This window comes from Perca fluviatilis, chromosome 18 (assembly GCF_010015445.1).
Source record: "Perca fluviatilis chromosome 18, GENO_Pfluv_1.0, whole genome shotgun sequence".
Classification (NCBI taxonomy): domain Eukaryota; kingdom Metazoa; phylum Chordata; class Actinopteri; order Perciformes; family Percidae; genus Perca; species Perca fluviatilis.
In genome coordinates, this window is record NC_053129.1 from 2,894,286 (window position 1) to 3,038,464 (window position 144,179).

Consider the following 144,179-nt stretch of genomic DNA (forward strand, 5'->3'; position numbering starts at 1 on the left):
TATTTTATTTCTGTACTGCGGCAAAAATTACTAATAACTTCTTGTTCTCCCTGAAGTTGCAATATCACACATCCTGTGACCCATTAACTAAGACACAACACACCAAACTTGTGCTGTACCTACAAAACAAAAAAACTAGAGCAACATTCCAGACAGAAAATGTGCTTCATAAATACAGATGCATACTTCTCTCTTTGAATCTCCTAATTGGATCACAAAGAAATTTGGTTTCCTGACGTACTTCCTTGTCTCCTGATGAACCAATTTTCATAATTGTGACTCAAGGCACATGTGAGTTTAAACACAGGGGAAATTTTGTGTGGAATGATTAGTCTTTCTCCAGCGCTTTGCATTTTAAAAACTTCGGCGGAGTTGCAGACAGACTCCAGCAGGAATGTGATTATATCAACAAAATGGTGTCAGGTGCAAATGGCTTTGAGCTGCCCCACAACAATACCAGTTGAGTTTTCAACACTTGAGATTTCCTCTGGGACAGCCTTTCCATATTACCGATCTATAAAAAGAAGCAAATTGCCTGCTTGCACAACCAAAACCGCCATTTGACAGGGCCTCTGGGCTGCCTCTATTAAAGCTCTGGGTGGTGTTTTTCCTCCAGGGTCGGCCCCCCCCCCTGCCTCCTGGATGCCAGGACCAGCCTGCACAGAGCCCCCCCCCCCACCGGCTGTGGGCGCCGGCTTGTTCGCTACTTACTGACACAGCCTGAGAGATGCATGGGAACAAGATACAACTGTGTACAGAAGTATTTCCAACTTCTGTACACATCTCTGTAGCGTGTGACTGTCTGCGGCGTGAAATCCGAGCCTGCAGGGAGGAAACACTGGAGAGGAGTTAAGTGCTGCCTGCTGATCAGGACACTGGCTGAATGCTGAACACATTTCTCTGGAAAGGAAAACTAATTGTAAATCTTTGTCTATGTGTACTTATTCTTTATATACAGCATCTACATACTCCCCTGACTGTATTGCAATTATTGGGCTTTAAACATGTAGATAATGGACACTAAAACTTTCCAAGTTCCTTCCCGAGGCGATTTTGCAGAGGCACCATTAGCGCCGTCCCAAGACACCCAAGACGGGGACTGCCCATTTCTCCGACACTCCATTGATCCAACCTGTCAATAACCCCAAAAATTCCCTTTGCTCCTACAGCCCACTAGTCTGACGTCCTGCTGGTGGCGAAATTACAAATCCCACTATGGCCACGCCGAGACCCGCCCTACGAAGCAGCTCGATTGGTTGGGGTTAGGCATTTGACCTCGAGTGGTTAAGGTTAGGATAGCCGATTGGTCAGGGGATATGACCTGAACAAATGTGGTTACGTTACCTTGCGTAAGCATGGACGCCTGGCCAATAAATGCTATTGAAGGGCGGGTCTTGGCATGGCCATAGTGGGATTCATAATATCGCTGGTGGACGTCGGACTAGTGGGCTGTAGGACCAAAGGGAATTTTTCGGGTTATTGAGAGGTCGATGACATGGCGCCACCCAAGACGCCCAAGACGATTGATCCAATAAGTGCATTCAGCAAGAATCACATAGAGGAAACACAGCTTCAAATAAACCAAACTACAAAGTGATACATGTAAATGCAATTTATTTATTTTTCAATTATGCAGTTGGAAGAGATGTATTTATATCCTGCAGCAGAAGATGTGTAGACTTTCAGCTGTCCTGTCCCTTATTGATTTGAAAGTTTCTAGTGTGCAATAAAATAGCCTGCATCTTAAACAAGTTTTTATTTAGCTTTTCTCTATTTCTAACAAGTAGCACCATCTTTGAATAATACAACTATATGTTGTTGAAGGCAAATGTAATAAAGTTACATACCCTTTCTGTACCCAGGATTTCTTGCATAGCAGTATTGATTGGGTGGATTGGTGAAATCCCCCCTCCCAATATTGTAATGAATGCCTCCCAAAACTAAAAGAAAAGAAATTCTCCCCTCAATATTCAGTGTTAAACCGACTCCAAAACAAACTGGATGCTCAAGAACTCCTCCAGATCCTTGTCGGTTGCCATGTCAACCAGCAACATTGAACACAACAGCTGTACATCTTAAATAAACCGGCATGTCACATCTGGATTCGTGTTTTTAGCAGGCGGGAGAATATCTGAGTTTCACTGAGTTTCCAGTCTTTTAGTTTCGCATTGCCAGTCCTTCCTCCACAGCGTTGCGGAGGAAGGTCTGGCTAGTCCACACAGCATTCCGGCTGGGGAGAAAAACGTGCTCTGGTTTATTTGCATAAACAACGGTGCCTCTGCTAAATAGTCTCAGGAAGGAACTTGTTTTGGTGGAACATGTGTACGTTCAAAAGTAGTTTTAGTCGTGCAACAGAAAACTCCGATTGGACAGATAGTCTAGCTAGCTGTCTGGATTTACCCTGCAGAGATCTGAGGAGCAGTTAACCATAGTCCTCACATATCCACCGGAGGTTAGAACGCCAACACAAAGGAAGAGGAAGGGGACGGACATCCAGCCGAAAATTAAAGACATCCGGAATTTCCGTCAGCGCCGGAACAATCCCGGAAATGAAATGTAGTCGCTACAGACAACCAGTCTTTTGACACATGCAGCTGATGTGTCACTACACTGTGAGTCCTGTGAGCAGTGAATGTGAACTCAGTGAAATGTGAACACAGGGTCTTCTCTCCTCTGGGACAGGAAACAGAATATCTTTGAGTTGTGGACAAAACAAGACATTTGAGGACGTCATCTTGGGCTTTGGGAAACAGTGGTCCACACCGTTTTCTGACAATTTATACACCAAACAACAGATGAATCCACAATGACAACAATAGCTAGTTGCAGCCCTTATCGTTTAATGGACACCTTCTTTATTTTATCCGAAAAAACCCTGATATGTTTCTAACCCTAGCCTACAGTGTGTTCTGTCTGTGTTCTGTCTTTTACTCAACATCCAACAAGTATAAATACCCAATTAGAATATGTTATATTGCAGCTGACTTTAAAAACATTGCTCTTCAACAGGCAAACTATTGTATGATAGTATTGGCATTCTTCATTATTAAATGCTGATTGTAAAACAATGATTATAATTGATTAGTATCTCAAGACTAGGCGTGCCAATTCAAAAATATAAATCTATACACCGGAAGTCCTAGAACCCTGGGTCCATTCCACAGTTTGCAGTAACACTTTGTTGTGACAGCTGCTGCGTCTACTTACAGCCACTTCCACCACCACTGTTGAACCGAAATGGGCTTGAAAAGGTGCTCCCCCTGGCACAGAGCTGGTGCATGCTGACATGCACACTCTAACCGCCTCCGAGTGACCTTTGACATGTCACACACTCACACTTTTCTCTGTTAGCCAATCAATTAGGCAACAACAAGGCAAGACGATAGCTGCTTCATTACTGTCAGTGCTGAACATAATACCTCTAATGCTTAGTGTCACTTCCATACGAGGATAACACCAAAGCTTTAATTAGAGGACGCCATGGCAACAGTGAGCATGTGTAGGTTAGGTACAATGATGCGAATCAGACAGCATCCAATTTAGTGTAATATCTCACATTAGTCAAGCAGAGAATTGCTATGATAGTCAGGGTGTTAAGGGAATGACACAGTGGCAAATAGTGAGGATACACACAATGTCTGTTGGGCTTCATCTTAACTTTAAAAACATATATATTCCAAGGAGGAAGTGTGCCTTTGCCTTTCACAATATAACCAAAGAAAAATACTGAAATAAATATACAGTTATTCTTGATTGAAATCCTAAAAACAGTGTAGAATGCGTTCCCTAAAGGGTCGACCTGAACCCAAGGACACGAGACCTGACCCGGGACTAGAGCTGGGTATCGAATTTGAAACTTTTTAGGCACCGACTGAATTGTCTCTAAAGTATTGAGTGTTGAAAAATGCCTCAAGATTCAATACCCAATTCTAATTCCTAAAGGAATAAATCTCATCAGCGTCAGTGAGCCAATCAGCATGCAGCAAGCTTCTACCAAGGTCTAATAATGTCTGTGATTGGCTGTCTAACGTTAGACGTCGTAGTGACACGTAGGAGAAACTCTATATTACACAGAGACAGGGCTCACATAGTAGGAGCTGAAACATTAATAAAAACATTTGTGCCGAAATGTTGTAAAGTTCTTTTTTTTATACAAAATTAGTATTGAACAAAGTATCATTTAAGAACCGGTATCAAAGTCACGGTAATGGTACCGGTATTAAATAATTTTGAAAGATGACCAAAACTATGAAAACAAGGCCTTATTTGTAATAAAGTGAAATGATCCTTTATGTGTAGCCACTAAGATGTATGCTGGGCTTCAGCTTGCCCTAAACTTTTAAGAAACACATTCCAAAGAGGGGTAAATCTTCCCGTGCCGGTCACAGCTGAGAGAGAAGAACACACACTCATGATTGCTCAAATAGTGTTGACTGAAAAACCTAAAAATCAGTGGAGGATGTATGTGTTTACCCTCTGAAATCCTGTCTATCCTATCCTGCTGATAGGACTGGTGTAGTGTGCTGTCATACTGTAGGACGGTCAGCGGCGGAAGAAGTATTCAGATCCTTTACTTAAGTAAAAGTACTAATACCACACTGTAAAATACTCTGTTACAAGTAAACATCCTGTATTGAAAATGTTACTTAAGTAAAAGTATATAAGTACTATCAGGAAAATGTAGTTAAAGTATTAAATGTAAAGAAAGTGTAAAGGTTCCAACCAGTTGTGTGTTTAATGGTCTAATCATCTCAGCGTGACTTGTAGCCATTATATTGTTGGCTAGTTTACTTCAGAATCAAACATCAGATTTTATAAACTACATGTGTTTTGTTGGAAAACTCTTAATTTGTAAAATTTGAAAATACTTGAGTAAGTACAAGTACCTCAACATTTGTAGTTAAGTTAAGTAGGTTGCACTTGGAGCCTCAGTAGTATTTCAAACAGTTTGATAGTGCTGGATTTTTAAGGATTTTTGTTATTTTTCTTGTACAGCATCTTTTTCTATTCACCATCACTAGGAATTTTAAATTGGACAAACTAAGCTCAGCAGATTAAAACTAACTCAATCATATCAAGCTGCTTGTACTTAATATCCTTGCAATGCTTTTACGTATTGAATTTTGTTAAACTAAATCTAACCAACATTTTTGTAATGTAGGCTAAATACATAAATTAAGCAACCTAATTAATTTGTAGTTACTTCTTTCACTGTTGTACAATATACTTAAATCTGTTGAGTAAATAGTATTAAAATGAGTTGATTAACACAAAGTTTACAAAGTTACGTGGAACCACTTGACATAACATTTTTAAGTAAATACAACTTCTTATTTTTTGTGCATAGTTACATTCGCCCCACACAGACAGTTTTTGATAAAGGTAACATTAATACAGATGAATTCAACAATCATTAGCTATACACTGTGATGCAGGACTCGGCTGTGTATCAAGGACAAAAAGGATTAGCTGACATTTACATAATAAGTAGGACGAACACACAAACCAACAAACAAGCAAACAAACAAAGCAAGAAAAAGAGAGAAGCAGAGGTAAATAAACCTTGAAGTGTCTGCTTCTGTCCATTTTTATGTACACAGTTTATTAATCAATATTTGTGGCCATAATTACACGTGTTTTCTTGTCGGGAGGTAATGGAGATTAATTAGTGACCTGCAACAAATGCCGTATGTATACAGGGATAATGAGCTCCGCTTTATGCTTTAATTTTTAAGTGATATTTCAAGTCATCCACGAAAGTGGGAAATTAACTTTAGACTTTTTAATTGTGTTTTTTGTTTATCTGTGTTTGTTGTTAAGACCCCCGGTGGCTCCATCTTCACGGTAAAGTCTGTCAAGCAGCAGAGCGATAATTAAGCAATGGGACTTTCCCTTTACTTAAGGTGACCTTCCACAGATTAGAAAGTGTCTCGCCATCCAATAATCTATTTGGCTCAAACATTAAAGGTCCCATGACATGCTGCTTTTTGGATGCTTTTATATAGGCCTTTGTCGTACCCTAATAATGTATCTGTGTCTGTAGCTATTGAAAAGGAGAGAGTGGGGGGGCAAGGTGTAGGGTGGGTGTGTGGCCTTGACCAACTGCCACTTTGCTCGTTTGAAAGCCATGATGTCTCTCTCTCTCTCATGGGTGGGCCAAATTCTCTGGGCGGGCAAAGCAGAGAAAGGGGAGGTAACCTTGCTCCTTATGACCTCATAAGGAGAAGATTCCTGATTGGTCCATCTGAGCTTTCATTTTCTCAAAGGCAGAGCAGGATACCCAGGGCTCGCTTTACACCTATCGCCATTAATAGATAGATAGATAGATAGATAGACAGACAGACAGACAGACAGACAGACAGACAGACAGACAGACAGACAGATAGATAGATAGATAGATAGATAGATAGATAGATAGATAGATAGATAGATAGATAGATAGATAACCACTGGGGGACCATATGCAGACTGGGGAAACTCATATTAATGTTAAAAACCTGAAAATTAACCTTAAAAAGTGAAATTTTCTTGCCATGGGACCTTTAACCCTTGTGTTGGAAGACAGAGAAAAGGAGTGCTTCTTTTTGGTGGGGGTTGGAAAAAGTCAAACAAGGTGCTCTTTGGCTCTTTTGAACGTACACCAAAACAAACCTTCCTGAGACTATTTAGCAGAGGCACCGTTGCTCCGTCCAGAGTTTAGCACCGCCCAAGACGATTGTGATTGGTTTAAAGAAATGCCAATAAACCAGAGCACGTTTTTCTCCCATCCCAGAATGCTGTGTGGACTAGCCAGACCTACCTCCGCAACACTGTGGAGGAAGGTCTGGCAATGCGAGACTAGTGCAGGGGTAATCCAATAGTATCACAACAGCATGAAAACCAGGGCACTCTTATGAAGAAAATATTAAAAAGCCTTTATTGATGTGGTGGTGGCAAAAGGTAATACAATACGACGCGTTGCGGCACACAGGCCTTCTTCAGGGTGACTAACCATAGGCAAGTTAAAAACAGGAAATATATAGAACAAAGACAGGAAGTGATAATTGAATTGATGAATAATTAATTAAAGACTGTCTGAAATCAGAATCCAGGAGCTGAATGGACATGCTTTTACACTGTGTCTAAAACTCTTTAACTGCTTTATTATAATGATACATCTGTGCTATATTTTCTTAATATTGTGATTATGTTTCTCACCTTAATTGATGCATTAATTAGAAATTGTTCCTGCATTAAGTCATGCATGAAACTATTAATCCTTGTACATTACTGATAGTTCATGAAGTACTACATGAATGAATTCATACTGTTTAATGGATGACGTTATGGTAATTCATGTACCATTATAATAAAGTGTTAGTGTCTTTTTGTGTGGAGTCTGAGACAAATGTGTGATTATGGGCTTTATAAATAAAAGCAGCTAGCTGCTGCATTACTTTGAGGGACTTGTTTCTTATGCTACACTCCATTACATTTCAAAGTGAAATATTGTTTTGTATTCCTCTACATTTATTTGACCGCTGTAGTTAATTAATATGTTTCAGATTAAGTTCTATACGTTGTATTCAATTAATAGTCTAATGATCCAATATTTCACCAAAAAAAGAGACCCAAAACATCAATACAAACGTTTGTTGCAATTTATGTCCCGTAACAAGTTAAAAAAGGTCTCTCTCTCTCTTTCTCCTCCCTCTCTCTCTGTCTCTCTCTCTCTCTCTTTTTCTTTTTTTTCTCTCTCTCTCTTTTCTCTTTTTTTTTTTCTTTTTTTTTCTTTTCTTTTATATATTATTTATATATATATTTTAATATATATTATATATTTATTATTATATATATATATATATTATATATAATATGTATATATATATATATATAAATAAAATATATATGTTATGTATATATGTTATATGTATGTATATATGTATATGCATATATATGCTTGATTAATATGTATGTAAATATAATATATATGTGGTGTGTATGTGTATATATATATGTAAATAAAATATGTATGTTTATTGTAATATGTATGTATGTATGTAATGTATGTATGTATAGTAAATAATATGTGGTGTGTATGTATGATGTGTATGTATATAATATATATGTGTATGTATGTGATTAATATATGTATATATGTAAAATATATATGGTGTATGTATGTATGGTATGTGTACAGAGTGTATGTTGTATGTTATTGATATGTATATTGTGTATATGTGTTGGTGTGTATATATATGTATATATGTAAATAAAAATATATATGTATGTAATATGTGTGATTATGTGATGTGTTGGTTTGGTATGTTTTGTGTGTGTATATATATGTGTTTGTTTGTGTATATGTTTGTGTATTTGTATGTGTTTGTATATGTATGTAAATATTGTGATTGTATATATGTATGGTTTTATATGTTTGTTTGTGTGTAGTGTATATTATGTTGCTCTGATATATTTATGTTGCAGTATAGTTGTGTTTGTTGTGGACGTGGAATGTTGGTGCTGTGTGATAGAGCGTGTATGTGCATATATTAAATACATACAGTCGGTGTCACATAGATTCTATACTGCACTGATCGCTAAACAACACACTACACTACAAAACAATTACATTACACAATATAATATGTTACAGTTTTGTATAATAGAATATAAGTACTGTGCAATACTAAAACAATCCACAATTTTGGGATCATATATATATATATATATATATAATATAGTATCTTTAAAATAAAAGAAACTCACAAAATCCAAAGGCTTTGTTTATGGGGAGGCCTCTGTAGACAGCTGTCTGCCTCCTCCTCCTGAAAACTCTACATAGTTATCTGCCAGGATGGAAGTAAGTCTAAAGTCTGTATTGAAATTATAAATAAAATAAATTAAACTGAAATAATGCAAAACTCCAAATCATCAGGTATCAACCAGGAAGCAGTGAGCTCTGAAACACAGTTTGTCATGTGTCAATAAAAAAAAAAGAGAAAAAGACTTCTAATGTCTGCTTCAGATCGGTGGAACACGTGTGTGTGTGTGTGTGTGTGTGTGTGTGTGTGTGTGTGTGTGTGTGTGTGTGTGTGTGTGTGTGTGTGTGTGTGTGTGTGTGTGTGAAAGGGGCTCTGGAGTTAAAACAGACTCTGATCAAAAGTCACATTGGACACATGAACATTTAACTTTTAAGTCTCAAAGGTGACAGCAGGAACATGAAACAAACTTTAAAACTGTGGAGGAGCTCCTTGTTGTTCAGAGGAGCTATTTCCACCACCCAGAATCCTCCTGGCACAGGCTTCTGTGGTCTGTGTGTGTGTGCGCGCGCGCGCGCGCGTGCGTGCCTGTGTGTGCGTGCCTGTGCGTACGTGCGTGAGTATGTGCGCGCGCCTGTGTGTGTGCGTGCGTATTTGTGCGCGCCTGTGTGCGCGCGCATGTGTGTATGTGTGTGTGTACGTGCGTGCGTGTGTGTGTGTGTGTGCCAGAGCATCCCTTTGCCCTTTTCCTGAAGAAAACCAAAAATATCTGAACCAAGTTGTGACAACATTTCCTCCTCCGCTCATTCCCCCAAAACCAAAAACCATCTCCCCCCGTGCGCCTATTGGCTCTCAGTCTCCATGACGTTCCCTTCCCCGCGCTCCGATTGGACAACCCCTCCGCCTGTCCCGCTGACTGACACCCCCGGAGCACCAGTCTCCTCCCCGCGGCAGCAGACGCTATTTGAGTGGGGAGCAGCGGATTGTTGAACATAGAGCCGCTTTCGTGTCGTCAATGGGAAGCACGCGCGACGCTGGCTAAGCGAGTTACGGGTCGAGATTGCAATCCGCGGCTGCACCATGCTCTCCAGGTCCATTCCGTGTCTGTGGATTACATTTTGCCTTCACTTATGCTGTCATGTAGACAGCGGAGAAGCACAGAATGCGAAGGAAGGTAAGTTCGTAAAGTTTAAACTCTCTTCCATGCCATCGCATTTGGAACAACATCCTACCGAATTAATTGAGAGCTTTCCAAATACAGCAGACAGCTACTCGTTTTTTTCTTCTATTTACTCTTTGAATCCAACGCGCTGTTTTAATGACTGATCGCTGGGAGTTGTGTGTGTGTGTGTGTGTGTGTGTGTGTGTGTGTGTGTGTGTGTGTTGTGTGTGTGTGTGTGTGTGTGTGTGTGTGTGTGTGCGCGCAGCGCAGCGAGATGCGGCCGGTGTGCGGGGATGACAGCGCTGTCTGCCGGGCTGTTAGCGAGCGACCTCTCGCTGTTTTTACGCAAGGCTGTTAAACGCCGTAGAACACGGATTACAGGCAGGAGCTGGTGTTTTTATGTTCCTCCGGCGCCAGTGCGTTATCGGCACAACTAGCCTGCTCCTTATGGATTAACAATACATCAAACTAACGTTAGGTAGCCTAATATCCGCGGATCGATCGTCCCAGCCGTCACGCCTCCCTGGAAGTGAGTGAGCCGTCTATGTGGGCGCAGTTTCGGAGGCTTATATTTCCTTCCAAAGTGGCCTCGGCTCTAACAGTCTGCTCTTGTTTCTTACGGGAAAATATGGCAGATTGATGCGGAGCCGTAGTCTGCCTTGAAACGCTCAAATTGGTCAAATTGCGTGCAGGCTATAAAACACCAAAATTAGAGGGGGTTTAAAAATCTCCAACCGGGTGAAAATTGGCACTTTTAATTGATCGGATATTGGTGAAATTAATGGAATTATGTTGTGCGTAAAACCAGAAAATAACCGGCATGTCTTGATTTTCTCCTTCGCTAAAACTGCGTTATAACCGAGCGCGGTCTGGATGTTTAAATCCTCGGCGCTTATATATATATATATATATATATATATATATATATATATATATATATATATATATATATATATATATATATATACCGTCTCCTGTAAAATATAACCAGAGCATTATTTTTACGGCAACGCGTCCTGGCTGCTGCCCGTCTCACGACGGAGCTGTCTGCTGGTATTAAATATAATTTAAACAACTTCACTGTTTTTTTGTTGTTGTTGTTTTGGTGCCGCTTTACGCTCTCGCACGCTTCCGGAACATAAAACCCGGCTGATTTGATCTGATCCCTTCATGGATTAAAACGGCAGACAATGCGCGTGTTAGACGGCTTCACTGTAGTTCAGTAAGGGGGAGAAATTAATCCTGACTTTGAGAGCATGTAGCCTACTGTACTTGAAGCAGCAGCCGCTGCAACAACTTCCACTCCAACATGACTTTTAATAAACGGATGCGCAACATAAACTCACATTTAATAGAATACATGCGTTAAAATCTCATGCGTCATGAGATTACACATTATAATATGCGTGTCTGTTGAAGGTTATCTTTTTCTTCTTCATGCACACTGACGGTGTCTTCATTTGCCCCTTAGAAAGTTCCCCCACGTACACGAGGACCTGTGTGTGCTGCAGTGTATATATTATATGATTGAATGATTTAGCTTTAGCTGCTGCTGCTTGAAATGAGGTCACGGGCATATGTCCTATAGATATCAATGTGTGGCTATCAGTAATACCCAGGTCTGTGCCCCTGTGAGATTTAACCACTTGCCTCTCGGTTTTCCTGTCACTAGTGATTCTGCTGGACTCCAAGGCACAGCAGACAGATCTGGAGTGGATCTCCTATCCTCCCAATGGGGTAAGTCTGCATAATGTCTGCATCGCACCCACGGATGTACTCCATATCTTCCAGCTTTCTCTGATGTCCCACATCTGTGATAGGAATAGTAATATTTAGAGGAGGCATGTATAGAAACATACATAAGGCTCAGTAAGACGGCATTTCCAAAATGAAAGACGAAGCATGCAAGAAGGCTGTTTCTGCTGCTAAACTCTCGACTTTACCAGTCAGATTAAAAGCAGGCCGCGAGAAACTTTTTAAATAAATAATGTGAGCAGAAGCAGATAAACTGAGCACAATAATTTTTTTATAGATGTTGCGATAAAAATAAAAGCCAACTGCTAATCTCCCTGTATTCACTACAGATTATTGTATACAGTAAAGTCTAAAAGGACTGTATTTCTTATACCTTTTGTCATATTCGTCACGGAGTAATCCCCTCCAGTTTGAATGCCAATCATCCAATGTCTATCTCGGTTTGATGGCTTTCACATCTTAGTTCCACATGGTGACGTCTCTAATCATTGTTCCCCCAGTATATTGCAAAGCCGAAATTGACCCCCACCAGGCCTAAACCAATGGGAATTATGTTTTCATGTATTTTTAAGACTTTTTTTAAATTACAGTTACAGAGTGGGGCGGCTCAGACATAGTCATATTTCAAATCTCCAGTTAGCTTTTAGCACTGACTTAATTTAGGGTCCTATGGAATCTCTCTTATAGCTTTTTTAAATTCTTAATTTTGCGATTCTGTCCATGATTCTGTTATCACTGAAACTATTGGACTCTACATTAATGCTGCCATTAGTCTGGGACTAGCCCCAGCCGGGCCCTCGTCAAAAAAAGCCTAACAACTTTTCTGGGGGAAACCCTGTTAATGGCTTTGTCCATGGTCTGTCTTCTTGTTTCAGTGGGAAGAGATCAGCGGCTTGGATGAGAACTACACTCCCATTCGCACATACCAGGTTTGCCAAGTCATGGAGCCCAATCAGAATAACTGGCTTCGGACTAACTGGATAGAGAAGGGCAATGCCCAGAGAATTTTTGTGGAACTGAAGTTCACCTTGAGGGATTGTAACAGCCTACCCGGAGTGGTTGGCACGTGCAAGGAGACATTCAACCTGTATTACCAGGAAACAGATTCAGAGGTGGGCAGGAGCCTGCGCGAGAACCAGTATGTGAAAATTGACACGATCGCCGCGGATGAAAGCTTCACCCAGGGCGACCTGGGCGAGAGGAAGATGAAGCTGAATACAGAAGTGCGCATCATCGGCCCCCTGTCCCGGCGGGGCTTCTACCTGGCCTTCCAGGACGTCGGGGCGTGCATCGCCCTGGTCTCTGTCAAAGTCTATTACAAGAAGTGTTGGTCCATCATCGAGAACCTGGCCACGTTCCCGGACACGGTGACAGGATCAGAGTTCTCCTCGCTGGTGGAGGTCGAGGGCATGTGCGTGAGCGACGCAGAGGAGGAGGCCGACAACTCTCCCAAGATGCACTGCAGTGCCGAAGGGGAATGGCTCGTGCCTATTGGGAAATGTATATGCAAAGCTGGATTTCATCAGAAAGGAGACGCATGTGAACGTGAGTACCTTTTATTGCCACAAAACATATTTTAAGGAGTGATTTCATTTAGTAATTAGAATTCACAGAGTTTTTATTCTTAAATTAATCTTTAGCAATCAGTCAGGGGCATCCTGGAACGTGAGGTGTGCCAAGAGAAAAACACAATAAACTGGAGAGTATTTGTGATTTGATTATGCAAAGCAGGTAAATGATAATTTTAGGCATCGCTGGCTGAATAGTTCTGTTGGCAAATGGGATAAAAGCAGCTGATTTGACCGCAGTAAAGATGGATAACGTGTTGAGGCCAAACATGCTCAGTGTAATAATTGAAATCTGTGGCTCTTTATAGCCATGATTCTGTTGACACAGGGATTAAATAATAACTCCACTGATTCTGTCTTTCTTACTGGCAACGAGCCAAGACAATCACTAGCAGAATACACAGGTCTAGAGGCAGTCCGGACAGTCTCTCAGTATCGTTCTAGCCGGGCCTAATGACCCTGACAGAGAGGGGAAACAAATAGCCGTCGCACTGTGGCATTTAGGCCTCAGGATATTTATGAAGGAGCCTAACAGGAAGGCCAAACACAGCCTCGCCGTGGCTCGGTTTTTGCCTTGTTGTGGTGCTGGATCCTGCCGCTACAATTAACAATAACGGGCTTTCTGTGAGGATTATTTTCAGTGGGCACCTGACTCCAAAGATAAAAAATCACGATGGATTGAAAGGGGGTGACTTAGGTCACACAATTGAAGTGGCCTGACTGGTTAGCCAAGGTTTTTTTTTTTTTTTGGACAACCTCAATCTAAACGGCTTATGAGGAGCAGCAGCCAGTAATAATTGAATGGAATGTGTCTAAGAGCAAATTAGTGTCCCTGGCAGACAAGCTTTTATGCCATGCTGTCATCCATTAGGGAACCCACTGAGGGAGGTGTGTTAATGAAATGTATTAGCCCATGTAATTTAGAGCAGCGCAGCCCACCTCAAGTTGTGCTGTCTCTAATGTTAGCTGGCTATCGCTGATTCAAGCCCACAGAGCTTGTCTTTATTGTTCCTGTTGTTTTAATATGCATAGATGTAAGATCCAGTTGTGCCCTTTGGTAGAAAAAAAAATCCCACAATTTATTTCCTCAGGGAGAGCGATTGCAGCAGTACAACCAACAGCTCCTGCTTGTCAAAGTCATTTCAGCTACCTTTGCTTATTATGTCTTGGTGCAAAGCCCTCAAAACGGGGGGACTGTTGCATCTCTCTGTTAATTAATGTGTTCACGTTTCAACTCAAACAAATAGCTAGATGTAGACAGCAGTGTGGAGGAAAAAGGCTCCTTCAAGTGTATGTGGATCAAATTCCAGTCTTGACACTGCACCTTTATGAGCTTTATCTCCACTGAGGCATGCGGAGCCTTTGTATTAAGGGGTAGTTAATCTAAATAAAATGAGAATCACAGTGCACCATCAGCACTTCGTTCAGCAGCTCCACTGACATTAAATTGTCCATTCAGTAGTTTCCCCGAGCACAATCTAAAAGCTGTTCACAGTGTTTTCTATCAGCTGAACAGCAGAGCAATAAGTCCAAGTGGCTGTGACCGTTAAAAATGTGAAACCCTGGCATTTGGACCTCGGACTAGCTTGTCTTAGTAGTGTGAAAGTACATCTTTATAATGGTGCCTCAGGGTGATGCTGCACCTGTAGTATAAAGGATTCAGGATGCTTCAAACTAACTCGTTCGTGCGAACTGTGGTCCGAACATATCTAAGGGCAAAAGTGTTTTGAATGGGCAAACGAGTCATCGAGAGTGGGGAGATGAATTGCACAAATTGGGGTAACAGTGCACACTTTTATTCTTGGTGTTGCACTCGTTTCTACATAAAATGTGAGAAATATAAAAAGGGAACTTGAGACATTAGTTTAAACCCATCCTACTTTCACATCGCCGCCAATTGCTGAATACAGTGGGTATAATTATCAGACTTTCATTCTCGGTTTGGGAAAGTTACAAAGGTTATGGCAAACCCCCTGATTACATCACTGGAGAGCAGGTTTCAGATGCTGTTATACTATCCGGCACATTTTACCACATTTACATTGAACTGTTCAAACACACGTATTTGTTGTTGATTTGATCTACATGTTCTCATGGAATCATTTTGGAAATCAAATGGACTTGTCAGAATCAGCCTCCCAAATTCCAACATTGGAGAGGTGTGGCGGCAGAGAGTTTCAGATGCCGTTGAATCTTTGGAAGAATGCTGATGCCTTGAGACAGTCCTTCACTGGCTTTTTCCAGTATCTGTAGTGTGCTATGATTATAACATGGCCGCCGAGTAAAATATTCAGCCGGAGGGCGGGTGCAGGTGGAGTGAGCTGTCAGTCATGTCACTTGAGGAGCCCCCTCTGTGGCTGCAAAGGCCTCCCCCGAAACGTGTTGTGATCCACTCATTCATCACCGTCAGCGAAGAGGGACCCCTTGTCTTTCAGCCCTACGCGCCCCCTGCCCCCCCTGCCTCTGTCTCTCTTTAACTCTTTGTGTGGCAATCTTTGGCAGTAAATGTCACTCTTCTTCTCTGCCTGCTGCGTTCACTGCTCTCAGTGTAATGGGTGTTGAAAAAGGCCAGTTGAAGTGTCCCCGCAGCCTGCGCAGGGCTTCATTTTGCGAAGAAGTGCGTGTTGTGAAAATAGCCTCCCATTCATCCGCTGGTCTTGTTTAGCGCTGGCTACTGGTGGCAGTGGAGCCACCGAGTCGTTTAGACAGAGAGAGGGCCCTTGTGGGAGGACACTGGCATCTTTGTTTCGCTCAATCCCGGGAATGTATGTTGTCCGATTTTGACACATCACATCATTGTGGTACTAAGTAACCAGTGGCTGAGAAATGATTAACTGTTGACCCTCGACCAGAAAAGGGAGAGGCCTCTATCTGGGTGGAAAACAGATAAAACGGGCTCTATCTCGCTGCTATCGCTGCATGCTAACAAGAGAATTAATGAGAGGATACGGCATCCTGTAGACGCTGGCACCATCCATCTTGACTGTCAGGGAGTTGGACAGAAGTTAGTTGGAGACTGATTGATGATTGAGCCCCCCGAGGGACGGGACTGAGCAGTTGGGGGCTGACCATGACAGCTAACGTGTATGGAAGCCAGCAGGCGGCCAGGGCAGCCAGGCCCAGCTCCAGGCCCTGCAGAAAAAGCTGCATTTAGCATTTCAAATGAAGCCAGGAAGCCAAGAGTCAGCAGGTCCTCATACATCTTGATGCTCCCCTGATTGATAAGGTGTGAATTTAATGCACCAAATGGATGTCTTTTTACAAACTGCTCCAGAGCTTAATTATGCAAATGACAAGTGTGCGCCGAATCCACAAGAGACCCAAATGGACCTAAATCACTCAGGATTGAAATAAATTGGTGATGGATGGGACTCATCCTGTCACTGCCAGTGTCTGCTTCCTGTGAATAGTAGCATTCTTCCACAGCCCAGGGCTTTTCCCCTGCGTTGTCTCGGGCCTGGCAGGTAGCACGCAGATGCACAGATGTGCTATTCTCTGCTCAGGATGCTAATACCAATACAGATGTCAGTGCCCTACAACAGATCACTTAGAGGAGGACTCTGAGACATGAGATTTGTTTAGATAAATCCTTTTAAGTCATATATTAAGTAAAATGCAAACACCCTATGGTTACATTCTCTGGAATGTTGGATTTGCTGCTTTTCTCTGTTTTATACCATCAGACTTTTGAAGAGATCTGCTTGGGTTCTGGTGATGGATATTTTTTTATTATTATTTTCTGACATTTCACAGACTAAACAATTAAAAAAACACAACAATCGTGCAGCTTCAGTTTGACATTGTTTTCATTATTGATCAATATATCAACTATTGTCTTGATAAATCAATAAATTGTTTGGTTTAGCAAATAGTGACATTTCCAAAACCGCGGCGACTTCTCGGAATGCATTGTTTGGTCCAACCAAGAAAAACGGAAAATATTCACATTTGAAAAGTTGCTCAGAAAATATCATAGATTATTTAAATAATTATCTAAACATGTTTATTACTGAGTTTTATTTGGGTGTTCGGAATTATTAGGGTTCCAACCAACAGTCATTTTCGTTCTGGATCACATATCTCTGATTTTAATGTTCAGTATTTCAAGAGTTTGTATTTGTTGAGTCTGTATTTTGTGATAAAGCATAATTATTCCCTTCCTTGCTGCAGCCCCTGACCGAAAAGTAGCTTGAACTGTCTTCACCTTAGTGATTTCCTACATTGTCTCGGTGCTCTATATGCTGTATGTAGTGGCCAAAACAAAGTACTCGTGATTTTAATAGCAAGTTTCTGCAGCAGAGAGAACAATGGTTTTTCAAATTACAATAACAAAGGGAGATGTCGAGTTGTCTTTATGATCAGAAGATATCACTGAGCACTTCTTCTGGTCTGATCTAATCTTTTCTCATTACTAAAAACTAAACCACAGGAACTTCCTCAGAACATTAAGGGAAGGCCGAGTGGTTCAAATCGTGATTTTTGGCAAGCTGTAATAAAAAGTATTTATTTGACTTCCCCATCATAGTGCCCTCTTTTAAATATACACTTCCAAATGAGAAGTAAAAGCAAGAAGAAGTGTTTTTTTTTTTTTTTTTTTTTTTGGTTGAGCTGGTGCCCGCAGTGCTTTCTGTAGGATCCGGCTTCCCTGTCAACGTGTCACATGAAATACAAAAGGCTCATTTTACATGTGAAAAATAAATAACAAACTTCCATTCACAAAGTCGTTTGCCTTGGTAAACACTTGTCTCAAAGTTCCATTCATACGAAACCCATCCAGGCATATGCTGAAATAAAAGGCAAGAAAACAAAAGCCCTGTCCCGACTAATTATTGGCTCTAACTGGTTTCCAGGTTTATAGATATCCCACTGAGGTAAAGATGGATCTAAAAACACAGGATCTAGGCAGCGAGAAGTGAGGCTGCCGGTGTCTGGTCACTGCTAATGGGTTTGTGTCTCACCTCTGCTGATAAGCTACTGACTCATGCATATCAAACAGCCAATGGAAAAGCTCGGTCCACTCGACTCTGTCGGTGCACAAACCTTGTTGAGAAAACACTATTCGGAGCATCAAAAACAAATCCCATGCGAGTATTTACTGAATACTAGTAACCTTTTGGTTTGTTTAATTTCATTTAATTGAATCTTTATTTGTCAGGGACAGTGCATATTAATAAACATTTCTGTAAATATGCCAGAGTTAGCCAAAAGGCTAGTTGTCATCTGCAGTCCCTGGCCACATGTTACAATAGGCTCCCTTAAAAGCAATGCTAGGCATCCTAACATGAGCATGACATTAAATACTAATATAAATACATGTGCACTAGATAAAATCCCATTACATTGTTGTCTTGTATACAACAACTAAAATCACATTTCATTGTAGTTTAAAACAACAACAACAACAACAAAAACACCAATATAGCCTATAAACCAGACATACAAAATGAATACAAAATAAATAAAAATTAAATTTAAAAAAAAGGATCAATGTTGACATCTTTGGCTTGTGACTAGCCTTTTTTTTGCATTAGACTTAAAGGAGTGATATGATGGGGACTCTCTTATTGATTGTAGTACTGTATTCCACTGATGTGCTGCCTGGCTGAATGCAGTATTTCTCAGTGGGATTGTGCAGTGTGTGAATGGTGAATGCTTCCTGTACTATGTTAATAGAAAAGCGCAATATAAATACAGTCCATTTAATTTCGAGGAAGTTTTACGCAATTTGAAATTGTTTGTGAAAGGTTTTCAACACAGGGCAACATCCGTGAATGGAAAGAGGAGAGTGATGCAAGGCCATAAGACCATGGAGATAGGAGTTTCTTTGCCTTAGTCCTTTTCAAAAAATTGCTGCAAGATGATAATCAACTGGATTACTTTTGATACTGAAAAATGTCTACATTTGATGATGTTTTTTTGTAATATCTGCGGAGCAAATAAGGAGCAAATGTTTTTGAGGATTTTTATGCAGATTTATTGACGTTTATCCTCAATTGCAAATCAGAGTTTGCTGATATTTCTGGGTAGAGTTCTTTGTGCTGATTTCAGAGGTATGTGTGTGCGTGTTCTGCTTGGACATAGTTATTTCTCTGAAAAAAAAGGGTGCTATTTTAGATGCAAATTGTCCCAACCACTAAATGCTATTTCATTTCAGCATGAAAAAAAAACAGGGGAGTGATGACTAATCAGTATCCAGGTCTTGGAATCTGACCTGCCCCTGTCCAAATTTGAGGCCCCTACGCTGCATCACATGAATAGACAGAATCCGAGTAAACAGTCCTCATTCTCACACAAACAAAGGCACATGACCGGCTATACTGGTAAGAGACTTTGTTGACCCCCGTGCAACTTTGCCTCAGATAGCGTTATTTCCAAGGTGACGCAGGGGTCCGCATGTGACCATGCATAAGGTCAGGGAATATTAACTTCATTTACACATGGCTGCAGACCAGCGCAGCGCCACAATGGAGGCCTGCCTGTTGTGTTTAGTAACATGAGCGCCCCGGCTGACAGGACACTGTCAAGACGGAAGATGGATGATCGCAGCAGTTGACCCCTGATCGCCAGAAGAGTCACCTCTCCGGCCCCCTCTCCCTGCATGACAAAAGATCCCCCGGTGCAGAAGCCCTCATCTCCACTTGCACTAACAGGTTTAGACATCTCCATCGATCCTCGCTTCCATACCTCTCGCAATTCTAAGCTGTTGCCCTTTTTAGCTATCCAAACTGTGGCACAGATGTCTTTTTTGCAATTGCTTGGCTGCTGACTGCTTGAGAGGGATGTGATCAGACAGGCGAACTCCATGTCAGAAGACAATGTCTCTGGTGTTCTGTGTTGGGTCCCCGTGGCATTAAGGTGAAAGTGATATGTGGCTGGGCCCTGGGTCTGGCAGCAGGGATGGCCCTGTTGTCAGTGGAGCTGCTCCTCTGGGATGCTCCAGACCACCGGCTCTTTACTTCAATCTCCCTTTAAGAGGAGAATCAATAACTTGTTACATAACTTTTTTTCTCCACCTACATCCAAAGCAGAGGAAGCAGCACTTGAAATGTGCTGAGGATGTTGCAGGAAATTCAGCTGTTTCTTCCAGAGATTTAGTGTTCAAATGAAGACAACTTGGCAAAACAGGAGGTATCCAATGTTTGCATAACCAGAGTGGGCTTATAATTACTTTAGGGCACATCTAATTATGATTTTAATCATGTAATCACCTGCCAGTGATTTTTCTACACCATTTGATTAACGGTTTGGTCTATAAAATGTCAGAAAATAGCAACAAATGCCCATTACAAGTTCCCAGATAATGGAAATGACTCATTCTCCATCTACCCATCTAGAATATCTGCATAGCTTGACACTACTAAAGGTAAATTTATTTTTTTACATTTGGGTGAACGGACCCTTTAAGAGCAGTCCAGATCTCATGGGCATCTGAGGCCAAGCTGGTGTCTTTGTTTGTCCCAATGGGGACCAGGCCACAGCAGAGACCAGCAGACAGTTTGACATTGTTCCATTCCTTTCTTTTGCAGATCTAGGGATAGAGGGGGACGGGGGGGTCAGTAGGGTTGGTAGGCATTGGCAAAATTCAGAGATAATGCTCAGTTGCTGACTGGGGACATTTCCAGTGGCGATTTGGCCGGGGCTGCAGGGGGCTCTGGATGGGCCAGACCTTTGGACCCGCTGCTTTCATCCCCTGAATGCAGAGTCCTCCCCTCATCGGCGGTGTCTTTTTAGCACAGCTGACCACTTGATCCATTAAAGGTAGCCGCCTGGCTGGCCTTAAGGGCCCTCTCGGCTGTTTTCATGTGAGTTAAATGAACTAAACAAAAGGCGATTAGAAAGGGACATTTTCCATGTCACCGAGAATCCATTTCAAAAAGCTCACTGCGCATGATAGCTTAAAGAAGCAGAGAGCTCTTAAGAGGACTGTGCACAGACTCGACATACAGCTCCTGCTCAGGCCCAGTGAGAGGCTGAACGCTCACTGATGTAATGGCTTTAATCTTTAAAATGCCCTCTATTTTCCCCCTCCGAATCCATGCAGTAAATCAGCTGGAGAGCTGAAAGAGAAAACAGGTGTTCCTGTTTATTCTTTGCAATTTTAATTGCTGTCAACAGCGACTCTAATGCACATGAAGCAGTTGTCTTTAGTGAGATCATATTACTTCCTCCTTTATATTTCACTCAAAGCCTTTGTAGCTGCCTTTTGTTTGATGGTCCAAGTGTAAGATGTACAGTATCCTCAAAATGAAAGAGTAAATGAGATTGACATTATTCTGTTATCACATGAAAAGACCAAAACCAACTCTGGCCTGTCTCTCAATACTTTCTAAGTTAAGTGAGAAAATACCAGCGGTGGAAGTATACAGATCCTTTACTTCAGTAAAAGTACTAATACCGCACTGGAAAAATACTCTGTCACAGTAAAAGTCCTGCGTTGTAAATGTTACTTACAGGAAAATGTAGATAAAGTATAAAAACCATTGTAGAAAGAGTAAAGGATCCAACCAGTTGTGTGTTTAATGGTCTAATCATCTCAGCTGGACTTGTACCCGTTATATTGTCGGCTAGTTTACTTTAGAATCAAACATCAGATTTTATAAACTACATGTGTTCTGTGTGCAGAAATCTGAATGTGTAAAGTAACTAGTAACTAAAGCTGTAACAGATGAATGTAGTGGAGTAACTAAAGTAACTAGTAACTAAAGCTGTAACAGATGAATGTAGTGGAGTAACTAAAGTAACTAGTAACTAAAGCTGTAACAGATGAATGTAGTGGAGTAACTAAAGTAACTAGTAACTAAAGCTGTAACAGATGAATGTAGTGGAGTAACTAAAGTAACTAGTAACTAAAGCTGTAACAGATGAATGTAGTGGAGTAAAAAGTCCAATATTTCTCTCTGAAATGTAGCGGAGTAGAAGTAGAAAGTGGCATGAAAAGAAAAGATTCAAGTAAAGTACAAGTACCTCAACATTTTGACTGAAGTACAGTACTGGAGTAAATGTACTTAGTTACATTCCACCACTGGAAAACACTTTGTTTTGACTGACTCCTTTAAACTGACTATGGTCAGCACGGCTAAAGTAACTTATTTCACAGTATTAATTCAAATACTATATATATATATATATATATATATATATATATATATATATATATATATTACTGCAAGTGATGGTATTCTGGACACTTTATCAGATTGGAGCTGATAAAGTGTTCATTAGTTTGCCTTTTCAGTCCAAACTGTCCCACTTTAAAGTTAAACTTTGGAGTGGCTGTAGCATGACTTAGCACCGTAGCAGGAGCATTAGCTTTAATTTTAGTATAACTTAATCAGTGTGTGGCTTTGATCTGTGCTGTGAACAACCAAGCAGCCACTTCCTTCAGTGTTCCCCACTCAGAGGGCAAAGCTGCACGCCCTCCAACACGCTGTAAGGGAATGCTAATCTTCTCTTTGTTTCCCATGGAAAGCTACTTATCTCCCGCTAAGCACAGGTACCTCGGATGAATGGGTTGCTTGTCTGTATGTGTGCAGTGTAGCAGCAGCCAGATACAGCCATTCCAAGTATGTGTGGGGTGAAGGGAGGAACCGGCACAATATGACATCTGATTCTTTATCTGTTTAAAGTCATGTCCTTTTCATCTGACTTCTTTTTTGGCTTTATTGTAGTCATGTCCGAGGTTCCCTTATTCCTCCGAAGCGGGAGGCGCTGGTGTTCGAAATGAACTTGTTTGCAAAGGAGTTTGACATTGAAACTCTATCTCTGTCCCGTGAAGAGATTTTCAGCACAGCTTCAGTTCTTTTTCTTTGTGTGATCTGCCACTGTTTCCCAGAGCTGGATAGGCGCCTCGCCTCTCACAGGTGGGAGATTAAGATGTCTGCTGGTGAAAAACTCCGCCGTCGAGCATCTCTTTCTTTATAGAGCAGCAACGGGCCCGCAGGAAACACTCGCTGCTTCCTTTGTTGCTCCTGTGATCAGACTAAAACCAGTGTTTGAATATGAAAAATTCAAAAGTATAAACCACAAGAATGCCTAAGCATATTAGAATACTCTGAATACAGTTTAAAATGTCAGCCGGCACTGCAGCGGCTTAATAAATAACTCATGTCTTCCTTCAAGGTGCACATGATTTCTACAAAAACCTTTTCAGCTGCAAAGGTCCGCACATCACCTGCAAGATGAGATCAATTGAGCTGTCCTTTGGCTTTTTAGGTGGAAGAAATACACACGGCTCTGATTTTTTTTCCCTGCCTGTGTTGCTCTGAAATTACTCACAAGATGTACAGCCTGTTACATTGTAGGGGAAAACACCACAGGGTTTAGTCCATAAAAGAGATGCAGCCATAGTCTAGCATGCATAAAATGCCAGTAAACAGAGCCTGATGAATGTCCACTTCAAAGTCTACTAGCCTATTTATTGAGGCAAAGAACATAAGTCACATCTAATCAGAGCAACACACATTGGCCCCAGGCTACATTAATGCATAGGAAATAAGCTCTGTGTGAGCTACTGACATCCTTCTCTATAGTCGTAATGCACGGACATGGTCCTAATCGCATGGCCTGAAAGTAAAACTGAAAAACATGAAGCAAGGAGTTGGTTTTTTAAAATAGCATTTCATGGCTGTATGAACATCCAGCTAGGCACGGGGCATTTTGAAATCGCTGACAGAGAATGTTTATGACATTATTAACAATGGATTGCATGGTAATAGAAGGGATCCCACAAGTTTTAGGGAGAAAAAGGCTCGTTGCCCCAGTGGGCGTGGCCTCCAGTATATTACATTGAAAAGTAACAAAAACATGTGAAAGATAACACTCAACACTAATGTGTATAATATCTGCTTCCCCTCTGTTTGAGCCATCAAAGTATTTCCTGCAGACTTCTCGTGCGGCAGCAATGATCCACAGGTATTTCCCTCCCCTCTCCTCTCGGTACCTGCCGCAACAGTTTTGATTTTAGGCTGGATGTCCCGGGACACCGGGCTCCATGTCAGTGATGGATGGTTTCATTTCCCTCCACAAGTTTTAACTCAACAAGCTACGCGGCACCGCTATGCGTAGTTGTTGATCAATTAGCGGCACTACTGTACACGGCTAAAAACTACTACAACATAATTCACGTAGACTATGGACATAACAGTGCCACCTGTGGGCAACATCAAAAATATGCTATAACTAACTGCTATAACTAATCGAAACTCCGGTTTAGTCTAACTTTCGAATAATTTTGAGATGTCTGGTCATCCTAATTGTGCTTCAGCGTGCACAATTAACTTCTGTTATGATTTGACACTATGAATTAAATTGAATTTATTTGAATTCCCAAATTAGCACAAACTAGTTGACACAGTAAATCTGGAGCTTTCTGGCTCCCCTGGAGGTCTGAGGGCCCGGGGGAGTCGCCTGCTCTGCATGGTCGCTAATTCAGCCTTGCGTCTGAGAAGCTTTCCTTATTTTGTTAAATGAAAAAAAATATATATTTTGTCAGTTTAAATAGTCTAAAGTAAAGGCTCACCAACAGCTATTTCTCACCAACTGGATATTGCCCAGCTAGAAACAAATCGTCATACGGTATCGCAAAATCAAAATCAGTGCTAAAATTCTCTGTAGTCAGCACCAGAATATCGATAAAACAGATATCGGAACATTTCAAAGGATACGCAGTTCTGTTCAGAGGTATGCATAGAGGCCTGCTCAGCATTGGATGTCAGAATCATGCATCCAAAGGAAAAGACAGTGGGAGGAAACCTACTGGTATAAACCACAGGCGACAGGCTCCCATCGTACCAGGCCTGTGTTTACAGTTGATATTCTGAAAGACATTTCCCTATCGGAGCGGCAGCAGCCATGGCGAGCACTTTATGGAAAGCAATGGCTTTTTTTTTTCAAATAAGAAAATAAACAGTTTTCTTTATCACGCTTGACCCGTTCCACCTGGCATTCATCAGCGGCGGGGGCCTGCATGTTGGTCCTGTCGGCTGCTCTCCTCCCTCTGCCTCTTTTATCACTCTAATGGGGTGCTATCTCCAGGCTGCTCTCTCCGGGTCTCCACCGCCCCGCTCGGCTCCCTTCCGCGCGCATTCTTTCCACATCCATCCTGACACACGGGCGGATTTAACACATAATCAGGCCGGACGGGAGGGCAGCTGGAGAAGGGGGGCGGGGGGGGGAGGCCCAGCCCTGACAGGACTCATCATGCTGGGACTGTGGAGACAGAAGGGCCCACACTAGTCACTCTCAGCCTGGCTCTGTTGGTCTGCACAAAAAAAGTGAGGGAATCTCCCACATTCCCACAGTGCAGCTCACTTTAAGTCAGCAATATTGAGACAAATGGGGAGAAACTCAATATCCCAGCTGCCCTGTTTGGACCAGCTGACCAGCTCCGTGCTCAGTAGTAATAAAGGGTTGTGACCGTGATTGGATTTGTGGGTTGTAAGCATGCAAGGAAGATCAGTTTCTAGTTTCTCAAGACAGGATTCCGGCACCAATGCAATACTGATTTCATACTTTACTTTCCACATTCACATAGCCACAAGTCCCAAAGTGTACATTTTTCATCTGCTCATGAGGGTCCGCTTCAATATCCTTGCAGCCCAAAATATACGACCACATCTACCCATGTAGCCTGTTCTGTGCTACGAAAAGTTAAGCACTATAATTCGTATGATTTCAATGTTCTTTTTTGCTGTGTGCGCTATATGGAAGGCTGCGGCTCGGTCGGGGTGGATGGATGGGTGTTAACATACAGGACTTTCAAGCCAGAAAGCGGAGTTTTCTTTCTTCCCGGGGAAAACTAGGACTTTCACCTGGGAAATGTGTCTTACTTGGGAGTATTTTAATCCTTTTTCCTAAACTTAACTAGTCGTTTCGGTGCCTAAACTCAACTTTCGTCGTGGCATAACGCTCACTTTTTCTTTCCTAAACTTAACCGCCTAATAGGCCGGCAGCACACGGTGCTTTGTACCCAGCTCACAGTCACCTATTCTCGGGTACCTGAACCACCAACTACCTCTGACCTGACAGAGCCACATGCAGAACAGCCGCTCGGCGTCACAGAGCTCTGTAGCCGATGTCACGTGACCAGCTGGCGGTCTCCTAGTTTTTGTACGATATCCTACGTTTTAGTGTGCATAACTTTTCATACGATATCATACAAACCCGTTCATGAGAATGCGTTGACAACATGCAGACACCCAACGGTGTATCAACTGCTTGGTCAGAATCTGACTACTCATCTGATTCTTTATGTGGTTTGATCAGGTTCGATACTTAACGGTTCTTGGATTATTGATGCCAACGACGTATTTCTGTTTGCTTTTGACTTTACTAATCAGCCCCAGCAAGTACATAGAAAGCCAGAAAACTGCACAGAAAATGAAAAAGGGCAAATGTGGAATCCCATCTGTTGGCAAAAGGCACAAGATTAACCAAGTGGCATGGCGTCGCCCCACCCACTCCTCCAGACAAGGGAAATAATTATTTTCTATTTTGGCCAGGAAGAGATATGTCAGGCTGTCGCATAGGGAGCCCCCCTCCCTCTCTGTCCATCACCCAGAGTGTCATGACACTGACAAAGCGTGAGACAAATTGGATGAAATTCAAGAATGTTAAGAAGCTCAGCTCGGAAGGGAAAAGAAATAAACCGAGATCTTAGAAAAATAGAGAAATCTGTTTCCCCCTTTTTTTGTGTGTGTATGCGTGTCTGCATAAGATAAGGAGACTTTGTTTTATTCTCGGGGCCAGTGTGTGCTGTGATTGAGACACTATAGTCACAGGAGAGTTTGATTATCTCTATCCCACTACTTGGAGGATCACTCCTTTTCTCCGCCTTCTATTCCTCTCTCTGTTTAAAACTGCTGACTGCAGCGTGCCCCCCCCCCCACACACACACACACACACACATCACTGAATGAAAGTGCTTGACCACTGGAAGAGAAATTACAGATGCTGGCTCTGTAGCCTGCCGAGGAGCTGGCTGGAATGTAGGAATTGTACTTGTCCCCCCTCTCTGCCTAACCTCAACCCTCTTCTCTAAGGACTGACTCATTTCTCTCAGCGTTGTAAATAAGCCGCCTTGTGTTGTGTCTGCCGCGGAGCTTATTTAACGCGCTCGTTTCAACAAGCACAAACCATTAGCCTTCCTTTATCTGCGCCAGAAAAGGACCAGACTTACAGAAATGGGCTTAGGCGTAAATTATGGGGGGGGGGGTAATCAAAAAAGTTTTTGGCGCTTTTCCCGAAAACAAATTTCTTGTCACCTTTTTCACATTTCTTTTTGGACAACAATTTTTTTTTCGATGATTTTGTCGCTTTTCTCAATCCATGCAGACATGTTCCGGGGCCTCCCTAGAGAGTTGGCGATCTCAACTCCCCAATGTTGAACCCAAAGTTCCACCCTTGGAAATGGGCCCTTTTTTTCTTTTTTTTCAACAAGTCACTCTAATACATCCTTACAAATGTAATTACACATCCAGTAAAGTAGGGAAGAGTGCGGGGCTTTGGACAGTGTTTTAACATGTTAGTGAGTCAGTGCTTTGCCAGTAAGGTGTCACTCATTTTGTCAGATTAGAAGGCTACTGGATGAGACTTGGTGTAATTGCTCTTGTAGATATTTTCCACTCAGGGGAGAGTTGACAAAGAGCCTCTCACTCGCTATCATCCCATCTCCGTGTCTTAGACTCAGGGTGTCTCTTTGGCCTCTGGTGCCGGGAAGGGAGAGTGGCCAGCAGAGAGTCAGTGTGCGTTGTGCTGCCGCTGTGGGACAGGAATGCTGGGCTGGGACGGCTGTGTTTGTACTTGTCACTCAATGCACTTCCAGTGGTGGGGAGAGCTGCAGAAGCACTTAGTTGCCTGTGTCATACAGGGATTGGATTTTTGAGGCCTCATTTGCTGCCTTGTTGCTTCTGTAAACATTTCCGGGTGCCAAACCCAGTCGGACGCACTGAGAAACACATATGCTTTTGCTGGGAAAATTATGGAAAATGAACTGGTTTCCACTGGTGAGCTTGACTTAAAGGGCAAGTCCAGTTTATTAAAACTAGGGCTGTTATTATTGCAGTTTGGTACATTCAGTGTTACCATAACTGATAGAAATGAAAGTCATTTCATAGGTTGGGAAACATGGCGACATGGCAACAAGTCTTATGGGGCGAGAAACAGGCCTGGAACAATTATTACTAAATTGTCTAAGTGTCTTTTTATTTTATTTTTATTTTTTTTTACATAATTGCGATTTCTTTGTTTAACCACATTTAATTGCTACCATTAGCTAAGGTCCTAAGAGGAATGACTGGTAATTATTGAATTTGTTTAGATATGCCAAATTGTAATTATATAAGTGATTATTGGTCAGACTATATATTTTTTATATATTATTTAAATTGTTTTTGCCACTTGAGCCTATACACGTTCATAGCAGAAATGACAAGGTGTGGTTCAGCTGGAAAATAAGTTTTATGATAATAAAGAGGCGTTGTTTACTTAATAGAATGTGTATTTGTGTTATTATATTATCTGGGTAACATTACAGTGATGTAAACAAAGTACTACATAAGGCTGGAAGCATGACCAGTAAAAGCACTGAGTATGTATTTCCTTATTTGGCAGAAATCTATGCAGTTACCTGTTATTTCTGACAATTTGATAAACAAAATGGATATTATGCTTGAGTAAATAAAACCCCAATTAACAAAAGAAATATTAATATTTAATTAAATCAACGTGAGAGTCTGGTAGAGGCTGACTCTGGACCATACAACTGAGATTAGCTCTCATATTCAAGTTTATGTTCTGCTTGTTCAACAGTTGTTTGGTGAATTGCTCTTAAACACATTTGGAGAGGATTTGAATTGCTATTTTTATTCTCAGTTCTTATCATTTTGGTGCTGGTGATTTTCTTTGGGGGCTGGCTAAAACTTGTTTTGGGGGATTGCCAAAAATTCCCCTATTGAGAAAAAACCCTCTGATGTATAAAGCTACTTCTGATACTACGCCACGACCTGCATGTGCTTTGCAAGAAATGCATTCTGATCTGATGGTAGTAATATGCCGCTGCAGTGAAACTGTTGAAAATGACATTCATGTTTAGCTAACGTGTGCCTACCTGCCCAGGAACTGCCCATTTAGATACGGAACTTGTAGCTAAATCTGTAAAAAAAGCCTCTCTTGGTGTGAGAATAATGTTTTGGTACATGGTCCATGACAAATAATTACATTGTGTCAATAACAATAACGTTGAATTGAATTGAAAATTGAGAGAATTTTAAATAACCGAAAATGCTCTGTATTTTTACTGTAGCTCCACACAACATTTCTGTTTTTAATTACGGGCCAAATCCGGGTAACTTTCTCTGTTATTTTATGGATTCATTTCGGAGTGTATCTATCTCTAGCTATGGAAATAGGAGGTAAGTGGTAATAAACGATCCAGTAAATGTATGTGCTTGTCTTAATCTGGCCTGTGGATGCTGTTGTATGTCAGATAGATAGATAGATAGATAGATAGATAGATAGATAGATAGATAGATAGATAGATAGATTGAGATACTTTATTTATCCCGAAGGAAATTAAGGAGAGGTGGGCGTGGTGGGAGATGACCTCCGCCCCTGCAGGGCTTCCCCCCCGCCCTCCGCACACAGGCCACCCAGCAGATGAGCTCTCAGAAACCCAAAGGCAAACAGACACGCTGGCTTATCAGAGTGTTTAAACAGCACGGCGTGGTGGGAGAAAAGCGTGTTCTTAAACAGGATGGAGACACCCTTCAACCTGCGGGAGAAGCCCTTCACTGTCATTATCCCCATCCGTGGGGGGAGTGTTTACACTGCGTATCAGATACACAGGTTTTCTTTGCTCCTTGTCAAGTGTTACCGCTCATCAGAAGTGAACGTACAGTAAAAAGCAGCTAAATGTGACGAGTCAGCGCTTGTAGACTCGGTGTATATGTTTCGCCTGGTCAGCATTGGAGACCCGCCGCTCGCTCGCAGCCTCCTCGCGCCTCTGTTTTCAATTACCAGCTCGGAAACGGTAAAGAAAGATTAGAGATTAAATCATGTCTTAGGGTCTATTTTTTCACGAGGCTGTGGCAGCGCGATAAATGGAGAATGACAGGGCTTTCATGTAGCTGAAATGGGGATACCCTGAGCCCCAGCCTCCTCTTAATGCCCCTCTGCAAGTGGCCAAACACAAACACTCAAGATGCCTCTATCCTTCCCATTCCGGACCTGTCACAGGAGCTGGTGGCCAATACAAGAAAAAGGAAATAAAGAAATAGCAGAACCCACATCTGTAATGGGGGAGACCTAGTATGACAGCCATTGCTCATTTCCCCCAGTGGCTCATGAAAAATGCATTTTTTTGTATAATACGATAGTCTGTATGCAGAGCTATTCACAGCAGTATAGATATCTTGCAGATTTAAGAAATCATGCGGCCTGGATTGCAGCTTTTCACCAGGCTTAGCTCTGCTTTGCTCTCCCAGCCGGTCACTGTGGATTAGTCCACACCGAGGCCCACACCTCCATTTGACTCTTTACTGGAGTTTAAATATTAACATGACACGTGCATGGGATTCACAGTGAGGTATTTGCATTGGTGGCTTTGCCATTACTGGGAACCATTTCAGGGTTTTTCTTGACTCAGAGGGCCCTATCCTGCACCCTGCGCAGCGCAGTGCAAAACACAAGTGTCTTTGCTAGTTGAAGACCGACCCAGTCGTCAGTTTCCCGTCCAGCGCCTACGTGGTTTAAATAGCAAATGCACCTGCGCCCATCTGTGGCCCATGGGCGTGCTGGTCTTACAGGAAGTAAGTGTGCTCTCACGCCTGCTTCACCTCGTGGAGTTTTGGTGGCATAGTGCTCATGCCATATATGATCTGCTCGCGTGCTTTCACTTCACGCACGAGCTGATCAGTTTCTTCTCCTGAACATCTCTCCTTCCTGCTCAGCATCATCATAACAGCAATGCGCCAAGGTCCAAACGCACCTGGCTTTTAAAGGGGATGGGAGATGACTCTGATTGGTTTATTGCATGTTACGCCCAAAACACACCTATGATTAATGATGAAGACACGTCGCATGGACCCTTTTTTCAGCAAAAGTGGATTTGGACACGCCCTAAACGCACCTGCATCAGGCACTTCACGCTGTGCGCTTAGATCGTTAAAATAGGACCCATAATGAGTCTTTGTTACCTCATTTGACAGAAAGCTATGCATATTCCTCTAATTTCTGACAATTTGATACACAAAAATGTATATTACGCTGGAGTAAATGAAACCCCAATTAACAAAAATGGTTAAAAAAAGTAGTTTTATTTTGTAATACTTTTTATTGATACCCTGTGGGGAAATTACAAGTCACACTCTGTTAGAAATCACTACACACAGGCCTGAAATACACACACATGCTCAGGACCTATTCATGCACAAATGGAGAGATGTCCGAGTGAGTGGGCTGCCAGTGCTGGACCAGCGCCATGAGCTGTTGGTGGGGGGTACGGTGCCTTGCTCAAGAGCACATTGGCAGTGCCCAGGAGGTAAACTGGCATCTCTCCAGCTACCAATCCGCACTCCATAATATGATCCGTACAGGGACTTGAACCACCAACCCTCCGGTTCCAAGCCCAACTCCCAACGGACTGAGCTACAAAACACCGGGAGAGTCCGGTACCCCCTGACTCTGGAGATAAAACTCCTATCTTAATTCTTAATTCTTATCATTTTGGCACTGGTGGGGGGGGCAAAATTCCTCTATGTAGGAAAAACCCTGTATTTGTAACTTTCGAAAAATGTTGGCTGGGTGAATAATTTGGGCGTATGACTGTTGTTTGTTAAAAGTCAGCACACAGACAGCGATGAGCCTACTTCTCACGAATCTATCAGGTTTGTTTACCGCCTCGGTCAAAAGTAAAATGTTGAAATGATCTGTGTGCTTGTGCTCGATACGTCTGCTTATCTCTTCGCTCCACTGGAGAATGTTTCCTCTCACAGATAGGACTCGTTATAAACACGTCAGACCTCTTTACTGACCCGAGGACTCATCAGAATAAAAATAGCCTGGTTATTTACCTCCAGGAGCGACAGGCTGCAGTTTGTCCCGGGCAGAGGACTTTTGCATTTTCAGGGTTTCTGCAGGGTCTTAAAAAATCCATAATTTTGTTTTATTTTACATAAAAAATAAGTATTGTGTTCTAGGTCTTATATTATTTTAAATTCTCCTATGTCCATGCAACGCTACCTCTAATGCTCACCAATCAGCTTTTGTGTTATTGGCGCGAGTCTCTTGCAGGTTGTACCACAGACATAAAACCGATTTTATTCTTCAGCTGTGGGCAAGTACTTGGCTTGAAAGTTAGGGCTCAGTTGGTGTTGTGATACAGGTCTTAAATATCATTCATAATGGTCTTTAAAAGCTTTAAATTTGACTTGGTGAAACCCTGGTTTTGGTGGCTCAGGGTGCTTGATGCCTGGGAGGGGGGGGAGGTTGAGTCAAATACACAATGCTTTGTTCTATCATGCCCTCTACATGATGGGAATCCAGGCTTTAAGTGACGACTCTTGCAGACTGTGTTTGCACAGGACTAAGATCACCTGGAGGCTTTCTGGGATTAGTAATGACTGCTGAGATCATCGAGAATAGCTCGCCGTGTGAACCAGGCTTAAAACCTCGGTGAGAATCTCAGCTAGATCTCTTGAGTTTCTGGTGTAGAGTAGGGTGGGTGTCATTGAAATGTTTTGATACCGGCATGGCCGTATTAACCCTTTACTGACAGCTTAGGTACTGCATAGTACATGTATGTGTCACAATTTGTGGGGTCCTTATCAAAAACTTGAAAGGGTTGGTTGCCCGGATAGCTCAGTTGGTAGAGCGGGCGCCCATATGTAGAGGGTTACTCCTTGATGCAGCAGGCCCGGGTTCGACTCTGACCTGTGGCCCTTTGCTGCATGTCATTCCCCCTCTCTCTCCCCTTTCATGTCTTCAGCTGTCCTGTCAAATAAAGGCCTAAAAATGCCCCAAAAATTATCTTAAAAAAAAAAAAAAAACTGGAAAGGGCTTATGTTGAAATGAATATTGGCGGATTCGTTGTTTTCTGTCCTCGCCACCAGACCACTCTGGTTTATGAAAACTGTGATGAACATTTTCCTCTGCAAGATGATTAATGGGACATGAGGGAAGAAGAAACATAATTTTGCTTTTTTTTTCTTAGCTTGTTTTTTGGTAAAAAGTTGGATATTTTTACTTATAACAATTGTTATATAATAATATAATATAATAATACATAACAATAATGAATCAAACATCTTGAGTCATTTTAAAGGGAAAATCACTCATCAATTCATTATTTTAATGGGTCATCTTTTTCAGTTATGATATCACCACATAATCCTGTATGTGCAAACAGGGTTTATAACTTAGTTTTTTTGTCTTTGTCCTCTTCTCTTTGTTCAGTTCAACAACTTTATTAATTTTACAAAGGGCAGTTAGTTAAAAACAGCTCGAGACAACACACACATATATACATAACAGCACACAGGCATACATCTAGGCCTACACCCTAGAGAGTAGATACATAATAATCAAAAAATACATTTTATCCATTTACAAGTCGAATTGCAGAAGGGATAAAATCGTTAGAGTGGCGATTAGTTTTAATAGCAGGTCAAATCTGACGACGTCTTGATGGCAACAGAGAAAATTCCCTCTGAAGAACATGATCTGAAGAAGACAAAATCCTCGTTGCTTTACACAAGATTTATTTTGTTTCACAACAATCAGGTTTAGACTATATTGTTCAGGCTGTTTCTGTCTTTCACCGCCCTGGCCTTATTCTGTTGTTTTCTTGTTGTCCTTGTGCAGCGTGCGGTCGAGGTTTCTACAAGTCTTCCTCCCAGGACCTCCAGTGCTCTCGCTGTCCGGCGCACAGCTTGAACGACCGCGAGGGCTCCTGGCGCTGTGACTGCGAGGACGGCTACTACCGAGCCCTCTCCGACCCTCCGTCTGTGGCCTGCACAAGTAAGTCTGCCGTGCCGTTGCTAGGTAAACACGGCGCACATCACTTGATGGGATCTGAATTTAAACAGCCACGCATGCGAGGGGAAGAAGCCCAGTGCAGAGCCTCGGCAGACCTGTTCAGTCCGTCTCCAGTGGTCTCGTGAAAGCCCCAGATGTGTTCCATAGCGTTTCCTCTCTGCCTCGCAGTGTGTCATTATAATTATGTTTGCAGGCTTGCATGTCTGTTTTATGTCTTAGCTGCTTGCTAATGATGAGAGGAGCAATTTGCCATTTCCCGTCTGAAAGATTGCAATTACAGTCGGCAGCGGCAGCCCAGGCAGCACCCTGCGTCTTCATTTGTCCTGGCCAGTGTAACCATTATGTGACAGCCATTGATGGCTTATTTACACAGTCCGGGGGGGGATTCAGTCTGAAGGGCGGGGCTGATTTAGCTCCAAATCCATTCTCAAACAAGTTTATTTCAAGGTGCTCCTGGATGTTTTTATTTTTTTTATTTTTTACCCGTTGTTTTCAGCTACTGTGCACGGGGAGTGTCCCACCCCAGCAGGGCCATGTTAGCACTCTGCTTTTTATCTCTGGAGGTAAACAGCACCCGTTAACATAATCTCTGCACCTTATCTGTGTGCCTTCATTCCACTGATAATGTATCACAAGACTCCTGGATAGGCCCACAGGCTTCTGGCTGCTAAACACCCTCCGCATGCTTTTTTTTTTTAAACACATCTATTTAGATAGAGTAGTATGAAGATAAATCAACATTTAATATTGTGGTAATTTATGTTGTACCATTTTCTGTTAAAAACAAGAAAAAAAACAGGTATGCATAATTATGCAGGAAAATCAGCATGCCTGGTTCACATCCTGAGCAGTGCCGCTTTTTCCCTGAACACCCAAAGTAGGCCAAGTCAGAATCTCTAATGTGTGTGTGTGTGTGTGTGTGTGTGTGTGTGTGTATGTGTGTGTGTGTGTGGTGAGATATTATGCACATAGTACAATGTTACGAGCGCTGCAGTGGCTTGTTCATGCATTAAATCAGAGAAACAAAGAGAGATAGGAGTTTGGATTTAATGTTGTAAATATCTTCAATTCTTTGTCATTTATAGGCGTCTGTAAAGCAGCTCTGCCTGTGCCTGCCGCAAAACCACAACACATTGCTGTGGCACAGTACACAGGTGTGGTGATGTCATCAAAAGTGTGTTCTTCAGTCATTCATTATTTGGCACAAGCCTTGGAAGGTTTTCTCAGAACCTTTCATTCCACCTTTGTGGGAAAATGCTGGGTGTAGGTTTATTATACAAGTGAAAATATTGAATCAGGATGAACATATTTTAATTAAAACAGTGGGTTAGATAGTGGGTTGCAAGAAAACTAGGATAAGAAAGTTTTACGTCTTTGATTGTTAACGAGCTACGATTTCCCACAAGCATGATCTATAATTAAAAAAACAACCTTCTATTCAGCATTTTAGCTGGTTGTTTTCCTCTCCATGCTATAAGCATTTAGAAGAAATGTGCTCAGTGTTTATGTCTGTCTCAAACTGCTCCCTCTGTCCATGAGCTAGTGGACCGGCCGGAGAGTCAGCCATTTCCTTTTTGCCTTTAGCTACAGTCGGCTGGATTTACACTCTTCACAAAAGCCGCACAATTCACTTTCTGAGCTCTATCACATAGTATGTACTTGTTGTAATCATGTTTTGAGCATATAGCATGTCCACTCAGGAAAACCGATGTTTTTAAATGCTGGTATTGGGACCAAAATCACATTTTAGTAGTGTTCATGAACACAATTGTGCAGCAGAAATAAAGAGTGGGCCATGGTGTGACAGCTCTGGCTACAGCACCAACAACACATAAATGAAGTAATGAATCCTTTACTGCTGGTTGGGGATCAATAGTGTTTGCCCTGGGCCCCCTTAGTCTGTGAATCCGGTCATGGCCATTTCCTGTTTGCACGAACCAGCTGAACACTGGGTAGAAATGTTGTTAATATGACACCACTATGAAATGCTGCCCTGGAATCGCATGTGAGTGACTCATTGGTGCCCCCGTTTTCATTCAAACAGTGCCTAATATACTACACTGTACATTGATTGACTACATGTTAAAGTATAGCAACCCATGTGACACACATGTCACTTTGGTTTCCTTTTAAACAGTTTGCCGGCATCATAATCACTTGTCATTTAAAGAATTTGCCACATTCTTCCTCTTACAAATGAAAAGTTGAGTTCATAAGCAATAAGCACATAACTTGAGTACACTCAGCCTTACAGTATTTGCTCTGGTATGACCAGTAGCTAATGGTGGCCGTTGGTAGCTGGTAATGTTAGCACACTTTCCACGGATGTACTGTATATCTGTATTGCTGTGTAACTGACAGTACATTTAGCATGTGGGTTTATCTCAAATGTAAAAGAAGAAGTAAACATTACTGAACCTCTGCAGTGAACATATTTGTTTGCTGCTTGGGGTGAGATTCCTTCTGCTCTGAGGGGCCGTCCACACGGAAACGTTTTTTTGTGCAAACGCACATGTTTTGCATCGTTTGGGCCGACCGTCCAGACGAATCCTGCAAACGCACTGCCTGAAAACGCACTTTTTTGAAACCAGGTCTCAGGGTGAAAAAATCCGAAAACGGCTCTCGTTTGGCTTCGTATGGATGGTAAATACGGATCCGTATCGATGATGTCATCGCCACACCCCTCTTTTACACCCTCTCCCACGGCCGCTGACGCAAACAACTGCGGTGAAGCTAAGCGAGCATGTCCCATCTCCATGGTTAAACCAGCTCACTTCATCTAAATACTGAGTCTCTGCTCCCTGACCCTTCCCTCTGGATTCTACACAAGACATATTGCTAACGTTATGTAGCCAACGTTAAACATCGCTAAAGTAGCTGACCGCTCCAGCAGCGAAGTAACGTTAACGTTAGCTGCTATGGCTATCTGTTTATAAAGTGGAAGTAGATAACTTATCAACTAGCTAGCTAATCTGTCTGCTTATAAACTCCTTGAACGGATTATAGTAACTTTTACCACGGCTTATTGTAGAAAGGCTACTGCAAGAAAAACGTATAGATTATTAAAAAGACATCATTCATGGATCATTGATGTTTGTTTGACTGCCGATGTTAGAGCTAGCGAACGTTAGCGCGCTAACGTTAGCTCGCTGCTAGCGTGCTGCAATCATGCAAAATAAAAAGCAATCCAACAGTAAAAGTAAACAAAGACTAATTTTCTTGCGGCAGCCTTTATAAAATGAGCAGTGGTGAAAGTTATTATAGTCCACGGATGTATTAAGAGAAAATTATAATCTAGCTAGTCATGTTATGATGGGAAGTGGAAGTGACTATGCTCTTCTTCTCCGTTTTTTGGTGAATTTCTGTAGCAGAAACAGCGCCGCCTATAGGCCTGGCATATGAAGTAGCGTATTGAGTCATTTACAAGTGGATTCGTTTGGACGAAGTGGATTCTTGAAACGAATCCAGGGAAGACGGGTAAAAAAAAGATCGTTTTGGTACGTGTGGACGGGACCTGAGTCAGGCCTCCTAATGATGGTGTCTTTAAAGCAACTGACTCTCCAAGTGTCATTATCGCATAGTTGTCACTTGTGGCTGCAGCGGCTGCTGTTGAGAACAAGTTCAATAAGGCCCTTCACACATGCACTGTAATGTGCATTGTATGTGAAAATGCAAAGGTCCTAATCAGTTGGAGTGGACATCAAACGGTCTTTACCCTGCTAGCTCCCTAGTACCAAGTCTGTGTAATGTCCGAATGTGTGAATAGAGCAGGTCATTGGAGAATTCACAGCGAGCAATGGCGTGTTGATGAGGTTTCTGAAACAAACCAAGGAAAATACGAAAATGTCTAACTGTAGAATCCACGAAATTTGCGAACTTCTGATCACGGGATATTTTTTGCGTCCTGCCTCCTGCACGCTCTACCCAGGCGCCACCCCTCGCCTAAACCAAACAGAGGATTCCCAGTCAGTGAGAATGCATCTGACACGTTTGCTGCCACATGAAGTGGTAAGAACAGGAGAAAGTTCCCACTTCTTTGCAGTGTCCTCTGGTTGTTCCCCTCTGGGTAATCACCTTGGCCAAGTAGTGTAGTAATTACTGAAGTTGCCTAATGCACACTTTCCATTATTCATTTTCATTAACTTGGGGTCTACACTTGATGACCCCATACCATTATATGTAAATATGTATTTTTTAACTTGTATGAATAGCTTTGCCCTCCTCCTCATTCACCCGGCACAATTTTTGCACGGCTTTCTGTACGTGCATTTCCTCATTCATCGCTGGATTAAGTCAGTGTGACCAATAGTCACTGTGATTTCCTTTTTCAAGCCTTATCCTGACCAGGAGTGAATAGTAATTGAAAATGAATTTGCACTGCCTGAACAAATAACTTGATTGACAGATTTTTTTAAATAGGGGTTTGTAAAGCTACCATATCTTAGGCCTTAGCAAAACAGTGAGATGGATCTCTGGCACACAGAGATTAAGAATGTGTCTATGAGGATTTGAGAGGAAATGAGATGAAGATGTAATGTGGGGACATGAAAAGCCAAATCCACGCTGAATAAAGATGAGGGAAGAAGTTCCAAAAACATAGCTCCAGATACATTGTGTCCCATGTGGTATGTGGTATGTGTTAAGAGGGGGCGAAAGGAAAAAAATGCATTTGTTTTTTTAATGTTTGTCCATGGCATTCATATGCAAAGTTGTGAGAAAATGAGATATATGGGGACGGCAATGGGGAGGCATTTTCTCCTGAGGCAAGACACAGACAGCAGTTGTTGACAGATTGGGGAGTGGGCATCAATCATGCAACAGCTGTGAGAGGTGCTGGTGCAAGCTAGGGGCTGAAAAGGGCAGTTGTGAGCAGTCGTCTACTCCTCCCAGCCCCCGCCGCGCCCCTTAAAAATGTGCCACCTCAACAAGTTGACGTCCGTCAGAGGGTCCAACCAGCCTGGAGTTGCTAGGGGATTGCAGAATGTAGCTAGTGTTGCAATGATCCATGCTCCCAGATTTTAGCAATTACTGTGGTCAGGGCTAGATGAACCAACAAGGAGGCACCGGGGTAAAAGTGACCCTCCCACTTTTTTGGGTTATATTTTGATTGGAAGCATCTTAATTTAGGAATATGCATTTCATCAACTACAGTTTTTAAGATGCAAAATCTAGATTTTGACACAAGTCCCTTTTAAAAGACAGGACTTTGTGAATATGTTGGTAAAACTGAAGAAGGAATGGTTAGGTAATAGTAACAGGTATGGGTATAAAGCAGAACAAATGCCCTTACCATTTCAGTTAATATTGTACTTTAATGAAGCAAACAAATGAGCAAATTTATCAAATAACCAAAAAGTACTTGCTGCAAAAGTAATCTGGAGCCTTCGTGGACCTTCGGGGTCTGGGGCCTCTGGGCTGTGATGCTCGTTTTGCCCAGTTGGTGATTCAGCCATCCAGCCGTCCTTTATCCATACCAGCTCATCTGTTTCTCGAGTGAATACAATGTTGGCATAATCAATAGTAATGATTAAACCAAGAGTTACGATCGATGCTGGGAAAGCACACAACATATTATTTACTTGAATGTAAACATTTAAAATGATTAGGGCTGATGTCTCCAGCTCGTTGGTCGATTAGTTGGTCGATATGCTCTTGTACGACCTAATTCTCATTTGTCGGATAGTCGCTAGTGTTAATTTCATAAGGCCGCCTGTCCATGGGAGCGCTTTGGAGACGCTTTTTTCAGCTGAGACGCCTTTGTTGAGTCTGGTTGCAGTGATACGGAATATCCACAGAACTAAAGATGTCGGTGGTCATATGGGTCAGCACAAGGTACTTGTTGAGTACTTTCTCTGGATGCAGGGAAGGCTGAAGCAAGTAGGTAGAGAGGACAGATGTGTTCTGTCCAGCAGTATATATTTCTCCTCATGTAGGATGTGACGGTTGGTCTCTGTGGTGTTTTGTCCCTCCCACTGTGCTTGGGTAAAAAGTAATACTGTAGTGACGAGAGCAGCTTTTTAACCCGAGAAGAACATTCTTCGACTCTGCACGACCAAAAAATAAACTCCAAATGTGCAGAATAGAAACTCAGCGCAACATCGTGCCACAGATGTTCATTTCCCCATCGACCAATCGATTGGTTGACGAGTAAGTAGAATTTCAGACGACCAAGTTTTTCTTTGGTTGAATGCAGCTCTAGAAATGATGCTGATCCAAACATAAAGCCTCTCTATCCCCATCCTCGTCACGCACATGTTAATTCAATGTAAATTGTTGCATGCTTTTTTTCTCCACATTGAAATTAGAAGAGGCTATGCAAATGGAGATTAAAGACACTTGATCCACAAGGACATTCCCAACTCACAGTCTGACCAATCACAATGGTCATTGTTCTGAGCCTGATTGTTTCACAGACATTAAAAGCCACTAGCACCAGGATGATCATTCCATGATGCTTCTTGGCATCAAAACTAAATTGTGTGTATTTTTAATCTTTGCATATATTCCTCAGTGGTTCAGTATGAGTGAAATCTCCCAGCTCTTACTTCATGCAGCAGAGGTGCACAACAAAAGTGTTTATTGTTTTAACGGAGTCTTCGATGCTTTCCTTTTAATTTTTGTATTCCTGTCCATGTGCCATCATGCTCTCCCTAGAGGCTGAAATGGCATTCTAGCGTGCAGCACACATTTTGTGCGAGTTGCAAATCTATTATTGAATTCAGTGTGGTACTGAAGAAGTGTAGAAATTTAGTTTATTACAACAGTGGCCGGAGGCTCTTCCTCTTCTGCATGGCTTCCCTCATACAGGTTCTGCTGCAGCCACATCATTAGAGGCTAGGTCACGGGGTCACAACACACATTTGTAGAGTGAGGATTACCTCATGGGCGATTTGAATAGCACTCACCCCTGCCGCCCTTCTCCCCACTGCTCCCCAATTAGAGCAGAGCCGGCTAATAGGCTGTGGAGGGTTAAGGCAGCCCCTAGCAACTCTCAAGGCTGGTAAGCGCCGGATTCCTCTGTCCTAAGCTTGGATTTACTCAGGTCTCACAACTCTGCATAGACTGGAGATGGGCTTTGAAACATGACCTAAAAATGATCCACTACTATACTGTTTCCTACATGCTAGTTTATTAGATGTAGTGGATACATATTTGCAGCTGAAGACCTTTTCTTAACATTTTTACAGAAACAGATACAGATTCAAGTCATAAAAACATGAAGCAACTAAAAATGTTCTCAGACTCAGCAACGTACGCAATAGATACAAATATCCTAGCTAGAATAAAATAATAAATATAAGCTAAAACCTATAATTCATAGAGCACAGTTAAAAACCTGTTTATTCTACAACATCACAAGTTGCTGCTTTAGCTAGAAACATAAACTGTGCATGCAAATATTAATGCACAAGAACAAAAAAATGATAATAGCCCCACACACGCTCACCAATGCTTGGTCACACTGGCAGCATTAGAGGGAAGCTAGCAAGTGATTGAGACATTTCAGGCTGTGGGGGCGCTGGCAGGCTAATCCATGAAATGAAACTTGACTGGGAGGAGGGGTGAGAGGAGAGAACACGAAAAGATAAGACAGAGTGGGGCATTGAGAGACAGAAAAAGGAGTAAAAAGAAGAGGGAGAGCAACAAGCCCTTGAGCTGTAAGGATGAGAAGCAAACCGACAGCGGAGGGCGCCGACTGCATCGCAAATCTGTGCTGTAGGTGAAGTGGGGGCCGAGTTTCATGTTTCTGAGTCCAGAAGGAGCAACACAAAGTGACGCCAGGGCAGAAGAAGAAGAAAGACAGAGAAGAGGGGTCCAGTATGCTTAAAAAAAACCTGGGTAGTATGACTCGTCTAAAGGGAAAAGTTTTCCCATAACCGGTTATAAGTGGCCACCCTTTTCTACATCCACACTACGACATTTTGGTTTAAGAATGAATATATTTTGCTACGTTTATGCCTCGCGCCCACACTACTCTTGCTTTTCCAAGCCCCTAAAACAGACATTTGGAAACACCGCTGCCCCCATTTTGCTTTGAAAACTCCTTGCTTTGTAGTCTGGACGGCATTGTTGTTTCTTCAAAGTATTTTCTGAATTTTGAACTCATACATAATTATACATAATGTCAGACAATCTGGTTCCGGTTTATACCGGCATGCGCATGCCCAGTGTCTGCAAATGGTCAAGAAGATTAGTTTACTTGTGTGGATGGAGATCGTTTTTGTCTCAAAATCGCCGCCTAAAAATGAAAATGTCGTAGTGTAGATGTATCCTCAAAGGCTTGCCTCTTAGCCTCCTTCCACGGCCTTTATCTGTCTCCTAGCACTCTGTCTTTGTAGTCTTGACGTGACAAATATACACTTCCAGACAGTCTCTCCTCAAAAGCTTTCATGATGCTGCACATGTGGCGTTGCACATACAAAACATGACAAATGATAAAGAGAGCTTGAGAGAGAAGTTAAAACCGTGCCGACTTTGACAACTTTGTTTTTCTTACAAAAAGTTGTGGAACCCAGCCCCACGAAAGGGAGTTTCAGATGTTGCGTGATGTTTGAAGAGCCCTTTAAGGGGAAAAAAAGGGAAAAGCTTGCAGGCTAGTGTGCATCTGAAAAACAATACAAAATACAAAGGTCACACAGATCCAGGGTCAGCCCTAATCTAATTTCCTCTCACCTCTTGTTGCCAAGAAATCAGTGCTTTGATTATAGTGTAGATGTAGCCTCGAAGGCTTGTCTCTGTCTTTGACAAAAATACACTTTCAGAAAGTCTCTCCTCGAAAGCTTTCATGGCGCTGCACATGTGGCGTTGCACGTACGGGACATGACAAATGATAAAGAGAGCTTGAGAGAGAAGTTTAAACCGTGCCGACTTTCACAACTCTGCACACATTGGATTGTCTCTTACAAAAAGTTGAGTGAGTTTCAGATGTTACATGGTGTTTGAAGAGGCCTTTAGGAGGAAAAAGGAAAAAGCTTGCAGGCTAGTGTGCAGCTAGTGTGTCTGAAATACAACACAAAATACAAAGATCACACAGATCCAGGGTCAGCCTAATCTAATTTCCTCTCACCTCTTGTTGCCAAGAAATTCAGCACTTTGATCTGTGGCACCTGAGACCCAAATGAGTGTAGCGTGGGCAAAATGAGATGTTATCATCGCTTAGCGTGGCCATGGAAATGCTAGGATAAAAGACCCTTCAGATTTAGACTGGGAGTTTGGAAGTGTGTGTGTGTGTGTGTGTGTGTGTGTGTGTGTGTGTGTGTGTGTGTGTGTGTGTGTGTGTGTGTGTGTGTGTGTGTCGAGGCATACCTTCTCTTTGTCTGTGAAGCAGATGGAGAGCGCGGCTCGAGTGTCAATGCCAAGGCTGAAGTCGAGTGGCGCTATCAGCAGTCACTCCTCTCCACTTCACCTGCCACAGGTGGCTCTTTCATCTTCCCAGTCCACAGTCTCTTATCTTACCCGATAATCATGAATATGGATGTCTCCGTTGAGCCTTTGGTTCTAATGGCTGGAACAGAAAAAAATAACAAAGTGCTGTAATTAATGAGCCAGAATATTGCGATAGCAGTTTTGGCTTTATGCATATGCATGACCTATTTTGGTAGTTAATGTGACAAATGTAATGAGTTGAGAGGTCCCTCCCAAAGATTCCCTCTGAAGAATATTTCCTGAGAAAAAAAAACACTTTAAATCTTCCAGAGAGGTAAATGAAGATGTTCTGAAGACATTCATAAACAAAAAATACGAGTCATATAATCTTTACTGCATTGGGGGGGGACTTTATTTATATCAACATCTGGGCCATAAAAGCCAACAGCCTGGAATTTGAAAGATGAAAGCAGCAATTTGTTATTCGTTGTTTTTACGAGATGAGTTAATCTCATCGCCATTACGTGAACATTTACAGGCAAATGGTCTGTGGTCCTTCTGATGCACAGAGCTGGCTGTTATTGTATGTCAAGGGAAACTGTATATGGCAGTTACAGAGCAGTGATAATGCAGGTTTAAATCATGTTCATAAATTCTGTGGCGAGTCAGTCTTTGAGTCTTTTTTTGGAGGACATTAACTTTAAGTGTCCTGCTGTCTATATGATATACCTCTCTAAGGCAACCCAGTAAAGCCATCATCTTCAGTTGGGATATATTTTTGGAGAACAGGAGGACTTAGAGAGGGACTGTGTGTGGCATCTGATTCCCCCTGTAACCATGTATCAATCATTTTCCATAGCAGCTGCAGATTTGATGCTGTTAACAATCGGCATGTAAACAAAGCCCTCTGTCCATCTGGAGGAATCAGCAGCTATGTTTGCATGCATGAGTACACTGTAAAAAAAGGTCAGGGTTTTTCACAAGTAATATATGAGGGACCAGGCGGCACCTCTCAGCTCTATGGAGCTTTTAAGCATTCACTCTTATCATCAACCTCATTTACAGCAGCATCAGGCAGCTTTTAAACTCACTGTACACTGACGGCCCAGCACCAAACAGACAGACAAAGTGACCAACTGGCTGGTGAACTTAGTGGAACATTTAGCAGCTGAAGAGACAGAGATTTTTTAGAAGTGATTGGAGGCCAAAACAGATCTTGTAGCAGAGTGAATATTGGACTTCATCAAGTGGCACAGAACATGCAACAAGCTAAAGAGTGCCTATTATACTTCTTTTCAGTGTCATATTTGTACTCTTGGGGAATAGAATAGGTTTACATGCTTTGATGTTCAAAAAACATATGATGTTTCTCATACTGCCCATTGCTGCAGCACCTGTCTGAAACCCTCCGTCTGAGCTCTTGGCCCGCCTTCCTGAAAAGCCCAGTCTGCTCTGATGACCAATCAGAGCAGACTGGCCCACTCTGTTGTGATTGGTCAACCTAATTCAAACAAGCCACTGGGTGGGCTGTCCTTGCTCAAGCAGCACCAATGGGCAGCACATATGTAAAACTGGGCTGGCTTTCTCAATCAGTGACATCACTAATGGATGAATTTCAAACCTCATAAATTCTGGAATGTTTCAGAATGTAGTAACTAGAGAATTTAACTGGACCTGACCCTTACACTGTCAATCTCATACTCTATTTAATTATATAGACTAAGTGTAGTGTTAACTAGCGTTACGTGTAGCGCTGCTTTAGTTGCCTGTAAAGTCCATTTTGGAGCATCAGACGGCAGCGCTGGCATTTAAGTGGCACCGAAATCCACGTTGCTAATCGGTCCGGTGGATACCGGTCGTGTAGGCACCGGTGACATATTAGCACCCAACCCTAGTAAAGAATGGTGATGGAGCGATGAGGAGAAACAGAAGTGTGTGTGTGTGTGTGTGTTGCATGAACTCTACTATGAAATGATTCCCCCTTTGAAACTCTGGGCTCCACTCCATTTCACAGCCTTCTAACACTGACCTTGGTGCCTGCCAGAGCTGACTTCTTTTCACTGTACCTGTACTATACTATTTTTTTTCTTCTGGATCTGAGTCTTATTATAATTGAGTGTCAGTGTTTGGCTCTGGGGCTGGAGCTGGCATGTCCTGTATCTCTCTCTCTCTCTCTCTCTGAGAACAGTGAAAGCACCGATTCAGTCGATGCACACTCTTGGCTGTCACTTTCTTTGGCACTCAAGTTATTTAATTCTGGCTTCCTCCCTGTCCAACTCTGACAGGACCTCCCTCTGCGCCACAGAACCTGGTCTACAACATCAACCAGACCAGCGTTAGCCTGGAGTGGGGCCCGCCAGCGGACACAGGCGGCCGCAACGACGTCACCTACAGGGTCGTATGCCGGCGCTGCAGCTGGGATCCCGAGGAGTGTGTTCCCTGTGGGCCCAATGTGGGATACTCCCCCGCACAGTCAGGATTAGTAGACACGTATGTGACCGTCGTGGACCTGCTCGCCCACGCCAACTACACTTTTGAGGTGGAGGCTGTCAACGGGGTGTCGGACCTGAGCCGCACGCAGAGGCTGTTTGCGGCGGTTAGCATCGCTACTGGCCAAGCGGGTAAGAACTCTTCTATCAGCACATTGTGTCTGAATTTGTTTAAAGATTTACTAGGTAACTTTTTTATATGAATAAACGTCCGTTACATTCAAGCCATTGCCAAATGAGTTGCTACAAAGCTAATTAAGACTATCAGCTCCACACAACTCTCTCTGGATTTCTCAGTAGGACTATGTTCAGAAGATTGTGGTGTCCGGTGACTTTCCCACACAGAAACTTGAGTAAAGATAATGACCTCTTCTGAAGAACCCATTATGTTTTTTAAATCCTCCGTGTCCTCCTTGGCTACTAGCAAGTGTGCGGATGCCTCAACAGTGTTCAGTTGTTAGGACTTAGAAGTCCTCATGGGGGAGACAGAAACGACACACTATAGCTTTAATCCGGTGGTTCCCAAAGGGGGGTCCGGGAACCCCCAGAGGTCCTTGAGGGGGTCCCCAGCAAAAAGGGGAATCATTTACTTTCACTATTATTTTATCCATAAGTAACACAATGACAGCATGTATGACCATTTTGGGTTTTATTGGTGTCTGTCATAAAAGATGTAAAAGCAAAACATCCTACACTCTAAGAAATATGTGTATTAACAGTAATATGTCTGTATATTTGAACAGAAACTGTCCATAGAATGTGATTCACAGTTTTATTTTTTTTACATTTCGAATTGCATAATTTGTGCTCTGACAACTTTTTTTTTGTTGGCCCCGGAGGTTGGTTTCCACGATGTGGAAGTTTGTCACTTCTTACGACATTTTTGAAGTTTTTTCCCTCAAATTTCGTGTCACTTTTTTCAACATTTTGGGCGTTTTTTTTACATTTTGTCGTTTTCGTCGACCTTTGTGACACTTTTTCCGATGACTTTGTTGCTTGTTTTAACAGTTTCTTTTCAAACGTTGTGTATTTTAACTGTAGGTACACATCCTTTCCGTTTTTAAATTATGTTGCAAAAGTCCAGGTAATGAGCGGACAGGACATTTTCGGTTATTTCACAGATTTATTTCTGATTTGTTTCATTAGTTTCGTTAGTTAAATCCATACACAAACAGAAGTCTTAAAGCTTACCTAAGACGCTGTTGTTCTTTACCAAATTGTTAAACCCCATTAAAGTTTTGTTTTAAAATTTCGTTTTGCTAATGGATCAAACATACGAGCCACTAAGCTAGGCTAACCATGTCCTGACGAACAAAGTATTTTACACAGACATAAAATATGGATCTTTTTGTCAGAAAGAAAAGTGAAAAATAACTATTGATTCTTAGGGTGAAGTTGTAAATGTCTGGCTAACACCAGTCTATGCACACTTCACCCTTTGCTCCAGCTGAGAGAGCATTATAGCGAATTTTGAAAACCTCTGATATGCAAACTACTGTAATGCTTCCACATTAGCATTAATGACCATAGCCTGATATCATCCATAACATATCCGGTATGCATATTACCCAGATTAATTTAATGTGTACAGTATATCAGCACTACAGTGGCCAACATTATTAGCGTAGCAATGATGCAGACTCCCCCTGGTACCTAAAGAGCCAGTGCTGTATTTGCAGCTCAGTCTCAAGGGAATCGACCCTAATTAAAATGCTGTATTTTGCGGTGACAAACTCTAAAGCCTTTTTTATTCATTATTTCTATGGATCCATCCAACAAGATTCCTCTTTCATGCTTGAGCATCCATGAAACACAGTTGGCCCAGAAGAGTGTTTTGACTATGGTGATTAAAAGAATGCAGCACAGAGAGCACTGGAGCTTTAGCTGGCTATACAACCTCTACCTCTCCGCCATGTGTCCTGCTGCGTCATTTACATTCATGTCATCATCACCTGCCACTCTTCTCTTTTTTTCTTTCTTTTTCTCTTTTAGCTACCAAAAACTAGGGATCGACCAATTATCGGCCTGGCCGATTATGGTCGCCAATATTTGGCAATTAGCAGATTATCTCTATGTGCGTTTTATTTGCCTGATAAATTAATATCAGGCAAATAAATAAAGTTAATGAATTAAAAAGTGGTCTACTTTGGCTCGGCTACAGCCCTGTGTTTCAGTCAACACTTCAGTAGTTATATATTCATTTATAATGGATGTTTACTGTAGTTAAATTTGTATTTTTTGTTTGTTACCATTGTATTTACTTAAGATTTTGTATGCAAGGCATACTTGTATCAGAGTTTTTTTTTTTTTTTTTGCTGCTTGTGTTGAGTTTGTAACATACCAAATCTTAATTTTTATCTAAACGATTTTCCATTTTTACTGTAAAGGCATATCAGTTTCAAATATCGGTTATCAGTTTCATTACCTACTAATAATCGGTATCGGCCCTGCAAAACCAGTATCGGTCGACCCCTACCAAAAACATTATTACACAGTAAATATCTCTGTTTAGTAGATGTTTGTATATGGGAGAGATAGAAAGGGAGAGGTGTTTAGTTGAATGGATGTGTGTGGGATGTAATGTTGGGGGATGATGTATTTGGCGGCACTCGGTTCGTGACAGAGACACGCGCTGGAATGTGCCGAGGGGTTGCCCGGCCAAGGACACGAGGATGGCGGGAGGAGGACAAGCTGCAGGAAAGAGCCAGAACAAAACAATTAACACATGCTCTTTTACAGTCACTCATAATTATCGTGGCATGCTGACAACAGACAATTACTCAGTTAACCTGGCGGAATATTTAGCCGTTAGCTATGGTGAAAGAGAGTGGCGAGCTTGGCCAAGCCGGTGTCATGTTTATGATTTTGAGTAAGTGGCACCATTTAAAGTGCTGTAACACTATAATCAGTGTAATTGGCCACCATGGATCAGGTCCCTGATCATTTTATTCATCAATTCCCAGTCAATATCTGTAAATGTGATCATTTTCATTTAACAAAAAGAAAATACAAAATGCCTTAATTTTCCCCCAGTGTTTTATGGTATTAGTGTGGATTAGACTCTGACACACTATTTAGGTCATGATACAATACTAAAACTCTTCTTTGAAACCCAGACTAATATTCCTTCTTGGTTAGCAGCTCTTTAAGGCAAGGCAGTCCACTCCATGTGTTCAATGGTAGGACACCCAGGCCCAACCCTAACCCTCTGGGACAGAATAATACCTCTATAAATGAAGGCTGAAATCACAGAAGATGGCGCAGAAAAGAATCAGTCGGTTTCTGAGATCTGAGAAAGGGGCTAGAACTGAAGTCAAAAGTCTGCAGGTTTTGGCTGAAGTGCGAGGCAATAGCCAGCATTAGGGGGATATTGATGCCGTGTGATGGCCCTCTCTTGTTTCCCGTCTTGAGCAGACATTAGCTCCACACTGCAGGGCTCCCTGTCCTGCTCTCTGGACCCTCACTGCGTCCAGCGCTCTCTGGGCTGCGAGGGAATGCTTCAGCGCTTTGGAATTGGAACGTCAGAGCTTCCTAAAAACAATCGGTCCTTCCTGAGTGAGCATGCAGGACCACTGATTAGAGAGTGACTGCATTGTTAAAGCTTTTATGGCTCATCATTCAGAATTGATTAACCTTTGCGTGGCGAGGCGCTGGAGCCCCATCGCACTGAAAGAACCATAAAAAAAGAGAAGCCCTTTCTTCCATCCCTACACATCACTACCTCCTGCATGATAATCAGCAGGAACGTAAGCTTGTAGCTTGAGACTGGGGGAACGAACACGCATTGTGTGAATGCAGATGGTGATCCATCTGATGAGGAATTCACACCTCACGTAATTACACCAAAGGAAATGTGTGGAGCCAGGCTGGAGCTGCGCAATGTGCTGCGGGCTTATTGTTCACCAAAACCTAATTACCTCTCGGCTCCGTCTTAAACAAGTTTAAGTAGAGGCTGCGAGTTCATAAGCTTGATTTCTCCAGCTCCGGTCTTGTAGCTGCATAGAAATTCGTCATGTTGAGTATCGTCGCCACCTTCGCCACCACTGCATGGCGCAAGTTAAGAGTGTATTTCAATCAGCACTCCATTGTGAGTCCACAGCGCCACCGAGCCGCCCTCGGAGGCCCTCCATGCCTTAGCTTTCCTCAAGCGCACTTGTAAACAAGGCCTATTGTTCTGCTCATATAACCATTAATATTTATTCAAGTGGATGTTCACATCCCTGAGCCAGAAAAATTGTGTGTGTGTGTGTGTGTGTGTGTGCACTTTCAGCCAGTTAAAAGGGGATTAGGTGCGAGAGGTATAGACTCTATAATGAGTGAGCCTCAGGAAATTGATTTTAATGTTGACTGCTTGTACTAGCCAGCAGCACGGAGCCTGTTACTCTCAGACAGTAACTTCTACAATAGTTGAGCTGTGAAGTAAAGGATCGACAGGCTCCATGAGTGAGTCAGAGCCCCAAACTGTGGGTGTTGCTTAGCCAGTGCATTATTTACACTGTGGCGAGTCGGACTAGACATGCCTCCGAATGCCATGGCCGTCATTACAAAACACTAGAGGAGAGAAAGACATCATTTCAAAAGGTAGACCTGTCTTTGTGTAAAGCCCTTTTCAGACATGGAATATGAAACATTGCTTAATAGATCTATCTGTTTAACCCTCTGAGGTATAAGGGCGTTTTACATTTCTTTTTAAATTCCCATTCTAAGGATATTTGCATAACTGATCCCCGTGTTTTCATATATTAGATGATCAGAACAAACTCAGCTTTCTGTAAAGTGAGGCCCAGAGTAGTTCCAGAGCGATGTGTAAAGAGATCATTTGGCCCTAAAGCTGAAAAGTTGACTTTTTGAAATTCCTGAAATTTCTTGAAATCTCACCTCGCATATGGTTAGGTTGCTGCCGTATAAAATGTAAAAGTTAATATTATTCAGGCATAACACCAACATGTAATATAACCATTTGCATAACGAGTGAAATGTCTAAAGGAGGCTTGGGACTAGATTGTCTCCGAACGCCATAGCTGTCATTCCAAAAATGATACACGTGATAAGATCAATTCTGAATTTTATATCAGGCTCTGGGTCAGATAGTTTCACACTTTTTACTTCAGATATTACAAAATCAGCCCACAGAGTTATCTGTTGTGTTCATTTCGAGCCATTCTTTGCTTCATTTGGTGTGCAACACTGTGTGAATGTGAGATGATGTTATAGTCCCCCCTCAAGTTCAAACCTAATTAAACATTCAAAGAGAACAACAGGCTATTCCCTTTAGTGCAATCTCTCAGTGCAAACGGGTAATAAAAAAAGCATTGAGGCACACAAGAATAAGCTAAGCATTTCACTTTGATCTGTAAAGCCTCTGTGCCCCTGCATTGCGTGAGAAGCAAATATTCCCGTTTTGTTTGGCTGCTTCAGTCAAAGTCTGTCCTCCAGCAGTTCAGTGTCTGGAGTTCAGAAAGAAAGATCACAGTTTTTTTTTGTGTTGCATGATATGATCATTATTTACCTCTAAAAGGAGAGCAATGATCAAATAATACATGTTGATGGGTGTGACATGATACCACAGCTCCTCAGCACTAATGTAACTGTGTATTAACAGTTGTATGACTCTATATTTAAACAGAAATTGTCCATAGAACGTGATTTACAGTTGTACTTCTGTTTTTACATTTCAAATTGCATAATTTGTGCTCCGACAACTTTTGCCCGCCACGGAGGGTTTGGGAGATTAAAGAAGTTTTTTCTGACATTTTTGTTGCTTTCTTGGCATTTGTCAGGGCTTTTTCAACCTCTTTGTAGTTTCTTTTTTAAATGTTCTGTATTTTAATTGACGCTACACATAATTTGTGTTTTTTTTAATTAACGGGCAAAGCCAGGTTAATGAGCTGCCTGAACGTTTTCTGTTATTCTACAGATTTATTCCTTACAATGCACTTTATCATCTCTAAATGGATATGTGTGCATTGGTGAAAGTAACACTTAGGGAACAACAAGGCCATTGATTTATCTCTTTCTGTGTTCTAATCTGCCACGGTGGCCTTAAACAGAAGGATTGATTGATTCGGAGCGGTCCCCAGTGACCAGTGCCAGCCAGTGTCATTTTCTAGTTAAGCGGATCCTCTTTTGTAGCATTTCTACCCGGTTTTACGTTACCTGGGAGCCCATTCTTCTCCCCGGCAGCCCCCCTCCCCCCGCTCCACATGCTCTCAGTAATTTGATGAGAGCTGGGCAGAGCACTGAGATTCAACAGCTGCAATAAAACGGTGGTGGTCTCAGAGCAGCAGCTCGGAGCACTTAACCTGTAGCTTTTCTGTAAATGCCTCCTGATTTGTCTGTCACCCAATCCGTCAGCAATGAATAATTTTCATGGAAGGTGCACTTTAATTACTTTCCCATTTAAATGGCATTATCGTGGCCTATCTAGGTAATTAATCTCACCAAGTATCCTGTTTCAGCCCTTTATTGCTGGCAGACGAGCTCCCTAAATCCCCCCGAATCTGCCGTGCTTGAACGAGCCCTCCCTCGTAGAAGCTGGCGTTCCCTCTTTCCCCTTCACTTGGTCCCCGTCGCAGCCATTGGACGCTCCTTTCTCTCTGTGCAGGCAGCCTGTCAGAGCACCGGGCTGTGTCACTGCCTCGGAAAAGGACAAGGGCAGACCCATGCATGCCGGGCTGCATTCACAACCAGTGTGGCTTTAGAGGACTCAGAACTGCAGATAGATCATACTTTATGTTGACATTCAGCATGAATTCTTCTTCTTGTCAACAAATGGGAGGAAGAGACTCAAAGCAACAATGAGTGTGTCCCACTAACAAGTGTTGTGTGTGTATCAAAGCCTGATGTAGTTTATTCCTCTGTGCCAAAGAGCTCAATTAATCACAAAAACTATTAATTGCTCTGGGTGACATGGTTCCTTCATCACCATGAACACACACACACACACACACACACACACACACACACGTGTGTGCACAAACACACACATAGACACACGCACCCACGCACACACACACACACACACACACACACGTGTGTTCACAAACACACACATAGACGCACGCACGCACATACACACACACACACACATACACACATACACATACACACACAGACACACACACACACACAAACACACAGACAGGCAGACAGACATACACACACAGAGACACACACACACACACACACACACATAGACACACATAGAGACACACACACACAGACAGACAGACACACACACACACACGCACGCGTGTGCACAAACACACCACACATAGACACACATGCACATGCACACACACACACACAGAAACACAGACAGACAGACAGACATACACACACAGAGACACACACAGACACACATAGAGACACACAGACAGACACACAGACAGACACACACACACACTGCTGTAATAACTGGTGGTTCTACTGGCTGGGTAACCAAAATACAGGAGGGGAAGAGTAAAAACGACACTTTAAAGAATCAGATAAATCCATATAACATGTTTTATTTCACTCATGGTGTACCTCGATGGATATACTTCTAATATACGAATATTCAATTCAATTCAATTCAATTCAATTCAATTTTATTTATAGTATCAAATCATAACATAAGTTATCTCGAGACACTTTACAGATAGAGTAGGTCTAGACCACACTCTATATTTTACAAAGCCCCAACAATTCCAACAATTCCAGTAATTCCCTCAAGAGCAAGCAGTGCGACAGTGGCGAGGAAAAACTCCCTCTTGGGAAGAAACCTCGGACAGACCCAGGCTCTTGGTAGGCGGTGTCTGACGAGCCGGTTGGGGGTGTGATGAACAGTGGCGATAGTAGTCACATTAATAATGGAACAGTGACTGGATGTAGCGGGAAGCTGCAGGGTTCAGCAGGACGCAGCATGACATTGCAGGGCATCGCTGAGCTCAGCAGGGAGTGCAGCAGGACCACGGCGACAGCTGCAACCAGGGTCTTGGTGCCAACGTTCTCCAAGGAAATACGCTGGGGGAAAAAAACATAAGGACTCCGGGGAGTAAACTCCCCAGAAGCTAGGATTAGTAACAAGCATTTCTGGGACGGGCTGCACAACAATAGTAATAGTAATAGTAACAGTAATAGAAACAGTAATAGAAAGGGAGAAGAGAGAGCAGCTCAGTGTGTCAAAGGAAGGAAGTCCCCCGGCAGTCTAGGACTATAACAGCGTAACTATAACAGGTAACTAAGAGAGACAGGTCATAAGGAGAGGTAGCTTTTTCGGGCTTAGAACTCTCCCCCTGCCGGATCTGGCTTGGCTGGCCTGCCTCCCTCTACTTTGTTATGTATTATTAATCTAACAATTATGAAGAGAAGCAGTTGGGCCAGTTAGGTGAACACTGCAACTCCTCACTCCCTAACTATAAGCTTTATCAAATAGGAGAGTTTTAAGTTCATTCTTGAATGAGGTGACAGTTTCTGCCCCCCGAACCCAGATCGGGAGCTGGTTCCATAGGAGAGGAGCCTGATAACTGAAGGCTCTAGCTCCCATTCTACTTTTAGAGACTCTAGGTACCACCAGTAACTCTGCATTCTGGGGACGCAGTGCTCTAGTAGGACAATAGGGTATTAGGAGCTCTTCTAGATATGATGGTGCTAGACCATTTAGAGCTTTGTAGGTCAAGAGAAGGACTTTAAACTCAATCCTGGATTCAACAGGAAGCCAATGCAGAGAAGCTAATACAGGAGAAATATGATCTCTTTTCTTAGTTCTTGTGAGAACACGCGCTGCAGCATTCTGGATCAGCTGGAGAGTCTTAAGAGACTTATTTGAGCAACCTGACAGTAGGGAATTACAATAGTCCAGCCTGGAAGTAACAAATGCATGGACTAGTTTTTCTGCGTAGTTTTGAGACAGGATATTCCTAATTTTGGCAATGTTACGAAGATGAAAAAAGGCTGTTCTTGAGGTTTGTTTTAGATTGGCATTAAAGGATATATCCTGATCAAAGATAACTCCTAAATTTCTAACAGTGGTGCTGGAGGCCAGGGCAACACCATCCAGAGTAGCTATATCTCTAGATAATGAAGTTCGGAGGTGTTTAGGGCCCAGCACAATAACTTCAGTTTTGTTAGGGTTTAACATCAGAAAATTATAGGTCATCCAGGATTTTATATCCTTAATGCACTCTTGAAATTTTGCTAGCTGACTGGTTTCGTCTGGTTTGATTGACAAGTATAATTGGGTGTCATCCGCATAACAGTGAAAGTTAATTGAGTGTTTTCTAATAATATTGCCTAGAGGAAGCATATATAAGGAGAATAGAATTGGTCCAAGCACTGAGCCTTGAGGAACCCCATGGCTAACTTTAGCGTACTTGGAGGATTTATCATTAACATTCACAAATTGAGATCGATCAGAGAAATAGGACCTAAACCAACTCAGAGCAATTCCTTTAATGCCAACCAAGTGTTCCAATCTCTGTAACAGGATTGAATGGTCAATTGTGTCAAATGCAGCACTAAGATCTAGTAAAACAAGAATGGAGACAAGACCTTTGTCTGCAGCAGTTAAAAGGTCGTTAGTAATTTTCACCAGTGCCGTCTCTGTGCTATGATTCTTTCTAAATCCTGATTGAAAGTCATCAAATAAACTGTTGCTATGTAGAAAATCACATAACTGATTAGCAACCACCTTCTCAAGGATCTTGGATAGAAAAGGAAGGTTAGATATAGGTCTATAGTTTGCTAAGACCTCAGGATCCAGGGTGGGTTTTTTCAGAAGCGGTTTTATCACAGCTACTTTAAATGACTGTGGTACATAACCTGTTAATAGAGACATATTGATCATATCTAGTAATGAGGTGTTAACCACAGGTAATGCTTCTTTGAGTAGTCTCGTTGGGATGGGGTCCAAGAGACAGGTAGATGGCTTAGCTGAGGATATCTTTAACAATAATTGTTGAAGATCTATAGGATAAAAGCAGTCTAAGTATATGTCGAGACTAGTCTTTATTTCTAACGACTCTGCGTTTAAAGGTGAACCGTTAGAAGTTGAGTGTAAAAGGTGATTAATTTTATCTCTAATTGTTGTAATTTTATCATTGAAGAAGCTCATGAAGTCATCACTACTCAGAGCTAGAGGAATAGATGGCTCAGTAGAGCTGTGGCTATCTGTCAGCCTGGCGACAGTGCTGAAAAGAAACCTTGGGTTGTTCTTGTTTTCTTCTATTAGTGATGAGTAATAGTCTGATCTGGCCTTTCTTAGGGCCTTCCTATAGGTTTTGAGACTTTCTTGCCAATCCAAACGAGATTCTTCCACCTTGGTGGAACGCCACTTACATTCGAGGTTTCGCGAGATTTGTTTTAATTTGCGAGTTTGGGAGTTATACCAAGGTGCTAGTTTCCTTTGCTTCATCATCTTCTTTTTCAGGGGAGCGACGGAGTCTAAGGTCGTCCGTAGGCATGTCGTAACACCGTCTACAAATGCATCAATTTGAGAGGGACTGAGGTTAATATATAGTGTTGTTATAATTTCAACTCCAGTAACTTAATTAATGTTCTGTTTTTCTTTGACTCCTTATTTTTTGGGGATTATTTTAGTTTATTTCCACAGAAGCTGTGTCTCCAACCCTGTTTGTTTGGCTTTGGATGTGCTGTTATTAATTTGAGCCCCATCATTTCACTCTGAAAGCTGTCTGAGAAGTTGCAACATCCTGACGTGTCTGCCTCCGCTGAGAATATGTGGAAGTTGAAAAGGGAGCGCTGATTCATGCAGCTTCATCCTATAGGCTGTGTTCCCCTGGAGCAGACACAGACACACCCTTAATTATTCAGAGATTGAAGCAACGTTGTTTTTTTTTGGCAGTCAATCTGCTGTTTACCTTCCACATAGCAGACCCTCACCTTTCTGGAATCACTTCTTTTTCTCTCACAGACGTCAGCCGCTCTCATTTATCAGCCCAGACGTTTGACAACTCTTGGTTGTTTTTGCAGAAGCTGACCACTAAACTAGTTCCCAGAGCATTGTTGCACTTATCAACGTTTTGGGGGATATTACATTTGTGTGTGTGTGTGTGTGTGTGTGTGTGTGTGTGTGTGTGTATTTTACGATTTCTTAAACCACGTGTCAAACTCGAGGTCCGCGTATCAGTTTATGTACACAATACATTTTGGCATGCCTAGTTGTGCACCAAACCAAAAGAAAAAAATTGGACTTAAAGATTTTCATTTTCTCTGTATATGCATATTGGTTCCAAATATTGGTTATCTATTAACTACTAATAACTGTATCAGTATTGGCCTTGAAAAACCAGTATCAGTCAACCCCTAATTTTTACATAATTGTCAATTTTTTGTTTAACTGAAATGAATTGCTACCATTAGCTAAGGTCTTAAGGCATATGACTGTTGATGGTAATTGTTGATTTTGTTTAGATATGCCAAATTGTAATTATATAAGTGATTATTGTCAGACTACATATTTGTATTATTATTTCAATAATTAGTTGGTGTCACTATACACGTTCATAGCAACAAAAATGACAAGGGGGGTGGGGGACAGTTAGAACAATGTTTTATGATAATAAAGACGACTGTATTATTATATTATCTGGGTCACATGACTGGAATATTATCAAAAGATGGATCCTGGGATTCATTCAACACTTTAATTTGTTTAAAAAAGTAATAAATCAATACATATTCTTTTTAAAATTTGACTGGAAGAGACAATTATATTGTTAATCCCATTTTTTTCTGAGACAATAAACTGTACGGCAACATTTTGAATGAGTCCAGCTCTGCGTGTATAGGTAACGGTACGTGAGCAGACGAAGGTGCAAGCGCCGAGCCGTCTCCATGGCGCCACCGCAGGCTGACGCATCACGAGCACGGAGCATCCGCTCAGTGAAATAACAGACCGAGGGTCAGTTGATGACAAATGTCACAGTCGACAGAAATGGAACTCTAATATATATTCCGTCTCAGGTTTGTTGGACACTTATTAATGTCTGTCAGTGAGAGCCTCTAATGAAGGTAGTCAGTGTGGTGCGGCAGATGAAGCGTGGGACAAATAACAGAGCATGTGACCTGAGAACAAAAGAGATGCCATGAGAAGATACATATTTAGCGGCGTTATGAAGCACTCGGAGCACAAAGCAACGCACCGCATTATTCATCATCTCTCTGTACACGTTGAGTTTTTTTTTTTCAGTGTGTGAGAAAATTAATTTCTAGAAACAGATCATAATATCAAAGGAGTTTGGAAGCCAGTTGATGAAGCTGGGAAAATAATTTTGCCATGAGGCATTGTGAATCAGACGGGAGCAAAGGCAAACCCAAAAAAAAAAAAAAACTAGTGACGGGTTAGAACTATTGTCTATAAGACAATTAAAGCAACACTATGTAACTTTTGAAAGAAAAGCATAGGCATAAGATTCTGACGGTTTGATAACCTTCCGCAAAAATATCCCCGTTTCACTGTAATTACTGCTTTAAAATGTCTTATTTTAAAATGTCTGGGTAAAAAACAACAACTTAGTTTTTTCCATTGAACACAATGTATTTGATTTTGGAACACACTGCACACTGGCAGGGAGGGGGATTTCTAAAGTACACACCCTGTCCCTGATGACAGGACAGTGTTTTCAGACCGCGGTATACCTTGAAACCAGTAACTGGCCCATGCCTACTTACATATGAAAAGTTGACTTCATAAGCAATAAAATCCATCCTTGTTTAACCCTTGTGTTGTCTTCCATTCGACCATGCACGCGGCTCTGAAAATCAACACGTTTTCTGACGTTTTGTCTCTTTTTTTCGACACTTTTGGTGCTTTTTTCAATGTTTTGGCGCTTTTTTTGACATTTAACGCTTCTCTTTACTACCATGTATAAACACCACTAACAAACATATTTCCAATAGTTTTACACTCATTTTTGGAATTCATGGTCAATAAACCTCATTTATATAGACAGATAATTGTTGTGAAACTAAAACTACTCAGACAGCTCCTTGGCTTTATGACTCTCTGTACCTGTGCTGCACGATACGAGGAAAACGTGCAACGTGATAACGTTAAATATCGCCATAACATAACCTATCACTGGCGATGATGAACACATTTTAAAGTTGACTTAGTTCTGCTTTCTGCTGCTTTCAGTATTCTGATAAAATACAAAAAATTGCTTGTTGAATTAAAACATGACAACATTATTTTATTGAACATTGAGCTGAAGAAAAAGGCAACAATGAAAAAAGCAATGATAGTTACATTTTAAAGTGCAGTTTTATACTGCTACTCTCTTTAAACTAACTCAAAACATCCCTGACTGGACCATTGCAGTCTTTCATGCAGGTTGACTTTGCGATGACGATAAAAAGAAGATATATTGTGCAGCCCTAAATGTTATGCAGCGTTTTAGCATGGCACAAGTTAGCATTTTAGTGGTTTCATGTACAAAAAACAAGTTAAACCAGAAATACAGACACCAGAACTCAACTTCAGCTGTCAAAGAACTCTGAAAAGTCCAGACTTCAAGTTGCCCTCTGTGTTTTCAAGCATTGAGCAGTCAGAGGAGGCAGCTGGTTGTGGCTGTGGAATGCAGCAGCTCTCCGTTTACTGCCCACGGCTGACTGTAAGGCCCCGGTTAACACCAAAAATACTTTCTTTCCTTCTCCCTCTTTATCTACTCACTCGCTTGGACTCCCTCTCTGCTCTCATATACATTCAATCAAACACACACACACACACACACACACACACACACACACACACACACACACACACACACACACACACACACACACACACACACACACACATACCACACACACTGTCAGCATGCACCTGTGACTCCCAGAGCCTCTCTTTATATGGAACACATGCTCAGGAATGTCACGGCCCTGGCTGCCAATGGCTCCGGCACGTTGCTGTAGAGCCATTCGAGTGTTTCATTTCCTGCCCAAGGAGTTAAAAGAACTTCCAAGGGTAATAAAAAAGCCAAGCAGGGTTGTATGCCATGGGTGCCCAATAGCATTGAATTCCCCCTACTGGACAAAAACACACACACACAACACACACACACACACACACACACACACACACACACACACACACACACACACACACACACAAAAAGCAATCCCCAGTCAATAGCTAAACTTTGATTGTTGTTTCCTGTGGGCGATGGTATTTGGTGAGGCGGTGCAGAGGCCCAGAGAGTGTTAGCATGTCAGCTAGGGAGAGAACATTTCATCCATCACACACACACACACACACACACACACACACACACACACACACACACACACACACACACACACACACACACACACACAGGAAAACTGCAACATCTGCCTGAGCATGCATCTATCAAAGGGACATTTTTTTTTAAATGTAGCGAAAGAACATTAATTCACATACATATACACACATTCCTTAATCCTATTCATCATATGTTGTTATGTGAAGGATGGATAAACCCGTAAAGCCCCAGTACACTACCTGGCCAGCAGCAAACAGCACACACACACACACACACACACACACACACACACACACACACACACACACACACACACACACACACACACACACACACACACACACACAACGTTAGCAATGAGCTGCTGAAGAAAGTGGAACACCTAGCAGTTAAAAAGCCAGGTCCATCTGTTGTGTTTGCTGGGTTTGTTACTTGGTGTTGGGCCTTGTGCCTGTCTGGTTGTTAGTCTGTGTATGTTGCTTTTACGTGCTGACTGTATTAAGTCATTTTATTGTATTTTATTTTTTTTAGGTGGCGATTTGGAAACTTGCCAGGGACATCAGATGCAAATTATCCTGTTGAGCTAAATCTAGCTCATTTCTAGTTACTTTGCTGTTGAGTCATGAGCACTGTCTCTGTCAAATAAAAGAAAAAGAGAAGAATTCTCCGGAGTTGGCGGAGACCCTGTAACAACGCATTATGGAATAAAACATCAAAATGTAATACATTTATACTTCATTATGTAATAACACCCGCATTATGTAATAATCTGCTGCATTTTGCAATACAAACCCTGAAAACAATATGTAATGCATTTAGTGCCATGTATTGACCAATGAAAGGAATACTAATCTACTGAAGAAATTGTACAGTATATTTTTAAAATAATTTGGAGTCACCATTTTTTACGCTACAATTCATTAAATAAACATGAAACTGTTATAAAAAAATTTATGAAAACATCCATTTCGGTTGGTTATACAGTCCCTCCAGAAAAACGCGATTATAAGATCGCTTAACTCAACGCATAATCAGCCAAAACCCGCATATTTATGCGGGGCCCGCATTTTTTCAAATACGCCGCACTTTCGCTGCATAAATTGCAGATTTCCGCGGCATATATGCGGGGCTTGCATGATTTCATAATCCCCGCATTTTCGTTGCAAAAAGTCACATATATCTTAGCAGAAAGTTGAAAAATGTTGCCATTTTCCCCTGTTGCCATGGGAACGTTATAAAGTCATGTAATTACGCAACATGAACATCATCGAAAAGCAGGGTGTTGGGGAATCACTTTTTTTCTCTTTTTCATCAAACTGCAGTTTTTGCAAGTTCCCGCAATTTCATCTCATAAAATTGCATAAATATCCCGCATATTTCATTGCATTTTTTAAGAAAACGTGCCGCATAATCAAGGATTTTTGCACGCAACAATCACAAAAAAACTCTTTTTCTGGAAGGACTGGTTATAACATAATGCATCATATTACATTTTCGTAAAAAAAAAGTGCAACCCCCCCGCATTTTTTAATTTTAATTACACTATGTGGGTGTTATTACATAATGAGGTGAATATTCATGACATTTTGACATTTTATTACATAATGCGTTGTTATTACATAATATGTATAATTCAGAAAAGGACGGTTTTAGCTAACCGTGTGTTATTCACTCCTTAAGATATTAAAGAGTTCACACAAATAAGTGTATCATTTAATTGATACTGGCTTTTTAAAGAATAATACATCACTGAGAACATGTAAGAATGAACAATAAAGCAGATGGAGGTTACTTTCTGCGTGTGATTGGCTTCTCCCCCTCTCAAAGAGTGTTCCTTTAAGTGCTGTAAGTAGGAGTAAGCTTGCTGCTTGATTAATGTCTTATTTTTCATATTGTGTGTACTTTGTACTCACGAGTTAGCTTTCAAAGCACTCTCGAAGGTTAGGGTTATCAGAACTTTGGAGGATGGACCCATTACCAGCACTTCGACTGAACATGACCTGGATTACGTTTTGCTATAAGAATCCTGTTCCCAAGTGTTTGTTTTCTCTTCCTTTCCGGAATGCTTCATAGTTGTAGAATTGGCAGAGGTTTTTTTGCGTTGTGTAACACAGCCGTGCGTTGCGGTTGCAGGGTGTGTGGGGGATTGTGTTGGGTCTGTGAGCATTACTCACTGGTGCTTTGTGAGATGAAAGAATCCAGGGAGATTGACAGCTTGGCTTTTTTTCCGTCTTTCATTGTCTCATCAGCATACTGTCTCCTGCAGTGAGGAAAACTAATTATGTCTTCAACCCCCTGCTTCACCCCCCACCTCCTCCTCTTTTATTCAGATCATCACACTTGGAAATCATAATGAGTTTGTGGCAGACCACTTTGGCTTTGGAGAAAGGAAAGGGGGGAAAAAATCCAGAAAGTCCATTTGCCTCCACTCAAACAAGCCGCTGGCAATTATGGACAACCTTCTGACCCTAAAAAGCTGTTGTCTCACATTCTTTCAGGGCCTTACCAAGACTAGTTAAGTCCTGCACACCTGCTAGCTTCCTTGGCTGTACACCTACTGCTATAGTCTACATCCACAATGTTTGGAACTGATTGTTCCGGTGCCGCCGGAAATTCCGCCGGATGTTCCCGCATTTTCGGCCAGATGTCCGTCCCCTTCCTCTTCCTTGGTGTTGGCGTTCTAACCTCCGGTGGATTTGTGAGGACTATGGTTAACTGCTCCTCAGATCTCTGCAGGGTAAATCCAGACAGCTAGCTAGACTATCTGTCCAATCAGAGTTTTCTGTTGCACGACTAAAACTACTTTTGAACGTCCACATGTTCCACCAAAACAAGTTCCTTCCTGAGACTATTTAGCAGAGGCACCGTGGCTCCGCCCGGCGCTTAGCACCGCCCAAGACGATTGTGATTGGTTTAAAGAAATGCCAATAAACCAGAGCACGTTTGTCTCCCATCCAGGAATGCTGTGTGGACTAGCCAGACCTTTCTCCGCAGCGCTGTGGAGGAAGCTCTGGCTATGCAAGACTACTACTGCTTACCAAAACCTTATTGTTATCAAAGCAACAGCCAATAGCCATCTGGTATGCATGCTTTTAATTATTTGGTATAAAACAACAGTATAAAGATTGTGGCAGCAGAGGATCAGAAAGGGCGTTGGTATCGGCTGTGGAGCAGATGGGCTTCACATCTGGGCTGGAGGAAGTTAGTGAGGGCGTGAGGGATGCTGTGACAAGGGAACACGGCCGAGAGCTTCTGCAAAGTCTCCGGGCCCCTTTGTATCGGACCGTCTCCCTCCCCTGTCTGTCGTCTCTGCCCGTTCGGCTGCATCCTTGGACAGCTGGGACAAAGACTCAGGGAGGTGTTTGGCTCTGACTGACTGAAAATGATTGGCCATTTAACCTTGGGATTTCAAAGACTGTTGACGAAATGCAAGAGTACAGCTCATTTTAGCTGGAAATAGATCAATTACCTTAAGAGAAACGGCACACCTTGGGAAAAATACGTCTTTCAGGAAACATATTTGTTTGTATTGCTTACAGAAATTTTTTTTTAACCTTGGATACTTTTCCAATTTGACATCTCAGTAATTTGTGATGTTATGAGTTGCTTTGTAAGTTAACATTATGAGCACACTATTTTCCCTAACCTGCCTTTGTCTACTTTCACCTTACTCCGCGACCGACTATATTTCCCAGAATACCATTGAAGTCTATGATCTTTTATGTACACAGTCCTGTTCCTTGACTTTTTTTTGCCGTTTCCAGAATCTTAATTTTTCACGTCAAATCTTGTAGCTGCTTGGCTTGGTTTCAGGCTTAAAAGCAATTTCTGAAACATCAATGGAGAAAATGAATAGGGAAAATCACCTGCGGAGCCAAAATGGAAAAGGAAAACATGGGAGGTCAATGTTGAACTCCATAGTATTATGTTGCATTGTTATCTATTAAGGCTATTATGATGAATTTGTAATTTATAATCTGTAAAAATAGGATCGGTGGAAACATCTGTATTGTTGTATTTTGTTATTGGCAGAGGCTCCTTTTTCTTAGAGAAAAAAATTACATTTACCATCAGTCAATCACTGCTCATGCACACGCATTCATTCTCCCTTTTGGGGGGAGGGGCTTAGGAGACCGCTTTGGGCTTTAGCAGAAAGGGGGGAGGGACTGAGAAGTTGTCGATATTCAAATTTTTTGGCTGAGTCCTGGATCTTCACAACCCTACCTACAGCACCTTTTAAGTAACATTTTCAATGCAGGACTTTTACCTGTAACAGAGTATATTTACAGTGTGGCATTAGTACTTTTACTTAAGTAAGGGATCTGAATACTTCTTCCGTCACTGGGATCGACCCCCCGCTGTTTTGTACATGTGCATCATATAAAGGAGCTGCCGGGGCACTGGTAGGTGCTCGCTTCAACAGTGGATGGAAGGAAAAAAACCTATTCAGCTGTTCCAAATATGCACCAAATGATATTATACAATATGTGGGCTCTATTTTAATGCTGGGTGTTATTTTCAGTGATTTTCTTCCATTACACTTTGTGGAAGTGAGCAGCCAGTGTCTACTGCATGTTGTCGAGGGTTGAGACTGAGGGGAGCCGTTGGTCTCTGAGAGCTGTGTGCGGAAACGTATCCTCCGAAGAAAGATTACATCGAAATGAAACTTGGAAGAGCTTGCATCCTTGGAGACCCAGCTAATTAAATTTGTAAATTCCTCCCAAATCATCTCCCTATCACGCTGGTGACTCGCCGTCCATTGCCAAAAAGTATGTCACAATGTGTTAAGACCGGTATACTTTGGCAAGTAGACGTTTAGATGAGAGATGCAGTTAGAGGCCTGCTGGGGAGCCCTGTGTTTTCAGCAGGTTTGGATTTTTATAAAAAATAAACACTCCTCTAGTGGTCACGAAGAGAGATAATCATTTATTAATGTCATGACGTTACTTGATTTTGTCTACTATGCAAAATCCAATTACATGTAGCTTGCCAGATTCTGTGACTTAATGCATTGACTGGCTGTATTTCAGCTGAATGGGCTTGTTAATCTGACATGTTACAGATAACATCCTCAGCTTTCTGACTGGAATTAAATCCCAGTTGATAACACAAGATGGATTTACTCTGGAAGTCCGAGTGTGCAGCCTCCAACAGCCACTGGAGGCAAGTGCATACTGTAAAGTCAATGCCCCCCCACCACACACACACACACACACACACACACATACACACTGAAAGCATATGCATGGCGTGCTGCAGGAAGGGAAGACTTCGCTGCCAGCTTGCTTTTTGTTATTTTGTCACCTCAGGATAACTGAAGGTAGCTTGCTTTAAATTGTGTGAACGTGTTTGACATTTGCATTAGAATAACTCACCGCTGTCCAATTAACTGGTGACAAAGTGGATTGGAGATACGCTAAGTAAACACACCGGACGTCTGACACAAAGAGGCAAAAGCCAGTGTCTGTCATTGTTCCCGGGGTAATTGGGATGGGGTTTTGGGAGAAGCTCAGCACCCTGAAAAGCAACCTCTTGCCCAGGCCCTCCCACCAAGTCGTAAGCCTTGTCTCCCTCGCCGCCTATCAGACAGAAATCACCAATTACAGTAGTGGCAAATCCTGCAACCAATACACAAAAGCTGGCAATGATGTGAAACCTTGCCGGGCTTAATCAGGATGTTGGGCTTCATCTCTCAATTTGTGAGCCCTTTGTTACTCACTTTGGTACGCAACTTTAAGCTGCTTTGGCCCAATTTCACATGGGGCTGTTATCCTATTTGGACTTAGTTAGGAGAGAAACCGTCTGCGTATACTCACCGCCATTAACTCGTAAGAATCATGTGAAACTTTGACATTTTTGTGTCTTATCCTTTAAAAACTCCTTTTTCCAGAAATTGCAAGTTTTGTCAGATGGCAGTAAAACAGCTTTCAACATATTTGAGGGGCTTAAAGTTAAGATGAAATTATTTTGGAAAAGTAAGGTCAGGGTGGGTTAGTGAGGTCAGGGTTCCATTTTTATTAAAAAACAATAAGAAACACTGTGGTTTCTTCTACATTCCATATAATGTCTACACGTGCGTGTGTATGTGAGTGTGTGAGTGAGTGAGTGTGTGTGTGTGTGTGTGTGTGTGTTGGGGGGGGGGGGGCTGTTTCCAACTTGACCTTGTAAATTCCGACTGCGAGTACAAATGGAAAGCACTATCAGCCTGATGTACTGACAAACCAACATACAGTATGAGTGTGTTTGTGCCTGTTAGTGCTCCACACTGCTGGTGGTCCTCTTCTAGTAGGGAATCTGCATCACAAACAACCAGCAACCCCCCCACCCCCTGCTGCTGCTTTCTGAGCCTGAATCCACACAGCTCTCTGCAGGCTGTAGGCAGCCTGGTTGTATAGATATGAATGGTCCCACCAAGTATTCTTGAGTTTAATAATGGATTAAGGCAATTCAGACGGATTTACAAAAGGACAGGCTTTTTTAATTGTCCCTGTGTGACAAATGGCAGTTGTGTTAGGCCAGGCCATTTAAGGAGACAACACTATGGGCCCTATTTTAACGATCTGAAACGCAAGTATCAAACGCCAAACGACAGTAGCTTCGTGGGCCGATTTCGGGCGCTGTTGCTATGATACCGGCGGGATAAATGAGTCTTGCGCCCGACGCAAATCTAAAATGGGTTGGTCTGGAGTAGCTAGGTGTGGTTTGGGCGTAACGTGAAAATAACCAATCAGCGTCATCTCACATTCCCTTTAAGTGCAGGCGCGCTTGTTCCATGGCGGATGCGGCAAAGTAATAAATGCCCGTCTTAGCCGGGTGGCGATGTTGCTGCGGCCTCTCGGGCGCATCTCCTCAACTCTTGAGAGGATTCTGCAGCCATGGAGCGTGGGCCTCCAAACGCACCACCTGCTCCTGTTGTGCCCCTTCCTCCTCCCCCCACTCCATCTCCGTCCACCCGATCCATCAGGACCGCATCGCGCATTACTCCCGGACCAGATCCCGCCGTAGTTCAACATCACGTCTCCTTAAGTCCTCTAATATTTCCTCATTTATGTCATCAACACATCCATGATTCATGGAAATGTTGTGTAAAACACAACAAGCCACAAAGAATGCTGGGACTTTTTGAGGACTGTACTGTAAAGTGCCTCCTGATCTATCCAAACACATGAAGCGCATTTTCAGTAATATATTTCTTTGTAATTATGTATGGTTTTCAAAAATGGGAACTGCTGTAGATGAGAGAAGTGTATGCGCGTTGTGCACACGCTACATTATGGCCAAGCATGCGCCCCTAAAATAGCATCTGAATAACGCGCTACTGACTTTAGACTAGCGCCACTGACTTTAGACCAGGTTTTTCCTGGTCAGTGGTGGAATTGTTTTCTGAAACTGCAAAATAGGACCACATAACGTTTATGGGGGGGGAATTAAGAAAAAGCTTTTTCAGTCTTCTCTGTAAAGCACCACTTTGACAGCTGCACCTGCTTCTTTTCCCCTCTTGAAGAAAATAGAAATATGATTCCCAGCTAAAGAAAAAACACAGTTAAGTACAGATTGAGCTTTTTTTTCTTTCTGTCTGACCAATCTGCAAACTTTAATCAGTCTGCCGACTTCAAGAAGGTACAGTTCTTTCCAAAGGCTTCTTTCTTACCCAGCAGGGAGAGCGATTCATCTGCTCAGCGGGCTGCTTTTATGTTCCCTGCTTCTGTCCTTTAAAGCAGCTCTCCATACGCTCACCACAAAGCCATGAAACAGGCAACAATGAGAAAACATTAAACTGCTAATAGAGCTGTTACAAAAACTACCTTTCTGGATTGCTTAATGCCACAAAGTGCCACCTTGAGCGCTGGGTGTATTATGTTGCTCAGGCCATAGTAGTGTTTTTGAAATCCTTCTCAATATCACTGTTATTTTCTCCCCAGCTTCACTGATGATCTCTGACATCTCATTAGACTAGTCTGTTATTCCTATTACCCGCACCAAGGCAAAGTGATCACGGTGGATATTGTGAAGTAAATTTTCTGTAAGCAGCCAAAGAAGAAAAGAGTTATTATCAAGTCCAATATATAGTTGGCAGTGAAACAGAGACACTTTGTCGGATGGAGAAAGGAGAAACTATGAGATTGTTTCCCAAGATACATTTTCAAGGCTAATTATCTCGCAATAATGACATCATTATAATGATAGTGAGCCAGGGCTCAGACTACTGGAGAGGGAAGCTTTGTTCACACATACTGCCAGACAGCCAATAACAGAAAATAACTAAAATATTCAAAGAAGCTGTTTCCTAAAGACATGAATTTAAACATAAGCTTTAAAAGGAAACTGCCATGCTCATATACTCAAGCTCTAAAGTCCAATACATCACTGAATATTTTCTACCATGAGACATTGGAACTCATTTTTTTGGATGTTCACAGTTTTTCCTCAAGCCTGCCTTGAGTAAGTGATCTCCTACATTTTCCAGACCCTCGGACAGCTCACGGTGTGGTGTGTGAACTTGTTGCTGTCAGATGTGGGTTTAATGCACAGGGGCAGAGAGCAACAGTGAAAGTCACAACCCTAACTGAAATAGTCTGCAAGGGATTCTGTTCTGCTTTAGTCTAATTCAACGATGTTTCACTTCAGGTGCCGCTGGAAATTCCGCTGGATGTCCGTCCCCTTCCTCTCTCTTTGTGTTGGCGTTCTAACCTCCGGTGGATTTGTGAGGACTATGGTTAACTCCTCCTCAGATCTCTGCAGGGTAAATCCAGACAGCTAGCTAGACTATCTGTCCAATCTGAGTTTTCTGTTGCACGACTAAAACTACTTTTGAACGTCCACATGTTCCACCAAAACAAGTTCCTTCCTGAGACTATTTTGGAGAGACACCGTGGCTCTGTCTGGTGCTTAGCCCCGCCCAAGACGATTGTGATTGGTTTAAAGAAATGCCAATAAACCAGAGCACGGTTTTCTCCCATCCAGGAATGCTGTGTGGACTAGCCAGACCCTCCTCCGCAGCGCTGTCGAGGAAGGTCTGGCAATGCAAGACTAGGTCTGCTTGTGTGCCTGGAGAGTGTGCTACCTCTGCCTCCTCTGATTGGATATCTCCCTCTGTGCCAGGCACAGTGGCACTCTGGTCATTCCTGAAGCCTGGCATCATTATTATCCTCTTCCCCCAGAAAAGAATGGGAAAGAGGATTTGTGCCTCTGCTTTCTGTGGGAGCCCTGTTGTTTATCTAGCAGGTGTTACAGCATTGCTGGGCGTCTCTCCATGCAGTGAATCTGACTCTGTGCTCGGTGGTGGTGGTGGAGGGGCGTAGGTGGGACAAAGGACAGTGGACGTGCCTTTGTAGGGGAGAGGGAGCCGGGGGCCGATTCGTGCCGAGTTCAGCCGGGGAACCTGAGAGCTGGCTTTGTCTCTACGAGCCGCCAATCACTCAGCACAGTTTCAGTTGAAAACTGTTGGGAGGCTTAGAGGGCAGGCTGTGTTGTCCCGAGTCTGGGAATAATCAGCTCTTGTTAGACTCTGCTGCTCTTTAGCACCGCAAACAGCTTTTACGTGACACATGATAGCAAATAATAGTTATAAATTTGATCTAAACAGATTGTTAAAAGCAGCAAGTTGTGGCAAATCAACTCTGAAATTGTTTCGAAAGCATGATATATATATATATATATATATATATATATATATATATATTTATTTTTTTTTTTTTTTTTAAATCACACAATATCCATAAATCCCACAGAGATTGAATCACTGCTTGTGTCTGTCTGTGCTTAGCAGTCATTAATCTTAATCCGTTAGCTGCTTCCATAGATTAACAGAACATAAAGAGGGAGGTCAATAACTGACAGGCTCAACACTTTCTACACAGTGATACACTCGAGCCATCGTCACTGGAAAGTGTTCCTCCAGGACAAATGTCTTTGCCATGTGTCTTTGTCGAATGCAAAGCGACACGCCCAGTCGTAAGCGTGCGTGCGCTGCCGTCTGGTTCCCTTCACGTCCTGTCATTTTGCTTTTTGTCTGCACATAAAGAAGACATCAAGTGAGCTCATAGCAGACAGATGAGTGATAGAAAAGCTCACCGCTGATGACAGACACAAAAAAGCCAATCCCCAAAACTACAGTCAGCCACTAAGCAGGCTTTTGTGCAATCTTTTTTCTTTTTCCTTCTTCTCCCACATGCCGTCTGGCTGGAGGCCTGTCTGCAGTGTCTGGCTGGGAGGGTGGGGGGGTTACTCATCACGAGCACGGTTGCCAGCATCAGGTCGTCCCCTTGATTACAGGCTGCTGCTGAGTCAGCTGGGCGTTCCGGTCTTATCCCTTATCACCAGGTGCATTTACTCTGGCTATGCAGCGTTTCCATTCCTGCACATGCACTCGGTTGACTCAAACTAAGTGTTCAGAGTTCTGTACTAGTCAGACTAGTTAAAACCTGTATACCTGTGTGAATGTGACCTAAGCATTATTACCTTTATTATAGAGACATCAGAATGACAGCAGGAGTCACTGTGAATAACACATTTGTACCAATTGTTCCTCTCAACTAATGGATTAAATTACTGATTGTTCCATATATGGCATCTTGTTTGCGGTTTGTATTTTTTTATTAATTTGCACTAGTATTGTGCACTATTTTAACACACTATCACCTAAATATTAAGCACCTGGGCTAGTTGCCCACTTTGCCTGGTTGGTAATCCAGCCTTGGCTTTACTGTTTGATGAAATGGAACTATTCTAGATGTCTTGATTATCATTTTATACACTTTTTTTCTCCAATATTTAGCTTAACATATTTGATATCTTTGGAAAATTTGGGATCTCCACTAGAATTTAAAGTAATGTTTTGTAGGTTTGAACAAAGCTTGACCGCACAGTGTGAGTCTGTACTGAGGGGTCAGTGGGGTTAAGAGCTTGGCGTTTCTGGTTGTTGTAGTCTCCAAGCGGTTTCCTTTCCCCCCTGAATGAGATGTGTTTGCACTCTTGCTGATTTATCCCACTTTCTGTGCGGCGGGTTTGTTTTCTGTCCTCTTGCAAAATGAAATATGAAAACTCCAGCCCAGTGCTGAAAAAAACAATCTTGAAATGTGTGGCTGTCACTTCATCTGGCAGACACTTGTTGACAGAGTCAAGGTGCTCAGCATGGGAGTACATTGTGCTCCTTACACAACTGTCCACAGCAGTCTGAGCGGGGTCATTCTCAGTGCTTGTCTGACTAGTATCAGTCTCAGATCTTATTTAACTGCATGGTGTCTTGGAGAGCTGCAGTCCTGGTCTGGATCTGTAACTGCAATCAGCAGTGTGTTGGACTAGAGTCCAGAGGCGGCTGGAGGGGCCGTGGATATGATTTCCCCGGGATGGAGCCTGCCCAGGACTGTGATTAAAGGGCATATGAGCACTGATTAATATGATCATCACCCTGATGACAGAGGTATTTCTATAATAAATGGATGTTTATGATGCCAGCCCTCAGCGATCATATGACCCCACATTCTGCAAAATGGCAGCATTTAATTCAATGTGAAATTTGAATAGTTCTTTTTCCGGATGCCAAAGATTAGATGTATCTGCCGATAATAAGGGGAAGGAGAGCAGTGTTAGGAGCAGCTGCCTCTGTGTGACGCCACAGATAAATGTGACTATAGGGGTTGAAACCTCAAAACAATAGCAGTGCCTCAGGATTCTGACCCCGGTGTGCCGCAGCACAGTGCATTTTGTGAATTATCTCACTTATCAATCCCGCAGAGCTTAGATGTCCAATCAGGCTTTCAGATTGCAGCGCAGGGCCCTCAGGCTGTGCTTTGACATTTAAGGGAAGCAAAGAGGTAGAAGGCTGTTTGGCTGCTTAGCAGCTTCTGTAAATATCCACAGTCACCGCGCCGGGCTCTCGCCGTAATCGCCGCTGTGCCTTTTCACTCCACAGTCTTTGTTTTATTAAGATAAATGATAAAGCCACTGTGTATGCAAACGCGTATCTCTGCTTTGCCGGGTCATGTATTTGAAAAGACAAAGCCAAGGTGTACATTATAACAACTACCAGTGCTTTCATTTCTCATCTGGCCCGTGTCTGTTTGTTCCGCAGTGTATTCTCTGTGGCAGTCCATGTGCTGAGCCGGAGCTACATAGCATCATTATAACACAGCTCAGCATCAAAAGGGATATGGGCAAGAATGGTGTGTTTTTATGACTTCATCAGACGGTCTGGGCAATGCATTGTGCAGATCTCTGGAGATTCAGCAATTAAGGATGAGGATATCAGGCTGTGCGTCATGCAGCCAGGCAGTTCTCGGGGATTTACTCAGATTAAGTGGGTTCAGATGGGAAACGGTCTGTGAACGAAACCCAAGGTTTATTTACAAGCTCGCAGAGCTCTTCCTCTGTTTCTGTCGTTTGTTTCCAGCGACCTCCCTGAAACATGCCTGCATCTCAAAGCGTTTAGCTCCGTCTCACCGCGCCGCCTCACCTCACCGTACATCCAGCAGACACATGCTGGCCTGCTGTGTATTCTCACTATAATTATGATTGCCAGAATAAGTCAACAAATGTTCTTATTTGGCAGCCATGGGTCGTTTATCACAAACAACTGGGGCCTGTGTTTCTTATGTCAACACTTAAGCATTTTAAATCCAGAGGCTCAGATTGATGTCTGTGGTAAATAAAAGCTGCAGTATATTTCATTTATGTTCCATATCATTGTCCTTTGAGTCATATTGCTGTTTCCAATCTGTCCGGCTAACCACCATGCCTTTCTCAAACATGAACCGCTTGCTGCGAGACAGATGAGAAAATTACAATTCACACCTGGCGTTATTAAAATACATCTCAGCTGATTGCTTATGATCATATTTGCTTCATTGCTCATATTTTATGTTATAATTGGGAAACTGGGAAAAGAGGAAACCTACATTTGAAATTGGCAATAAAGCTGGAGAAGAGTTTGGCCGTGGCTTTGCTACATGAGTCCCTGTGCACCTCAGAATTTGACTCTAGCCTCCAAAGCCTTTTGCATTGTCTCTCACATTATCTCCTCCCTTTCTAGCACTGGAAATATACTTTGAACTGTCCTCGCCACTAGAGGACCCCACTGTCAAAGTTGTCCTTTTGGGCGATTTGAGGATATTAATCATTTGACAACATTTGCAGACTGTCAGATAATTTGCTGTACTGTCTTTAGAAGGGTTGGGCATCGTTTGGATTTTAACAATTCTGATTCCAACTCCGATTCTTCCTTTTGATTCAATGGTGATATACAGTTTTACCGAGCTTCTTCAACTTAAAATAAAGTCAACCTTAACAGCGCTGCCTACTGTGCCACTGCAACACAAGAAGCGCCTGCAAAGTCACTACGGAAACCAAAACTTGGGCATGTTAAATTTGGAACCGACGATTGAAATGGTTCCAAGTTGAAACAGGTTCTCGATGCCCAATCCTAGTCTTTAGCTAGGTAGCTATCCTTTCAATATACACAACATCTACCAGAACATGCCGCTATGTTGTGAGATACATTGATATATAATTGATACAGATATGTCTTTGTCAATGTAGGTTGATAAGTAACAAGAAATTGCAGCGCAGAAATGCCAAAGTTATGTTTAAGATCATTTCGACAGTGTCGTTATAATGCTGGTAGGTTTATTTTAAAACTGCTTGAGTAAATATCTTGGTCACCATTATTTTTCATTCATCAAATTTATTTCATCAAAAACATTTGATTGTTTAAGGTTTTCATTTGAAAAAGGAATACGGTTTTAATTGTGATTTTAAAAAGACATTCACAGAGATAGAAGATTTCCTTCATGTTGCTTCCTGCACTGAGATGTTGCATCTGTTGAAAAAGACTTCAAAGTGTTCTTTAAATAGTAAGTCTATTTTTTGTGAGAATCTGAAAAAGGCCAAAGCGTATAGCCTTACATCTTCTCAGTGTGTTTGTGGTGCACTCACACCAGTTTGTGCACCTGTCCATTTGTGAAAGGATCCCCCGGAGATGCATTTCAGCGCCCAGTGTGAACAGGGCCATTACTTCACCATTACTGCTGTATGATTATGTAAATGTCGGCTACGGTACAATTGAGTCGAGATGACTCTATTCTTGCCCTACATGAGGGAAACTAAATATGGCGATTGCAGACTCCATTCTAGCTGTAGAAATCAGGGCGTGTGCTCCGAGTGGCTGATGATAGGCTGCCAGCCCTGCTCCTTAATTTGGACAACGACACAGGAAAGCGGAGTGCTTCTTCAATAAGCGGAGTCCCTGCTGGCTTGACAATTATGTAACAAAGATCAACGACCAATGATTTCTGCATCTGTTACACTACAGAATGGCATTTTGATATTATACGAGAGCGAGTGGCGTGGAACACCACTGCGGCTTGGAATGAACTCGTTGTCAGGAGGCATTGGAGGGGCAATCATGCACAGTGCGCCTTGTGTGTGCATGTCAGTGTAGCATGAATGCAATTTCCCCCCACTGACCTTCTGCTGTGATTCTGATTCCTGGCTTCACAGTAACACACAGGCCTATACTTGTTAGGTGCTGTTAGGTGTGGGCGATGCACTCAGCAAATCACATACCAAAAAACATTTATTTGCAGGAGCGCAGGGAGAATTCAAGGAGGGATTCTATTAGCTGAAGAAGAAACTCTTATTGACATCTAATGCATTTCCTCTCTGGCCAAACACATCCCACCATCACTTGATCAGCATGGGACGATTACACTTAAGGAAAAAAAAGCTAGAGGCTAAAAGAATTGGATTGAATACCTCTCTGTTGATCCAGAGAATTGATGTGAATATATGGTAGTAGGGTGCTTGAACTGGGAAATAATGAGGGGAAATGTGATGGCTGTGTTGAGCTGTCAGTGGTGAAAACAGAAATGTATTAATAATCATCCCATCACCTCTGGAGCTGTCAGCACTATAGAACATGAAAGACCCAGCCTAGGTCTCCTTCAAATCAAACCCAGCTAATTGCTTTCAACAGAGCCGCCTTTGACCCCCCCTGCATGGTCACTAAAGGTGTCTCTGCCTCGCCCGGCATTGTTATGCAGCGAGCACTCCACTCTGTCCTCTGCCAGGCTCTTTAAAACTCTATTTTCAAACACACTTTTTTCAAGGGTATTTCATGCAGTTCTACCTGAAGAGTTGGCGGCGAATAGGACTTGTCAGGCTATCAACATGTTCCAGAGATGTTCGTTCATAGATGATAACGTTAGCCTGTGATGGGAGAACCTCCACGCTGCACCTCCACGCTGCCCTAATCTCGCATTGCCAGACCTTCCTCCACAGCGTTACGGAGGAAGGTCTGGCTAGTTCACACAGCATTCCCGGATGGGAGAAAAACGTGCTCTAGTTTATTGGTATTTCTTTAAACCAATCACAATCGTCAGCGCTCAGCGCCGGACTACGGAATGATGGTGCTTCTGCAAAATATCTTCGGGAACTTGTTTTGGTGGAACGTGTACGTTCAAAAGTAGTTTTAGTCGTGCAACAGAAAACTCAGCTTGGACAGATAGTCTAGCTAGCTGTCTGGATTTACCCTGCAGAGATCTGAGGAGCAGTTAACCATAGTCCTCACAAACCCACCGGAGTTAAGAACGCCAACACAGAGAAAGAGGGGACGGATATCCGGCAGAAAATTAGGTACATCCGGCGGAATTTCCAGCGGCACCAGAGCAATCCCGTAAATGAAATGTCGTTCATATAGACTAGCCGTGCAGAGTCTCAATGCCACTGGCGAGACGCTGGCTCTGTCGCCCAACAGCCAGAAAATTGTCACACCAATTTTACATTCATCAGAGCCGGGCTCTTATTATTGTCCCCCACCCTTTACTGTGTGAGTCACAGAGCATGCACCGAGTGCGCACGGGGAATTTTTAATCCAAGAAAAGTCAGTGACTGGTTGAATGGCCTTCAGAGCTGAGCTCCAAGCTAGTCTCAATCTGGCCAAGCTCAACAGACAGGTGGAGAGTAGCTGGGGGCAGATAACACACACACACACACACGCACACACACACACAATCAAACTATATAGAGTAGAGCTGCAAAGAATAATCGATGAATTGATTATTTGTCAACTATTACTGTAAATTAATCGCCAACTATTTTGATAATCGATTTATCGGTTTGAGTCATTTTTTATGAAAATAAGTAACAAATTCTCTGATCCCAGCTTGTAACTGTAAGTGTGAATATTGTTCTAGTTTCTTCTCTCCTCTGGGACAGTAAACTGAATATCTTTGAGTTGTGGACAAAACAAGACACTTGAGGACGTCATCTTGGGCTTTTTGGGAAACACTGATCCACATTTTTCACCATTTTCAGACATTTTTGAGACCAAAACAACCAATCCATTCATCCAGGAAATAGCAAGACATAATACATTTGCTTTCAAATCCAGCGACCCACCTACAATTCTTAACTCATGCAAGCAGTTTCTCTCAGCCTGAGTGAAGACTTTATTTTCAGCTGTGTGGTTTTTGATTTAACCATGAAGACAATTTAACTGCCTAGGATTGACCTTAAAGGAGAATCCCACCAATTTTACACATAAAACGTCTGTTTGCTAGTCTTCTGTGGCGCGGCTTTGTCGAGTCTTTTCAAGTCTGAGAAAATAACCCCTGATGATGTCATCAGGATTACGTCGGCTCAGGCTACAATTAACAGAAAGCCTGCGTTACAAACGCTTCATTTAGCAAGTCTAACCAACAATTCTGTTGGTTGCATAATGGCAAATGGAGGATTCACAAGTTTTGGAACTGGCCCCACACTCTGGGAAATATTTGTGTATTAACATTTGCATGAGAGAAATTGTTTGGTAGAACGTGATTCACTGTTGTATTTTTAGTTTTTTTACATTTCAAAATGCAGAAATTGTGCTCCGGCAACTTTTGTCGGCCACGGAAGTTGGTTTTGGGAGGTGATAGAAGTCCACGTTGGCATTTTATTCCGATGTTTGGTGCTTTTTCCCCCACATTTTGGGCTTTTTTATGATGTTTTTGTTGCTTTTTACTAATTGAGCTGCTTTGTATGAGAACATTTGATACAGACCTAACAGAAAATTATTGTATTTTAACTGTAGCTACACACAAAATTTTGTAATTACTTGTAATTAAAGTCTGGGTAATGAGCTGCCAGTACTTTTTCTGTTATTTTACGAATTTATTTGTTAGAGTGCATGCTATGGACTAAAAGTCAGGACATCCCAAGCGCAGCCTCTTTCTGCTCTGTTATGGGAGTCACAACATCAAGTAGAAGTAATCTTGATGATGTCATACCTCGTTAGTGTCAACCCAGCCAAGCCAAACTGTCGCCAGGCTTTTGTTTCACAGGCCGCTGGAGATGATGTGTTAAAAAGGCTTCAGTCCAACCACCAGACTCCCCTGAACCATAAATGCTCCGCTCTGCAGTGATGAAAGAAGAAACTAAATAGCACAGTACTGTACAGTGTTAAATGCATCAATCACTGTCAACGTGTGAAATACTTGATATGATGGAGAGCAGAGCAAAGCAGGATTTTAAGTACGTTAACATAGAATCTTGAAATTAAAACTATACAGCCGTAGGATGATGACTACTGAATACTTTTAATAATGTGTCAAATTAGTTTTTACCTAGGATATAGTGTCAGTTGTTATGCAAAACAGTACAGTCACACATTTTGTTTCTACTGTTAGAACTGAATGGATGCCCAAAGGATTCTTTTTTATTATTATTATTTTCTCAGGGAGACATTGTAATCTCCTGTTCAAATTAAAACCCTGTTATAAACCTTTAAAACTCTATTAAAATGCCAGCGATCTTGTGCACCTCAACAATGATGGTGCTGTTGGTGTTAAGATACACGATGGCATCTTGAAAACGGCAGTAATTAATATTTTATATATAGAGTTTATAGCACTGCTACGCTCCATGAGGCAAGCACGCAGGCAGAGAAAGACGCTTATGTAATGAACTACCTCCGCTCTGCTTATCGCCTCGCAGTTGAAAGACGGCTGAGTGAGAGAAGAGGATATTAAAAAACTGTCTAATGTATTCATAAGATATTCAAATGCAGAGCACGGTAGTGACTGGCTTCTGGATCAGTTAGCTTACAGGAGAATATGTTCGGGGTCACTAACACATTTTTTAATATTGCAAAATGAATGCACAAATGCTTTCCCAAACAGTTCCTTTCAGACCGGCATAACAATTACACAATGTCCCGCCGTGCTCAGCCCACAGGTATGTTAAAAGTCTGAGAGTGGATGACTGGTCGTGGTCTCCATGATATCAAGTCAGTCATTAATGGCTGTCACACAGCGCCGCCTGCATGATCCGTGGGGGAGACAGAGACGGCTAGAGGGGCAGGTTTTTCTTAGAATTAATGCTCAAATCTGGTCTTCATTCACAGCCCCGAGAAATTGAGAATGAGTGCTTTTTTCCATTCTGAAAATCACCTTCCTGGAATGATCACCTTTTAGCCTGTAGAACTAACACTGCTCACAGATCTCATGATCTCTGTGGAAACACAGGGCCCAGCTCTCTGCCCCCCGTGGCGGGGTAAGGGAGTGACGGATGGCGCGGGGCTGAGCTGAGTCATTGCTACTACAGCCGCGGGGCCAAAGGGGGGTAAATGGGGCAGATCTGCTCCCTGAGCCTGCGTCACACTCTGGAGGGGGAAGAAGCTGTGTGGGAAAGTAGCTCATCATGCTGTGCGCTGGCTCTGTGGCTCAGGAAATATCCCCGCTGCCACTTGAAATCCATGGATCTCTGACAATTATATGGTTTTTAGAAATGAAGATTTACTTCCTCTGTCAGCAAGAGCCATCCTTAATTTCTGTACTCCTTTACTTAATTAGTAGAAGGGTACAAACAACTCATATGCACATGTACATGTATGACATTTCAAACTTTTATTTATTTTATTTATTTATTTATTAAAAGGCTGAAGCAGTTAGAGAAACAGCCCAGGCAACATGGACCAGTCTTAAATTTGGTCTACGGCAGGATGCAATCCAGTGTTTTTGGAGTGTGCCCTGGGCCGGAGGTTTGAGATTCTGGTCTGACCAAAGACACGGTCGAGTCGCATCATGGGAAGTGTAGGATCAAGCATGTTCAGGGCTTAACCCATAACTAAAAGTCAGGATATCTCCAGATTTTTAAAAACACAACTATGGTCTTGGGGTTGGATTTGAGACAACAGAAAGTTGCACCATGGGAAGTGTGGTGGAATCCAGTCTTTTTGGAGCTGTGGCCATACCAAAGAGTGAAAGTGAGAATATGTCAAATATCTCAGAATATTCAAAGCCACATCTGGCCCCAGGGTCAGTAGTTTGAGACATCTTAGCCCCGACAAAACGTATCAAAAATTTATTTACGTTTTGTTTTATTACCATGAGTTTAAATGCACGCTGCTGCTGATTGGGTATCACCTCTGACACACCAGAGAAAACATACCTGAAAGCTTGTTGCACATCGTTTCACAGTTCACCATTTCAAGTAAACCTATCGTTCAACCCAGAATGGTGCACACTGTTTTGAGATTGAACATGCCCCTGGCCCCACTTTGTCTGAACACACTACACAGTTGCATCATGGGAAGGGCAGAATTCAGTGTTTTTGAAGCTTGCCCCATTCTACGGACTCAAAGTCAAGATTTCTCCGCTGCATCAATTTTGTCTCTTGTGAGTCCTCCAACATTATGGAACCTGAATACTAACTTGCTGCAGTGTGCCTTTAACTTCATAGTATGTTGTAATATCATTTCTGTCCATGACAAGTCATCTTCCTTTTTAGATTAAGACATGTATGACATTTCACACAACACTTTTTGAATAGTTAAATACAGAGATAAAGGCAGACAAGACCAAAGACAAGAGATACTTGGCAACAGGAAAAAAAAAGATAACAGCTTGTTTTGTCTATGGTTGGAAGCAGATTCAAGCACACAGTTGGTTATATCATCACGAGTGTCGGGGTGAATCAATTTTTTTGTTTCACTACTTACTATTTCTTATTGATTGATTTTCAAAGCAGAAGTAAAAGTAAAAGCATGCCACCCAGACAACAAAAGAAATACACCTTATGGTCTTGAAGGAGATTTGTCTGCTGACGCTGTATCATTTCTAGCCGTAAGCGTCTGGATCCCCGTTCAATCCATCATTTGATTCCTGTGTTGCATTTTTAAACATCACTCACACAAAAATAATAAGTTATTTTTAATTTATGTTGCAGCAAATTTAGTCACAAATGAAGACATAAAGAAGATAAAACCACTCCCTCAGTTCAGGTCATAAGCATAGACACAGACAACTGGGCCGATAGAAAACTAAATGTATCCATTTGTTGGAGAGTCCAAGAGTTCCTCACAGTGTAGATATCTTTCCTGCAGTAGTGTTTCTCTGTACATGCAGGTCTAGAAAAAGACATCTTCAGGGGATGAAAGCAAATATCAGATTAAAGCAGTAAACACAGACAAGAAGCATCATTTAGTGCCCATAAAGCCAAACCAGATTTAGGAATGGGGAGGAGAAAGATCCATATTTCAGGGCCGCCGCTGCCGCCGCCTGGATTGGGGCTGAGAAAGCAGCCAAATTGGATGAAGTTAAGCTGCACTAACTGCTTGTTGTGACTCGGCAGAGAAAACTCAATCGTCCCTTTGACCGTCTGAGTGTGCTGAGAAAGGATACATTGTTCCTGTGTTTTGGGTGGATTATGAGGGAACATGTCACAACAGCGGGTTTTTGACAAGGTCTTGGGTGTCCGCTGTCGTGCACATTGCTGTCGGGAATGCCGATGAGGCCTAATGAGGTTTTAATCCAGCCGTAGTCATTAGTGGCGGGTCATCCTAAAACAATCACGGGTCAGGCTGCATTAAGGCTACAGAGGTCTGCTCCCACTGGGTCAGTGAGCATGGCTCAGACACGTCAGCAGCTTCTGCCGGGCCAGGGAAACACGCTCCGCCTCTTGTTGGTTGTTGTTCAGAACCAAAAAATATAGGGTATCTCTGTCACACGAGTCATGGTTGAGAAGGGCTGGGTACCAAATTCAATACTTTTTAGGCACTGATCGAATTGCCTCTAAAGTATCGAGTATTGAAAAATGCCTCGTCATTCAATACAGAAATTCCAATACCTAAGGAATAAATCTCAGAGTCAGTGAGCCAATCAGCATGCAGCATGCTTCTACCAAGATCTAATAATGTCTGTGATTGGCTGTCTGACGTTACACGTCATAGAGACATGCAGGAGAAACTCTACGTTACACAGAGCTGGAAAATATAAAAAAAGATTTGTGCTATAATGTGTGATGTTGTCATTGGTATTGCAAAAAGTATTGTTTAGGATCCGGTATCCAAGTCACGGTATTGGTATCTGTACCAGTAACACATTTTTTTTGGACGATACCCAGCCCTATGGTTGAGACTGTACAATTTGCAGATTTTGGCACACTACCAAATATGTATGTCAGTAGAGAAATGCATTTGTAAATTGCTCACAATGAAATAGAAACCAAAGAACAGTTTCTGACAAGTGGCTTTTACTTTGGAGTTCTCGTCTTCCCCAGGACGCCTTTTCAAACTTGCTAAGACGTGTTAATTAATATGATTCGCCCCAAGTGCAGCATGAGTCATCAAGATTTCACAGCGTGTTTACAGAAAGGATTTTGGGCTGTTTAGAGTGCAGATAGGCAATTTTTTTTTTTTTTTTTTAAAAGTATCATCTCCTTGGGGTGAGATTTAGTAACCCAAAAAGCTTTCCCTCTTTTTTTCTCACTGGGGTCTTTAAGGAAAGTGCAATGTAAATGATGGTGGTTATAATCAAGGTGATGATGATGTAGAGTAATGGACATGGACCAGAAGCAGACGCCTCAGCTGCAGAAGTCGTAGCAGCAGTGACACACTGCAGAAAATCTCCAACTTCTCAAGTCAAAGAAGGGAGAAGTATGCCAGTGCAATAGGAATATTTGACCCGGTTTCTAATCAGAATCAACCTGTTTCAAGAACATTCTAGGACAATGGAGTGAATGTGATGAAACAAGACAAAAACAAGTCAATCTCTGCACTAAAATCAAAAGGTTTAAACCTTAATCTTAGATAATGATTAAAAAAAAAACATTGGAACTGCTCTGTTATGTTTTTTCAGTCGTTTTAAAGGGAACTACATGTACAGACCCACAACATGGGATTCAACAAGCCAATCAGATTTGGGTCGCCTTTCTTTATCATATGCAACCTCACTAGAATACACCGCGCCATAATCTGAGTATCTCCCCCCACAGCGTGAGAAATACCTTTTCAAAGGTGTGCCATATTGCTCCCAGAGCAGACTGGGCTTTTTGGGATGGGGAGGGGGGGGCTTAAAGAGACAGGCATTACAGACAGAGGGTGGAACCACGTATATTCAGACAGAGAGTATGAGAAAGAAAAACAATCATTTTGAACATTAAACCATGTAAACATGTTCTAGAGGAAACCTAAAATACAAGTATAAACCAAAAGGATCATGATAAGGAAATATGACTTTAAAGCTGCACAGATAGATATTTTGGTATTACCGATACATGAAACGACGGTGTCTTCTGAAAGGGGTCAGTAGGACTGAGGAACCTAGAGTTTCAGCTGTCAATTTGACCATTTTGGTTCAGTTTTACCGCTCTAAAAAAAATCTATGAATGCAGTTTTAACCGTTGACGTGAGAACCTTTGTCTTCCCCGTAAATTACATTTATAAATCTTTGTTTTGTCTTGTCTTTGCATGTAACTCTACATGCAGTAGCAGTGTTTACAGGAGTAGTTCAATGAAGTATATAGTATTATATAGTAATATTACAGTAGTCTGCTGTAGCATTGTAGTGTTACAGTCAATGCAGCAGACCTCTGAGACATTACAGGGCACCAATGTAGGCTTGAGTTCCAACTACAGGTTGTTATCATCCATTACCTTTGGGTATTGACAACTAACAAAATACTGTAGAACTGTGTGTATGTGTTTAGCTAATCTGAATGCGGCAGCAGTAAATCCAGGCAGCCAGACACTTAAAATGAGTCATGCAAAGAGAAAGAGTCAGAGATAATTGCTGTGTAAAAGACTGGTGTCAGAAGGTTACAGGTACAGCCCTCTCCCTCTCAGTAGTTCTGTCATCAGGGAGAGTAAGTGCCTGCTTGTTCCTCTGGAAAATGCTGGAATGAATTGAACTGAATTGTCATTCATAATTGAGATGTTGCAATTTCCCACTGGCCGGGGTAACGCTATCTTCCGCTGTTTGCACTGCAAATTGGAAATTCAATCCTAAGGTGTAAACATTTGGTATATTAGTCGGCTGGCTAGGGCTGCTGAGTGTTGGTGGGTTGTAAAATACTGACGTTTGGTCAGTGTCTCTCAGTGTCGGACGCAGACGCAAAAATCACCCTTTAGCGTCTGTACGGGACGCACCGAGCAGAGCAGCAGCTGGACCGTCGCGCTGTAAGATGACGTAGTATTAAGAGAGACGACGGTAGAGAGTAGTTTTAAAGACTGAGAATCTGCGTAAGGTGGCAGTTTGGGGGGGTGGATGGGTCAAACAACACAGGACGTTCACCCAGGAGACCGGGCTTCATGTCCCGTTCTTGTCCCGCGTGTCACTGAAACGTACATTTTGTAACCCCACCCACCATCATTTCCTAACCCTAACTGTCCCGTTCTTGTGTCGCATGTCAGTTAAATGTACGTCCCGACCCAGAGCATCAAAAAGTGACGCCAAGAGTCCCGACCAAGCGTGTCTAAATATGACGCCAAAGGGCTTGACGCGAGTCCCGAGAGTGTCAAAATGTGACGCCAAGACTCCCGACCCAGAGCATCTGAATACTGTATGACGCAAAAGGAGACTTTTTGCAACAAACGCCAAAGGCACCTGACCAAGCGTCGCTGGGAGTGAGAATGTGTTGTATTTTACGAGTTGGGAATGAGAACGGTTTGTTGGTGGGGGAGTCGTGCAGCTGATTTGTGGCCGGCTGTATGTGCGTGCGTGCAGAGAGGCTTTGCGCTGCGCTTATTGACGTGCTCTTGTCTCAACAGCTCCGTCCCAGGTCAGCGAGGTCATCAAGGAGAAAGTGCAGCAGCGCAGCATCCAGCTGTCCTGGCAGGAGCCCCAGCAACCCAACGGCGTCATCACAGAATATGAAATCAAATACTACGAAAAGGTAGGTTTGTTTGTGTCCTTGTCTCTTTCTGAAACCCCCGTCCCCTCCATCTCTCACTTCACATTCACTTTTGCCGACTCTTGGTTTTGCATTCTATCTGCATGCTGCTGTGAGTGGAATTCACAAGATTCTGCAAGTACCTTCTTTGTCTCATAATTGCAATAATAAATGAGATGCTCATAAGATTTTAATCAGGCTGCAGTCCTTACAGCCCACGCACATGTTAGCACACACAGTCCACGTCATTTGTTACTGTTATCTGCTTTCCCCTTCCACATAGATTATACCGCTGCTGCTTTCCTCCTGTGTTTCAAGTCTGAACACATCAGCTTTTTACAGCAAGGTTTAATGGAGCGAATTCAAGCCAGCAAATCAAAGGCAGGGTAGCAGAGCTCTGATGCCAGTCCTGCTGGCCACAGCCTCTCGCAAACACTGACGAATCAGTCTCCTATGTCACGTACTGTGGCTGTGGTCTGCCCAGCTGTAAAAGTGGAAAATTGGAAACAACAACTACAGCCCTAACAGACCCTGACATTCCATTTGGGCTGTCGCCGAGCAAAACATTTACAGATCAACAACAAAGTACACAACGCGTACAGCCTGTGCATCCAGATAGATTCTTTGATGAAGAAGATATTTCCTATGTGTTGATGTTGTCTATATGGCAGGCTACCTAATGGTTAGATCATAATCTCAATTAAAATGAGAGATTTTCTGTTCTGTACATTTGGTATGAGATCAGCATAAAGCCTCATAAGAAAAATGTTTAGCAGCGTTTTAATTATTCTTTGATTTTGTAAATTCTCTAATGAAAGCCATTATTAAAAAAGGGGGTGGGATAAGCTGTACTATGGCTTAGTTATGTGATATGGTACTTTCAGCATAAGGCACATTTTCACAGCACTAAGTTTAATTTCTATTGAGTTGGTATTTTGAACAGAAATATTGATTTCCTACCGTATCAGTTCCATTCGCTTCAACTTTGCCGTTTTGCGATCGCTGTTAAGTCAACCTGTCAGTGAAACAATTCAACTGACCTGTCACCTTTTAAGTCTACCATGGAAGGTGGGAATCTGCCCTTTCCCCTTACTGTGAAACATCTGTGCAGGAGCTTTCATTTACAGTAGCTTAACAGCGATTACAAAAGAAAACAGAAACTCAGAGCGTAGTGAGTATGACATGTTCGTTGTACTGATGGAATTTGTGCTGTGGAAATGCACATTACCCTGAATTGATCAAGACAACAGGCGGTCATGGAGGAAGTGTTGAGGGCAACAGCAAACTAAAACAGCAGCTGATCAGAAAACAGGGGGAATTATACTGAATAAATGAACAGCTTTTCTCTGCAGCTGGGCTAAATCAAGTAATAATCCGCTATGTAACACTATCTCACATCGGATGATACTGAATTTTAAAAGGACTTCTACATTTGAATGGTTTCCTCTCACATTGCCACACTAGTGTATCTAGTTAGATGAAACATTGTTAAATCACTTCTACAAAGTGCAGGTCATTAGACCCTCTGAAGTACATCTGCAGTGTTTTCCAAGGAAAGACATTAAGATAACATCACCTCAATGGGATCAGCGGTGGAAGAAGTATTCAGATCCTTTACTGCAGTAAAAGTACTAATACCACACTGAAAATACTCTGTTACAGTAAAAGTCCTGCATTGAAAATATTACTTCAGTAAAAGTCTGTAAGTATCATCAGGAAAATGTAGTCAAAGTATTAAACCATTGTAGAAAGTGTAAAGGATCTAGTTGTGTGTTTAAAGGTCCCATGACATGGTGCTCTTGGTATGCTTTTATATAGGCCTTAGTGGTCCCCTAATACTGTATCTGAAGTCTCTTTTATGTAGACCTTAGTGGTCCCCTAATACTGTATCTGAAGTCTCTTTTATATAGACCTTATTGGTCCCCTAATACTGTATCTGAAGTCTCTTTTATATAGGCCTTAGTGGTCCCCTAATACTGTATCTGAAGTCTCTTTTATATAGACCTTAGTGGTCCCCTAATACTGTATCTGAAGTCTCTTTTATATAGACCTTCGTTGTTCCCTAATACTGTATCTGAAGTCTCTTTTTATATAGGCCTTAGTGGTCCCTTAATTACTGTATCTGAAGTCTCTTTTATATAAGGCCTCAGTGGTCCCTAAATACTGTATCTGAAGTCTCTTTTATATAGACCTTAGTGGTCCCCTAATACTGTATCTGAAGTCTCTTTTATATAGAATATAGCCTCAGTGGTCCCCTAATACTGTATCTGAAGTCTCTTTTATATAGACCTTAGCCTGGTCCTCTAATACTGTATCTGAAGTCTCTTTTATATAGGCCTTAGTGGTCCCATAATACTGTATCTGAAGTCTCTTTTATATAGACCTTAGTGGTCCCCTAATACTGTATCTGAAGTCTCTTTAATAATATAGACCTTAGTGGTCCCCTAATACTGTATGAAGTCTCTTCGTATTTTTTTTATTTTTTTTTTTTTTTTTTTTTTTTTTTTTTTTTTTTTTTTTTATATATTTTTTTTTTTTTTTTTTTTTTTATATAAATTTTTTTATTTTTTATATATTTTTTTATTAAATATATATATATATTTTTTTTTTTTTTTTTTTTTTTTTTTATAAAAATATTTTTTATATTTTTTTTTTTTAAAAATTATTTTTTTTTATTTATTTTTATTTTTTTTTTTTTTTTTAAAAATAAATTTTTTCATTTTTTTTAAAGTCTCTTCCTCTGTGGCCTTGACCAACTGCCACTTTGCTCGTTTGAAAGCCATGATGTCTCTCTCTCTCTCTCATGGGGGGGCCAAATTCTCTGGGCGGGCAAAGCAGAGAAAGGGGAGGTAACCTTGCTCCTTATGACCTAATAAGGAGAAGATTCCAGATCGGCCCATCTGAGCTTTCATTTTCTCAAAGGCAGAGCAGGATACCCAGAGCTCGGTTTACACCTGTCGCCATTTCTAGCCACTGGGGGACCATGGTCAGGCTGGGGGAACGCATATTAATGTTATAAAACCTCATAAAGTGAATTTTTCATGCCATGGGACCTTTAATGGTCTAATCATCTCAGCGTGACTTGTAGCCGTTATATTGTTGGCTAGTTTACTTTAGAATCAAATATCAGATTTTATAAACTACATGTGTTTTGTGTCCAGGAATCTTAATATGTAAAGTAACTAGTAACTAAAGCTGTAACAGATGAATGTAGTGGAGTAACTAAAGTAACTAGTAACTAAAGCTGTAACAGATGAATGTAGTGGAGTAACTAAAGTAACTAGTAACTAAAGCTGGAACAGATGAATGTAGTGGAGTAAAAAGTACAATATTTCTCTCTGAAATGTAGCATGAAAAGACTCAAGTAAAGTACAAGTACCTCAACATTTGTACTAAGGTAAAGTACTTGAGTAAATGTACTCGGCTACATTTCACTACTGGATGGGACCCATAGAAACCCAACTTTCACACAGTTCTTTTATTTTGCCCCCAAAGTGTGTGGTGACAATTTCATTTATAACTGGAACATGATGAATTCCTGTACAGGATCAGAAGGACCGGGTGTACTCCACGGTGAGGTCTAGGTCCACATCGGCCACAGTGAACAACCTAAAGCCCAGCACGGCCTACGTGTTCCAGATCCGGGCCTTCACCGAGGCCGGCTACGGAACCTACGGCCCCAGACTGGAGATCACCACCAAGGAGGAGACCACAGGTAGGATTTAGAAGAACTACTGCTGCAAGAACAAACGCTTCTCAATTACTGCTGCTTTACATGTGCACCATAAGGTTTATGTGTAGTAGGGATGTAAACAAATTATCAATCAAATTAATTCGATATCGCAACATCACCCCTCTTCTAATTTGTAAAAACCCTCCACTAGTCACTCTATCATTTATTTCTATAGTTTTAAGCCCCAACATCCAACCTGCCCACCCAAACACACCCACACCCACTTTACGTCCAACCTTTATGCATAAAAGGGCACATTAATTACTCATACCACATGCAGAGTGTGTCCTGTTACAAGGTTAGAAGTTGCAGTCCGGTCACTGTGTCCTTGCCCAGCACAGCTTCCTCTGTGACGGCCTGCAAGTGTGTAATATGACAGCTGAGTGCATCAATTCCTCCCAAAATAGACAATTGGTGAGATATCGAAGCTTGTCTGAATAACAGATGATTGAATGCCCCCCCCTCCCCCCTTCCTCCTCAGACAGGCCACACAAAAATCATTCTCTTTCCAAGTATGTACACACCACAGATCCACTTGATTTAAAATGCATGAATTTTTTTCCCCTCTCACACGCCACTCGCGTTGAATTTATACGTTGCTACGGCAAGCCATTCTCCGGAGCAATCGGCAGTTTGTCAACGAAAAACACTTTGAGCAGCGTGGGAGCTCTGGATGGGAAACAATCCAACCTGAATGTGTCTTTGTTTGAGATGAAGGGCATCGCCGTCGCCGTCTGGGACTATTAAGCCCACTTTCTGAAACAGTAGAGCCGTGTGTATAAGGACGGCTCAAAAATAGAAGCGTCCCTCCTCCACTCTCTCAGAGGGAAGGAGAGGGGGGGGGAGGGGGGGGTATCCATCTCCAGCCTCTCATTGGGCTCACTTATGTCCTGCAGATTGTAGAGATGGTTCGATACCATTTTTTCCTTCCCGATACCGTTTCCGATGCCTGAACTTACGTATCGACCATACCGAGTACCGATCTGATACCAGTGTGTCATATCTTTTATTATGTTTTAACAGCTGTATACTACTATCCCTGTATGGATGTGATATGATTTCTATCATTGTTGTTTGGTCTGGTTCAGGTTAAACTCTTTGTGGAACATGAACAAACTCAAACAATGAATGCCACAGAACTTTCTTGTATTATCCAGTTTGACAGTCAGTCATAACTGAAAAAGAACAATAATAAAATTTCTTAAAATTACATTTTCTTCAGGGCTACATTGTGTGGTATCAGATGTGCATAAACTCCAGTACTTTCTGATACCGATACCAGCAGGGGCGATTCTAGGATCACCTGGAACCATTTCAACATAGTTTAGTGTTATTCTACTGGGCTAACTGTGCATTTTAACATCATTGTTGGACCATCATGGTAGAGGAAACACGGAATTATATGTAAGTAGAAAGACACCAACAATTCTGAGAAAACTTCCTTAAATGCTGAGCCACAGGGCTATTACTACAACGGTCAGGTGGTATTACAAATTAAATCAGATATTTATCAGATATTAATCAGATTTTGACTAATGGCTGACAGAATTAGTTTCTGAATGATCTGGTATCTAGATTCTGGGCTGAGTTACACAATGCTGTGATATTCCTAGAGCACAACTCCTTAGCTCACAATAGATTAACACAGACTTTTCTTTTTAGCAATACTTTTTTAGGGGTCCCAGGATCAACTTTAGGGGTGCTTCAGGCTTTTTTTCCGATACTGGTATACTGGTATTGGTATGGGAACATCTCTAGCAGATTGTAATCTTTGACGTGCTGAAGTTGACACTGAGCATTTCTGTCTTTCCTGTGTGTCTGTGCGTGCGTGTGTGTGTGTGTGTGCGTGTGTGTGTGTGTGTGTGTCTGTGTCATCAGCGGCGATCGTCTCCAGCGAGCAGAACCCCGTCATCATCATCGCGGTGGTGGCCGTGGCGGGGACCATCATCCTGGTGTTCATGGTGTTTGGCTTCATCATCGGGAGAAGGTACGCTCTCGCGGGCCCCATTGACTCTCCGCTCCTGTGAGTCTGCGCTTGTCAATTAGCCTTTCTGTCACTCACAGGCCTCCACGCCTGCGGAGCCGCCACACGCACACACACGTGCACCCATCATCTCGTGGCATGCTGTGCTAATGGGTTGTGTGATGCATCTTTTTATTTTTTTCCACCCCAGTCCCAACAAGATTTTGAAGCTATTTTTTGCAGAGCCATTATGAGCCAAGTAGTCCAGAGCAAGACAGCTTTGGCTGTGTGTGACTGTGTGAGATCCTGAGGGCTCCATCAAGTATCGCACAGATTTCTTCCACCACCACAAAGCATCCAGCCCCTCGTCATTATCAGCCTTCCCTCACATGTTTCATCTGCATGAATGGCATTTCATCACAACTTGCTTTTAATGGTGAATTCATCCGAACCTCTTCTCTGAGCCATGAGTTAGTCAAGCCGACGTCATACACATCCCGCTGGTATCAGTCTACGCTGATAGCAGTATCTCCGGCCCATCTGGAAATAAAGATCCATAAATCCGAGTAAAAATCATGTAAAAAGACATGATAATTCTTCAAATAATAACTTACAATATCCATAATGATACTTTTTTTCCCAATACAAACAGAAACTGCTGGCAGCCAATGCAAAACACAATGCCCCACCTAGCTACTATAGATTGGTTTGCCAGTAAACCATGACTTTTAAAGCTTTTATTATATTACTATTATATATATATATATATATATATATATATATATATATATATATATATATAACATACCTTGGCTAAAACCCTCCAAGATATGCCTCACTCTTTTCCCCATCTGAGGTTCACCATTTTAGTTTAAGGTATCCTGTCCCGCATTTTCCCTCTGTAGAAGATTTAAGTATTGGTCAAATGGTTTCCAAATTTTGTAATACAATTTCTTTTTTAACCTCTAGGTTAATCTGTCCTTGGACATATATTGCGCCATATTCTTGATCCAAGCACCAGTTTTAGGGGCCTCCATTTTCTTCCAGATGAGAGCTATAGTCTTTTTTGCCTGCAGTATAGCGAAATCAATAAGAGTTCATTCTTAAACTTCCAAACATTAATTTGACATAAACATCGTAACTCAAGGTCCACTTACTAGCTTTTTCCTGAGCCCAACATAGTCTGAACTAGCTACGGAGGTAGTGTAGTGAAAACGCCTGCAGATAAAGGCAGTGTTCTCAGAGTTCTGGTTACACATGTACGATACCATACGACATGATACTACTTTACTGTCAGTCTACATTCATTTTTGCTTTCCCTATCAGCTCTGCTCAAAAAGAAGAAATAAAACAAAATGACACAGAGTTAGACAACAATTACACATATAGCACAAAGATAAAGACACATCAACAGCCATGGCAAAAAAACATGTTACGTGATATCCTCGAGGTCCTTAATCGGCAGCACACTGATTTAGGTTCAGCAACAGGATAGACTGATGTATAAAAGAGTTCTTAATATCCAAACCAAGGGACTCTTAATCGCCTGTTAGATCGCAGAAGTTGGTAGTCCTAATAATACATAATCTGCATTAACAGTAAGGGCATGTCCATCACCTCTTCAGCCTTCCCACATCATCCTTTTTGGTATTTTTTGGTCTGTGCTCAAAGACCAACCCTGTGCTCGAGGGAACATTCAACATGTTAATTTTACCAGACATGTTGAGCAGACCTTTTACAGTGCATGTTTCATTTGATGTGTTACATGATTAGACGCTGGATGCCGTAGGCTGTTGGGTTCACAGCTCCTGCTGCTCCGCTGAGTTTCTCAGCCCATTTGTCATGCACGGCATTAGTTGCCGCATTAAAATTCTTGTAATTTAGGGCGTTTATTTCCTTAGCACAATCAGTTGATTCTGCCACTCTCTTCCTCTCTCTTTTCCCCGTGCAGGCACTGCGGGTACAGCAAAGCTGATCAGGAGGGAGACGAAGAGCTCTATTTCCAGTGTGAGTGCCTGCATTCATCTGCACAAACACACACAAATTTAAAGTATATATGTATGTGTACACACACACACAGGCATAGGCATCTCAATCACTGCAAACTGAACAGGAAGGGTGCCTTTAAAATCCATTAGCACCCACAGGCATGAGTGTTTGATCCCAGTTCATTTGATTTGAGTCAAAGCCGGGAACAATCAGGCTAACATCTGCTGCTGATTGGCCAGACTCCGTCTGCGGGGATAAAGAAGTTAGGAAACTACAAACGCATGAATGTGACAGCTGTCAGGGAGGGAGCAGAGGTTGACAAGTGAAGGAAGAGTGTTCTCCAAAAAAACGTAAGAAGCCAGACATCAGGTGGTTTTAGTGAGCGGTGGAGTTTCTGGTGTGCACACGGTTTGCTCTGTGGAAGAGGCTGCTTCTGGGCGCCTTCTATCAGTAAGAGGGTTTTTTTTTTTTAACACTGATACACCACCCCTAATGATGCCCCTGGAGATACAGCTGCCGACAGCTTCCCCAAGTGGAGCCATAATGATCTGCGCTGTAGGCAAACTGCTGATTTGGAAACAAAGGGTCAGGGGTGTCACAGGGTGTACGGTTGAAGCAGAGGCAGTGCCACTGAGCCCGGGTTGGCTACTGCTAAGTGTCTGACAGATCCACCGCAGCAGCTCACAGGTCCCACCCCCAGAAGAAGAAAAACAAAACGGGGCGAGAAAACAAACAAGGCTAGTGTCGGGCTTAATGGAGCGATCCTCTGTGCAATATCAAATGACGAGAGGCTGCCAGGGCGACAGAAGCTAGATAGAGCAAATTCAAACATGTAGACCCAATTTGTCTGCCATGTAGCAGCGAGGAAGTGGTGATAAGACATCTCCTATCAGATCCACTGACATCTCGGATGGACGAAGCAATTATGGGAGCAAGTGGAGGGAAATCTGGGCTGCCGGCGTCCCCTCGCAGGAGCACAATGCGCTTGTTGTATTTACGCTGTTGGATTGGCTTCCCTCCATGCAGGGAATAAGTGTCTCTCCAGCTAGATCAGCTCGCAGTTCTGTTCTCTTGTTTTTGGTCCAGCATTTTAGCCAGTGTATTATGGCTGTAGTAGCTCATTAAATTTGAAAGTTGACAGGTTATATTGTTATCAGTGGAATTTAAATGCACAGTGTAATCGCCCCCATGAGTGGTGTGTTCACTTAAAAGTGCAGGATCCTGTAATTTGCTGTTAATTTGTGCAGAATGTGATCCCCTAACCCGATCTCTGGCCTTGTTTGTTTTCTTTATTTTTTACAAACCGCTTCATGGATATTCATGAACTCTTCTCATATCGGTCGTACTGGGAAAATGATTGGAGCCATGTCCTTTTCTACTTTATCTTGGTTATATTGTAATTGATGTTCTAAAAAGTTTTTTTTCCAGCCCTGAAAAAAACCTGGCCAAAAAATGTTAATAGCTTTGAAATATTTTACTTTGAAAACCATCTATCTGAATGTTTGGGATGAATATGAATCTAACTCTTTTTAATTTCCAGAAGGCCATATCAAGTGGTGCAACTTGAAAAATGTAGTGTTAAGAACTTACTGTATATATTAAGGGTTAATTCAGACCCAAGAATTAAAAGTGAATGATATAAAGTTGAACAAGCGAATCAAGCCTGAACACAAGTGATCCCTCCTATCAGGCTGTCAGTCAGAGCTCTACTCTTTCATCTGAATTTCTTCTAAAACATCAAGCACTTGCTAAACTAAAAATGACTTTCTGTAAATATCAAAGAGGGGATTTTAAACCACATGAATCCAAATAGATGGTTTTAAAAGTGAAATACTTCAAGGCTAAAAAGTGGATTTCAACATGAAGTATATAGAGGCGGTTAAATAATTTTGTTTGAAAAGTTCTAAGTATTACAGTGTTTCTTTGCCTCCAAAGACAAATGTGTACTTGCATTTGGATTTTCAAAATTCAGAGCAACACCCCCCCCCCCCATCCCTACAATGATATATTATGTGTCAATAAACCACCAAGCATGATAAGTGTATGAACCAACACAGATGATTTTTCTTCAGTAAGTAGCCTCGGCTGCACGGAGGTGAAAGGTAACCGTCAGCCTCATAAAGGCACCATGTACGGCTTACAAATGTTGAGGTACTTGTACTTTACTTGAGTATTTTCTTTTCATGCCACTTTCTACTTCTAGTCCGCTATATTTCAGAGAGAAATATTGTACTTTTTACTCCACTACATTCATCTGTTACAGCTGTAGTTACTAGTTACTTTACACATTAAGATTTCTGCACACAGAACACATGTAGTTTATAAAATCTGATAAACACACAACTGGTTGGATCCTTTACTCTTCCTACAATGGTTTCATACTTTAACTACATTTTCCTCATGGTTCTTACACTTTAACTTAATTTTTTTTAATGCATGACTTTTACTTGTAATGGAGTATTTTTACAGTGTGATATTAGTACTTTTGCTTAAGTAATGGATCTGAATACTTCTTCCACCGCTGCTCAAATCTTTGCTTCCCGTGTGTGATGATTATTTTTTTTTCTCTATGAGAACACGTTTGACTGCTCAGCAGCTCCCTCTGAAGCACCGGTCTTAGTAATGGTTTGCCTGTCAAGTGTCCGCCGGTGCGTAGTGTGCATATTTAATCATAACAGTAATCCTCTTACCTTTCTACAGTTAAATTTCCAGGCACCAAAACCTACATTGACCCTGAAACCTACGAGGACCCAAACAGGGCTGTCCATCAATTTGCCAAGGAGCTGGATGCCTCCTGCATTAAAATCGAGCGGGTTATTGGAGCAGGTGAGCCCCCCCCTCGTCTCTTGTTGTTTAGTGACTCCGTGCTCTCATATATCACACTGACAGCCAAATATTTACACCCTGACACAGCTCCATGCATTGCTTATTGATAGTGCAATGGCAAAGAGGGGGAAGACGTTCATTGCAATGAATGTGCAGGCTGCGTCTGGTTGAGGCAGTCACAGATTCCCCACAGCTGAGAAATTGCTGCCACATGGCTTTTACAGAGGCGGTCAATGGCAGTATCTCTGCATCTCTAGCATGTCTTATTATAGGTCTTGGTTACACTCCCCTGAGTATAACAAGATGTCGCACTCCAATTTGTATTCCACCATGGCACAGCTGTTTTGTCTCAAAATACACTAATAAATTTGTCATTGTGAAGGTTTTTTTTGTACCCACCCACAGCTCACTCTACTACAAAACTCCTTTAAAGTGGACAATACTCTGATGGTTTTATTTGACAGATCTTACATTGAGTCCATTCTAACTTTTTGTTTGATTTCATTCTATGGGAACCTTACAGTACAAAACAAAAGTCGTCTGTCTAAAACTGTTACAGAGGCCAGCAAGATAACGGGCATACAGCAGCTCTCTCTAACAGAGATCTTTGACAGACAAGTTTTGCTGAAGGCACGGCCAATCTTGGCAATTAATGCTGTTCAAGATTCAAGATTAACTTTATTGTCCCACAAAGTGGGAAATTTGTCTTGGGCACTTAATCCGTGCTGCAGTCATAAAAAAACAACAACAGCAACAACACATACAAAATGTACAATACCATACAGCAAACTATAATATGGCCCATTCTGTCACACAGTGCATATAGTTAAACATTACTCAAAAAATAATGAATAATAAAAAACAAATAAGTATCAGTGCAGAGATCACAAGCACAACAATAAGCGCAAACCTGTAAATCCCCATCATTAACCGCGGCCTGTTGGGGCTTTCACCTGCAGCTATTTAGGAGCTGAGTAGACCCAGGAATCGTTTAGTCTGCAGCGAGGAACTCTAAACCTTAACTTGCACAACTCTTGAATGCCTAGTTTTTTATTAGTGTCACTTGGGCCTTCCCAATGACACTTTTAGAAATCACTTTCCCAGACAATCTCAAGGGATTTTATTTTGACACTGTCCGCTTTTTAAGTGATGACCTTGTTCTCAGTCAATCTGTTGGTTGCGTGCTGCTAAGATCTTTTATGCCTAGTTTATTGCGTTGTTGTTGTTTAGTTTTTATAAATCAAATTTCCCCTCGAGGGACAATAAAGAACTCTGAACTCATGAATGGTTTCATCCCACGCAGGAGAGTTCGGGGAGGTGTGCAGCGGGCGGCTCAAGCTGCCCGGAAAGCGGGACGTGTCGGTTGCCATCAAGACGTTAAAGGTCGGCTACACGGAAAAGCAGAGGCGGGACTTCCTGTGCGAGGCCAGCATTATGGGACAGTTTGACCATCCCAACGTCGTTCACCTGGAGGGAGTCGTGACCCGAGGTAATCCCACTGGAATGTGAAATAAAAATGTAAAGTGTGAACTCGATGTTGGCGCCGCGAGACGGTTAAACATCCCATGAGAACGGTTTCACCAGAGTTATATTTATCTTTGGGAGGTAAAGGAGTGCCGCAGTTAGAGTGGTATTATATCTGATTAAATTAGCTACAGTCCTTGTTTAACATTTTCTCATTTAGACGCTGTAATAAAAGGAGCAGATGGTAACTTTTAATTAAAAGCCAATGAAACACAGAGCTTAAAATAACTTGGAAGCAGTTTCGGCACAGTTGTTTATTGTGAAGCATTTTGTAAGCAAACACATTCAGGCATTAATTAATCATCTTCTTTATTGTCCATCTTTTTTGTTCTCTAGGAAAACCGGTGATGATCGTCATCGAGTACATGGAGAACGGCTCATTAGACGGTTTCCTCAGGGTGAGTTTCACCTTGGAAGCGCAGGAGGCTCAAAGCAGCGTCTTTTTGTCACTTTTTCTTTGCGTTTCTTTGCTCAAATGTGTCCCAGAGAGCAGGCGGTCTGCAGCAGGATCTGTGCATCCCATACATATCATAAATCTTGTGCTAGAGCTGCTGCAGTGCTGTGACCTACATTTCCCTCATGGTCAGTGAAGATGGCTGACCCTGCCTGTGTTTCTCTGCAGAAACACGATGGTCAGTTCACAGTCATCCAGTTGGTGGGGATGCTGCGGGGCATAGCAGCGGGGATGAGATATCTCTCCGATATGGGATACGTCCATCGGGATCTGGCTGCGCGGAACATCCTCGTCAACAGCAATCTTGTATGTAAAGTGTCTGACTTCGGCCTGTCAAGGGTGATAGACGACGATCCCGAGGCTGTCTACACAACAACCGTGAGTCAATTAAAGTGCTTGCTATCTCTAGCCAGAGCCCTGTCTGAATCCTCTAATCAAGTCACAGCCGGTGCATGAGAATAGAGCACGCCCGGGCAGTCTGCAGCACAGCAGTGTAGATTACAAGACTTACATCAGAACAATATCTATTTCATTTTCTCTGCAGTCCAATTTTTTTCTTTTTCAAATGTAAAGACAACAAGAACACACAGTTTGGGAGAGGGAAGTTGTAGACTGTTTGCCTAAAACAAAGGTTGGCAAAACCGGGGAGGACTTTAAAGAAACTTGAAAAAAGTATTCAAAATGATATTGACAGAAAAGTCTGACCATTTTTAATATTCAAAACAGGATATGTTTCTATAGAATAGTCTTTATTATCATTGTACTTGCACAGAGAAATTGTATGCAGTCCTTAACCCTAAGTAACCCTAAACATTTAGTAAAAGTGCAAAACAGGTAAGTACAACCTTCTGACAATTCCCTCTTAATAAAGGCTTCATAAATTGAAACTAATCCCTTATTTATAGTGAAATAATCATTTACTAATGCTTATAGATCCGCTATAAGCCAGTAATAAGAACAACTTTTGGGTTGCCAGGTTTGGAAATCTCTTTGGCTGGTTATCTTGTGTGCTGTACACTGTACACTGTCAGCACTGAGCGTAATAGAAAAGCTACACTCACGTTGGGCATGGACATTTGTTAAGCATCCAATCCACAACATGATGAACATTAATGAATTCCATGCTGCAACAACCAATCACAAGTGGAACCAGACCAACTCCATGAGCATATGCTGAGCATATAAATACATATATATGTTTCAAATGTCTACTAATGGGGATGAGGACAATAGTAATCTGGAAATATGAGGAAAATAGTCTAACATTTAGTGATGAAACAATTGCTCAGTTCATTTACTTGTCAGTGTCCAGAAAATGAATCACCAGCTATTTTCATGATCAATTCATTGGAAACTATATTTTAGGCAAAAGGCCAACAGAAATGCAGCTCCTGGCTTCTGAAATGGGAGCATTTGCTTACGTTTTTTATAATTGTAAATTAAGTCGTTTTGAGATTTAGACTGCTGGCCGAAAACAAGGTCCAAAAAATGTCACTTTGGGCTGTGATGGCATTGTTTGCAAACCACTAACGTTACACAACATTTCAATGCACTGCTTATGAAAATAAATGTAAAAATACTCATTCATGAAAAGTCCTGGGTTATATTAATTTCCAATAATCCATTAAATCGACATATATAGATTTTAATATTTAAAAAGCTGTTAATAACTAAACATTAGTGTAGATGCTCTGCATCACTGCAACAACACCCACCAATGGGACATTATTGTACTTAACATTGTTGTACTTAACAATGAATAATTATTAATCTACAACACATTATTAAATGATTTACTAATAAAGTCATCGGTTTGTGGGAAAGTAGTTATTTCTTGTGTGTACTTGTAGAACTCTCTCTAATTGATGTTTTAGGGGAAGATGCAGGATGTAATGAATTTGATCTTTACTCCAGCCACTGACCTGCGTTTTACCGAACAGGGCGGCAAAATCCCCGTCCGATGGACCGCGCCAGAAGCCATACAGTATCGTAAATTCACCTCTGCAAGTGACGTATGGAGTTATGGCATTGTCATGTGGGAGGTCATGTCCTATGGGGAACGGCCCTACTGGGATATGTCCAATCAAGATGTAAGTTTACTTCCTGCTATGAAGTCATTATGTTACTAAATCAATATGTGTGTCATTCTGCTGATGGACTGTACTGTACCTCATAACCAAGGATAGGGTTGGGTATTGTTCGAAAATCTTTGATACCGGTACCGATACCGGATCCTAAACGATACTTTTCGATACCAATTTTATAAACAAAAATAAATTGCAACATTACACATTTCGGCACAAATGTTTGTCTTTGTCTCTGTGTAACATAGAGTTTTTCCTGCGTGTCTCTACGACGTGTAACGGTAGCCAGCCAATCACATTATTAGATCAAAGTAGAAACATGCTGCATGCTGATTGGCTCACTGATTCTGAAGAGATTCACTCCTTAGGGATTGAAATTGGGTATTGAATGATGAGGCATTTTTCGATATTCAATACTTTAGAGACAATTCGGTCGGTGCCTAAAAAGTATCAAATTCGGTACCCAGCCTTAACAAAGGATCAAAAAAGACATAGATCAATAAATATGTAAATACACAGATATGCTCTGATTTTAAAGGGGCACTTTTAGCATGTAAATATGAGTTCACTCTAAATAAGTAAAAAACAAAAAGCCATTTGAAGACATTGCCTTGAGCTCAGAGAACTTGTAATGGTAGTTTTTTACTATTTTCTAACATGAGTTTCTGAACCATAAATCCTAACAAGCTAGTATAAAAGAGCATTAGTACAGTGGTTATTCATTACTTCCAATCTTCCAACTATTTTAGTAACTAGTATCTGAAAGGGGGCAGGAATTGCCCCCAGATTCACCCCCTAATTATCTCTTAAGAAGTCATCCCACTAAAGCAGAGAAAATCACAGACAGAATCCCAGTTTGTGGTTCTTCTTTGAGGCTTTTTTGCGAGACCCTGGTGAGAACAGCTCGGCGGGCACGGTAACCTTGGGCTTAATTAGTTCAAGAAGTCTTGCTCTAATCATGCAGTCTGAATCCATTTCAAGGAGAAGCAGTTGTGAAATGGGACACATAATAAAAATGAAGTCCTAAGAGATTTGATTCTGGTTATTATTATAAATAACAGGAGTGGAAAACACTTGTCATGCAGAATGCTTTTGATACAAATGTCTTTAAAAAGTTTATAATTACTTATGGTAATGTGAACCAGTGTGAGTAGCAGTGTTGAACCAATTAGACAGCAAGCAAGACACACAAATCAGGGATGTAGAGACAGATGTGCTCGGATTTTAAAGGGCCACTACACTCATTTTACACATCATGGAGAGTTTACTCTTCATGGTCATCACTACTCAACCTGGGAAAAATGTTCCATAATGTCTTCTGTGGCTTCGGTTGAGATGATGTCTTAGTGATGTCATCAAGGTTACCTGAGCTTGGTCTTGAGACTACACATTTTTTAAATCAAGGCCAAAAATAATAATCTTAAAAAAAAAAAAAAAAAAAAAAAAATAGAATGACTGTGTTCTGTTGATGTGTGGTGTTCAAAACATATGGTCATTCACCAATCAGGGAGGGTCTGCTGAAAATATGTTATGGGTTGCATTATGGGAAATGTAGGATTGAGTGTTTTTAGAGCTGGACCCATGCGTGTGTGTAAATGTCAGGATACCTCGGCTTCTGCTGCTATGATTGTGTAGCCTAGAAAACACACCCTAGCGGCAGCAAATGTAATTTGCAGCCAAGGTCTAGCAACTCTCCGTTGGCTTGCGAGCTGGAAAAACCAAATTCTGGTCAGGCCAATCGCATCTTGTATAGAGTCGGTGGGCGGGCTTAACATAAGGACGGCAGAGTTGCGACAGTTCCGAGTGAATTCCCTGCTACTTGAAAACAAAGAAAATGGCTGCTGTGCTGGCGAACAGCGGTCTTTGGAATCGGCTTTGGCCGCAACCCTGGAAGACTTGGAGTTCAGCTCTGAAATAATTCTTAAAAAAGGAAGATGTGTTTGGAGTTCTGCCGACCAGATACGGCAAAAGTCTAATCTATCAACTAGCGTTGCTCTGGTTGGTTGTAGCGCCATCCTTTTGTGTGCAGAGGGAATTTGAAAGACAACCGTTTATCCCGCCCTTCAGATTGAGCCCTGCCAATGGTGATTTCCCAGACCCAACATCTGGATGTCGGTCTGCATTGTCAGGCTAATGATTGTGGCCATCTTATTGAAATCTGTCTCTTTCTGAAGTGCGATACAGAATGATAGAGGAGTCCTTTAATAATTTTCTCTGTGTTTTGACACCTTTCACTGAAACATAAAGGCCCTGATACACTCACTTACTGCAAGAGAGGGAATTAGTTTACATCTCTCTTGTTGTACATGGAACATTGACCGCTTTATGTTGGATATTTACAAAACCTAAACATAAGTGAAAAACAGCATGCTGTAGCTGTATCCTAATAACAAGTCATATTTAAATAGGAGTCACTATAAATGAAGTTTAGTCAAACCTCAGTCGAGCACAACACAGTCCAAACAAGGTATTTTAGCTCCAGCAATGCAGCTCTTAAAACTGAAAAAAGTACACACAGCTTCAAAGTCCCAGAATCTTCTCCCTTCTGACTGCCGATGTTGTGAAACACAGTGCACTAGAGCTGCAAGAGAATTGGGGGTTCTATTAGGTGCTGGAATGAAAATCAGAGAAGGTATCTTTAGGTGCTTTACCCTCAAGTAAATTGTAAGAGCTAACTCTGACATTGCTCAGATTTTTCTTCCTCAAAGAACACACTTCTTTCACTCGCAGTTCTCTGAGTGCTGTTGCCTGCTTTCCTGCCAACTCCCACTGAGGGAGTCCAACTGGGCCAGACCACTCAAAGCTGTTCTTATTGTCGGACACTTGGCACATTTTGATTGATGGTAGATGGCGAGTTAGTTCAGGCCTCAAGATTCCTATATGTGTTTAGCACCCACAACGTCAGGCCTAAACATTATTAAGATTCTCCGGGACTCCAAAGCAGAGGCATGCTGATTGAACCATCAGATGTTAGAAATGCTAAACAAGATGGCCGGGCATTAAAGTGGCGCATGTGGTGTTTGGACGCTCGGCTACTTGACAGACATCAATGTCAGAAATGTTTGCACTTTGTCAAGATGTCAGCAAACCTCCGAGGGTACAGCAATAACGTTATTTGCATTTCCCCCCACAGTTTCAGTGTTTTGACACCTTTTCCTTTCCATGACTCATTCTTGTCTGAGCGGTCCTGACAGAAGTAGCTGATGAATATATGCAGAAACGTACACAGCTCCGTATCCACACAATAAAGGAAGGGGAGCTAGGGGCTTGAATCAAAGTGCACGCTGCACTTGCCGTTCTCACAGCATTGACTTATAATGAACCCTTTGCCAAAATGCATGCATGATGCAGAGTGACAAGAGACTAGGTTAAAAGGCTTCGTGCAAAGATCTTTTCTATTATTGATCACAGCTGTATAAATATAGCCTTTTGTTTACACGCATGAACAATGTGGGAAATTCAACTCACAACTTGGTCAGTGCTCTGAACGTACCAAATATCTACAATGTAACCTTACCTTGTAGTGCCTTAAAGGTAATCAGTAAAATGTTGAGATCAATTGTAAAAATGTAGTCAGCCAGTAAAGACAGACAAGGACAGATATAATACGATCCCATCTGCCAAAGAGATGGTTGAAAGCCGAGCTGCAGCATTTAGCCCTAACTGAAGGCAGCAGATTGTTTTCCGACTGAGCCCTCTAATAATCAAGCTGAGGCAAAATAAAAGCATGCATAACCTTTTCAGAATCAGTGAATGAGAGAAAAGGTCTAATTTTGGTAATGTGCCTGAACTGAATAAATCACACAACCTTTTTATGACCATCAAATGAAAGTTCATTTATTTATTCCATTCTGGATCTCATATGGCCATTATCAGCTATGACTTATTGTAACATTTTGCTCACCAACTTTACTGCTCAGCCTCATCAACAAGGCCCCGGCCCCCCCACTGACAAAAAGTTTGAATCATACATCTTGTCCTCTGCACATTCTATACATCCTGAACTTTTGCACATCCCTCAACATTTTTAAACATCCTGCACTAATCCATACAACCTTGTTTTTCTTAATGTTAAACAGTTATATTGTACATGTTTGTTTCTGTATTAATTGTTTATTTCACATTAATGGTTAATATGTTTATGTTTGCACCAACAAATCATGGCAAATTCATTGTAAGTGTAACAAATGTGTAATAGTAATAAAAGTGTAATAAATCCTAAAAATTAAATGGTTGTTTGGGGTAGTGGATGGGTCAAACAACACAGGACTTTCCCAGGTCACTGAAACGTACATTTTGTAACCCCACCCATGATCCCTTCCTAACCCTAACGATCCCGTTCTTGTGCCACATGTCCGTTAAATGTACGTCCTGACCCAGAGCGTCAAAAAGTGACGCCAAGAGTCCCGACCAAACGCGTTTAAATATGACGCCAAAGGAGACTTTTATCAATAACAAACACCGAAGGCACCTGACCAAGCGTTGCTTTGTGACGTGATGGGAGTGAGAATGTGTTGCCATATCAGACAGAAATGAGAACTAAAGACTTTGGGTCAGGGATTTGGTGGTTAGGGTTGGGGTGGGGGTTGAGGTTGGGGTAATATTAAAGGCTCATACTTAACAGTGAGGGTGATACTAAAGGCTGACTGTGAAGGGTTTGGGTTTAGGATGATACTGAAAGCTGATATTAATGACTCCATCTGTTTTGCATTCTCCAGGTCATAAAGGCGATAGAGGAGGGCTACCGTCTTCCCGCCCCAATGGACTGTCCGCCAGGCCTGCATCAGCTAATGCTGGACTGCTGGCAGAAGGACAGAGCCGAACGTCCCAAATTCGATCAGATAGTTGGCATCCTTGATAAGATGATCCGCAACCCTAACACCTTGAAAACCCCAGTGGGAACATGTACAAGGTGAGGCAATAAAAAGCCTGAATGAATCATTCTAAAATGTGGCTTCATACAATAAAAGAATTTGAACTTTTATTTTAGTGCATTAGTGGATGATCCAATGTGTCCAGTGGATGATTGAGCCTCTGTAGTTCACAGATGAAAGATTAATCCCAGGAGATCGATACCCCAAAGCAGCTTCCATGGCTTTATGGTCAATAGTAGGGCTTTTAAATCAATCTCTGTAATGAGTTCCTGGTACTTTAAAGTGCAGTGGGAACTCCAGACCTCAGTCTGACGTTTGTCAGATTCATTCTATTAGCACTCAGAACATACTTTCCAGAGGTGAGATCCAGAGGTTACAGCTGGTTCAAAAGCCCTTCATTACACAGAGACTGTATGTGGTGTATGTATTCAGATTGAAAAGATATTGACACAAATATTTTTCAGAAGCAAGAAAGCCGACATGCTGCATCTGTTTGTGAATTTCTTATTGATTGAAGCCTCCAATCAGCTAGTTTTTTTCCCCCTTCTCGCAATTTCCTGCACCGCTGGATGCCGTTGGTAGTCACTTTGTCTCGTCTCCTGCTTGATTGTGTTTTCAGCGGAACGTTTCCTTTTTCACATAAGACATAAACATCACTTTGTGCTCATCCCGCAGACCAATTAGTCCACTGTTGGATCAGAGCACACCAGACTTCACCGCTTTCTGCTCAGTGGGAGAGTGGCTGGAAGCCATCAAGATGGAGCGATACAGGGACAACTTCACAGCGGCTGGCTACAGTTCCCTGGAATCTGTGGCCAGGATGTCAATCGAGTAAGTAGATATGAAGCCAGCGGTTAAGCCTCAGTAGAGAACATTAATACCAGCCACAGTTAGGCTGTGATCTCTCCTACACTCCACTTCCTTCTATCCCAACCAGAGTAAACACATTCTTTACACTATTGCATTTTGTATTCAGGCACTTTAGGTAGACTGCCATCCCATGAGGTTTATTAGTAGTACAGTGGCCTGGGCCGTTATTTACCCAAACTGCAGAGATAACCCGGTCTTTATTTCTTCCCTGATTTATCACTCTATATATTTTATTAAGACGCCTCCCTGGTCATTGATTTGCTCCTGTTTTAACAGGCTTTTATTGCAAACTCGGCACTTCCTCCATGTGTTTTTGTTGTCTTCATTAATTCAGTGTAATGTACATTTCCACAGCACAACTTCCCGAGTTTGTCGTTACATCAGAAAAAGCATTTTTCATACACTAAATATTTAATGTTTGCTGGGTTTTTTTGTTTTTTTTTATTTAGTTACCCTCAATACAACTTAACAGCCTTCTAGATCTTTCCCATAATGTGAACACAAGTCATCGACTTTGTTCATTACAACAGATAGAAAAAACAGCAAAGTAGATTTTTTTGGGAACTGATAAGTGAGAGTTTCTGTATAAAAAAAACAACTGTTGCTGCCCTATTATTTTCCTTTCACACAACACCCACAAGTACAGTAAGTTGCCGGCTACTGTGCATGTTGGTTTAGCTTTTATAAATGATCCAAAATCTCACAGGATAAAGTAATGTGATGCTCTGTGGTACACTGGAACACCCATCAACGCCATGTGTGGGATTTTAATAAACTTCGGACACCAGATCTGTGAAATGATTTATTATTTATAGTGTCTTACAATTCCATATCAGACATTCTCATGTCGTGGGTCCTCATCTTCTTCGAGAGCATCATGAACTGCTTTACTGCACTGAGCATAGGCCCAGACTTTTTAGGCATGTAGGCCGCGTGAAATGGGGAACCACAAATAAGCTACTAAAAGCTTTTTGGAGGGGGCCCGATAACATTAAAGAATATACAGACACTTTAAACTCAATACCCAGTAGACACAACACAGACAAATACCACAAAATACAGACAGTAAAAAAAGAATTCAGTCACGATAGACTCAGCACAGCCAATATCACAAAATATCGACAATCCCAGTACAAATATAACACTCGGAATATTCAACAAATTCCTTCAGGCTTTTCTTGGAGATGGAGACCGAATGCGACACTTTTCACAGTTTCACAGTTTTCATCCAGCTCGTTCCAGATCTGCGGCCCCCTACAAACTACACTCAGGCTCCTGCACTTCAGCCTTGGTTTTTTGCCAGTGATTAGATGTTTTTCCCTTGTGTCATAGGTGTGCTGGGGACGACAGATTGGAACAAGCTCACACAATCGATAATATAACCTGCGAATGACCTGGAATATCATGCAGGCATTATGAAAGACATTATATTGGGTAAGCCTTAGCAAACCAAGGCGACGAAACAAAGGAAAGAAATGTGTCTGTTAATCCCAACTTCCAATGACCGTGAGATGTCAAAATATGTTTCCACATCCCCATAAAATGCTCAAGGGTTCAAATAGACTTTCCAAACACACTTTTTCATTTATTGTGATTCTAGAATAGTTTTTCAATTTTCAAATAACATTTGAATAATACACTTATTTAGACAACATATCATGAGACATTTCTAAAAACTAATAGTTTTCTAAGAAGAATGCACATCACATGTCAGAAGAACATTATATGGACTTTCTGCTTTTTCTGCTTTCACTCCGTTTTGCTGGAAACAGATACGATGTAGTTGCCGTCGGCGGTATGGTATAAACAGGAAATATTTAGTTCAATCATTGGTAAAGAAAATATCGATTCTATGGAAGAAGAATCACTTTTTAAAACCGTCTCAAAAACAATCACGATACATACGATTTCCGTTTTTTTCCCCACCCCTACTTCCCAAGAAAAAAAACTTAAGATCATACTTTATTACTACATCAGCCTTGATATTGATGTTAAAATGCATTATTGAGATTTATAATAATAAATGCTGTGTTCAGCTGCCTTTTTTGTACCCTAACTCACAATAATGAAAAAGCTGAGGCTGTTTCTTTTGCCAGACTGTGGTGCGGTGCATTGATTGATGTGTTGTCTTGTCTCGCAGGGACGTGATGAGTTTGGGGATCACGCTGGTGGGCCATCAGAAAAAGATCATGAGCAGCATACAGACTATGAGAGCCCAGATGCTGCATCTCCACGGCACGGGTATCCAGGTGTGACCGACTGTGACGGGCCGAACCGAAAACAGAACTTATCTGGAGCAGTGCCTGGGACCGGAGCGGGATAATGGTCAATGTAAACGGACATGTGTTCTGGCTGACTCGTCCGGCTGTGTCTGGAGCGAAATCATTCCTTTGTTCCTCAGTGAAGGATTGTGGTCCGCCTCTTTAAAGGGCACTAAAGAGAGGAGAAGGGCAAAAAAACAGCAACAAAAAAAAGAAACTACCTGGACGAGATGACTTTCTTTTTTCTTCTTCTTTTTTTCTATTTGTTTTTTTAGAAGCGCTTATGAACTCAATCACATATCAAATGGCGCATTGGAAAGGAGTTTGACGCTTCTGTTTTCTTTCACTTAATGAATGATTTAAGTGCACACCGAGGCTATGGACTTCCTTTAAGAAGAACTACTTGCGGTGGTTTCACTTGTTCCTTTTTTCTGATTTGTTCATTTTCTTTCTGCGTGCCACGGTGACATGTTGTGGCTCGTGTGGCAGTTATTTTTGGACTTGACAACAGGGTAAACTCTCTTTTATCCAAACACAGAGGGAACTTTTTAGGTGCAGATTCAAAGGTACTTTTTGTGCTGACACATGCTGGACTGTTTGAACTGTTTGCAGTGACTCATGTTTTCCTTCATGTGCTGTTGAAGTGAAAACGGTATCCTCACACGCTTGTTTGCAGCCTACAGGAGTGGGTTTTTGACGTGATTTCAACCTTTTAATTATTTTTATTGCGGAACTTTCTGAAGAGTGCAACACTGAACAGACTTTTATATCAGAGTAGCAATATCCTTTGTCTTAGTGTTCACTACAGGAAACGCAGAACAGTTACTTGGTTATTGAGTAGAATGTTGAAAGATTTTATTGAAATTGAAGCCACAGCAAATTGTTTTGCCGTCATTTTGCCTAAAATGTTGCACACACAGTGTTTGTTTCGGTGCTTTGTTCAGCTGCAAATACAATTTTTTAAGGGTGGATCCAAAAACGGTGTAGACGTAATACTGCCTTAAAATGTGTTGATGAAGTATTGCCACTATTTTAGGCACTTCAATGGCAATGCTTTCTGCATTCATTTAAAGGGTGGACAAGCTCCCTACTTTTATGTTCTCCTTGTAGCGTGATGTCTTTTTATCTGGAACTTGAACTGGTGAAATTGAGTGAACGGACACGGTTTAATGCCACAAGTGACACAGTCAGCAGAAGGAGAGACAGACTAAACAGAGCAATAATTACCAGGTAGAAATGGTCCTGACCTGAGATTTTAAGGTGCTAGGTTTTATCGTATGTGAGTTCTGTGCTGAGACAAACCCTTTGGAAAGAGTCCGTCACCGCCGGAATGGAAATGAAAGGAAAGGAAAGGTTAGGAAAGGAAAGGAAAGTAACTCTTTGACCTAAAAATGGTTTGAAAAGTGCTCAGAAAACAGCCGTGCCAAGTCATCAAATGAAATCATCATGTTGTGTTTTGCCACTATGATATGCGAAACGTTTGAATGGGAAATGTTGACTCGAGTGGCTACAGAGATGAAAGAGGCACCATTAGAAACATAAGGAAGGTGCCAATTAGCCATGCTGACATCATCTTTCGACAACAACGCGCCGTCCACGAATCGAAGAGCCCCTTCAGGGTATAGGTCTGAAAATGTCAGACCAACCGATGGAGCTGGAGTCAGACGCAGATCGTGCTGTTACATCCCACCGTCCCAGTTCTGTAGGCCGCCATGCAGCTCCCCTGTTTATTCATGCGTCTCCGGCGCTCATCCCTCACAGGCGTAGATGTGACAGAACATGCATTATAGTGTCTCTTAAGATTGCTCCACTTTTCTTCCATAAGGCGTTGTATGGGGAACAGAGACGAGAGGAGGCTTTGCAGAAGATGTGCTAAAAGCCAATCAACCTATTCGCTGCCATCTGTCTCCACTTCACATACAAAAAAAGGAGAAAGTTTCCATGTTGAGGATGTTTTAGTGCAGTATTCTTTGATAAGAGAATGCAGTTATTCAGCTGTCATGTAAAGAGATGTTCTTAGGGTCCATATTTTCTACTGCTGCTGCAACTTGAGATAAATCTATTTTTTTTCAAAGATGCGGTAATTTCTTTCTACAGTTTTCAATCTCAAATGCAAAGAAAAAGCATAACCACATCAGGAATCATCAACCCTGACCTCACTGACAAACAGTAAAACAATGACTAGCTTTCTCCATTCTCTCCATTATCTCAAAAACTGCATCCACAATAAGCCAGCTACATCTACAAACACGTTTTTCTGTCCGTTTTGGCCCAATGTCCCGACTAATATGGTTTGGAGCCTTTAGAAAAGGGTCTCCAGGGTGGATACATGTGAAAGGTGAGGGAAAGATGTAAGCCTGCCAAGACACTATTGAGTAAAGTCTGTCACCTATAACGGTGTAGCTATACTCTTGAAACGGATAAAAAAAACAGCAAACACTTTTGTGTTTGTCTGCACAGTTATGCTTTTTGGGCTCCGTGCAGACCTCACGAACCCCTGGAACGCAGACAGTATAATTTGGCCATAACTCTCTGTGACCGCTGATTTTAAATGCTAATGTAGCTCATCACACAATACAGGTGTTCTCATTAATCCTGTTTATCTTGATAACGTTGTGATCATAAAGTGATGATTGGGATTCAACTAACGAGTGTTTCCATTATAAATGACCCTGCCTATTATCTTCTAAGTAAATCCATTGGTCTAAAAAAAAAAAAGGGGGGGCAACCTATTTTTTTATTTGGGGATATAAAAAAAAAAGGGGGGGAAAACAAGATATGTTTAATTAACTAGCATGGAGGACTAAAACATCCAGCAATATAATAAGAGTTTTTGGCACTTTTGCGTTAGTCAGTCATACACTTTCTGTTGTCTATTCATGAACTAATTATATCAGCTCTGGATCTCATTAGCACAGTTGGATAGGAATGACTGCCTTTTTAACAGGTAATATTGATGATCTGCAATCAAATTAATATTTTATACTTGTTCTATTGTCTGAAAACAGAAAAAAAGTAAATGATGATGACTACGTGCTGAGTTTGGCTTTATGAATAATGCCCAGTAGATTTGACCAGGTGAGACTCCCCAGGTCCTGTCTGAGCCACTGTTTACCACATGTTGGCTGAGATGTCCCGTCTTGTTGTCCACCGACAAAAAAGACTACATTTCCTGTTTTCCTGAGAACGGATCTTAAAGCTATAGTGCGTAGTTTCTGTCTCCCCCATGAGGAATTCTAAGTAATGACCTCAAAACTGTCGGCATGTCCACATGATACAAGCCTTCCGCGATCACACCCAGCTTAGTGTATGCTTGGATCCATTTTCACTGTGGGACTCACCTTTGTGAGGAGACACCAGGAATTAGCCCTGACCTGCTCCGAGCCCCTGAGCCACCCCCTCCCTCCCTTTATCCATACAGCAAAGCTCAGCAATTGGGCCTTGGCCAGACCTTTGAATTGAAAACGGGCATAAAGTCATTCAGTCAGCACAAACTCCCCAGTTCACAGGCAGCACTCTCTCTCACCCCCCCCCCCAATCCCTGCTCTGATTTTCAGAACCGGGCCCCTGGAGGCCCCTCACACCCCAGGATAGAATGCCTCTGTCCTCTTCTTTTCTGTGCTGGGGAAAACAGCAGTTTGAGCCAATTTGAGATTAAAGCCAGGATACAATCGATTCAACGTCCAAGTCACCTCTAACCCTTCACCAACAGAAGTCACGTCTCTGTCTCGTTCAGCTTGTTTCATCCACAGTTTAAACTTCAGGTTGCTCAGCTCTGGACAGGAAACGTTTTGTTGTGGTTCTATTTCAGCATAAAAACTCAAAAAGAATACAAAATGTAAAAAAAAAAAAAGAATGCAAGAAACAGACACGTGCAGGGTGCAGAGGGTGGGTTCGAATCAGGACTAGCAGATAAAGTATGAAGTTATTTTTCAAAACTTGTGGCTCAGCAGTTGGAAATGAGTTCCAGCGCTCTGGCGAAACGGTGGATAGATTCCAAAGAGTGCAGCACTGTTGATTGTGTCAGAGCGAGACTAGATTTGAGGGAATCTTTGTATATGTTCTAATTGTAAAACTTGTACATTTTATTTATATTGTTTTTTACACATATTACTCAGTAGAGAGCTCTGAATACATTGAAAATGCACTATATTTTTCTATCTCGCAGATGAATTATTGTCACCCACAAGATTTCAGTTGTACATAATGTTTCATTTAGGACCAAAGACGGCTGATAGGATTTCCATCTTTACTCTGACTTTGTTTTTGATTTAGACTTTTAGTTTGTTGTACAGTAATACAAATTGTCAATTTATTATTTATTTTTCTGTGATAAAAGTATTGAGAACATTTACTGGTCAAAAGTATTTTCCCCAAACGCCGAACTGTAAGATCATTTAATTAGACAATTTCTTGTTACATAGACAAATCATTTTGCTTTGTAACCTTTGTAATAGACTGTACATATATTTTTGGAAATATAATACAATCTCTATAGAAGTTTTTGGTGTCCTTCGCAGTGTTTTTGTTTTTATCATAACCCTGAATCATTTTCATCCCAGGGGTGGTGTTCATTTGTTCAGCTATTTTTTTTAGATCTTTTTTTTAATTTTTAATCTTGGGATCAGACGTCCATGTGAGTTTTGGTCATATTTGGTCAACTACATCTTTCTTCTTTAATAAATGTTGACAAAAAACATTGTGACTATTTGAGTCTAGTTTTAGTTTATTAACATTAGAGTCAGACGTCCAGGTTAAAGACCCCCTGACATGTTTAATGATTTAAGAGCTTCAGAGAGGGTGTCTGTTCCGATGCCACAGAATTTAATGGGAGCATTTTCTAATGAGGCGGCCTTTTAAAAAGCGTTTATAAGATGTAACCCATGACTTTATAAAGCTGCTCTAAGCCATTAATAAGAACACATGTTGGAATGTTCTTCCTACACAGAGAACTAAGGCTACATTTACATTGCTATGTTTTGGATTTTAAGGAGAGTTTTAAGCCAAAAGTGATCGCCATGCAACAAGTGTTTTTAGCTCCGGTAGAAGATTTAATCTCCGTTCAAACTAACATGCCCAAACCTCATATCTCATCAACATTCTGGTATACTGGGCATGAACAGGAGGCAGCGTGGAGACTCCGCCCACTGCTGGTAGTTGGCGTTGGTAGCTTAGTCTCAGAGAACGAGACGTTGCGACTGATAAGACCCAATCAGGAGGAGAAACGTTGGCGTCAGTGTCGGTGTTGCCAAAGGTCTCTGTTTGCGGCCGTTGAGACTGAAACACAACCCCGCAGATTCTGAACCAGAACGGGTCAGAAGTGTTTCCTAATGTCTCCGGTTTAGGGGCTCAGAAACGCCAGAGCAGGGGGAACGAGAGGAGGAAACGCCAGAGCAGGGGGATTGAGAGGGGAAACGCCAGAGCAGGGGGAATGAGAGGGGAAACGCCAGAGCAGGGGGAATGAGAGGGGAAACGCCAGAGCAGGGGGAACGAGAGGGGAAACGCCAGAGCAGGGGGGAACGAGGGGGGAAACGCCAGAGCAGGGGGAATGAGAGGGCAAGCAGAGCAGGGGGAATGAGAGGCAGGGAGGCAGGGGGAATGAGAGGGGAAACGCCAGAGCAGGGGGAAAACGAGAGGGGAAACGCCAGAGCAGGGGGAATGAGAGGGAAAACGCCAGAGCAGGGGGAATGAGAGGGGAAACGCCAGAGCAGGGGGAATGAGGAGGGAACGCCAGGAGCAGGGGGGAACGAGAGGATGGAGAGCAGGGGAATGAGGGAGCCAGAGCAGGGGGAATGAGAGGGGAAACGCCAGAGCAGGGGGAATGAGAGGGGAAACGCCAGAGCAGGGGGAATGAGAGGGGAAACGCCAGAGCAGGGGGAATGAGAGGGAGAAACACCAGAGCAGGGGGAATGAGAGGAGGAAACATGGCAAAAGATATCTGCTTTTAAACCAAAATGTAGCAATGTAGATGTAGCCTGAGTTTGACTGTTTTTTGTTGTTTAAAGGGTTCTAGACTTTTTCAAAGCTAGCTCAAAATGCCTCTACAACAGTTTTTGTCCCAAAGCCCTCTTTAAAACATCATGACCAAGACATTTTGGAGTGAACTGCATAGATATCATCTCATTCACTCATTTATCCAAACTCAACTAAAATGTTCTTTCATCAGACCAATGGAAACAGATTTGTCATTTTAATACTGCAATTTATGAAATGTACTTCGTAAGTATAGATACAATGATTACTTCACTGGAAATGGTCCGTATAGTTAAATATACTCTAAAAGAAAATGTGGCCCGTTTTATTTTCATATTTGTAAGGTAAGACACAGTTTTTTGCTGGCAAGAACTTCCAATCATAAGGAACCCAGGCAGAGGTCCATTTCTGGTAGAGATGGTCTGATACCATTTTTTCCTTCCTGATACGATTCTGATACCTGAACTTGAGTATAGACTGACAAAAGTAGTGATCCGATACCAGAGTTTCATATATTTTATCATGTTTAAACAGCTGTGTACTACTATATCTATATGGATGTGATATTATTGCTATAATATTATTGATATTATCAGTGTTGTTAAAACTCTTTGTGAAACATGACAGAAAGTGTCAGCCAATCCTGAGAACGAGTCTTTTGAGTATGGTGTCTTTGGCTCAGGAGTAAAGACAGGCAGAAGGGCAATTTTTGTAACAATCCCTTATAGATAAATAGGTGAAAGTGCTGATCTCATCTGACAGAGAGGGAGGGCCATCCTACTTTCTGATATAAAACCCAGTGGTGAGTGCCATATGGGGACCCAGTTATAAATCTAAGAGCTGAATGGTAAACAGAATCTTGAAATGTAAGGTATGTCAGTGCAATCATATGAGCGCTGATCATAGTTATGAATCTCTACTCATGTTGCCTTTGTTTCACAATAAGAGCACAAACTTAACCCAGCATGAACAAATCAATCCACTAAATGTGACTGACAAACCAAAGTAGCTGGATGAGACATAACCAGATCACATTAGCCTGACAACAGCATGGCAGCCTGATTAGCTAAGCCACGTTTGAAGAACAGGTTGTGATAAATCCCTTGCATTGCACTTTTTACATGTCAATAAGACATTATCATGTTGATCATCAATTCATGAATGATTTAATGATGTTGGTCATAAAGTGGAAGAGAATATAACCCCTCCCTTCCGCGTAAGTCCCGTTAAAGCCCAGTGTTTGTACTGTGTAGCTATATGCTATTGAATAGTGAGTGAATGTTAAAAAGAGTTTTTCCCTGTACAGGCTTTGCCAGAGGGAGGAAGCGAGGCTCCTGGAAGAGGCCAGTCGAGGCGTACGACCCCTTGTGAAGCCGCGCTGTTTTTCCATTGCTTCGCTGATGACTTTGGGCTTGGGTTTTTATACTTTTATCTAAATAAATGTCTGAAGTTTCAAACCTTGGTTAGTGTATTTTTGGCTCTGCTCACCCCTGATTTTAAGAACCTGGATATGTTTTATCCCATTTCCATCTTGGTTCATTTTAGAGAGGTTCTAGGCCTCACAAACAAAACCTAGGTGATGTTGTTGGCCACACATTTTTAACAGTAGCATTTTATCCTACCCCCCTCCCCCGTTTTAAATATTAACATTTAGACAGTTTGTTTCATAGTTCATTTTGTCTCATTGTCTTGTCTACATCACAGAAAAAGGTTCTTCAGATATATTTCATCCCAGTTATTGTTAACTAAATGAACACCAATCATGACACAGTGTATTTTGTATTATTTACTGTATCTTATCCTGGAGAACACTTACAGATGCCATGGAGGTCTGTGTGTGTATGTGCTTGTGAGACTCTGTGGACATGCTTGCAAACTAGTTTGTACATACATCCATGTCCAAACAGTCCTTTCAAACTTTCCTGTTTTGTACTTTAATCTTCCAGTTCTTTCAGCAGTTTTAGTATTTATTTTGGTAAGACCAGAAGTGGCGCAACACGCTGTCTCCAATAGTGCTCGACTCTCTCTGTGTCTGGTTTAAACATAAATTTGGCTTCCTTCCATGTATTTCTCTGTGGCTACTCCTCACTTCCCATTAACTTACGCTGCACAGTCTGATCCTGCTTCAATGGCTAGATCATTTGCAGAAGTATTGCAGTAAGAGTCTGAAAGTGCTGGAGGAAACCATGATCTGGTGCTTTATCTTAGGGCCTGGCTTTAAAATCTCAAGATAGATATTTGGCTCAAAAATCCAGAGTAGTCCATAGTTCATAGCAACATTGCCTTTTAAAGTGAATATAAAAACAGCATCAATAAAATAAGAATACAAGAATAAAAGTTGCAGTGCAAGAAATGAACAATTACTTTTAAAAAAATAAGGCAGCATCAAAAAGAGGTTTTCAGCCTTGATTTAAAAGAACTGAGAGTTGCAGCTGACCAGCAGTTTTTTGGGAGTTTGTTCAAAATATGTGGAGCATAAAAACCAAAAGCAACTGCTTTTCCTTGTTTAGTTGTTAACCTGGGGACAGAAAGCATACACGACCTGAGAGGTCTGGATGGTTCCGAATGTAGCAGTAGATCAGAAATGCATTTCAGCCTCAAACCAATCAGTGCTTTATAAACCAACAGTAGTATTTTGAAATAAATTCTTTGAGTGACAGGAAACCAGTGTAAAGACTTCAGAACTGGAGTGATGTGATCCACTTTCTTGGTCTTAGTGAGGACTCGAGCAGCAGCGTTCTGAATCAGCTGCAGCTGTCTGACAGAAGTTTTTCCATGTCTTGCTGAGACATAAGTCCTTTAACCCTTGATAAGCTGACTTTGTAATTTGTAAAAACGTAATGTGGCTGTTGAAAGTCAGTTGGATATGTATCTTCTGGGGACCTTGTGTGATTTAGAAATTACCCCCCCACATCTGAGTTTCGCTTTCACGGGGGAGCGCATCGACTCGGGGACGGAGGGCTCCGGTCGGGCTGTGGTCCAGACTAGGTTGGCCACGAAAGGCTGCGTCCACAGCCCGCCGCAATTCCATATCCGTCTTCGCAAGAGGGATAAAAAGGTGAACAGGAAACATAAACCTTGAATAAATGATACTACCCTGCCAAATCACAGACACGTCGATTTGCACGGGACTAATATTATCACAGGATCTCGGTGTTCAGTAAAAGGTATATGCGGGGGAATTTTTCCTTGACAAATTACAAACATGCCCGATTCGCACGGGATTATGATCACAGACAACCTCCGTAATTATTACACATCACTAGAGGTAACCAGGTAATACTAATTCCGTGTGAACAAGGCTTTAGTACACGACTACACCAAGATCTTTGGCTTTGTCTGTTTTTAACATTGTCGATTAAAGCAGAACACTGACTTTTAATCATTCCTCTTTGGATCCAAAAACTACTTAATGTTTTTATTGGACCATAGTACCCTGGTGATATTCTGGTGATATGGTTATGTAAATGTGTGTGTGGTCACAGTATATAATTCTGTTGTTTTCCATAAACTGATCCAGTGGAAGCATGTACTGTAGATGTTTAACAGAAGAGGCCCCAGAATGGAGCCTTGGGGAACTCGGCATGTCACATTTGTTCACTCAGTTGTATAATTACTTTAGACACAAATAAGTCACTGTTGTTTAAGGAGGGTTCAAAACAGTTATGTCCCAGAAAGTCCAACCTAGTTTGTCAGTTTGTCTAGTAATATGTTGTGGTCGACCATGGCAAATTCAATATTAAGAACAAGTAATTTTAAGACAAGGACTCAGTCTTCTTCGCTCAGTGATATTTAAACTTTAAACACTCTGATTTTCTTATGCGCAAATTTAATAAGCACATAAAAAGATAGAGACACACTCAATGGCCCCCTGTGGGACACGTTATTTTCTTTGCTAAATTCACATAATAATGCATTCCACAAGATTGCTGACTAAATTGTGTTAACTAAGAGCTGTTAACTTGTTCAAACCCATCATCAGAGACAATAGCCTTTATTCATCCAAGGCCATCTGCTTCAAATGTTATCTATGAAGTATGAACACCTGCACATTTTGGCATACAGTAGGGAGAAAGCTACACAAAGTCATCTTGATCATAAATATTTTAGCAATATTCTGAGCGAGTACAATACAAAGAGGGTTTTGTGCTGTATTGTTTTCCTCACTCCGGCTCTTCTGTTTTCCCAGTGTCAGAATTTGATCAATGACAGAAATGTGTCCTCTCTAAACTGTACAAAGTGCTGGGCCTTCTCTTATTGCCTCAGGCTGAACATGTCACAACAGGCAACTTGCAAAATTCATGCTACCTCAATGTCAGTGTCGTAACATCTGGATTTGTTTGTTGGGAAAACCCATTAGTATTGATATGAAATAAAGAAAAGAAAATGATCTTTTAGTTGGAGAAATAACAATTAATCTATTATCCATACATGATCAATTAGTATCAATCATTGACTAATCTACCTCTCATTTCAACCATTGCTTTTATGTGACAGTGACTATGAGAAATTTTTGTTTTGTGTTAATTATAGTGACCCCTTTGGACAAAAGTGGTAGTGTTTTTACCACACCTGCTGTCGTAAAGATCTTTTGGCTGGTGCTGTATTACCCATTGTATATAGGTTGAGTTACCGGCAGGTCATATAGTTGCAATGAATGTTTTTCTCTGACAGAAAATCATTAATTTACAATAAGAGAATATGTTACCGATGCATTGTTGCATTTCAAGTGTTGCATATATGATGGGAAAAAATCAGACCAGGGAAACAGCATTAATAAAAACTATATAAAGAAAGTGTTCTTTTCACTGTTAGTCTCTGTTTCTCTGAGTTAATTTAAATATTACAGCACGTAGTGTGTCCTTTTTTTGAGGTTGTCATATATTTGGTATTATAGTGTGGTATTGCATGGTAACCAGAGATGCACCGTGTCTTAAAATCCATCATTCTTCAAAAGGAGATTTTCCAATATCGGTTTAACAACTCACAGATACTTTTGATAGAGCCGATAAATGAGCCAAACTGACATTTTGGCTGATATTAAGCCAGATGTATGGTTGGTGCAAGTCCTACGATGTAGGCTTTGATTTGTATTTCAGCGTTGGATTTCATCCGTTCATAGGACCACCACAACTAAACAGATGCATCATACGTGATTGGGTTGTATCATGTTTTAATTAGGGCTGTCAATTGATTGAAATGTTTAATGGTGATTAATGTCTGTATAATGTCTGTATAAGTGTCCTAGTGTCCAAGCTAGTCGCGATTAATCTCAAATAAATCCCATATTTTTTCATCTGTTTTAAATGTTCAAATTTGTAATGCTCAAGTGGTGTTTGAGACTGGACTACTCAGGTGGTAACTCAGTTCACATCAACAGTACATGCAAATAACTTTAGTTATAAAAGGCATTTGCGTTAACTCGTTATATCAATATTATGTCAACATTGATGTATGAGGCTAGATATCACCTTACATTTTGGATATCGTAATATTGTGATATGATGCCAGTGTTGTCTTTTCCTGGTTTTAAAGGCTGCATTACAGAAAAGTGATGTCATTTTCTGAACATCCCATACTTAATAGGTGTTTTATTATTTGCCTTTACCCACTTAGCCATTGTATCCACATTATTGGTGATTATTTATTAAAACTCTCATTTTTTTGAAAGCACCAATAGTCAACCCTACAATATCGCTGCAATATCGACATTGATGATTTAGTCAAAGATATCGTTATATTTGATTTTCTCAATATCGCCCAGCTCTACTAGAGATATCTTCCCTAAATGTGTTTCTGAAAATTTTAAAAAATGATTTATTTTTACCCAACTTCGTTCATGTTGACGTCACTCAACTATGTCTTCCAGCATCCAAAACTTGTTGGAGATAACACAAACCGCCCAAGCTGACCCCTAATAGCTCTTGCTCTTGAAGAAGTGCACATCAGTAGATACGGAGCGTAACCACTGCAGGAATTGCATACCCCATTTATACAGAAGTCAAAATAAAGCTTTAGTTATTGCAGATAAATATTACAATTGTTTATATTTACAAGTTTTACCTTATCACCACTCTTTAATGGATCACAATATTGGATGTTTATATATCAGAGTAGAAAATATCTTCATCTCCATCTCTCCAATACGTTGATGCACTGCCACAGAAAAACAGTGGGACCTGGCCGACTGCCAGAGGAAAATAACTGGGAAAGAAATCATTTGTATTTGGCAATTCTGCAATAATCCTGAGCCCCGCTTCACCATTATTACAGCATCTGACATTTTGCATCTAATATAGAAGTCAAACGGGAATATGGAGATGAATGGTTTTAAACTGTGTAAATTGATTAGGAGGAACGTGCAGGCCTGACTAATGGTTTACCTGTTGGACTCCACAGGGAAAACAGATCATGACCCATTTAGAAAACAAAGGCTTTGCTTTTCACGGTTAAGGTGATTCCTTTGGGGAAATATAATGTGGTATTTACAGATGCAACAAAGTAGACTTTTCACGCCTAATCTGTTGCTCTTGTCTTGAAGAAAAATGGAGGTAATTTCTGGGGAAAGAGGCCCTGTATCCTAAAAAGGAGTTGGTGCTTCATCAAAAGTTTAGCCATTGACTTGCCTGTAGGAAGAGAGCATCAATCCATTCTCATTATGTTGTGGATATTGTTGAAAGTTATTACCAAAGTGTTAATACAGTTCTTTGTGTTTTTTGCATGTTTTATTGTAAAGGGACAGGTACTTCGCATAGACCTATGCCACACACCACAGCATTTGCAACACACATCCCTAAATGGACCCATTTTTTAAATAACATAACTCAACACTTACATAATGAATAAGCAATAATGTCTATCATAGCTTTTTTGTATAAAGAGCCATTGGTTTCAGTGAAGCAGCCCTTAGATGTGTTTGATCCTATTTTACATGTTGCAGCTGCACGCTAACTGCCTGGAAGCTCTGATAAATCCGCTGTAGCTGGTGGAGATGTTTCTCTAAGGTGTTAGAGCTAAAACAGAGCTACAAGCAGAGGTGCCATGTGACGTACAGTTTATTTTATTTTATATAGTAAGTAAATGCTAATGCATCAATCAGTTCATTGGAGTTCAGTTCTTGTCAGAGACTTTTAAGTAGTCATCTAAAGTGTATCTATCTATCTATCTATCTATCTATCTATCTATCTATCTATCTATCTATCTATCATAGCTAGACGAAAACGTTTCCTCAGGGAAAACTTGGCCAAAGTGTGTATGGTTAATAGCATAGATAAGTACACCACAAGTTGATTACAATCATTTGTTCCTGGGAAATTAAAGGATAATGTGTTTCTAATGCAAATCTGCCCGCATTACCTTGAAGAACACTATTTTTACCATTCTGCTTTTTTTCCTGAAACTAAATTTCATCTTGATTAAGTGTTGCAGCTGTAGTCCGATCCATCACACGAATGTATTCAGAGTTTCTCAGGATGCTTTGGGCTGATTGAGAGTGGCCTGGCTGCCTTGGATTCATGGGGTCATTTTTATGGCCGGGCCTGTGGCACCTTCCTGCAGTAAGTATTTAAGGAGGCAGTAAAATATGGCTCCCCCCCCGCGCTATGGTCTGCAATCCGCAAGGTAGATGATCAGTTTCACAGGCTGGCAAATGCCTCTGTTGGTTGATGGATTTGGCAGATGCAGCGGTTTCTTCAAAGACACAGTGGAGCAGAATGAGTGATGGTGCTGCTGCCATTAGCTCGCTGCTAGCTGAGAGTAGCTCCGCTCGGGTTCCAGCTCAGGAGAGGCTCTTTGAAAGAATCCGCCACATAAACGATTGTACTACATGGAAATCTTAGTACACTATATTGATTCAATGATAATCATGACTAAAACCACTGTGTAAATAAGTCAAGTGGTTTTATCCTGTCATGCTTTAGGAATAGGGGCTCAACAGTTCAATTGTCTTTAAGGCCCACCAATAGGTTGACTTGCCCATGCAGGTACCAGGTAAGGAGCATGAAATACATACAGTTGTACTTCTGCAGCAAAAACAAAATGACATAACAAGTTTGATTTGTGGAATTCCCTTTGAAAAAGTGAGGATCTTGCTGTAGTATTACAGCAGTAGGTACAAATACATAGTGGACTTCAGCCACTGCTGCCATCCGAGGAGCCTCTGTTTAGGATCGGACTGAATAACTTTTGTAATGCCACAGAGTGATTTTTGGAAAAGTTCAACAGATTCACTTAGGTGGCAATAATGCAGTGACATTTAAAAAAAAACTGAATAGTTGATGTGTTGATATTCACTCTAATTACAAGTGCTGTGTGTTAGGTTTGATTCAAACTGAAAGTGGACTGAATGAGATTTGTAGAAACCCTCTTCATCTGCACCAGCACTGTTGGGTGTCTGTGGTACAGGCTCAGCTGCCTGGAACAGACACAAACACAAGGCATTCACCACATAGGAGCATTTAAATATGTTAACAATTCAGAGCTAGTCAAGTAGTTTATAAGTTATTGTGTGAATGCTGATTCAGTTATGGTTATGGTTATTGTATGTAGCAGACACTTTTGTCCAAAGCGACAAAATATGAATCTTACAATAGTTAAAATAAAAATTTAAAAAGTTGCTAAGCCAATATTAAGCAAAATAGTAATAATAATAACAATAATTGCAATATAATATCAAATATCAATAATTCAAAAAATAAACAAATACCATAAATATACAAATCATACTCTAAGAATGAATGAATTATTTAAGTGTAATATTGACAGATAAGTCTTGAGACCCCTCTTGAAGGATCCAAAACGATCACATGAACGCAGAACACTAGGTAACTTATATCATAGAATGCACACATATTTTAAGAGGACTGTCTGCAGGGAATGTCTGACCAATCACGGTGGGTGTGGGCCGCCTGGGCCAAAAATGCCAGAGGCGATTTTTTGTCCCAGTCCAGCCCTGCCTACAGACGTAATTCAAACTTTAAACTATTGATTCAGCTGTTTGATATCTGATACAGTTTTTGTTATATCACGGTTTAAGTTTAATTCTTCTTTAGGCTTTTTCTGAGTTTTTAAGGACTACTCAGTGTAAGTGATGTCACAGCTACAGTGTAGAGGAGAGAAAACATCGTCTGAAAACTTTCTCTTTAACTTGGTCACTCTGCCACAATTCAACATTTTAATTTCTTTTCTCAACATATTATACTATGACCTTTTTATTACTTTTTTCAACATACTATACTATGACTTTTTAATTACTTTTTCGACATACTATACTATGACTTATGACTTTTTTACATAACAGACTATGACATTTTCATCACATTTTTCGACATGCTATACAATTACTTTTTATCACTTTTTAATTACTTTTTCGACATACTATACTATGATTTTTGTATTACTTATTTGACATACTGACATTTTTATTACTTTTTTCAACGTACAGACTATGACTTTTTGACATACTATACTATGACTTTATCACTTTGTTCAACATGCTATACTATGACTTTTTTGATACTATACTATGACTTTTTGACTTTTTCAACTTTTGACTTTGTTAAGTAGATGAAGAAAAAAGCTGTGCTCCTCTTTCTCTCTCTTATTACTTTTTTCACCATGCTATACTATGACTATTTTATGACTTTTTTGACATTTTATACCATGACTTTTTATTTTTATTTTTGGCATACTATACTATGATTTTTTTTTGACATACAGACGATGACAATTTGATCAGATTTTTCGACGTACTATACTTTGACTATTTTATAATTATTTTCGACAAACTATATTATGATTTTTTATCACTTTTTTCGACATACTACTATGAATTTTTTATCATTATTAGATGTGCTATACTACCACTTTTGTATCACTCTTTTCAACTTACTATACTATTACTTTTTTTTAATCACTTTTTGACACACAATACAATGACTTTTTTTATCAGTTTTTTCAACATACTGACTATTTTTCGACATTCTCTACTAAGGCTTTTTTCATCTCTTTTTTTCGAAACACTATACTAAGACTTTTTTTATAAATTTTTCGACATACAGACTATGAATTTTGTATCACTTTTTTCAACATACTATTCTATGACTTTTTCGACATACTTTACAATTACTTCATCACTTTTTTCGACATACTCTACTATGACTTTTTTCAACATACTATACTATGACTTTTTTTGACATGCTATACCATTACTTTTTATCACTTTTTTCAACATATTATACTCTGATAGAACAGTCAAAGTATAGTATGAAATGTGATAACATTTCATACTATACTTTGACTGTTATATCAATTTCTTCAACAAACTATACATTGACTTTTTTCGACATCTTATACTGACGTGAAAAAAGATTTCACAAAATGCACAACAACGCAATAAAATTATGGATGACATCATTATAGGGTATGGTTAGAAGTAACATTGTTGTATCTTGGCATAGGTACAAAAAAGTTGAGTCAATTTAATATAAGGGCTTTAAAGTAACAGTACTTTTACTTGAGAAAATATTCTAGTACTAGCTAGTATCTATCTAGTATCGATCTGACAAAGTTAACACACAATAGTTATGCATGTTGTAGGCGTACAAAACGACACATGAAAGTAGCTTATCAGCCAGGATACAAAATACCACCCTGCATGTATCAACAGGATATATTTATATTATACCATCCAATGCAGCATTAGAAATGCTAATAGATATTTATTATTTCAAAAAACAAAACAAAACAAATTTGAAATTGTGTCTTGAAATGCACTTTGAATGCCTGATGACCTCGGTCCTCTGACCTGAACGTGACAATAGCGAGGAGGTTCAAATGTATATATGAAGATGATAAGGGCCCAATATAAGTCCAGAATGATTCATGCAGTATCGACTTCAGGCGTTATCTGTTTAATAACAGATTATGCATTTCCACCTTTCTCCATATCTTTAAAGTTTTCATTGCATAACAATTTAAATCACTGGTTCATCAAGAGCAAGTTCATTGCTATTGTACTGTACATATGTACTAAACAGCCAGTGATTCTCCCTTAAGGCAACACTGTTTCCATCCAGCATCTTGTCAGCAGAACAAACCAGTCCAATCAGGATCAGTAGCATCCCAGCAGTCAGAGGTCAGCAGAAGTGATTTGAGTGTGTGTATGCCTGTCTAAGGTTGGGATGTGCTTCACTGCAAATCCCCCTCTCACAGGGCAGCAATGTGAGGCATCAAGTGGCGGGGAAATCACAGAATGGCCTTTTGTAATTTGTGCTGAGCGGGATATGTGGGGCCAGCATTGTGACACTATTATCTTTCCATCTGACATGAGATATGCCACATTATTCATGGCGATTGAATAGATGGAGGATCCCAAAGGCCTGGGTGAGTGGAGACGGGCAAACAAAATAATAGATGGTATTTATGCAGTCGCTGTAGTTGAAGCGCTGCCAGGACATTACTTACAAACTGATATATAACGTGCGTAATATGCCATCCCTTTAGGAATGATTAGACTGTGCAGATCTGCAGATTTTCATAAAATGAACAGCAATTGTTTACATCTGTCCCTTCCCTGCTTTATTTTGGACAAACACAGTTGCAAATCACATTTGAAAGCCTCTAAAATCAACCACAATTCACTGCAACTCTTACACTGAATGTATAATAGTCCAGTCCTACTGGCAAACAGCTGCTTGGCTGTCCCCTCACAGGAAGCTTGATTTCAATAAACCCAGCTGATAAACGTGCCTCGCACAGTATCCAATAATGACCGTAATAATAACAGTGCTCAGCTAGAATGCATGAGAGATTAAAAATGCGCGTGATGCACCTTTAGGAGCTGCAGCTCGATGGACGAGTGCCCCAGCAGCCAGTGGGGACTTTAGGGATGGGTGGGTCGATGCTCAGTAGCCAGACCCAATAGGGGGCCCTAATGGGGCCTGTATTGATCCTAGCATGTTGTTCACCCCGTGGGTCTAATGGAAAAGACTGCAGGAAAAAAAGTTCTCCACTTTCAGAATTTGGAGCACACAGGGCAGAAGTGTTCACTTTGTCATGACCTTCAGATACACAAACTGGTGTGGACAAGGTTTATTTCAGCAGTTGAGAGCAGAGTTGTCGCTCAGAGGTGAGCAAATACAGTAAAAGAGCAGCTAAGGAGGCTCGTGCTTGAGTGCTTTGCTACCACTTTGAATAGGTGCTCACAGCCACTAGCTAGGCTACATGTCCCCTAATGGCCTTGGTGTGGTATATTGAATGTAAACTAGGTTTCAGAGTATGTTTGCACATAAAGTGTGATGTGATGCTGAAGAGTCATCCTCACTCTTAGGCCAGATGAACAGGCAGCTTTGCTTTGATTTGGATCAAGCGGCTTGTGTGGCGAAGTTACAGGCAGACGTTTCTGCTGGCACATATCAGCCTGTGTCTCAGGGAATGACGTTCATTGTGGGTGCCTTATTAATGCAGGATTTAGTTAGTGTATGGGAAACCATACAGTAGTTTGCCTCCAGTTAAATTTCTTTTTTTTTAACCATAACCACCATTTTTTGTGTTGTATTAGTCTAATATTAACCATAGTTTCTTTGCCATAACCAAACAGTCCCTCTAGCCTTACTTTATAGTTGCCATGCACATATATAAGACATTTTTAGGTAGGTAGGTTACATAGTGGAGCAAAAATTTTATTTATTTGTACACATTTATCGACTAATTAGAAGATAAATTTGTTGAAGTATGTGTGTAGCAGGGCTGCTGTTTAGCTTGTAACGCTGTCAAGATCATGTTGGTTAGCATGGAGCATTTATGCAATGAATTACTCAAATACACTATTAACACAACTCAGAGTTAGGCCCACTAAATGTGCATCTGACTGACCACACATGCACATAGGTTGCAGATGGAATTCTCTGTCTTCTTGAGGGTCGATAAAGTTTAAAGAGATCATATAATGTGTATGTATGTAAAACAGTATGTCTAACAAAGAAGGGAGTTATGTTCCTGGGAAGAGAAATGAGGCAAGGAGTCAGGGTTGTGTCAGGGTTGGCGTTTGACAGCAGTGTTACCATTTGTTTGACCTCAAGAATGGTGACTAAACTTAGAAAGTGTCTGTAAAAAAATTTGAAAAAAATAAATAAAAAAAGAACATTTGAGCACAAAGATGAAATACATAATATAGTGATAAAACTAAACCAATGTAGTAATATCTGTAGTATTTGTCACTATTCTGTTCCATGTCTCATGCTCAGTTTCAAAGAATTCACTTTTATGTCCTTTTAACTTCCAGCTGGGAAACATCCTTGTCCTGGGATTCAATGATAAATGTCTCCCGTTGTCAAAATTTATTGCAGCTACCATTACTGCAGATTCACTGATTACCAAATTAACCTTCAGATCACTATTCAACTGTAATTGTCAACAAGAAATGGCTGCCTACAATTGTTCATTCTATTTCAGCCACTGACACAGCTGTCAGCTGCAGTGCACATCTGCAAAGAACACGCAGCAGCCAGCCCAGAGAGGCTTTCCAACACAAAAAGGATATTCTGCATTATACCGCAAACTTTTCCACATCCTGCAGAGTTCGATCCGATCACTCAGCTGTGATTTATGGAAAAGGTCATGCATGATAAAATGATTGCTTGAGGATTAAAGTGCTGTTCTGCTGAAGTTTAGTGAGTGGACTTGTGAAGCAGAAGTTTTACTCTCTTCTCTCCTATATAAAGAATCAGTCTACATTACTGCAAGACAGGCAATGACTCATTTCAGTTTAATACTTGGAATATCCATGTGGAGTGATTGTAAAGCACGAAATGACTGGATTAGTGGCTGTCTTCCACAAGTTTCACCCTAGTTTGATTGTCACATAACCAGTGATTTTTTCCACCTGCTGTCTCTCACAAAATGTGGCTGAGATGGGTGTTGAAATGTTCTTTGAGAATAAAGCTTTGATATCCGTGAAAACTTCGTCATTTCCATTCCTTGGCTTTTACAAGTTGAAAAAAGGAAATTTTTTTCACAGGAAAAATTGAACGGAATGTTTTAATGAGTAAACTTTATTTTGCTAATTTGTATTCACCTTGATTTAAAAAAGCTGTTGGGTTCATACTTAACTTTTAACTACTTTGAAGCAACAATTTCTTATCTAATTGACATACTGGACTTAGAAGTATATGTGCTTCAACACATTCTCACTCCCATCGCGTAAAATACACTTGGTCAGGTGCCTTTGGCATGTTTTTGACACTAAAATTCTCCTTTAGCGTCAGATCTAAATACGCTTTATCTAAACGCGCTTGGTCGGGACTATTGGCGTCACTTTTGACGCTACCCTGGAAATCCAGAGTTCTTGCGAGAGCACAATTTGAATTTGCTCAGCGAGTTACTCTGGCATTCAGTAATGATGCTTATTAACTATGCCCTTGTAGCTGAGCTGCACCAATCACATCAGTGTATCTGATATAGGCGGGCCAGAGGCGAGCTAAACAGATGACGACAGTTTAATCTACCAGTTATCTCCGCTGGTAGCTAAGCATATGGGGCTCTGGATACTTCACCCCGTGTATTGTTGTGATTGGTCGTAGTGTTGCATGCAGTGAGATTTCATGCTTGGTGCCACCCCTCGAATTGGGCCGTTTTCATTACTCAATGCCAGACCCTTAATCTTTTGGATTTGGGTCTGGATTTCCAGGCTATTTTGATGCAGTTAGGTTTAGGAAAAGGTTGCGGGTGCGCTTAGAAAAAGGCACGCGGGACAAGAACAGGATGTTGGGTTTAGGAAAAGAAGAACGGGACAGTTGGGTTTAGGTAAAGAAGAACGGGACAGTTGGGTTTAGGAAATGTGACACACAGGACACGATCCCCGGTCTCCTGGGTGAAAGTCCAGTGTTGTTTGACCCATCCACCACCAACCGACCTCCCAGTGCGGATTTTCGGGCTTTCAAACATCCGTTACATTCAAGCCATTACCAAATGAGTTGCTACAAAGCTAATTAAGACTATCAGCTCCACATAACTCTCTCTGGATTTCTCAGTATGGCTATGTTCAGAAGATTATGTTGTCCAGGGGACTTTTGTGCGCAGAAACTTGAGTGACGATTAATGACCTCTTCTGAAGAGTCCATGTTTTTTTAATCCTCTGTGTCCTCCTTGGTTACTAGCAACTGGGTGGAGGGGGGTGCGCAATCACGGAAGGCTTGTATCATATGGATTCCACAACATTGGTGTTGTCATTACTTAGAATTCCTCATGGGGGCGACAGAAACTACACACTATAGCTTTAAGTCACTATCACCGAATGAGGTAATTGCGAAGGTAGTCTTGCTTTGCCAGACCCTCCTCCAAAGGGCGCTGAAGGAGGGTCTGGCTAATCCACATAGCATTCAGGGATGGGAGGAAAACATGCTCTGGTTTATTGGCATTTCTTTAAACCAATCACAATGCTAAACTCCGCACAGAGCCACTTCAAAATAGTTGTGCCGCTCATGTGAGAGATAACTCAGATTGGACAGATAGTCTAGCTAGCTGTCTCAATTTACCATGCAGAGATTGTAGGAGCAGTTAACCATAGTCCTCATAAATCCACCAAATTTAAAATTCCAACACAAAGAAAGCGGAAGGAAACAGAAAATACATGCAGCCGGTGAAATTTCCTGCAGCCCTGCAGCAATCCGGGAAGTGGAACGTGAAGGATATAGACTATCGCAAAGGTAATTGAGCCTATGGCCCACTGATAAAAGCCATGGCGTTAGCAGTATTGCCAACTGGCTGTCTGTGTCCAACAGCTAGTGATGTGTCTTCCATCATCCAGCAGTGGTTGGTCTGCCAGAGAGGGTGGGCGGAGCTAACGCCACAGACACGCTCTTCAACTGCCAACTGACTGAACGTCACACATGCACACTGTTTGGATCTCTAGTAAGTGCAATCCATAAACACACCTGCAATTACCGCTAACCCTTTAAAACCTCATTTGTGCCCACCTCAATTCAAATTTCAAGTAATGCTGCAGCTTCCTGGCATTCTTATCACTGATTGTGTAATATGTGCAATATGTGTAGTTTGTTGTTTTGCTACAGTATGTGCTATTTTGTTTTTTTATGTTGTCTTTTTATAGTTACTACTATGGAGGCAGCGACATGTCTGCAGCATTTGAGTCCAAGACAAAATTCTCCACAGGGACAATGAAATATATTGTATCGTAATTGCCAAAGAGAATGAAATGGATATCTTCAATATTGTACCTTAAGTGCAATTCTCAGATTTGATAAATACCTCAGAGCATCATGTCTCACACTTGTAGTCAATGTTGAGATTTTTATTGTTTAATCATGACCAGAATCTTTTCAAAGCGTCCTCAGTAACCTAACTTTCCTGTAGTATTAACAATACGTGGGTATGTGCAGATACATACAAAATGGAGATTCTAAAGAAAGCCAGCACTGCATTCCCCCAAAACAGATTTGGCTAATGCAAAATACTTAGTTTGAATGCAGCACTTGCTGTTTTCATCTGTTTACCAAACAAAAGTCAAATTATATATGAACAGTTGAACTGGAATGGCAGAGGGGTACACACAACTGAAATAATGCCCCATAAATGTAGCATCCATCACACAAAGGATAAAAGATGATGGATAGAGGGTGAGCAGCGGCGAGAGGGAACTGGCTTCTTTCTGATTGCTGTGGCAGACCATCAGAAGAGGTGAGGAATGGATGCAATTAACGCTTTGTCATTGGTTGCATTATCAGAAATATTACAAGGTGAGGGGCAATTTGTATGATTGATAGGAGGAGTCTCTGACCAAATGAATTCTCATGTGGCTTTTCATTTGAGGGCCGATGGGAGACAACAAAATAATCAGATAAACATATCTCATTATCTTTTTCATATATTGACTGGGAAATCTACCTTAATCATTCATTAAACTAATCTGAACTGACCATCCTAATAACAGAATCAGAATGATAGTGGTACATATTTAGACTGGTTGAAGTGTTGCTTGTAAACTCAACCATACAACCCTTGTAAGGTCTATGTTCTTTCGTTGTATGCAGGTAACTATAGAGATTGTGTGTTGGGGGCAGAGCGCTGCCAAAAGAGTGACCTACACAATGCTGTGCCTGAATGTATCCTGTGCAGACACAGATGGAGGACTGAAGCTACGCTTCCTGTGCAGACATGGTGTAAGCCTCGAGCCTCTGAGGGGGCATTTCCTATGGCAGCGGCTGATTGAAAACCAAGAGATGGTTACGCTAGGAGATGTGCTGTCAACTTGTATGGTGTGCCACTGATCGCAAAACATCATACTGTATATCGTATCAATGTTGATGCAAGATTATTCTTTCCCTGTTGGAAAAGGTCCACCTACCGTAAGCAAGCAACAATTAGCTATTGCAGGGGCGGGGCTAGAAGCGGGGCACCCCCCCGAAACACGATTTATGATGAAATTTGGATACCGTGGAACCAGCACTGGAATACCTTTTTAAAAAGTGGTGGACTGAGCCTATAGAAAATGTGTATTTTATTCAGATATACAATTTGTTTGAAATTAAAACAAGTGAAATTAAAAATGAAGGCATTGTGTTTTATTTAGCAGAATACATTGTGTTGTATTTCCTATATTTCGAAGCAGATTTGCCACCCTATTTCAAAATCCTGTAATCGCCCCTGAGCCATTATTGATAACATTCTAGATTTGAATGGGGGCCTTCTAATGGGTCTTGCATCTTGCTGAGTTGTTAACACTCTATGGGCCTCAATCACCAATTTCTTCCTAAGCTTTTTCTTAAATTTGTTCTGAAGACAATTCCTAAGAAAAGTCTACGTCTGATTCATGACATGTTCATATTTCAATCAGGAGAGACTTCGTTTGCAGATATGCAAAGATATTTATTGGACAACTGTATGATATTGAATGTACAAAGTCTTTTGGAGATTGGACTCCATCGAATTACTAATCTTCTTAAAGGGGTAGGGAATAGGAACATAACCCCCCGATGGAGTCCAGACACTGGTGGCGGTGGCGAAGAGACCAGAGACCGGACTGAAGAGGCAACGGAGCGGTCAGCCGGGAGAAACACAACGACCGGAGGCGGCAGGGGAGGAGGAGGGTCGAGCGCTTTGCCTGAAACGACAGCTGACAGCACAAGGAGACAACAGATTTAAAGCAGAGTTGTAAGGCTGTGATTGGCCTTTGAATCTCGTGGCCAAGTCTGATTGGTTTAACTGACAGCGTCACTTCTTGAACAGCTGATTTGATTTAAGAATGAGTAGTGATTGGGTTAATGACGTCTTCCTGAAAGAATTTGCGCTGAGCTTCATTAGTTTGCAGGTGTGTTCTTAAAATGATGAATCCCAATGTCTTCGTAAATTGAAAGCTTGTGCCCATTGCTCCTATTTAGCTTAGGTAAATGCCCCGTTAATTCCCATAAAAGGGCATGAGATGGCAGGGCCGTGTTGACATTTAGAGAAATGTCAAAAAGACATGGTAAAGACGGTGGAGCTCTCAACTCCAAAAGAAAGAAAAACTTTAGTAATTCTGAAGTGAAGGTACTGCTGCAAGGAGTTACAATCATATTTAGTAGAGTCAACAGTGGATACAAAGCAGCTCATAAAACCGATGCGTGGTATGCAGTTACTCATGCAGTAAACGCTGTATCCGGAGAAGGGTACAGTACTGATGAAGTAAAAAAGAAATGGTTTGATCTGAAATCTGAGGCAAAAACAAATAAATACGCCATTGTGTGGTGTAGTCCTAGTCTGCGTTTAAACAGTGTGATTGATCACTTATTATTGGATGGCAGGGTTCCCCCGTTAACATAATTTATGTAAATTGAAGGCAAAGCAAGGCAAGCTTATTTATATAGGCCTAGCACAATTCATACACAATGGCAATTCAAAGTGCTTTACAATTGAGCAGAAGTGTAAGTGTAGTGTGTATTTATTAAAACAAACAAACTAATGAAAGCAAAATAATGAAAATAATTAGTTAAATTATAAAGGAGAGAAATATAAAATTTTTAATTAGAACGGATGAAAAAATGTCAGCTCTCAATAGTGTGTAAGAGTGCTCTTGAGTGTCAGTAGATTCTGTTCTTACCTAAGAACAAATCCCATATGAGAAAACATTGGTGAATGCCAGAATCTTCATGAAAAATGCTTAAGTGGGATTTAAGAACAAATTTGTTCTTAAGAACGTTTGGTGAATGAGTGTTTCCACCTGACCCTGGCAAGATACAAAGCCCTTCTCTAGTTGATTCCAAGGTTGACATTTAGCCTCAAAGGTGATTGTGCCTTTCTGTTAGAGCTCCCAGACTCTGAAAACACTTTGGACATCAATGAACTTTTCTCTTTTAAATCTCCTTTTTATAAATATGCTATCCAGTGACTGGCATAGTTATTTACCTGACAGTTTTATTACCTTGTTTTTGAAGAGCACTAAATAAAGTTTATTATTAGAAATATTACTAGATTAATCTCACATACAGCTGAACTGTGAGACAAGCATGCTGGATGAAAACATGGCCTTGATCTCAATCTGTACATGAGATAATCGTGACATCTCTCACAGCATGCGCTAATGCTGCAATTAATCCTGAGAATTTTATTTTGTACATTTGCATAAGTGATTACGTTATTCTGCAGCACCCATATGTTCCACCTGCGTTAATTGCTTAATGGTAGCGCAGGGAGATTTCGGGACTTGGATGAGAGGAAACACCTGTGGTGAGAGCTGTGTGTCGTCTCCAATCTAACATGGCATTTCCTTTTTTTTTTTGTACGTCTAGAGCTGAGAGCAGAAACGCCCGTCTCTGGAAGAAGCTGTTGACCCTTTGTCAGACTTTATATACAAGGTCGCTCCAACGGCGGAGGCTGGATCAATTGTTTTCTTGTCATTTCCGCTGACGCTGCTGTCTTGTAGCAGGTCAGTCCACTCACTCTAGCTGTCACCACACACTAACTCAGCCGTGTGGACAACCCTCTTGATCCCCAACACATTTACCCATGTCGTTTCTCCAGATTTGTTTAACATAACCAATGTAATGTTCCCCTTTATACAAGAAAACGTCATCATATATACTGTTTGAAAGGAGTTTCCAAGCTTAGCTGTGTAGGTAGCCTCAACTGAATCCACAAATTTCAAGGGACTGTGAAAGAAATCTGTTCTTGTCATTGCAGCTTTTTTTGTTGGATTTGATCCCAAAAAGTGAGATTGCAACATAAAATTGATGGGTGCAAGTTGTCTTCTTCGTGTCCTTTGGTGAATCTGTGTGCAGCGTGCACTTCACTCATGGTAGCTACCAGCCTTGTTTATTATGAGTAGCGTGGGATGTATGCATAACTTTTATAAAAGTAACTGTGTGCACATCCCACCTTCTGGCAGGTGCAGGACAAATGAAAATACTTAAAACGAAAATAATATAATGTCCGCAACACTGCTTTAAACTCCCATATTTAATATAAAAATGCAACGTTTCGACCCAGCTGGGTCTTCTTCAGGCAAAATGATGTCAAGTTATATGTATGCATAACTTGAAATACTTTATGGTTCATTTTACTGCTTACTTGCTAACAGCATCACTTGGCTTGCATTTGACTCTGTAAAGTATTCAAGAATTTTGATTCAAGTATTCATGTTAAATTATGTTTGTATCTATCATTAGGCCCTGCAGTGGGTATCAGGTGCTCCACAGCACCGTGGAGAAAGGTCTGGCTAGTCCACACAGCATTCTGGGATGGGAGAACAACATGGTCTGGTTTATTGGCATTTCTTTAAACCAATCACAATCATCTTCTAGACTTTCCAAACATTATCAGACCTAATGGATCACATGCTGAGTCATTTTGCGGGGGTTGTGATGCAAAAAAAATGTAAACCACTGATTCAAAGATGTCTCTTTTACCATGTAAGTCTATGGGGAAAATCTTTTTGGGCCAGAGGGCATCACGTGACTTACCCGGAAGTTGTGATTCCACGTTTGGCCACTATGTCAAATTGGATTCAAAGCTCAGCTTATTTCCTTGCGGCCTGGCTTGACCAATCAAATAGTTTGTAGCACTGTGACTAAATATAGTGCAGGTGCAAAACTGGACGTGATGCCTTCAAATCTGATTTTAACATTATGTCATAACAGACTCCAATGCATGCAAAACATATATTATTTCATTTGACTGTTTAATTTAGTTCAGATTCCAGCAGTGATCATATTACTAAATAAGAGTTAAGCACAGTTTTAAACAGGCAATGATCAACCTACACTTATATTTTACAATGAATCTTAATAGCGGTATGGCAGAACAAAGCATTTCTGATATACCCAGACAGTTGTCATATTTTGGAGCTGCCAATGTGTAAACCATGCTCAGGCCTTAACCACACACAATCAGTGCTCAAAACCTGAGAAAAGGTCATGAGCTGAGTCATAACTTTAATTGTGACCCATACTGCTATTTTGTAATAGTTGTTTCTTTTCTAATGGTGGATATCTCATTTAGGAATGATACGCTTCATTTTTATGAAATGATGTGTTCACCTGATATCGATGTGGAAACATGCTCTCTGCAGTTCAGAGAAGCATAACAAATCAATGTAGACATTTGTAACCACAAACACAAGACACACAGACATTGATAGCCACTATTTTCCTAAAATTTAGACATGCAGTTTTAATTTGCTGTTTGGGATTTTGTAATTCATATTTGGAGATATTTAAAAATTCCTCATGCAATCGGAAGGGTCTTTTGGAAACAACATTGTTCTTGGATGAATTTTTATTTCTCCAAAAACTCTTTTTCTTAGAAAGCAGAAGAGGGGGGAAAATATTGTAACATGTCGAACTGCCAGCTTGTGTACAGCTGGGATGTGAGACAGGAGATACTTTACATAGATAAAAGAAAACCAACTGATCTCAACAGGAGGTTTACATGTTAGGGTCTCGACTGGGACCCGTAGCGATGAACAGTGTGAGCATGTAAAGACTCAAAGAGAACATGGCTCAAGATGCCCCGATCAAAAGATAGACTTTCACCATCACTGTATAAAGTATGATTTGGTTCATTCCTCAGAAGAACCTGTTGTCTTCCTAATTTCTTCACTAACTGGGATTCTTGTGTGCATACAGTTTCTGTCTTGCCATTATTGGTCGTCATTACTCTAATCTGGTATATAAAGCTAACAATAAAGCTTTGAGATCGTAAGCCAGGGCTGGACTGGCCATCTGGCATACCGGGCATTTTCCCGGTCGGCCGAAGCACTTTTGGGCCGAATCGCCGATATAAATAGGCCTTTTTTACTTTTTTGGCCGGGCCGGCCCATAAAGAACTCACAGCGGCCCATTGGTTAATTTTCTTTATTGGCACTGGCTTGACCCAATCAAATCAAGGAACCCCGGGCCGCAAATTTACGAATCCCACTATGGCCACGCCTCCCGGCCCTGAGACACGAGCTGTAATAGTTATGCTGGAAGTTTAGCATTCATGTTAAAATGGACAAACGACCACCAACGTGCAAGGGAGGTGCAGAGAAATGACAGGAGAAAAAGATTAAGAATCTACAGGCGGATTCCTCAAAATGTGCCAAATTTTCGGACATGTTTGGGGCTGTAGTAGCTGCTTCAACATCAGCATTACCAGAAGCCGAGGAGGAGGAGAGTAACCGTGTCAGGGCCATGGGAGCGAGTGAGGACAAGGTGTGTGTGTGTGTGTGTGTGTGTGTGTGTGTGTGTGTGTGTGTGTGTGTGTGTGTGTGTGTGTGTGTGTGTGTGTGTGTGTGCGCGCGCCACGTCATAACGATAACAATCCGTTTGGCTGTAAAATTAAAGTTAGCGGCTGTCAGGTAACCTAACCGCTTAAGCTTACATTGAAAATGCTAGCGGTTAGCCTGTTGGGTAGCTGAAAGGTCTGTGTGATCTATAAAATCGGGCATCAGTGTTCCTTGAATGGCTTAATTAGCTTCTCTTGTATTGGTGCTCTTTTCCAGGGCATATACTACTCTCAGCTTTATTGTAGCTTTTAGGAAGGGTTATAGTTATGGTTATTGTATTTAGCAGACACTTGTGTCCAAAGCGACAAAATATGAATCTTACAATAGTTAAAATTAACAGTAAACTGTTTTTAAAGTTACTAAGCCAATATTAAGCAAAATAGTAATAATAACAATAATGTCAATACAATATAAAATATCAATAATAAAAATACCATAAATATACAAATCATAACTCTAAGAATGAAATCATTATTTAAATGTAAGAGCAACAGATAAGTCTTGAGACCCTTCTTGAAGGATCCAAAACGATCACATGAACGCAGAACACTAGGTAACTTATATCATAGAATGCACGCATATTTTAAGAGGACTGTCTGCAGGGAATGTGTCTGACCAATCACGGTGGGTGTGGGCCGCCTGGGCCAAAAATGCCAGGGCCAATTTTTTGTCCCAGTCCAGCCCTGTCGTAAGCTAAACTCTTTTGGTTTAATTTCAGCACAAAAACAGAAGGCAAATATTTTTTCAACCCAAAGCAAGAACTTGTTCAGATAGAAAAGAAAGTAAAGATACAGTAAAGTACATATTTCTACAGTAATGTAATGTGGGCTGGTATGGCTGAATCAAGTTGAAAAGTTATTGTTGGCAGTTATCTACACCAAGATATGCAGGCTGTCCAACTTTATTTATAGTTTGGCATGAATGATAGTGGCTTCCAGCCATTTAGGCAGTTGCAACTATTTGTTCCCATAACTGATTGTATCTTTTTTAAGTACCTGAGGTACAACTCATCCTTAATTAAGATAGCAGCCACATTTTCAGCCACATACATGTACCTGCCACTGTCTGATGATCACAGCTGGCACTGCATGCCCTCTCTGCTACGTAACGAGCACCATGCTAACAAAACCAGGTAGATGCAGCAAAAACTATGTCCACCACATCCTAGACAATATTGCATTGCCAGACCTTCCTCCACAGTGCTGTGAAGGAAGGTCTGGCTAGTCCACACAGCATTCAGGGATGGGAGAAAAACGTGTTCTGGTTAATTGGCATTTCTTTAAACCAATCACAATCGTCTTGGGCGGTGCCAAGCTCGGGACGGAGCCACAGTGCCGCTAAATAGTCTCGAAAAGGGTTCTTGTTTTGGTGTACGTTGTGTACGTTCAAAGTATTTTTATTTATTTTTTTTTTTTATATCTTAGGAGCAGTTAACCATAGTCTTCATAAGTCCACCGGAGTTTACAATGCCAACACAAAGAAAGAGGAAGGTGACGGACATCCGGAAATTCTGTCAGCACCGGAGCAATCCCGGAAGTGGAACATCGTGGATATAGACTACATCCTAGACCCCTCAGCTTGGGGGTCACCTCTCTCTCTGCCCTTATTTCTTGTCACAGCTCCATTGTCAACTATATCATCAACGTCTACAAGTGCCAAGATACATTATCTTTTTTTTTTTTATTGAAGCTCTGGAGTGTTAAGGTCCTGTCAAGAAGTGGCACAGCTTGGCTCCTCAGGAGTTAAGTTAGCTTAAGTTATGCAACTAGCCCGGATATCAAAGCGCTTATACAGGCCCATAAAACTGCTCTTCAACCATAGAGGAGGAAGATTATCAAAGATAGTCTGGCTGCTGGCCTGTGTAAAGCCAATCCATTTTTTATGAGAATACAATACTGGCAGCTCAATCAGCATGCGGCACAGCATGCAGAAAATGCAAGCTGCTGATCTCGTTGCTATTTCTGCCTTTCGACTTGTCTAAAGCTGACTTTCTAAAGCACACCGTCATCTGCTGTGCTGTGTCGGTCAGCCACAGTGTTGACTGAGAGTGTTTTCAGGCAATTAAATCCAGTGACAGATCCTGAGGTCAGGGCTTGGAGAAGTCAGATTTGGGATGTGGCTGTTTTACTGGGGAAAGTAAAGCATGAGCAAATCAAAGAAATTGAGAAATTTTGGCAGAGGGAATCAAACTTGATTTCTTTTTTAGTTTGCAGTCTGAAGGTACTCTCATGAAGAACTTCTCTGCTCCGCTCTACTGTTTAAGAAGTCAATATATGTGGCTTTAATAGACTAAAGGCAGAGCTGTTTCATTTAAAGCAAGTGCTAAAATACTGCAAAGCTAGTGTGCCAAAGAGTCCGTTGTAGATGTCCGTGTTCGTTTTTTTCTTTGAAAGTCCTGCATTGGATGCACACAGTTTGTTCTGGATACAGATGCTAATTGCATTTTAATGTGTCATTAAAAATAAACCCATAAATCAAATGGTAGCACGGTAATTGGGGTTTAGAGACTTAGCGGCCCCTTAGGAGAAATAATCCCACTTTCAGAGGAGAGGAGGTTCTGAACAGTGCTGGATTTCAGAGCAAACACAGATAAATGGCCAGCTTTTCTGTCTGACCACAGCATGTTCAATGGGGTGCTATTCAGCACTGAGGCCCAGCTTATGAAGGCAGGGCATGATGGAAACAGCATGGAGGGGATCCAGTACCCTCTGTGACTGAATACATACAATAACAATGCTTCCACCAGGGGAGACGAAACAGGATGCAGCAGCTTGGAATCAAAATATGAATGCAATCTGTTAAACCAACAGGGTACATGCAGGTTGATTGATTTCATTACTTAAACACAGGCAAAATGTCTGTGTGTGTGTGTGTGTGTGTGTGTGTGTGTGTGTTGAGGGGGAGTTACACAGAGGTGAAGGTGGTCTGCTGAAATGTCAGATTCACTGTTTGCAGATCAGTGTCAAAGAAAGCTGTATATAGATGCCACTCAAATCATTTCACTGATCCAGTAGACAGTGGACTGACCATGATCTCTCACCTTTACTGTAACAATCTGCAACAGCTTCATAAAGAATTCCTTTTATGACACTATCACAGATTGATACAGTATTACTGTCCACGCAGATAGTTTTGGTTTTATTTGTCCAGGTTGTGCTAGACTATCTGTCCAATCTGAGTTTTCTGTTGCACAACTAAAACTACTTTTTAAACGTACACGTTCCACCAAAACAAGTTCCTTCCCGAGGCTATTTTGCAGAGGTACCGTGGCTCCGTCCGGCACTTAGCGCTGCCCAAGACGATTCTCCCATCCATGAATGCTTTGTGGACTAGCCAGACCTTCCTCCGCAACTCTGTGGAGGAAGGTCTGGACATGTGAGACTATGCAGTGACTGCTTAAAGACATTGCCAAAATAAAACAAGAAAATGAAGGATCACCATTCTTGCAGACTCTATACATGAGTATTGACACAGACAGGCAGTACATAATTAAACAATCCAGAATAGAGAAGAATATATTTCATCTATGGAAAGGTGGAAGATAAGCTGTTGAAATCTTCCCGTCAGACGTGGCTGCCCTGATCTGTTGTTTTAACAGAATTAGGAGGATCTGAGGTGGATTATTGTTGGGGCTGAACCAACACTGTGTAGGGCTGCTGGGCTGTGCTTAGATGTTCCATGCATTTTTTACTGTTGTCAGAGTGATGTGACGGGGAATGAAAGGCTTTTCTGTGCACACAGGCTGAGACGTCGGGAGAAGGAATGTAGCATGCTATTGAACTCTGCTGGAGACACAATGATTAAGGAAAAGACGTATTACTATTCGCCCTATGAATTGGGGATTAAATAAATTCCAAACTGATTACATTTTGGCAAGAGAAACTTTTTCGCTGAAAACTCCCATTGCTTTGGTGCCATGTCAAACTGTCATGCAACCGCTGAGTGATTTGTCATACAGGGCTTATTTGGCGGGGCTGAAATGGAATTACAACTAATCTGACATCCAACTTGTGTTTTACACAGGCACCTGCACACTGCTGGAGGTAAAGGGAAATTCCAACCCCAAACACTGTGCTGCTCTTACAAAACAGCATTAGATGTATGATTTTTCTTTTTAACACTTCCAGGCATTGTTCTCTCCTCTCTGACTTTGTTAAACCGGTGAAATTTAATATGCTTTTGTCTCCACTGGCAGACTGATCTCATGAATTGGCGTATGTATGACACGCCAATTTGTACTCCGTTTTTGCGTGTTATGAAGACGCATAATCGCATTTTTGCGTGTATATCAACGCAAATCGGCCGCCATTGGCTTGTATTGCGAGTCCATTTCCGCCGTAGCGAGTGGTATAAAGGAGGTAGGTTGGGGTGGTGGATGGTTAAAACACAGGTCTTTCACCTGGGAGAGCCGACTTCATGTCAAAGTACACAATGCAGGGAGAGGGCAAGTGGACACAAAAGTAAGCAATACTTTGTCACTTGATGACCAAAAACATATTGACACTTGCATAATGCATCATAAGGGATGCTGCTGCTGTCTATGTCATAATCTGGTTACATAATGTTTCATGTTGTGTGCAACGTACTGTACTTGTCGATGTATGTTGAGTTAAAGGTAACCTGTGATGTTTTCAGTTACGTTTACGTCAGCTGGATTCCCAAAGGTTTTCTTATTTCTTCTCCTAAATTTGTTCGTGAAAACTGAAAAAAGTAAGTAAAGAAACCTCTTTGTCTGACATCAATATCTAACTCCTTCAACCTGACCAGAAGGCTAATTAGCTGAGAACAACTGAAACATAAACCTGTGGGGGTAATCACAGCCTGTAACAATACTAACTGTTGAAATGTTTAACATGGTTCTGCTGTTTGTTGTGCTTTAATTTTTTATGATCTTTAACTGTGGTTAGGGTTAGGGTTAATGTATCATTATCATAATTAGTGTCTTGCAAGTGGTTAAATTAAGTTGATCACAATGATAAATTCTTTCAGAAAGAATAGTACTTGACTATGTATAAGAAAAATATGTCTTACTGTCTTTATTGTTTAATTTAAAATAGGGGCCGAAATTATGCCATAGCTTGTAGAAGACAACATATAATCCCAACAGGGACCCACTCATCCAAACAATGCTCCATAGCTCGGCTAGTGGTCACAAAGTGCACACGCTACCTTTAAGTATTATTTCTAGTATTCATTGCCATTTTACTCGGCTGTTCTATCATGACCTGCTCACATGGGCATTTCAAATTTACAGTAAACAGTTATTTTACCCCTCGAGGCTCCGCCTCGGTACTCTACTCTACTAAAAAAGATATCTGCACTCACTGCCCAATCAGGGGGTAGCACCCTAAGGCACCCACCCCCTTTAAAGCCCCAGTACATGCGTTCCTCGTCTCCCTTTGACACTCAGCAACAACAGTCAGGACCAGCTGGGCTTGTAGTTAGAGGGCTTCGCAGATACTCATAGAACTGGAGTTACATCCAGGTAACTACTATTTCTATGAGTATATGCTCAGTCCTCTAACAGGCTTCGCTATTGGTTAAAAATAGTGATGGTCAAATGAAGCTTTGTGAACCACAGTCTTTATTTTCTGAGCTCACTAGATAGCGCTCTCTGTTCAAAGAAAAAGCTTAAAGGAATGGTAATTCAGTGTGTTTTCAACCCTTTGTTGAAGAGAGAGCCCCATCTAGTGAGCTCAGAAAAAAGAGAAAATGGTTCACAAAGCTTCATTTGGCCATCACTAGTTAAAGCTTTAAGGTTAAAAACTGCCGTTTTTAACTTTGTGACGATACATTTTCCAGCTGCTCCAAGAGGCTTTTTAAATAGGCCTTCTATATTTAGCTTAAAGAGACAGTTCGCACCAAAAAAAAAGTCAAATATATATATATATATATATATATATATATATATATACATACATATTTGTCCTATATATATTTGACGATAACACCAACACTGGCCAACTCACACCAAAACTATCTAGATTGATGAAAACGTATTTTTGACTTTGGGGTGAACTGTTCGTTTCTCAACACATAAAGGAACACTTCATCATTCCGTTTATCGTATCGTATTGTCAGACAAATGTAGTGGAGTAAAATTAGTGGAGTATTTTGTCTGAGATGTACTGGATTACAAGTATTAAGTATCCAATGGAAAAACTCAAGTAATGTACAAGTACCTCAGGTGCAGTAGGTAAGTCTTATAAAACTAATTTTATAAGACATAAGTCATATTTGCTGAAACTGACCCTATGTTCCAGGAGAACTACATGAAGCAGGTCCTTTTTCAAAAAAAAATAAAAAATAAAAAAATCCAGCTCCTCTGGCTCCACCTACAGCCTGGAGTGGGATTTGCTAAAATCCACTGCTCCCTGTTCAGATGCACCAATCAGGGCCAGGAAGGGGGTCTAACTGCGTGTCTATCACTGCTCATGCACATGCATTCATTCTCCCTTGTGGGGCGAGGGGCTTATGTGACCATTTTGGTCTTTAGTGGAAAGGGGGGAGGGACTGAGAAGTCCTGGATCTTCCCAATCCTACCTACAGCACCTTTTAAGTACAGTAGTTGAGTAAATTTACTTAGTTACATTGCCACTGGACTTAAAACACACACACACACACACACACACACACACACACACACACACACATATATATAACTTCTATTATGTTATTTGCCTTTTTCAAATTCTAGTTACACACAGTGATTATTATGGAATTTATGTTTAAAAAGCTGACTCTAAGATATTAAGCATGCAGTGTTGGGTCTATGTAAATTCCTTTTTACCGAGGCATGATAACAACAGTGAATGTTTGCATGTTGTTGTTATTTGGGTGGTGGGTATTGCCTGCTGCTCTGCAGTAGCAGTATGAGACACTTAGTAATCTAATTGCAGAAATGGTAAGTGTGCAATCTTGAATCAGGCTAAAAGTTGATAGTGGTCGTAGAATGTGTTAACAGGCTTCACACTGAGGTCTTTAAATTAGAATTCAATGTTGCTGTAACTGCATGGATTTTGGAACAAAGGTGATCCAACAGAAAAAAAATAGTAATGAGATTACAATGGAGTTTTAGTTCTCCAGTATCATTGGAAGCAGGTGTTCAGTGTTGTGTAGGAGATGACACTCTCAACCTTTCCAACCCTCAGTTTGACTGTCTGGAATAGAATGACGCTATAGCTAACTGTGGTCTTTTAATTTGTGGTATTACTTTGTTGCCAGTGGTGTTAGGATTTTTAACAATAGGATATTAGGATATAACCTTAATGAAGAGCATTCTAGGGGAATGTAATGATCGATAATTGAAGAATTTATGGAGGGTGGATGAGTGAAAAGTAGTCGTCCGTGAAAGAAACAACAGCCAAATGATGTCTGTGAGAGGAAATACGGATGGGGTAATTCACACAGACAGACCCTTAATGTCTGAGTCTCTATGCAGTTTCCTCTCTTTCCCACTCATTTATGTAGAAGTCAAGCGAGAGCAGAAACGACTAAAAAGAAACTGGCATGGAGGGGAGAGAGAGGGAGAGGGAGAGGGAAGAGACAATGTCTGTTTTAAAATTCTAGTCATTTTTGTTGCCATCCCACAGCAATGTGTCACTGTCAAATGCTTTATCTGTCAACTGCACTCTTGCCCACAGACAGCCCTGGGCTTTGTGGGAGACTTCATGGTGGCGCCCCACCCACCCCCACACACGTCTGCCTGTGGCAGGTGTGGAGTCATCACAACTCTATTAGCTTCACCATGGCAATAAAAACACATTAACCCGCTACTCTAAGGATGGTACTCATTACCCTGCTGGGGCTCTGAGGAGCTCTGTAGACCGGGACGGGACGTCTACTAATGGAGGCTGGCCAATACCCAAAGCCCTCGAACACCTGAGCACCAGACATCATACAAACTGTCCAAAAGGTCAATTTATATATTGTCTCAGGTTTGTATGAAGATAAACATATAGTTTTTATTTGACCTGAAGGAACAGAAAACAACTCAGGCTGCCGTTTTAATCAGCCAGTAATCAAACTGTCCAATTCAAATTTCACATTCTAAATTTCAAATTACTGACTTGAAGCATGATGACAACCATACATATTATAGGATCATTAAAATTTATTACAACATGGGTCTCATTTCTGTAGTTTTCTCCAACATTTCTATCTGGTATAGAAAATTGTATTCACTTAAATAATTTCTAAAATCTAGGAACATGGCAACATCAATGCAAAGAGTCCAACGGACCTGAAAGAGCCGTTTGGAGGCAATCCACAGAACAGCCCCTTTTAAGCTAGAGAAAGCCTGCATTAAAATGATGAAGCAATTGAAATATGTTGAACTGCAGGATAGCTCTGTCTTAAGGATATGTAACTCGCA

General features: G+C 41.4%; 1 protein-coding gene across 5 annotated transcripts; it reads left to right on the forward strand.

Annotated features, from left to right (window-relative positions):
• The first annotated feature begins 9,705 nt into the window (after positions 1-9,705).
• Positions 9,706-109,150, forward strand: epha7 (eph receptor A7). Of its 5 annotated transcripts, XM_039782019.1 has the most exons (18): positions 9,706-9,915; positions 11,576-11,640; positions 12,534-13,203; positions 34,083-34,238; positions 45,908-46,243; positions 84,377-84,501; positions 88,045-88,213; positions 90,110-90,254; positions 92,146-92,201; positions 94,884-95,009; positions 96,313-96,498; positions 96,870-96,931; positions 97,156-97,365; positions 98,928-99,077; positions 103,790-103,983; positions 104,621-104,776; positions 106,148-106,249; positions 106,956-109,150. In XM_039782019.1, exons 1-17 carry the CDS (start codon positions 9,822-9,824, stop codon positions 106,206-106,208), a joined length of 2,961 nt encoding a protein of 986 aa, XP_039637953.1. In that variant the 5' UTR covers positions 9,706-9,821; the 3' UTR covers positions 106,209-106,249; positions 106,956-109,150. The 5 variants fall into 5 exon arrangements, with proteins under 5 accessions (XP_039637953.1, XP_039637948.1, XP_039637949.1 ...); XM_039782014.1 differs by lacking the exon at positions 106,148-106,249 and having other exon boundaries at positions 9,707-9,915; XM_039782015.1 differs by lacking the exon at positions 106,148-106,249 and having other exon boundaries at positions 9,707-9,915; positions 94,896-95,009.
• Positions 109,151-144,179: the final 35,029 nt, after the last annotated feature.

Bases quoted from the DNA above. Each gene is read 5' to 3' on its own strand.
- epha7 (XM_039782014.1), top strand. From the start codon at position 9,822: ATGCTCTCCAGGTCCATTCCGTGTCTGTGGATTACATTTTGCCTTCAC. The intron at 11,641-12,533 runs GTAAGTCTGCAT...TTCTTGTTTCAG, and splicing joins TCTCCTATCCTCCCAATGGG to TGGGAAGAGATCAGCGGCTT. The intron at 13,204-34,082 runs GTGAGTACCTTT...GTCCTTGTGCAG, and splicing joins GAAAGGAGACGCATGTGAAC to CGTGCGGTCGAGGTTTCTAC.